This window comes from Argentina silus (genome assembly GCF_951799395.1).
Source record: "Argentina silus genome assembly, chromosome: 8".
Classification (NCBI taxonomy): Eukaryota; Metazoa; Chordata; class Actinopteri; order Argentiniformes; family Argentinidae; genus Argentina; species Argentina silus.
In genome coordinates this window covers 14,229,624-14,371,613 of record NC_139662.1, presented here as the reverse complement: position 1 = coordinate 14,371,613, position 141,990 = coordinate 14,229,624, and the positions used below count along the sequence as shown (strand labels likewise).

General features: G+C 44.5%; 12 protein-coding genes across 14 annotated transcripts in view; 6 read left to right on the top strand and 6 right to left on the bottom strand.

The window, feature by feature from the left end:
* LOC310807906 (kinesin heavy chain-like) overlaps positions 1–8,005 on the bottom strand; it is a gene marked incomplete at both ends in the record, with an annotated part of 17,538 nt that extends 9,533 nt beyond the window's left edge. For all 3 annotated transcript variants that reach the window (XM_083674560.1, XM_083674559.1, XM_083674561.1), the window contains 9 exons: positions 600–704; positions 1,373–1,497; positions 2,873–2,960; positions 3,267–3,322; positions 3,543–3,591; positions 4,290–4,394; positions 4,737–4,810; positions 5,322–5,409; positions 7,877–8,005. In XM_083674560.1, coding sequence (XP_083530686.1) covers positions 600–704; positions 1,373–1,497; positions 2,873–2,960; positions 3,267–3,322; positions 3,543–3,591; positions 4,290–4,394; positions 4,737–4,810; positions 5,322–5,409; positions 7,877–8,005 — 819 coding nt within the window. The remainder of the gene's footprint in view (positions 1–599; positions 705–1,372; positions 1,498–2,872; positions 2,961–3,266; positions 3,323–3,542; positions 3,592–4,289; positions 4,395–4,736; positions 4,811–5,321; positions 5,410–7,876) is intronic.
* A 1,029-nt stretch (positions 8,006–9,034) lies between these two features.
* Positions 9,035–19,777, bottom strand: mbd6 (methyl-CpG binding domain protein 6). The gene is made up of 13 exons (XM_083675169.1): positions 19,591–19,777; positions 18,534–18,745; positions 18,189–18,328; positions 17,624–17,726; positions 16,951–17,119; positions 14,161–16,416; positions 12,937–13,907; positions 12,492–12,621; positions 12,134–12,279; positions 11,197–11,940; positions 10,855–10,901; positions 10,620–10,686; positions 9,035–10,532 (listed from the first exon to the last, which is right to left on the bottom strand). The coding sequence occupies exons 3-13, from the start codon at positions 18,302–18,304 to the stop codon at positions 10,461–10,463; spliced, it is 4,821 nt and encodes a 1,606-aa protein (XP_083531295.1). The 5' UTR covers positions 18,305–18,328; positions 18,534–18,745; positions 19,591–19,777; the 3' UTR covers positions 9,035–10,460.
* Positions 19,778–21,517: 1,740 nt separating this feature from the next.
* Positions 21,518–26,460, top strand: stac3 (SH3 and cysteine rich domain 3). Its single transcript, XM_083674652.1, has 12 exons — positions 21,518–21,545; positions 21,857–21,935; positions 22,432–22,585; positions 22,969–23,066; positions 23,178–23,235; positions 23,456–23,553; positions 23,696–23,756; positions 24,061–24,125; positions 24,443–24,534; positions 25,306–25,357; positions 25,794–25,931; positions 26,221–26,460. Exons 1-12 carry the CDS (start codon positions 21,529–21,531, stop codon positions 26,323–26,325), a joined length of 1,017 nt encoding a protein of 338 aa, XP_083530778.1. The 5' UTR covers positions 21,518–21,528; the 3' UTR covers positions 26,326–26,460.
* A 4,564-nt stretch (positions 26,461–31,024) lies between these two features.
* LOC310807964 (neurexophilin-2-like) lies at positions 31,025–36,108 on the top strand. The gene is made up of 2 exons (XM_083674640.1): positions 31,025–31,260; positions 34,702–36,108. Exons 1-2 carry the CDS (start codon positions 31,207–31,209, stop codon positions 35,563–35,565), a joined length of 918 nt encoding a protein of 305 aa, XP_083530766.1. The 5' UTR covers positions 31,025–31,206; the 3' UTR covers positions 35,566–36,108.
* Positions 36,109–36,216: 108 nt separating this feature from the next.
* On the top strand, positions 36,217–42,579 carry LOC310807993 (serine hydroxymethyltransferase, mitochondrial-like; the record flags this gene model as incomplete). The annotated part of the gene is made up of 12 exons (XM_083674678.1): positions 36,217–36,249; positions 37,173–37,367; positions 38,471–38,550; positions 38,676–38,876; positions 39,354–39,435; positions 39,832–39,954; positions 40,312–40,451; positions 40,818–40,980; positions 41,122–41,221; positions 41,330–41,485; positions 42,168–42,275; positions 42,452–42,579. The coding sequence occupies 12 exons, from the start codon at positions 36,217–36,219 to the stop codon at positions 42,577–42,579; spliced, it is 1,509 nt and encodes a 502-aa protein (XP_083530804.1).
* A 2,431-nt stretch (positions 42,580–45,010) lies between these two features.
* Positions 45,011–49,358, bottom strand: ndufa4l2a (NDUFA4 mitochondrial complex associated like 2a). Its single transcript, XM_083675546.1, has 4 exons — positions 49,219–49,358; positions 47,027–47,112; positions 46,213–46,273; positions 45,011–45,843 (listed from the first exon to the last, which is right to left on the bottom strand). Exons 1-4 carry the CDS (start codon positions 49,258–49,260, stop codon positions 45,787–45,789), a joined length of 246 nt encoding a protein of 81 aa, XP_083531672.1. The 5' UTR covers positions 49,261–49,358; the 3' UTR covers positions 45,011–45,786.
* Positions 49,359–52,324: 2,966 nt separating this feature from the next.
* actr5 (actin related protein 5) lies at positions 52,325–56,969 on the bottom strand (the record flags this gene model as incomplete). Its single annotated transcript, XM_083674582.1, has 9 exons — positions 52,325–52,980; positions 53,274–53,406; positions 53,762–53,901; positions 54,081–54,188; positions 54,730–54,891; positions 55,157–55,374; positions 55,560–55,729; positions 56,148–56,386; positions 56,577–56,969. 9 exons carry the CDS (start codon positions 56,967–56,969, stop codon positions 52,660–52,662), a joined length of 1,884 nt encoding a protein of 627 aa, XP_083530708.1. The 3' UTR covers positions 52,325–52,659.
* Positions 56,970–65,094: 8,125 nt separating this feature from the next.
* LOC310808519 (vesicular inhibitory amino acid transporter-like) lies at positions 65,095–67,514 on the top strand (the record flags this gene model as incomplete). The annotated part of the gene is made up of 2 exons (XM_083675462.1): positions 65,095–65,487; positions 66,333–67,514. The coding sequence occupies 2 exons, from the start codon at positions 65,095–65,097 to the stop codon at positions 67,512–67,514; spliced, it is 1,575 nt and encodes a 524-aa protein (XP_083531588.1).
* A 2,431-nt stretch (positions 67,515–69,945) lies between these two features.
* bpifcl (BPI fold containing family C, like) lies at positions 69,946–76,352 on the top strand. The gene is made up of 16 exons (XM_083675084.1): positions 69,946–70,053; positions 70,289–70,404; positions 70,647–70,761; positions 71,483–71,611; positions 72,139–72,294; positions 72,573–72,636; positions 73,040–73,100; positions 73,344–73,435; positions 73,765–73,941; positions 74,214–74,273; positions 74,453–74,620; positions 74,958–75,025; positions 75,130–75,172; positions 75,309–75,369; positions 75,596–75,672; positions 76,025–76,352. The coding sequence occupies exons 2-16, from the start codon at positions 70,302–70,304 to the stop codon at positions 76,067–76,069; spliced, it is 1,419 nt and encodes a 472-aa protein (XP_083531210.1). The 5' UTR covers positions 69,946–70,053; positions 70,289–70,301; the 3' UTR covers positions 76,070–76,352.
* Positions 76,353–76,627: 275 nt separating this feature from the next.
* LOC310809010 (PRELI domain containing protein 3B-like) lies at positions 76,628–81,559 on the bottom strand. Its single transcript, XM_083676125.1, has 6 exons — positions 81,466–81,559; positions 79,905–80,073; positions 79,259–79,348; positions 78,850–78,920; positions 78,573–78,675; positions 76,628–78,309 (listed from the first exon to the last, which is right to left on the bottom strand). Exons 1-6 carry the CDS (start codon positions 81,495–81,497, stop codon positions 78,190–78,192), a joined length of 585 nt encoding a protein of 194 aa, XP_083532251.1. The 5' UTR covers positions 81,498–81,559; the 3' UTR covers positions 76,628–78,189.
* A 2,523-nt stretch (positions 81,560–84,082) lies between these two features.
* Positions 84,083–114,584, bottom strand: LOC310808964 (piezo-type mechanosensitive ion channel component 2; the record flags this gene model as incomplete). Its single annotated transcript, XM_083676061.1, is given in 53 exon segments — positions 84,083–84,335; positions 84,662–84,884; positions 85,212–85,291; positions 85,597–85,713; positions 85,979–86,148; positions 86,322–86,414; positions 86,523–86,711; positions 86,915–87,062; positions 87,382–87,540; positions 88,089–88,303; positions 88,636–88,783; positions 89,141–89,273; positions 89,650–89,854; positions 90,244–90,432; positions 90,770–91,028; positions 91,461–91,626; positions 91,912–92,111; positions 92,385–92,537; positions 92,737–92,936; positions 93,259–93,425; positions 93,517–93,594; positions 93,751–93,871; positions 94,268–94,383; positions 95,170–95,252; positions 95,436–95,515; positions 95,617–95,783; positions 96,047–96,143; positions 97,064–97,307; positions 97,540–97,705; positions 98,051–98,152; positions 98,654–98,858; positions 99,210–99,410; positions 99,730–99,882; positions 100,278–100,454; positions 100,612–100,787; positions 101,034–101,179; positions 101,707–101,748; positions 102,080–102,247; positions 103,122–103,270; positions 104,955–105,136; positions 105,362–105,470; positions 105,592–105,855; positions 106,385–106,581; positions 106,878–107,010; positions 107,528–107,611; positions 107,876–108,041; positions 108,249–108,462; positions 108,876–109,089; positions 109,420–109,579; positions 109,811–109,856; positions 110,413–110,514; positions 112,479–112,574; positions 114,521–114,584. Coding segments are annotated over 53 exon segments (8,169 nt in total).
* Positions 114,585–120,863: 6,279 nt separating this feature from the next.
* LOC310808562 (guanine nucleotide-binding protein G(s) subunit alpha-like) lies at positions 120,864–139,091 on the top strand. The gene is made up of 12 exons (XM_083675533.1): positions 120,864–122,216; positions 123,918–123,990; positions 126,330–126,384; positions 126,633–126,752; positions 129,612–129,709; positions 133,872–133,926; positions 134,200–134,273; positions 135,078–135,136; positions 135,666–135,786; positions 136,089–136,219; positions 136,738–136,805; positions 137,131–139,091. The coding sequence occupies exons 1-12, from the start codon at positions 122,078–122,080 to the stop codon at positions 137,275–137,277; spliced, it is 1,140 nt and encodes a 379-aa protein (XP_083531659.1). The 5' UTR covers positions 120,864–122,077; the 3' UTR covers positions 137,278–139,091.
* The last annotated feature ends 2,899 nt before the right edge of the window (positions 139,092–141,990 follow it).

Genomic DNA, 141,990 nt, shown 5'->3' with positions numbered 1-141,990 from the left:
TACTGGTATGTTGCGTGGGTTTATACAGTAGAGTGACATTGAGAGGGTTAGCAGACCGTTGCTTGATTTATCTTAGAGTTTAGTTTTGGGACTATTCCATAGGTTCTGTTGTACTAGGCCAACTAAAGGAACTACAAATATTCAAAATAATTTGACATGTATTTCCCAAGGTCTGATGTTTAGTGGGTTTGTAGGGATGTAGAAGACAGAGCGGCTGGAATTATTAAGAAGTGTGCAAGGTAGATACAGTAGCTGTAATACAGATGTACAGTAGCTGCCTGTACTCAGTGTCCCCTCGGCCAGAGCAGAGATCACGTTGCCTGTGTGTGTGTGTGTGTGTGTGTGTGTGTGTGTGTGTGTGTGTGTGTGTGTGTGTGTGTGTGTGTGTGTGTGTGAGTGTGTTCAGATACAGTAGCTGTAATGCATATGTATCTGTACTATCTGTCCCCTCGGCCAGAGCCAAGAGCACGTGTGTGTGTGCGTGCGTGCAAATGTGTGTGTCTGTGTGTGTGTGTGTGTGTGTGTGTGTGTGTGTGTGTGTGTGCGGACGTGCGTGCGTGCGTGCATGTGTATAAGGTAGATAGCTGTACTGCACTCACAGTCCCCTCGGCCAAGGCAGAGATCACGTTCCCCAGGGCAGACAGAGACTTGTTGATGTTCTTAGCTTCATCAAGGACAGCCCCAGCTGCACCAGTCTTACTGACCTGAGAGAGGGAGAGAGAGGGAGAGAGAGGGAGAGAGAGGGAGAGAGAGAGAGAGAGAGAGAGAGAGAGATGATGATGAAACTGAATGAATGACTGTGCCTAATTGACCAAAGGAGACTGACACCCCAGTGTCTCTGTGCCCACAGTGTCAGCTCTGGGTTCTCGTAAAAGGAAAATGAACAAAGATGTTCCACATAGCGGCCCCACAACTAGGAACTGCAACTGTAAAGGCTTAATGAAACTTTCCTGAACCCTTTACATACATGCATATCAACAAATACATTAGCAAACATACATACTAGCAAATGCCATTCACTGTCACCTTATTACTACCAGCCAGATCAACCAGGCAGAGTTAACCCTGTGGACCCTGCAGTCTCAGAAAAAAGGGTTCCAAAAGGGTTCTTCATTTGTCCCTGTAGGGGAACCCTTTGAAAAACCCATGTTGATGCTATGTGGAACCCTTTTGGGTTCCATTTAGAACTCTATGTGGAAAAGTTTCGACATGGAACCCAAAAGGGTTCTCCATGGTGCCAAAAAGGGTTCCCCTACAGGGACAAATGAAGAACCCTTTTTGGTACTAACTAGGACCTTGCCCAGTAAACCAGGTAAATATGTACCCCTGCCCAGTAAACCAGGTAAACCAGGTCAACTAGGTCAACTCTTACCTTCTCACTACCAGCCAGATCCACCAAGTAGAGTTTTCCACACAGTTTCTGCTCCGTCTCCACATGCTCCTGCTTGATGTTGATCAGGAAGATGCTGTGACTGCGGGAGCTGTGCTCATTCATGTCTATGGAGGAGAGAGAATATGGTCAAACACTTGTCATTGTTTGAAGGTACATTCAATATGGTCAAACACTGTCATTGTTTGAAGGTACATTCAACATGGTCAAAGATTGTCATTGTTTGAAGGTACATTCAACATGGTCAAAGATTGTCATTGTTTGAAGGTACATTCAACATGGTCAAAGATTGTCATTGTTTGAAGGTAAATTCAGTACTCGTTCATGCCTGTGGGGAGAGAGCATTACATGGTACATTCAGGATTCATTCTTGTCTACCAAGACAGAGAATACAACAGTCAAGGATAGAGTAGAGTAGAATAGAATAGAATAGAATAGTATAGAATAGAATAGAATTGAAGAGTACAGTCTAAAGAGCACTACAGACTGAGGATTTTCATGTCAATACAGTACACTGCAGGGGAGGCTGGTGGAGGTAGGAAACGGAGGACAGGCTCATTGTAATGCATGGAATAGAATAAAGAATGGTATCAAAAATCAAACACATGTTTGATACCCTTCCTCATTCCATTCCATGCATTGCAATGAGCCTGTTTTCCATTTTCTACCTCCACTAGCTCTCCTTTACCGACCTCGGACCTGCCCAAAGGGAGAGCTCTTGTTACCGTGTCTGTATATATCTGGTTGCAGTGGTTCAATACCAAGAGAGCTGAGAGCATTAGTCTGCTATCATCACTGCTCTACTGTGAGTCAGCATCAGACCAGCATCAGGCCTGCCAGCAAAGAGCCAGCTGGACCTCTGGAGACGGAAAAACACAGTGGAGGTTGGTGGAGGTAGAAACGGAGGACGGGCTCATTGTAATGCATGGAATGGAATAAGGAATGGTATCAAACACACATGGTCACACGTGTTTGATACCATTCCTCATTCCATTCCATGCATTACAATGAGCCTGTCCACTAGACTATAACTGCTGCTTATGAGGGCAATGTACTGTAACGCTCACAGTGACTTTGCCTGAGAACTAGAGGGTATTTGTGTTAGTAAGTGTAGGTTCCCTAACTCATCCCTAGGCCTTTAGTTCAATGGGCTAACGCAGAGGACTCGGGTTCAATCCCTGTCGGTCACATCAGCCGAGAGCAAGATTGAACATTGTGAATGTAGAAGTCCTCAGGATAAGACCAGAGTTGCTTCTTATATGGACAATGTAAGGATGTTAATGGATGTTATATAAATCATGACACACAACGTGACTCCAACTGTTATGTCACACTGTGTCTTCAATGCTCGCATTAGCAAGAAGGCACGGAACTGGATCACGCTCTCAGCTTCAGAGTGTGGCGACATCATGGAATAGACTACTAATAGGTCTAATGTTCCAGAATCCCATTTTGCTGATCTAGACTGTTTTGAAGACTTACTAGTCACAGCAACATGGCGGTTGTTCTTCCCCTCATCAATCACGTCCATGACCTCATCGGGGCTTGACACGAAACGCTCGGTGCAACCCTGCAGGAGGAGGAGGGGGGAGGGAGTGAGGAGGGTGGAGAGAGGGGGGGAGGGAGGATAGAGGGGGAGGATGGAGGAGAGAGGGGAGGAGAGAGGGGGGAGGAGAGGGGAGGAGAGAGGGATGGGTGACACCGTAAAGGGTGCAGTTAAAATAGTCAGGGTAAGCACTGAAATGTTCAGTGTAATCCTACATTATAGCGGGAGTAGGGTGAAAATAGCTAAGGTTGATATACAGTAACAGTAAAGCGCTAACATGTACAGATATAAATACATGTATATAATCATGAAAGATGATGTCAAACCCACCTTCACAAATGGGACCCTGTTCTTGTCCTCGTGGACAGCCAAGTTTGTCTTAGTCACTACAAGTTAAAGAGACACACATTCAACTTCTGTGACGTTTGTGAAAAAGAAACAAGCATCGGCATCATCAGTGGAGACCAGGGGAGTCCGTCCTCTGATTTCTACCTCCACCAGCCTCCCCTGGTGGAGACAGTTTTTATGAAGGCATGACTTGCATGTATTGGTAATTGTATTGCATTAGGCATTGGCATATACAGGTGGGGAAAATGCAGGACTAACCATCCAGCAGATCACGGATCTTGTCCATGTAGATTTCAAAGTATGAAACCTGTGTATAGAAGAAAGAGCCATAACAAACAAATCACATTAATTGGCCTGAAGCCATCCAGTGCATGCTATAGCATCATATTAGAGCCGAACATAGCCTCTGAGTCATGCTAGATAATGGCCTTGTGGCAGTATTTTCTGCTTGTCTTAGCAATAATATGATCTACACAGTTTTTCTGCGATGAGTTAGATAGTTTAAAGGACCTAAGAAACTGTTTTGGTTTCCACAGATTCCTTCTGTCCCAATTGATGACTCATAGTGGCCAAAACCCCTCTGATTGGTGGCATCAGTCCAATGCTACACAAGTCACACAACCAATCAGTGACATAGTCTGATGTAAGAGAGTGTCTGATGTAAGAGAGTGTAATCATCCTATTTTTACAGTGGACATCCACTCTCATATTATTTTATTGATTTAGACAGCACAGACATATATGGGGTGATAAGTGGTCTCTGGTTGGAGATCACACAAGTTCTGTGATGTGGAGAGGGATGAAGTTGGAGGAGATGGGGAGGGATGGAGGAGATGGGGAGGGATGGAGGAGATGGGGAGGGATGGAGATGGGGAGGGATGGAGGAGATGGGGAGGGATGGAGGAGATGGAGAGGTATGAAGATGGAGGAGATGGGGAGGGATGAAAGATGGAGATGGGGAGGGATGAAAGATGGAGGAGATGGAGATGAGTGTGTGTGCGGCACCTTGATGTGGAACTCCAGGTTCTCGTCCATGCCAAAGATGTGGTTGAAGATGTCCTCTGCAATCCTGGGGATGATGCCCATCTGGTTGGAGTCATGCAGCTTCCCCTACACAATAGAACAGAATAAAATAGATTAGATTAGATCAGATTAGATTAGACTAGAATAGATTTGATTAGAATAGAATAGAATAGAATAGAATAGAATAGAATAGAATAGAATAGAATAGAATAGAATAGAATACAATAGAATAGAATAGATTAGAAGAGCTTCTTGCTCCTTGTAGGTTTTGTAGATGGTGTGGAAGTGGGATTGTTTAGATAAGTAAAATAGCACAAATATGTCCTGTAACTATGTCCATTTACATGTTCATGTATGCTTCTTCCAATAAAAAGGAGTTTAAAAAATCAATATTATGGGATTTTGATAATAATTGTGAAGCCTCCGCACCTCCATGGTGTGGGTCTTCCCTGAGGCGGTCTGTCCGTAGGCGAAGATGGTGCCATTGTATCCACCCAGCACATCTACAGGACAACACAACACAACCAACATCACTGGAGGGAACTGTGGAACATACAGACTCTCCCAAGGGGCTTTAGGTTTGACAGGAGGAGAGGGAGAGTCACCCCTGATATTGACTCAGTGATGGAGGCAACGTAGATGATGGAGAGGGAGAGTCACCCCTGATATTGACTCAGTGATGGAGGCAACGTAGATGATGGAGAGCGAGAGTCACCCCTGATATTGACTCAGTGATGGAGGCAACGTAGATGATGTCATTGACTGATTTAATCAACTGATGAGTCAGAACTAGATATCTTAAGCACAGTGACACACGTCATTGGTTAGAACCCCACACTGACTCCTCCCTTCTCTTTCGTACATCTCCATTATTAATAGAATAGAATAGAATCCCTCCCAAAAACAGGAAAAGTATCCTATATTTAATCAGGTAAATTGACTGTGAACATATTATAATTTGCAGCAGAAGAATAGAATAGAACAGAATAAAATAGAATACAATAGAAGTGTTACCCTTAACGATCTGCTTGGCGCAGGTGTTGTAGACCTGCTCCTGGGTGGTGTTGGTAGGAAACACCCGGTCGAATGCGTACGACTTCCCCTGTGCAACGACAAAAACATTCCCCAGGTTAGTTCGGTTAACCAGCTACTTCTGTCTCCTTTTTTCTCTTATATTTCTATTTTCATGTAACTAGAATTTCAACAGAAATGTGTCTTTTGAGTTTGTCCTGTCCTTCATGTGGTAAGCCAAACACAGCAGGGAAAGCAGAATCAAGGCATAAACATACTGAAGAGTAATATAATGAGGGACATTTATTTTCATCTGAAATTTGTGCTTTATCCTTTGAACAAAATTGTTAGTGCATATTTTTTATGTATACCCCCTAAAACTGGAAATTGGAATCAATTGTGTTTGTGGTTCTTAGTTTTCATATATAAACAGGGAGGGAGAGGCCCTGTCAAACAGTGAATAAATGAACAGTGACAGATGTCAAACGGAGGGTCAGTCAGAGGGAGCGCTGCGGCTTAGTTCTGTAGCTACTTAAAATCAAGATTCAGAATAGCTTAGAAGGAAAGAAAGGGACCAAAACAAAAAACTCACAGCAAAAAAATCTCCCCAAGGACAGAGCAGATGGAACCAGAGGACATAGAATCTGCCTACACAGTTGGTTTGCATTCAATACAACAAGCGTTTCAAGACATTGCAATGTTGTGATATTGAATGCAACCTTACAGGTTGGTCACGAATATACTATGGGAAATTATGTCATCCCTATACAGTATGACTGGCACTGGAATTGCAGCTGGCTAGGAGTTGGCTGGACTCACACATCATACTAGCATGCCAGGTTTTGAAACAGGGAAGAGAAGGTTTAGAGTCAGTGACAAAATCATAGTAATAGATGGATTAAAGATTAACATTCATTGTTCAACATCTTGAATGTCACTCTCATTAGAAAACAATCAAAGAACAGCCTGTCTCTATCTGACCTCTTCATGTCATTAGCAAATTGAAATGATCATCATCATCGTCGTCGTCATCATCATCACCACCATGACAAAATAATATCCCAGAGAGTAAGTAGAAAGAGAGAGAGAGAGAGAGAGAGAGAGAGAGAGAGAATGAGAGAGAGAGAGAGAGGGGGGGGTAGTAATTAGCAGGTACTAGACTATAGGAAGAGTGGGTCGGTCTGTCCGAGGTTGTGAGTTAAATATTGATCTTTCCCCTATATGCATTATAGATCATGTTCTAGGCCCACTGACTAACTGAGGGGGGGGGGGGGGGGGGTCCCTAACTGGCCATGCTGCTAAACAGGAAGTATGACTCTTTGTTTCCTACAATCTGATTTTAAACCCCATCCAAAATACCTATCCCTAACCTTAACTTCACCCCTTACAGCGAGTTAAACCTAACCCTAAGCTAAGAAAAAATAGCTAATTTACTTGCTCATGAATTTCAAGAAGATTTTCCATTTTCACCTCAGGCTAAGGTGTGTCCACTACCAATAAAGACGTTCACTACACTCTGCACTCTGCACTCACTTTCTCCTTTTCTGGATGTGATAGGACTAGATACATTTAAAGGGTGTACACGGATGGGAGTAACACCTGCTCCTAATCAAAATTAAAACACAATCTTTGACCAGATCCCAGCTGCTTCTATCCGACACTTGAGGGGGGACAGACGGGAGGGCACAGTTCGCCTGTAATGAATAGATCTGACAAGACAAGACACAGGACTAGACTAGAATAGAATAGTATAGACTAGAATAAAATAGAATAGAATAGAATAGAATAGAATAGAATAGAATAGTAAAGAATAGTATAGAATAGAATAGAATAGAATAGAATAGAATAGAATAGAATAGAATAGAATAGAGATGGAAATTGCCTTGCATATTAAAAAAAAAAAACCCACTGGCAATACAATTCCAGCCTTGATGAGCTGGCCACATAAATCTGCTGTGTTATTGCCCTTGGTGGCCTTCCTGTCTTCCTCCTCCTGATGGCCCCTACAGACCAAGAGGATGAGTTAGCTAAGTGATGCTGTCTATGCATCTAGAGCGTCTCTGTCTGTCTGCTCAATGGCTTCACTCTTAAGGACTATGGCCATCACCTATATGATAAGCCAGACATTAAAACCATGATCATAATAACAATAACAACAACAACAACAACAACAACAACAGTATTTCACTACTCAAATTACAATAAGGCAGAACATACTTTTTTTTTTTTAATGAGAACAATATTTCAATGCATATTGGCTGTCAGTCTCTATTGAAAATGGTTCTGTGATCACAAATGAAGGTTTGTGCATGTCAGTAATGGACATCGGTTCGTGTAGACCACAAGACCAGCCAGTACTGCACTATGTTCACTACATGTTGATAGGCCTCTGCGCATTTCAAAAACAAAGATAGGCTGCACCATAGGCCTATACGTGGTTGAAAATAATAGGCCTAATTTCATTCACAACTTGGCATTTTATATCCTATGCAGTCAACAAAGCCAGAAAAAGGTAAATAATTTATTGATAAGGTTATCTGACCAACAAAGCATCTTACCGCGACCGTGACAGTGTCATCTCCTTGGAATTTGGGGATAAATAGATCTCCACGCAAGATCTCCGATTGATTCAGAGGGCGAAAGCGACATAGCACCTTGATATTGCATTCTGATGTTACTTCGCCCATTGCGCAAAATTCAATTGATGTTGTTGGTGTTGTTTTGGAATAAACTGGTGGAGAATCAGATGTGTGCAGGTCCAGTCGACCGTGCAATAAGTAGCCCTAAATGACGGATAGGCTACGCAGATGCAACGGATCGTCCTTATTCTGCTGACTTTGACTGGTGAGAACGGATGACCATCAAGGTTGAAAGAAGAAGTTATCCCCGACGTGAAGCTTGACAGTTGACAACGAATTTATTACAATTTAGACGCAAAGATCGATATCTTGAGCATGTCGCAGAAAGAAAGAATTTCGAGGCTTGATGTCAATTTAGAATAAAATTCGCAATAGGTTAGGCTACATAATTGTATGAATAGATTTCCATAAAGGCTACAGTTGAATTCCTCCGTGAATGATGCTCAGGTCGAATTATACGATGTTGTCTTCACTGTTTTCCTTGGATGATGGTACGGTCGGGCCGGTTGAAGGTGAGAGGCTGCAGAGGACGGTGAGGTACACTAGACTGTTCTGTTGCCTGTGCTGGCGTTGCCCACAGTGTTCGGCGTATAGGGCGTGGTCTGACTATTCCCGTTAAAGTGGTACCCACCTCAGCATCCATCCACCGGATGTAGCAGCCTCATCATCACGGTCCTTGCAGGCGGGCCAAATGTCGCCTTCTAGAACTGTTTGACTCGGCGAATTATAAGGATTCTCGCCTACAGATATTGTGACACATTCCAGACACATTCCGCTTATACACTGTGCAATATCGTGTTATTATGGATATATAGAAGTGTGTGTGGAGATTATTTTCTCTATAACATGCATGTATGAAATATAGTTCCAGGTTGATTCTAGTTCTTTCTCTCCCCCTAGGAACCCTCTCTTCCAGTAATGTGAGACTCATCACCAATGGGAAGGCATTGAAATTATTGATCAAGGTCTGAGTTTAGGCTGCCCCGAACCACACTCTGATGCAACAACGATGACTTTGCAAAGAAAATGCAAGACTCATGTCTGTATAAACAACACCAGGCACAGAAAGACGGTTATCTATTTTTCTGTAAATAGTTTAATATTAAATAAAAAAAGACTCCCATATAAAAAGAAAGCTACAGTCCACAATTTAATCTTGGTCTTTTTAACATAAGTATTGAAAGCAAGGGTAGAATGAGAAAATATTTAATTACATTTCCCGGAAGAAATTCACAATTCTTGTTTTCTCTCTTTCTCTCTCTCTTTTTCCTAACAATATAAAAATCAAAATAAAACACATTAACTGTACAGTATGTACAAATTCTCCAAGTGTAGAAATTGCATAATCTGCTTCTTTTTCATTTATTTAAATACAGTAAGAGAAGCCAGTATTACTGAAGCTGGCAGATACTGTGTAGAGAGCACAGCCATCAGATCGGAGGGACAAAGAGAGAAAGTACAACTCTATCCAACAAAATACATTGAGTTTAAAAACCCACACAAATATCTTCTCAACACACACCGTCTCCAACCATTCTTCCTATGACAGGACACAACTGAAATGTGCATTGCTTTCTAAACATGAATAGAACAGAGAACATAAAGGTGAATCTATTATTTTTGCCCTTGCCCATTTTCCACACCTATCTGGTTGTGTGTGTGTGTGTGTGTGTGTATGGGGGCCTGAGACTACATATGCTCTTGGGTGGAAGATATATGGGCCTCGTCCTGAAACTGCTCCTAACCCCTACCCCTACACACTTCAGCAAGATGATACTGTAGTAACTCCTCCTCATGCACTCCACCTTAACTATCTTTCCTTCCTCTCAGATCTGAAATGAATGGAGAGAAGAGGCTAGGGGTTGTTTCTGGACAAGACCAGGGTCTGGGGGGGGGGGGGGTTGTTATATAAGGCTGGTGGGGGCAGAAATCGGAGGACCGTCCTCCGATTTCTGCCTCCATCAGCCTCCTCTGCTGGGTATGCATGATTACCAGGTGGCACAGTGAGAGGGCTCAGCAACAGCAGGTGTCTAACGCTCTCTCATTCTCTCTCTCTCAAACATCTCACTCACACACACACACACACACACACACACACACACACACACACACACACACACATACATGCTATTCAAGTAGATGCCCCTGCCTCACAGTTACTTACACACACTGAGAAAGAACAGTACAGTTTGTTTGTAGACATAATTCTAACACTTACATCATAACGGATTCTCCAATCACAAAGTCAAGCAACCGACAGACTAGCAGAGAGGACCTAAGTGAAAGCATCTGTGGGAATTCTCTCTTTTAATGTTTCAGCTAGATCACTCCCCGGTTTAAAAGGTAAGAGGTTGCCGTGACGATATATTAGTGCAGTTGAAAAGAAGAGTGCGGGAGCGTGGACCGATAGGAAGGAGCAGTGGTGGAGAGGGGGGCGGGTCGAAGAGGCTTCTAAACACCATGATTGGCTGGTATCATTGTCTGTTAGGTAATCGTGGTCCAATCACTGGCGCTGGGACCGAGCGCCCCGCCTCCTCCTCCCTCGGACAGACCTCTCAGGCTTCAGCAGCACCACCTGAAACAACAACAACAGAAATAGGTAATAGGTACTGATACAAGTCCAGCTATCCAGTGAGTGTTGCAGAGAGGCCTGGGGTCTTACTGTAGGTTTAGGTTCCTCTAGGGCAATGGCATCCATGTCTCTGAAGTCCTCCAGCACATTCTGTAGCCTGAAACACAATAGAGACAACGTCAGCCGATAGTCATGAAACACGCACACAAACACACCACACACCAGAGACAACGTCAGTCAATAGCCAGGACCAATTCCCATTCATAGCAGAGTAATCAAGCGCTGTGTCTGATTCGACCAAGACTGTAAAGACACGTCAACGTACGTTTGTTTCCTCTTCCTGCCTCTCCTGGCTGGTTGTGCAGTTGGTTCCTGAGAGGGAACAATAGGGCACAGAGATTAATAACCAATAAATCACATCACTAAAGCCTTTACTGAAAACACACTTTTGGCTACACATAACAGCATTAGGGCTGTAAGTGGCATTTCTCGCCATGCAAAGTTCAAAGAAGATTTTCAAAGGGCTTAAGGAAGTGTGTAGTCAGATCAGGAGAGGCTGGTGAAGACAGAAATCGGAGGAAGGGCTCATTGTAATGCATGGAATGGAATGAGAAATGGTATCAAACACGCAATGGCCTATGACCTCTTAACCTCCCCCCAGACTCACCCTGGCCTGTTCTGTGTGCTGTAACCCCCCAGTCTCCTCCTTGGGGCAGTTGCTGCCCCCCCCTCTAGGGCTGAGGTACCCCCCAGCCTGGGGTAGATCCCCCTGTCTCTGCGGAGCAGCGTTACCGTAGGGGCAGATGGCCCCCACACCGTCAGTCTTGGCTTCCTCCAGGTAGGTGGGGGGCAGGGGGGGGTCGGTGGCCGCCCCAGGCTTGCTCTGGGGGGGCGTAGCTGTGGAGAAGCTGTCCGAGCTGGGTTTGGGGGTCCCCTGGGCCGGGGAGTGGGCGGCGGCCTCCATGTTCAGTCTGGAGAGGTCGGGGTTCCGGAGGGAGCAGGCTCGGCGGGGGCTCAGGGAGAGGGGGGCGCTGGCCTGGGGGAGGGTGGAGGGGGGGTCCCCTGGGGAGTAGGAGGAGGGGGGTAAGGCACAGACGGCTTCCCCCCCCACCCCAGGACCCCCCCCTGACTGAGCTGCGGCAGCTTCCTGCTCCTTAGCGCTGACCTGGAGGAAGGAGGTGTAGATGGTGTCCATGAAGGAGGCGTAGGGGTCCAGCACCCTGCCTGCGGACCCCTCCCCACGCTGGGGTGTGCTGTGGGCCTGGGTGGGGGGTGGGGCGGGACAGGGGCTGGGGACAGAGATAGGCTCTCGGGCTAACTGATTGGCAGGGATGTCCTCTCGAGGGGCAGAGCCGTCTGTTTCTTGCATGGGAATTGCCTTTTCTCCTTCTGTGGGTGGAGCCATGTTGAGCTGTAGGAGGAAGACATAGGGATATAGTGATCAGTTAACTATGCAGATATTTCGGAAACTAAACTGAAACTATGCCCTGCATAATCTATTCTAGGATAATCCCACAATGACAGTCAAATGGGCAGCAGAGGTGACAACATAATCACTCAGATGATCCCAAACAACACCACAATAAAGCCTAAAAGAAACCTACCTGTATGTTGTTGATGAGGTTGATGGCTCCGTCATGGCCCTGAAGCAGAGGCATGCCCAGAGCAGAGGCCTGGACTGGGGGGAGGAGGAGAGGGCCTGCCCCTAGACCCAGCAGACTGTGGAGGCTAGTCAGAGCAGACAGGTCTCCTACAAATACACACACGTGTTTGAGACAACATGTAGATCATCTAATATCTACTACAAATAGCATTGGCTGTTCTCTTGTATTGAATGGTAGCATTAGCATTATTAGCATTCTGGAAGTCAAGTTCAGCATTGACCATAACCAATAGTAAATAAACAAAATTAAAGGTTGATTTGACTAACCTAGGACCCCAGGGTTATATAACATGACTAACCTAGGACCCCAGGGTTGAGGAGCGTGGGCAGCAGCTGCTGGAGGACAGGGTTGTCCTTCCCCTGGACAGACAGAGGGATGAGGGTGTCCCCACCGTCAGGACCACCTGGTGAGCTGGACAGGTGGGACACCTTGGGGGAGGACAAGTGATAAAGATCAGGCTGACAACCAGACCTGGGCCAATCAACCTACAGGTAAGGTCAGATACGAAAAAAAGTATTTGAGATGTGCTTAACTTAGCTTAATGTACTGTAAGTAGCCTATAGAAAGTATTTGATGTTCTGACCCAGGTTCATTTTTATAACTGAATTCGATTCTTTGGGTATCATGCAGCATGCAGGTATCAGTCTAATTCAGGTATCTCTTTCCTGAGGGAAAACAAACACAGGTAGATGAAGGGTTGCATTCTACAGGTAAGGGAGGAGAGCTACAGGAGGGAAGCCTACCTGGGACTGGGGTAGTTGGGGTTGCTGGGTTGGGGGTAGCTGGGGGTTGGGCGGGAGGTCAGTGGTGCCCAGGGCGGCGGTTAGCAGAGCAGGGCTGAGGGAGAGGAAGGCCGGGGGGGGCAGGGGGGTGGGGAGAAGGAGCGACTGCAGGGCCTGGAGAGAGAGAGAGGGCCCCTCGGCTGGGGGGAGGAGACCCTGCAGCCCCTGGAGAGCCTGGAGAGCCTCCAGGAGCCAGGGGCCTGGCAGAGACGACGGATCCAGGAGACCAGAGCCTTTATCCAGGGAAAGGCCTTCCAGAGTGCCGGGGGGGAGCTGGTGCTGCTGGAGTGGGGGGAGGTCCAGACTAAGTTGGCTCACCTGGCCCAGCCCAGAGAGAGGCAGCATAGCCGCATGTTGTTGGCCTAGCAGCAGGGAGGCCATGAGTAAAGCCTGGAGGCTCGGTTTCTCTGCCAGCCCCATGTCGCCATCCTGGCCTGGGGTAGGGGGTGGGAGAGGGTTCATCAGCCCCAGGAGGTTCAGAGGAAGCTCTCCCTGAGCTCCGATTAAAGAGGGTAACATGGTAAACAAGGAAGAGTTGTGATTAATCTGTTGTTGTTGTTGTTTGTGTTGATGCTCTTGATGGGATTCTTGTTGGATGAGTATTTGTTGCGGTTGTTCTGAATGTTGTTGTTGTTGATCAGAGAGTTGATGGTGGTGGTGTTGCTGCCACAGCCCCAGCCCCCCCAGGGGTAGAGAGCCCAGGAAGGTGGGGTCCAGGAGGGAGGGCAGCCCAGCCCCAGCTGTGGTGGAGAGCAGCTGAAGGAGCTGCTCCTGGTTCATGAAGGGGAAGGCTTCAGCCAGGGGCAGGGGACCGGAGGGGTCCCCCAGGGATGAGGGGGGGCAGTGGGGTCCAGGGCTGGGGCTGCAGCCCCCGCCTGGAGTTTTGGTCACTGTGGAGCCTTCATGGTCTACAGTCTGAGGATCTTCTGGCCCTAAAGAAGAAGAGTAGGAGGAGGAAGAGAAGAGAGAAACATGAGTAACAAATGGAGAATAATCTAATGCTCACATTCATGTAACATTTTATGATGTTAGGCTGAATTGAGTGAGAGAAAAGAGAAACTATAATCCAGGTATAACATTTCAATAATATCATCTGGTGAACTACCAAGCGTCAATAGAAAATCAATCAATGCTCACATCACATAGCAAGGCTTCATCCTGAAAGAAAAAAATACTTATTCTCACCTGTAGTATTGTGTCCGGGGGGAGTAGTCGCAGTGGTACAGTCCGCACCCCCCTCCGCCAAAGGCACAGTGGAAGAGGCCGCCAGCAGAGCCAGGACGTGGTTACTGAGATCCAGAGGTTTGGGGGAGGTGGTGGTGGAAGTCAGGGTGGTGTCCATCTCCCCAGCCCCACCGACCTGTGGCGAGGCCTGGGCTACGGGAGACTGGGACATGGGGTCCATATGGTTCAGGGAGTGTTGGAGCCTGTCTGGGGTGTGTGAGGCCGACGAGGGGCTGTTGCGATGGGGGGCTGAGTGTGTGTTGGACAGAGCTGTAGAGGGGGACCGTCTCTGTGAGGGACTTGCCCTTGAGTGTGGCCGCGTCGGAGACTGTGTACTGCTAGACTGTCTGGGCTTGGACTGGGAGGGAGAGAGGGGGTGTGAGGAGGGGCTGTGTGTGGAGCTGGAGCGAGAGGGGGAGTGTGTAGGGAAAGGTCTGATGTTGAGGTGCGAAGGAGAGGGGGACTGTCTGGGGCTCTGTCTGGTGCTGCTGCTTCCTATGTTGTGACCGGGCCCCAACCCAGACCCGGGCTGGGCTGAGGCCTGGGCGGCGTGGGCGTTCTGCACACTCAAGAGGTGTAGCAGGGCTGAGAGAGGCTGGGTCGGCGGGTCTGGATGTCCAGAGGAGAGGGTAGTGTAGTCCAGGGCCTCAGCCTGCCTCTGGGGCCCCGTGAGGGGGAAGGACTGCCTGACAGAGAGCCTCAGAGCCTGGAGGTGGTTCTCAGGCATGGCAGAAGAGGAGGAGGAAGGGTTGGTCAGGGCCAGGGCTGAGGCTGAGGTAGAGGAGGGTGTTGAGTGCAAGGCCGAGAGGTTGATGGCGTCTGATCCCAGTGGCGAAGGCGTTCTTGCACTGTTCAGCTGGGACTCCTTCAGCATGCTGAGGACCGTCGGCGAACGCCGCTGCCGTTTCCTGTGCTGCGCCGTCCGCTCCGTGGGGGAGGAGGAGGAGAGGTGGAGGGGGGCACTGGAAACCAGGGACTGGACCAGGGGGTGGGGGGGGAGCAGGAGGGAGGCAGCAGAGGAGGGAGGATGGGGCCTAGCAATGGAGGAGGGAAGGCTACTGCTGCTGTTGTTGTTGTTGTTGTGGTGGTGGTGTAAAGTGCTGTTTGTTACCTTGGACTGCTGTGCCTCCTTGGAGACCTCCGTGGAGGACTGGGTCATCTGGCTGGCCAGCTGGGCCTTGGCAGCCGCAGACAGGAGGCTACTGGCGGGGAAGGATGCTGGGTGAGGCTGCCTCTGGTGGTTGAGGAACGGACTCAATGGGAGACCAGAGGGGCCGGCAGCACCTATCCCCAGGCCTGAGCCTGGTCCCGGGGCAGAGCCAGGCACCTTCATGGGTCTTCCACCCTTCTCAAGAGCTAGGGACAGGATCTGAGGATTGCTTTGGTTGGTCAGTGAGTTTGGGTGAAGGATGTGGTGGTTGTTAGTGCTACTGTTGTTGCCTGAGTTCTTGATCTGCTCTAGGATGTCCTCCAGCTTGTATTTGGAGAAGGAGGGGAGGTTAGGGGAACCACCAGGGAGAGGGGAGTGGGGGGAGGAGGAGGAGGATTTCCTCCTGAGAGGGTACCCAGCCAGCACCCCCCCTCCTCCTCCTCCACCACCTTGGTCAGAGAGAGAGGAGGCAGAGGGGTGGCGGGAGCGCCGGTGGGGGGAGGGGCAGGTCATACTCACAGACGGAGAGGGGGGGGACAGGGGTGACCCCCCGATAATAACACCATAGGGGTGGGACTGTGTTCCTCTGCCTCCCCCTAGGGTCCCAGGTGAAGAGGGAGGAGGGGGGGAGGAGAGGGGACCCCCCAGGCGAGGTGAACTGGGGGTGTCCAGAGTCTGGATGACCCTCGGTCCCTGGCTGAGGTTCTGGGGTGTGGGGGTACGGGGGGACCTCTGAGGAGGGCCATAGCCAGGGAATGGAGAGGTGTTCGGGGGGAGAGTGAGAGGAGGGGGCAGTCTTCTCAGAACCTCTGGAGGGTGGTGGTTAGAGTTAGTGCTAGTGTGTAAAAGGGGGGAGGAACCATTGTACGAGTACATGAGCTGGGGGGAGCTTCTAGGACTCCCACAAGGGTTGGGGTTGAGGTTGAGGTTACTGTTCTGCCTGGACTGGACTAGATGGTGATGGTGATGATGATGTTGTTTAGGGGGGTAAGTGCCGCGGTCTTCATCCTCCCGGTCCACTCTCATCCTCTTTGGATCTCTGTGCTCCACAATGCCACCGACAACCTCTGCAAATTGAAAATAACATTGCAACATCATATTCTGTTACATTCATGAAATACATAATTCAATAACAACATTTAATAGCAACATTTCAATGGATGTTTCAAGTAATGTATTATAACCCTGAACACACTCCACTGCTATTACAGTAATGGATTACAGGAGCATTTCACAATCCCACAAAGTAGATATTTTCAGTAACATTTTACCAGCTGTATAGTAACTGTTTAACTCACCTAATTGCCAAATAATTCCGGGAACACTCACCCCCTAGAGTGCCACGTGTTTATGTGGTATTTACCTAGCAACAATACTTTAATTGGCTACAAAATGAAGCATCATCATTTATGGATTTTTGGTGAATAAAGTCACTCTTAGCACTCTAGAATATTGACAATTTGGGCGACTTTATTCACCCTCGGCACAAAATGAGTTAACATCAGAATCCCAAAGTAGCTATTTTCAGTAGCAGTTTACCAGCTGTATAGTAACAGTGCAATAATCCTGTACTCCAGTTCCTGAACCTCTGCCATAGTTACCTGGGTGATGGGCGACGTAAGGCAGCTGTGACGCCTGCATACTGCGACACAGGGCTGCCATAGCGACCACTTTCCTGCGATGGTTGCACAGCTTGGTCATGTCTTGCTCCGTCTTCCCCAGCGGCTGGCTATAGGGCTGAACTTTGACACCTAAGCTGAAGTTGAACACCTGGGGAAAACGATAATATATAGAATAGCAGACACACACTTAGTAATGTATAAGCCACGTCCAGAAATACAAATATAAGCCACGTCTAGAAATTCAATTATAAGCCACGTCCAGAAACAATCCCCTCAACATTTACGTAGACGTGAAAGGATGACAAGAGTATAAGCAAGATGGCGAGAAATCCTCCATGCTTACAGTGCCCTCCATAACTATTGGAAAGAGGAAGTATTTTGTCTTCTTTTAGCTCTATACTCCAAGTTTGAAATCAAACATTACTGAGGTTAACGTTGAGATTCTCAGCTTTAATTCAATGTTTTCTTTTTTCAGATTGGTTTCACCAGCTATAAATTTATACATAGCCTATTTCAGGGCACCAACTATCCAGTTTACACCCATCCAATCCTTTTCGATCTACTCAAGAGACTAGGATGACAGGGCAAGGGATTGTTTCTAGACGGGGCCTTAGGAGTCCAAATTGACAGATAGCAGTTACGGCTACTTTACCTTGTGGATGACGAGCGGACACTCTAGGCCACATTTACACGTCCCATCTGTGGACAGGTAGGTCCTGACCTCCTCCAGGGAAGACAGGGCAGTGCCACTGGGACTGCAGGGACAGACAGGGAGGAAGGAGACCAGTCAGTGGTAGGACAGGAGGAAAATATTTGCAATGCCCAACTTCTCACTTTCCTCAGGCCCAGAGGAAGATCACACACCCAAATGGTCTGGTTCCCCTGTAGGTTTCTTACAGCCCAAGGGAGGCTGATGAAGGTAGAAATTGGAAGACAGGCTCATTGTAATGCATGCAATGGAATGAGGAATGCATTTCTACCCCCACCAGCATCCACTGTTCCAGACAGTGCTCTGACTGTATTTCTGACTGTATTATCATCCTGGCTTATCTGACTAAAACACTATAGGGAGGTTTCCCATATAAAGCCTAGTCAAAGTGAATTTATAGCACTTTCATGAATAAAGAAATTATTTATGCTTTTTCAGTTTGTGAATAGGCTTAATCTGTAAATGGGAAACCAGCCCTAGAACATAGCACTTTGTTGATCTTGTTTACCTGACATACAGCACATGCCCCTCCTCCGCTCTCCTCTGCCAGCCAATAGGGACGTGTATAGCCAACGTGTGGACCCCATCTTTCTCTCCGCTGCCACTCTCACTGCCTCCCATCATTTTGTAGCTGCTGCCTTCCAGCACCTTGGGGACAACAGAGTTGGGAACCAAATGATTTATGTATAAGAAAAATTACAGGGAAGAAATGACCACTGATATTATGACAGTAAGACTTCCCCCGAAGCACAATAGGAGTTCAAATCACTAAAGTATGTCAGATAACTTCCTCTGACACAGAGTGACAGGGATTATCGGATATTGAGAAAAAGAGTTTCTGACCGCATCTTACCTTGTCATCTTTGAAAAGCCAGGATCGGTATTGGCTAGGGTATCCACCTTTTGAAGGACATGATGTAGGAGGTGAAGCACACACAGACCGCCAAAAAAAAACGTTGATCTCCTCCTGCAGGACCGTCCCCACAGACTGTCCAAAGTTTTCCTATTTATTAGGTCCACTCCTCCTCCTCACCCCTGTAGCTGTCACTGGGGCCTGAAGAATGTCTGTGAATAGAGATACAGTGGAGATGGTTAGTTTGCTGTTATGTTAGCTCTAACAATTCAGAAACTCACATATTATACTGTTTTACGTCTGACTGCTTCAATAACCAGCTAGGGGTCTGAAACTGACGCAGAACCATTTTGATGGGCAGAGCAGGATGGGCCTTATTTAAAATAGAGATTAGCTAAGTTAGCTAGCTGGACATTCAGTGACACATACAATGTTATGGATGTTATTGAACATTTTGATTATTAACACAACTGACTAGATATGGATCCTGGTAGTAGATCAAAGTGACAGACAATGCCCACAACAACAGCGCGACCACAACAAGAGGGATTCAATGTAGCTCGCTAGCTAACGCTGCTAACTGACGCGGCTAAGTAAGTGTAGTCGTGACAGCTGACAGACGCACACACCAAGTGCAAAACAGTCGCATGTTTTGAAGGAAAGCACACTGAAGAGTATTATTCTTAATCAATGCATGCCATAGGTGACTTACTAGCTTGCAAGCTAACTACTTGGAGAAATCTATTCAACCATTCTGTTCACACACAAGCTCTGTTTGTGTTTGCGAAGTTTTGGAATCTTCTCTCCAGTAAGCTCGCGGGAGAATCCAGAGTTAGCTTGCCAGCTAGTACCGCTAAGGTGTTTTGGATGTCAATGTTATCTAATCTGCGAACAGTCTGATCGATCTATCTAAGTAACGTATGTACGCCATCAATCAACTCTCTGTGTCTACTACATCTGCCCCGTCCGGTTAAAAACAAAGGGCAATAATGCTTCATTTTACTGCGCCTATGATCTCCGGGGCTAAGCTAGCGAGCTAGCATTGACAGACATTTACTTGATTCTGAAGTGTCCCAAGACTGAAGGATGTCCGATCGTCTTGCCAAATTGTCCAACCGTTAACCCAGACTCATTTCGATCAATCCGGCGTAGGTTCAGATAGAATCCAGATCACCCGATGCACCTTTTAATTCCTATTTCACAGTTACTATTTTTTCTTGCAGATTCCGTGCAAAAAAATAATGGAGTTTTCTATCAGGCATGCGCAGTAGTTTGGCTAGAGAGTATTGTACCCATAATGCAACGGGACCTTTGTAGTCGCGACCCCCCTGGTAAAGAACAAAATAAACTGAGCGCAGATCTCTCTGTTCAAATAATGATGTAATGATACACATTATCCATTGTGTATTATGTAACGCTTCCCACTCCATATCTGGCTACAGTGCCTTTTCAAGTCTTTTTTCCCAGTTACTTTCCTACATACCATTCTCCTTATGTCCTCTAAAGGTTCCATTATCATGCACATTAAGGATATGGGTTGTTAAAAGTGCTATAGATAAGGCCTAATTCATGTTGCCGATTGTAAATTTCTGGCTGCACAATGAACTTCCTGAATAAATAGAAATATAGATTTATTGATTTGTTTTTTGTTTCTTTTTAACCAGTTGACATAAGTTCACCTCAGTATTTTCTAATGTACAACAGTGAGATGATGATGATGATAAATGAGAGCAATGATGCTTGTAGCATATAATAGGCCAAGTGTATGTGTGTCTTGGCTTGGCTTCTCAGGTTGTGTGTGTGTGTGTGTGTGTGTGTGTGTGTGTGTGTGTGTGTGTGTGTGTGTGTGTGTGTGTGTGTGTGTGTGTGTGTGTGTGGGCCAAGGAATGGACAAGTATCTGATTTCTCCTCGTCATCGGTCAGTACCCCAAGTTGCCCAGCTGTCTCAAACAGTCACCCTGACGCCTGGACTCAATCACACATACACACACATACACACACACACACACTCACCCCTCTGCTCTCACACCTCACTCTCCGGACACCTCTTTGGAAATTACCTGCACAAAGATCAGCTAAAAGAGAAGGACTGAATCAGTTGGAAGGGTTTTGTGGACCCAAGGTGTTGGTCATTGCACCCGAGAGGGACTTCTCTGGATCAAATCCAACTGGTGGAGGCTGAATTCACCATATTGTACCTCGGCATCCCAGATTTGATTTCTTCATTGACAGCATTAAGTCAAGTATGTCCCAATTTGAACAGAATTACATATCTGTGATTTTAGTGTAAATGTGAGTGGTAGCACATGTCTGTATTGGACTGATACATGTGGAAAGCTTTCACTATTATTCTCATTTAGTTGCAACTTTATATTAGGAGATAAAGAAATGTTTCTTTGCTAAATTGTGAGGGGACTGAAATGTAAAATCCATACAGAGGTTTTTGTTTTACATTGTTGTTATTTCTCCAGTCTTTCTCAGCTCAACTTCTGCCTGGCAAGAAACCCAAATTTAGCCATGATGAGATTGAGTTACGCTTCCCAAGAATAGTAGAGTGGACGTGTGTATTTTGGAGTGTGTCTGTGCAAGTGTGTGTGTGTTGGAAGTAAATCATCTTGCGGATGCCTGTTGTTTTGCTAATCATTTTAAACCTCCCATACCTGTGACCAAGGTTCCATAAGTGTCATAGACGGTGACACGTTTGTGTCAAGTGCGACATTGAACTGCTACAGAGATATACTGAGACCAGTAGAGGTTGATGGAGGTAGAAATTAGAGGACGGCTCATTGTAATGCAGGGAATGGAATGTAGAAAGGTATAAAACACATGCTTTTGATACTATCCCTCATTCCATTCCATGCATTACAATGAGTCCGTCCTACAATTTCTACCTCCACCAGCCTCCCCTGACTGAGACAAGTGTTTCTGTTGCCTAAACTGTCTTCTGTTCCCAGGAAGCACTGTAGGACCAGATTGCGGGCTAACACACCACACCATGGCTCAGTATGATCAGTGAGTGCTGCTAAAATCAAACACACAACATGTACAGACACTGTGACATAGTTCAGTCATGACGGTTCTCTGAAGTTCTAGACCAAGACCATTGAGAGACAAAGCTTATCACTCATAATAATTGAATAATTTTAATGAATTTAAGTTCATATTTTGACATTGCTACTCAGACACCATACAACAATAATGTTCACTCTCAAAAATGAGAAGAAAGAAAGAAAGAAAGAAAGAAAGAAAGAAAGACATGTTTTCAGATACTATAGCCTTGATTGACAAGTTATTTTAATAATCTTTGATTGTTTGTTTGTTAGGCTGGAGGACAAGCATTCTGTGGATATCCATGACAACCCACCAGAACCTGAGAATGTGGTGAAGGAGGAAGACAATACTGTGAGTACCATGTCAACATCAGTCTGACACCGTTAGTAACATTGTCCCTCAGAACATTTAAAATAGCAACCAACTGGGATGCTCGACCAGAATACAGCAGCACATAAATTAGTTGAATATCAGAGAGGCTTAATGCTTTGCTATTTCTATTCCACAGTAAGTGACACCCAGGGATAAACTCACTGGGCATTCCCCCTCCGCTAAATCAGAGATTCACCACTTATTCTCTGTACACTCTTAGAAAAAAGGGTTCCTCATTTGTCCCTGTAGAGGAACCCTTTGAAGAACCCAAAAGGGTACTAGAACTTTTAAAATAGTGTATATAAGATACAGTAAATAGCAAAAAATGGAAATTAATACATACATATACAATCAGTGGCAATTGGGACTCACTAGAGAGAGGAAAATAAGCTAATCTTATAAGTATTGAGAACTGGGCAATGTTTGAATACTGATCACTGATATTGATCATGATCCATGGCTCTTCTCTTTGCAGGTCTACTTCATCTATGATGAGGAGATGGAGGTGGAGCCAGAACCTGAGCCAATCCCAGAGCCGGTTATGATGGTCAACGACAAACCGCACAAGTTCAAGGATCACTACTGCAAGACCCCCAAGTTCTGCGACGTCTGTGCTCGTATGATAGTCCGTAAGTTCAACTCTACTGACACTCACAGTGGCTGCGGCCTTGTTTTTACACCCTGAATCCAGGGGAGGCTGGTGGAGGTAGACATCAGAGGAGGGGCTCATTGTAATGCATAGAATGGAATAAGGAATGGTATCAAACACACAGGAATGGTATCAAACACGTGTGTTTAAAACCATTCCTCCTTCCATTCCATGCATTACAATGAGCATCCTCAGATTTCTACCTACACCAGCCTCCACTGAGGGACACCTACCCTATCTTCTTAGATCTACTGAAGTGCCAATTGGGCAAGAGCTTGGTTTGGAATTCAGAGATTTTAAGCTGAATCATACTGTACTATAGTAATACTCTTTTTTTTTTCTTTTTTTTTACCAACCTTTCAGTCAACAACAAGTTTGCGTTGAGGTGCAAAAACTGCAAGACCAACATCCACCACCAGTGCCAGTCCTATGTTGAGTTTCAGAGGTGCTTCGGCAAAATTGTAAGACATTTTAAATTCAAACCCCTTAAAAAGCTCCATATTCTTACATTATTATCAATTGCAGTAATTCTTCTGTGTTTAACATAACGTTATCTTCATGTCCCTCCTCAGCCTCCAGGTTTCAGACGAGCCTATAGCTCCCCCCTCTACAGCAGTGATCAGCCGGATCGTAAGTATCTCCCCAACTCAATGATCGTGTCTTCAGTACGTGAGCTATCAAACGAGTCATTCTGATCATATTTCTATGGGGAAAATAGGGTTTAACAGGAGTAATTAATGGATATATACAATATCAACTCCCTCTCTCTCCCTAATTGTACATCTCTTGATTTTGAAAAATTGAGTATGTTATGAATGTCTGTTCCCTCGCCTGTCTCCCCTCTGCCCAGCCAACTCCAACCGCAGTGACCCTGTGTTTGACACCCTGAGGGTTGGGGTCGTCATGGCGAACAAGGAGCGCAAGAAGGGGTCAGAGGACAAGAAGAATGTGAGTGAAGCATCATGGGACACGAACAAAATGACAAATGAATAATCATCAGTCATAATAACAACACACAATTATCAGCAAACAAGGGTTATTTTAAACTGCATCTTAACTGTATCTTAACTTTTACGTTATTTCTCTCCAGATGATGATGATGATGATGGAGGAAGAGGATGAACAACCTAAACAGGATGAGGAAGGAGAAGGTACCCAGGAAGATCGTCCATATTGAAGCATGTGACAGCAGTTATGTTTGCATCAGTAGAGGCTGGTGAAGGTAGAACTCAGAGGATGGGCTGGCTTCCGTTCTGTTCTGTTCCATTCTGTTCCATGCATTACAATGAGCCCGTCCTCTGATTTCTACCTCCACCAGCCTCCCCTGGTGAGAGACAGTACCTGGAAACCTTTCAAAATGGCCCCGAAAGTCAGTTGACAGGGGCAAAAAAGCCCTTGTAAAAATAAGTAAAAGTCCTACCCTGATGTGAAGTACCATGTCTGTTGTCTTCATAGGAAAGCCAGAGGGAGACAAAAAGGGAGACAAGAAGGGAGACAAAGCTGACAAAGCAGATGATAAGGTAAGAGACGCCCACTGTCCAGCACGCACTGACACTGACAATCCCTAGTAGATTATGAGTTATTTAGAACAGGGGAGGCTCGTGGAGGTAGAAATCGGAGGAAGGCTCATTGTAATGCATGGAATGGAATGAGGAATGGTATCAAACACATTGTGTTCCATGTATTACAATGAGCCCATCCTCTGATTTCTACCTCCACCAGCCTCCCGATTTCGAAGTAAGCAAGGTTGTAGGCATTTCAGCGGGTTCCAATATTTATAAGGCATAGTCAAAGTCATTGTGAGAAGTAAACATCAGTATCTGTTCATCCATTGCAGAATAAGAAGCAGAATCAGAACTTCTCTCAGTCTCATTACTACCTAGCCCTGTACCGCTTCAAGGCCATCGAGAAAGACGATCTGGACTTCCAGTGAGTTGTTGTTGTTGTTGTTGTTGTTGTTGTTGAATTTGTTTCTTTAAGGAGTAGATCAGCTTTGAAATTAGTAGATTAGTATAATTTAATTTCTATCAGATAGCATTGCTTGCATCATTTCTAGTCCCTTTTTATTATATATTTTTTTAATTTGAACTATTCCTACAAAAATGGATCTTGCTATTACTGAAACAGGATCCAGGTGGTCAGAATAAAGACCCAGTCTATTTAAAAAACTGGAGGTGCTTTACCCTACAATATTGTAATGACAACAAATCTATATAAAAATAAACAATAATAACATAAATAAGTACCTACTAGATGGTCCTCTGATGAGGGGGGGGTGGTGGCTGCGCAAAAAATATATATATTTTTTTTTCATTAGGGCAGGGAAAAAGGGACTAGAAATGATGCAAGCAATGGTATCAAATTGAACTAAAATTAGATTTTTTTCAAAGCTGATCTACCACCCCCCCTCCCAAAAACTTAAGACACATAAACATACAGTATACATGTATCTAGATACATAATTTCCCATCACTGCCTGTATCGATTAATCAGTTATTTATTCTAGTTTAAATTCCAACCTTCAGATGTCCAGTGAGTTTACCTCCTCATGTTGTATGAGTACTGTCTACTGTCCTTCCATCTTTACAGCCATACGTTTCATGGGAACAGGCTACAATTGTTGTGATGGGAACAAATAGCATACCAACACATGTTTGTGTGACCAAATGACTAATATGAAATAAAATGTGTATGTTTCAGTCCTGGTGATCGAATCACAATCATTGATGACGCCAATGAGGAATGGTGGAGGGTAGGTTTCTCTTTAAAACACTATCAAGCACGCTGACAACATACACAACAAGCACACTTTTACTATTAGCTGAGTTCTGTCTTCCACTTCACATTGGGGTGATTTCACCCAGACACAAATTAAGCCACCTCCTGGACTACAGTTAATCCCACTTTCAATGCAGACTGTCCTTTGAAAATGCTTCTGAGTGTAGGTGTAATACAGTGCCCTCCATAAGTATTGGAAAGAAGAAGCATTTTGTCTTCTTTTAGCTCTATACTCCAACAGTTTGGATTTGAAATCAAACAATTGCTATGGGGTTAAAGTAGAGATTCTCATCTTTAATTGTTGAAGTATAGAGCTAAAAGTCAAAATGCTTCCGCTTTCCAATACTTATGGAGAGCACTGTATCCCATATTTTTAACCTATCCTGACTGAGCCTTTGCCTTTGCCTCAGGGGAAGATTGGGGAGAAGACGGGCTACCTGCCCACCGATTACATCATCAGAGTGCGCGCAGGAGAGAGGACGTTCAGGGTGAAACGCTCCTTTGTGGGAAACAGAGAGATGGGACAGATCACACTGAAGAAAGATCAAGTAAGTGTGTGTGTGTGTGTGTGTGTGTGTGTGTGTGTGTGTGTGTGTATGTGTGTGTGTGTGTGTGTGTGTGTGTGTGTGTGTGTGTGTGTGTGTGTGTGTGTGTGTGTGTGTGTGTGTGTGCGCGCGCGCTATGTGTGTCTGTGCCCTAGGTGTGTGCTGTGTGAGATAATCAAGGCTAATGTGTGTGTGTGTGTGTGTGTATGTGTGTGAGTGAGAGATTGAGAGAAAGAGAGAGAGAGAGAGTAATCTTTAACCATTCCTCCATCTTCTCTCTGTGTTGTTGCAGATTGTGGTCAAGAAAGGAGACGAGAAGGCTGGCTACATGAAGGTCAGCACAGGACGCAAACTTGGCTTCTTCCCCGCCAACCTGCTTGAGGAGATCGGAATCTGACCACATCACAACCACAACCACAGAACTACGGTCACACCACGCGGTCACCTGGACCAGTACCACAACTCACCAACCAAACCCAAGACCTGGAATGCACACAACATCTGATATCAGAGGAGGCTGGTGGTGGTAGAAATCGGAGGAGGGGCGGCTCAATGCATGGAACGGAATGAGGGATGGTATCAATCACATGTGTTGGATACCTTGCCTCATTCCATTCCATATATTACAATGAGCCCGTCCTCCGATTTCTACTTCCACCAGCCTTCCCTGTTTCATATACTGTACTTGCACTTTACATTTATATTACATTTACATTTATGGCATTTAGCAGAAGCCTTTATCCAAAGTGACTTACAACAAATACATTTGTCTAAGTAAGTGAATCATCTATCCATCAGTCATCATAAGAAAAAGTAATCTATGCTAGGACCAGGGGCTATTGGCAGTCACAATGCCTGAACTTTAATTGTCACACAATGTTCATTGGTCATTGTACACTGGAAACCACAATATGGGTTACAATTTTGCGTCAAGCCTTTATAGTTCCCCCCATGAGCAACATGACCATCAGGCAGTGGTGGAAATGTAATGGGGAATCCTAGTGGGTCCAGAGGGAAATTGAATGCTAAAATTAAAGTATTTTAACCCCAATTCAGTTCACTCCCGGTACCTGTGTTTCCATGGCTCCCCACTCAACCACCACTGCCATTAGGCTGGTGTTTCATAGGCACTACGTCTGTCTGAGGGGCTGTAAGAGAGAGTGTGAGGTGCTTTGGCAAGGGGTGGTGGGGCTATAAAAGAGGGGAAGGGTGTTGAGTGTAACCGGACCCCATCCCTCCCTGCTGAAGCTGAACTGGGTCAGCTGGCCGTGGAACCTGAGATGGACAAAGACATCTGTGACGCAGGGGAGGCTGGTGGAGGGAGTAATCGGAGGACGGGATCATTGTAATGCATGGAAAGGAATGGGGAATGGTAACAAACGTGTGTGTTTGATACCATTCCTCATTCCATTCCATGCAGTACAATGAGCTCATCCTCCGATTTCTACCTCCACCAGCCTCCACTTGTGTGACGCCAGAGCAAGAGCATGTGAAGGAGAACACTATGAGTAAGACTTAATAGTTTAAATGCTTTTGTCACTTTATCAATGCCAACAAAACTGGAAAAATAGAAAACATATACAGCATTCACAAGTCATAGGTTTTTTTTAAATTATTATTATTATTGCTGATTATAACATTGTCTGACTTGCTTTTTGTAGTGCCTAAATCTGTTTGGAGGAAAATGTATCTGTATTGCTTTCTACTTAGCTTACATGTTTCTGTGTGTTGCTGAAAAAATGCTGGCCCTCAAGAGTTTTTTAATTTCATTTGGATCGAAATGTTTTCATGTGTACATTGTGGAGCAGAAATATATACTGTAGTCTAGTGCTCTATTTCTCTCTCCTCTAATGTAAAGGTTGAAGGGGGGCTTTCTGCATGTGCCTGTCCTTTATAATCCTTGTCAGAGAAACCGCGTGCCGTGGGGGATCTCCGTAGAGCAATAATATGCATCATTGATTTTACAAGGACAAGTCTTTTGCTTCATTCACTTATTAGTTAACCTGATTTTCTTGTGAAATGTCAACTGTCTGAGTCCTCATATCAAGTAATGATGCACCAAGAAGAGCAAACTTTCTCATTTTACAGCAAATATTGACATGTTGCTACGGTTAAATCCCTTTCAGAATCTTGCAACTATAAAATACAATCATTTTTGTGGACTTGCGAAGGATTATCATTATGCAAACATAACATTGGATCACAGTTAGAAATAAAGTTCTATATTTTTGTATTTCATATTCACTGGTTTGTGTGTTCACTATCACATAATCGCATACAAATCCCACATTTGTAACCGTGCGGTGCTGGTGCAAATTGCAACCACGCGGAAAACGTGAGAGCTGAGCATGGGAGAAGGGCGGGTCGCTTATACAAATACATTGCGTACCCTGAATAGACACACCGAATTAACGTATTTCTATTTTTCACAGTTTAGGAAGCCCCGCCGTAAGGCAGGGCATCAAAAAATTAGTTGATACTCATAATGTTCCTCTCCACGGAAATCTTTAGTAAAAGGCGAAAGATTTATGCGATCTGAAGAGAAACCAGAGTGTACTACCGACTGAAGAGAACGGACCCGAGTGCATTAAATATAACGTCATTCCCGGTCGCGTTTATATTTCGATTCTATCCCCATTCGTGCGTGATCGGTTTAATCGGTTTTTAACACATCAAGAACAAAAAACTTTCGTTGATCATTTGATCGTTGAACATTTGTTGATCATACATGATATACTCAATATATACGCGCAATGTATGATGGGACATATTCAAACTACTTCCTCGTTTGCCAATGTATCGAGTCATAAAGCTACAAACCAACAATTTGATTTGTTCAAATTATGTCTGGGAGATCACGTTATGGTTGCCCATAAAATGCATTCCGTGAAAAAGGAGAAAATCGATCTCATATGTTATGTAGGCTCTATCATAGAGGTTCAGACTAGACCGCTGAGACTTGCGCGTGCGCAGTAAGAAAACGTAGCCACATCCACACCACTGAATCAGATTTTTTTTTTCGGCCGCCTAATCCTAACCATATTTCAGACTCATTTATTACCCAGTTACAAGTTACATTGGTAATCATAAACTTGCAAAGCGCAAGATATCTGGTATTAGGTATTCGTGTAGGCTACGCAACTCATACATGTAGGCTAAATCCCAATGGCACAACTTGTTTTCATAAAGCAGCATTAGAACGACACGCAGTGGTCAAAGTGGTGAATATCTCACTGCGCCGCTCAGCGTGTTACCCTGTACGAGATCAAGTGAAAAATAGTGATAAAAAATCTGACTTTGCATCAGAATGTGCAAATGGCTAACACCACCCCCACATCCTAAGGAAGGTGTGAAAGAAGGGACATTCAGAGAAGGCACTCATACTCAACAAAGGGATCTCTGCACATGATTGACCTTGATCATTTTTTAAACATATTAGAAATGCCATGTATTACCTGTGAGTGTATTTGGAATAGTGTGTTTAGTCCTTGCAATTTACTTATCTTTATCCTAATTGTGATATTACAAATCTTGCAACAATGCATTATATTGTAATCATGTATTCTTTGATATCAATGTCTTCTAAAATATGAAAGAAAGACTTTGGCAATAATTACAGATGTGCATATGCCTATGAGAACATTTTAGGAATGATATCTTTATTTCTGGACTATCTGCATTTCACTGCAGCCAGGTCTTGAAGAAGAGGTGATTGCGGCTGGGACCAGCAACAGGCCTGGCAGGAGAAAGGCATAAAAGATCTTTGGCTCAACTAAAATGGGGGCTTTTCTGTGGTCTTTGACGTTTTGGAACTTTGGGAGCTTTTGAAGAGGCTCTGCCTTTACTCTATCCTGAGACTATCCCTTCCAGGATGAGTGACCAGCTCTGCACAACTGGAGACGAACAAAGCTTGCTCTTTACCAAGAAGAGACCCAACCAAGGTACCGTCAGCACAACCAGCTATGCGACTGAAAACATCCAGGACTCAAGCCTTGGAATCTGATCAATTCTCTAAATATTGACAACAATCGCTTTCGTCCTCCTTGAACTATTATGGCATTGCAATGTTTCTCCAAACCATTACAATTATGAAAGTCACCTTTATTCATCTTTGCAAATTCTGTGTGTGTTTCTTAGCATAGTCACAAATTTGCATCTTTATAAAGAAGTGTTGTTTCTCTTGCTTTAACAAATGCTGGCTCTATGAACAATTAAATAACTTACTAAGATATTTGATAAACATCAAATACCCTTCATATTATTGACTGTTGAAGCAATTATTCTGTAAAATAAAAAAATCCAGAGTTTAATTTAAGAATCTCTGCTCAAAATTGTTAGTGGTTCCCTCAGGTAATTACAGTATTAATTGTTAACCACATTTATAATTCCAAGTAATTAATTATGAACAGTACTTAGACCCCTATACCCGCTACAGCTATTAGGATGTGTTTGTATCAGTGCATATTCAACGCCACAACTGTACCGCCCCACTTGTAGGCCTCCTAATGGTTGCCAAATATATATATGTTCCGTAAAAAGAACGTAGGCGTACTTGTCATAGTGTCTGTCAACCTAGGTCTGTGACTGAACCAGGGACAGCGGGGCTGGCTGTCAATTTGTGCCCGCTTAAAGTGTCACGTCTCTGGGATGAGTCATGGGGTCTGGTGGAAGGATGAGAGGGTCGTCATCTTCATGATGACATAACTCACACAATGCAACCGCACGCGCGTGTGTGTGTGTGTGTGTGTGTGTGTGTGTGTGTGTGTGTGTGTGTGCGTGTGTGTGTGTGTGTGTGTGTGTGTGTGTGTGTGTTAAATTCCCCCCAAATTATTACATTGAGCAAAAATGGAAAAACAGTTTGTAAAACTATGTTAATCAATTTAGCCTCATTATGCAAATGAGAAACTAATAAGGAGGTGTATCTGTATATGGCACAGGGGAGGGAGAAAGAGAGAGAGAGAGAGAGAGAGAGAGAGAGAGAGAGAGAGAGAGAGAGAGAGAGAGAGAGAGAGAGAGAGAGGCTCCACTAGGTATAATTTCTCAAACATTCGCCTGTCTCCCAGTTCCTCCTGTTCACATGTTGATCGATTAGACGACCTGACAAGTGCGGGATGTATGCTGAAGTAAAAATTTGATTTTTAAGTGACATGTTTTATTAAACATATTGTTCCTTTGTACGTTTACTTGCAAGAGGATTCGTTTCAGAGTTCAGACTGATTGATTAAGAGCGTCCCGCTCTTTGCCGGACTTTCATACGCAGCGTCATTTCACAGGCGAAATGAGGATTTTGTGTTTCAACTTTGCCATCATCAGTGTATGGCTTCTACCAACGGTAAGACATTTCCATCGACTCAACGTTCAGGGAAATAAATTATACGAATGTTGTACTGTAGTAGCCAACTAAATGATAGCATACTTAGTGTGGATTCTTTTTTTCAATAGAAGTTTTTCAATGAAGTCTGTGTAGTTAAAATCAATTGAAGCCAACATTTACTTGAAATTGCACCTGTCCTGCTTTGTGTGCCCTCTAAAGTCTTCCCGCGCTAAGGTAGGCTGAGGGCTGTCTAATTGTTTGTGGTGCTAATGAAAGAGAGAGAGAGAGAGAGAGAGAGAGAGAGAGAGAGAGACAGAGACAGAGACAGAAATTTGAACTATTAAACTATTAAACTACTAACTATTAAAGCATACATTGCCTCCAAGATAAGATTTAAGATGCACATATATAACCTAGAATGTCTATAAGGACAACAAGAGAGTAGCCTGGTGATCAGATCAATGACAGTAGAGTATTCATGCTCCTCCTCACACCACCACGAGCCATAGGCAACAGATCAAGGGAGGCTGGTGGAGGTAGAAGTCGGAGGATGGGCTCATTGTGATGCATAAAATGGAACGAGGAATTGATACCATTCCGTATTCCATTCTATTGCAATGAGCCTGTCCACACGTGTTTGATACCATTCCTTATTCCGTTTCATCCTCAGATTTCCACCTCCACCACTCTCCTCGGGAACAGATGGAAATCATTGATAAATTGTTTAATCTTTATGGAAGGATAGATTGGAAATTGTATAAATGGATGCTGATGGTATAGCTGGTGATTATCGCTCACCAGAAACCCCCAGAGTGGATGGGGACCCCATACTGTCTGATGGTGATAAATCATTTCAACTTTTTGTTTTAGTAATGCAGTTGTATGATCTCAGGACATTGCTTTAGGCAATGACGTAGATTAGTCTCACTGTTCCCATAGTCAATAGCCAGTTCATGATTTCACTGAATAAACCAGGAATGAAGAAGCCTCACAGAAGTCAAGGAACCGGGGTCAGTTTCCCAAATGCTTCGTACATTAATACTTCATACAGTAGTTCTTAGTACATTAGTACTTAGTACATTAGTACATACACATTTTGGGGGGCCCACGCCTCTCCTAGACCAACAAAGTACTTCATTCAACAATGTAAACATTGATTTTACAATAGCTATTCCCTCATGTCTTTGTAGTTGGGTTTTCAGGAGAAATTAAGTACTACATAAGCTATGAAGCTTTGGGAAAACTCCCCCCAGATCCCCCCTTACAGACTGCATTAAGGTATAGCACCTTGCAAAATTAAAAAAAATAAAAATCCTGCCCAGTGATCTTTTTATGCATGCACGAATCGTCCTCCTGAGCATTGACAGTAGACTGTCTATTGTTTAATCAACCCCATATTGCAAATTAACATGTAACATAAACATAATACTTAGGGTGTACCAGTTGAGGCCGGTGGAGGTAGAAATCGGAGGATGGGCTCATTGTAATGCATGGAACAGAATGAGGAGTGTTATCAAACACATGCTTTATACCATTCCTCATTCTATTCCATGCATTACAATGAGCCCATCCTCCGATTTCTACCTCCACCAACCTCCACTGGTGTACAGCTGGTGTACAATCTGTAGTTTGTTGCTCTGCTAAGGGGCGCTGCGCAACAGCTTCCATACTGTAACCAATAGGAGCTTGTTAACCTTACTGTGAGCTAGCTAGTTAGCCTCCAGACTCACCTAACCCCAGCCAGGTGGCTGGCTCCAGCATGTGCTTGAACCAACTTCCATAAATGTACAGCAGGGGAGGCTGGTGGAGGTGTAAATCAGAGGACGGGCTCAATGGAATGGAATAGAATGAAATGAGGAATGTTCAGTTCTGGAGCCATACCGTAGAGTACAATCTAACATCCATCCCACATTTCCATGGCAATAGCTGCCGTTGTGACTGGGAGCACAGTCTAAAGCAACTAACACAATTCCACAGAGCCACAGAGCCACAGACAGGGCTGACAGAGTGTGGGGCCAATTAGAGCCTGGAGGCAAGAGGCAGAGTTGAGATCCTTTCCTCTCTGGCTATTGGAGACGAGAGGATATGAAGAGAGGGGCTCTGAGTTCCTTAATCTGGTTATGGATTAGAACATTGGTTTGACAGTGTGTTACAGACAGGAGGGTGAAGGGTGGTTAGTTAGTCTGATGGTCTGACGGTTAGTTGGTCTGCCTTTCTTTTAAAAAAAAAAAAAATATTTTAGGGCATTTCTGCTTTTATTGGGATAGAGATAGTAGAGATTGACAGGAAGGATGGGTGAGAGAGAGGAGGGATGACATGCAGGATATGTCGATGGCCAGAATCGAACCAGGGACCTTGTGATGATATGGTATGCGCCTTAGTGTGCTACGCCACTAAGCGCCCGGTCTGCCTTTCTGTTTATTTGTCTTTTACTGTGTTTTATACTTAATCTAGAAATATGATATTCCTGGAAACTGTTATTGGTGTTTCTGTGTTTTAATGGAACACACCAGTAGGTGGTAGTCTTTCTAGATAAATAATCATCCCTCAGATGATCTCTCTCTTCTTTGTTGAAATCTGCCGTCAGAGAAAACCACTTCAAACCTCTTGAAAAATCCACTAAAAATGTGGAAAGTGTGTGTGTGTGTGTGTGTGTGTGTGTGTGTGTGTGTGTGTGTGTGTGTGTGTGTGAGAGAGAGAGAAATGCAGAGACAGATGGCCACAGCATCAGAAGACACTATGCCGGGCTGACTTCACACTCAGTTGTGGCTGAGTATAGCGCTAACGCTAAGTGCAGCACAACCCACTGTATAATCACCAGCTCCATGTTACACTCAACCAACCAATTAAAACACTCCTGGACCGAAAGGGCTCGGGGGAAAAACAAAGAAGTCGTACTCCAGTGTCATTTAAGTGCATAATGGATTGATAAGATGATTTTTTTTTTTAACTGAGCCACAGAGGACCACTATATATGAGCTGGTGGTGCTATCATCCCATCATTTCAATCATGTCTATGTCAATCACCCATTAATACTCATGTACTCAGAACTGTATTATATTTTCAGAAACATCGATAGATGTTCAGATATGTAATTAACTTTATCAAGGTTGCATGAGGCCCAGAGGCATATGACGATAGAAAGAGAGAGAGGTAGAGGGAGAGAAAGGGGGGGGGGAGTTGGGGACAGAGAGAGACTATTTGTGTATGTGAGTGTGCTTGCTTATAGTGTGTTTGAATATGATTGTGTGCTTGTGTATGCAGTTTTAGACAATACCTATGTGTCTATTCCTTGACTCTCATTTGATAAAGGTGTTGCCCTAAAGGAACCCCTCAAACTGATTACATTCAACTTGAATGAAAACATAATTAAATTAATTGATTATCCGTTGTTGTCTTTAAATAGAACTATGTATAGAACTATACACAACTGATCCCTCATGTATATGTGTTCTTAGGCACAGGAGGAGGCAGCCACAAAGTCCTTGGACTATCTGAACCTGGGTCGCTACGACTCCATCCCCCAGACCTATGGAGGACTGGAGGAAGGAGGAGGAGTAGGAGGAGGAGGAGGGAACCTGGCCTATAGGAAGGTCAAGCACCCCTCCAAAGACCTCCAGCTGATATCCACCAAGTCCAAGCCCTCCAGATACAGCTCCATAGGTCCCTACGGGTGGTCACAGAACCTATCCCTCCCCCTGGACCCGTCTCAGTACCAGTCCAAAACCAAACCGCTCATGAAAACACCCATGAAGACCAAGAAGAGATTTGGCTGGGGCAACTTTTACCTGAACGTCAAAACGGTCAAGTTCAGCCTCCTGGTGACGGGGAAGATAGTGGACCACATCAACGGAACCTTCAGTGTCTACTTCCGCCACAACTCCTCCCGTCTGGGGAACATATCCGTCAGCATCGTCCCCCCCTCCAAAGTGGTGGAATGGGAGGTTCTAGAACACAAGCCTCTAAGACCAGAGTTCCAGTTCCAGGATCCCCAGCTTCCAGGCCCAGAATTCCAGTTCCAGAATCAGAACCCAGAACAGTCAACCAGTGAGGACCTGCAGGAAACGAAGGCCCTCAACTGCCGAGTGGAGTACCAAAGAACCAACCGGGCCAAGAAGACCAAGCCATGCCTGTACGACCCTTCTCAGACCTGCTACTCAGAGCACACCCAGTCCCATGCTGCCTGGATCTGTGCCAAGCCATTTAAGGTCATCTGTATCTTCATCTCGTTCCTCAGTACGGACTACAAACTGGTGCAGAAGGTCTGTCCAGACTACAACTTCCAGAATGACCCTCACCACCAGCATTTTGGATGGGGATAATTTAATTTTAATTTACTGTATTTCTTTATTACCTACTGTTGGTCTACACTGCACGGTGGGGGGCAAAAGACCAAGAGGGCCCAGAGAGAGAGAGAGAGAGAGAGAGTGTGTGTGTGTGTGTGTGTGTGTGTGTGTGTGTGTGTGTGTGTGTGTGTGTGTGTGTGTGTGTGTGTGTGTGTGTGTGTGTGTGATCATACTCTACAGTACAATATCTGCTTTTCTTACTCAACATTTATCTCTGTTATTTCTTGACTTAATGTCCAGAGTAAATATGCCGTTGATATTGTGTAATTGCGTGATAATTCCAATGTAAAATGATCTGATGTAAATAGTTTTTTATTTACAACAATAAATATACCTATTTATGATGGCTTTAATATAGTCAAATGCATATTAAATATGAGTATACGATCACAACGTTGTGTGAGTTCATTTGCCTGTAGAACTTAGATTGTAACTCAACATTAATAGGAAAATACCAGTTGCAAAGTGACATGAAAGTTGTCTTAAAGGCAATTGATGGAATAAATAAACAAAACATGATTGATTGTCATCTGGAATTTCATCAGAGAATTAATGCGCATGCTCTTGCCCTTGTCTATTGATTCCACCCTCACCTTTGAAAGTTGATTACTGTCGGTGACTTCAGACATGCTCTCCCTGTCCCTGCGACAAGTGCTACGGGTGAGTAACAACAGTTTGTTCATCTGTTGAACGCGTGTGGATTTACTTTAGATCTCAAGCACGCCAGTTAGCGCTCTCTTATGTGACGATGTTATTGGTATTGTACGTCTGCGCATATATTTCGCATGGCATTAGAAAATCAAAACATTTGAATACCATACGGATCTGTGCACACCTGCAACGTCCAAAGCACGGTATACCCTGCATAGACAAATTACTGTAAGTTTGTGGAAAATAGGCCTAACTTATTGTCACAATACTAAGAGAGATTGTGTTGATTTAGTGTTTCGCTTGTTGGACTCAAATTGTACTTTGGCTCATAATATTCAATTGCAGTAATCGACGGAGTTGACCTCAGACAACCCGCTGTTAAGCTGAAGTTCGACTGTTGGACTTCTGATTAAAACCATGAAGTGGTGTTTGTGCTGAATAGCCATGGTCATTACCACTAATTCACTGACTATTTCATGAGAAGGAAGGTTGATTCTATCCTTTTTAATCAACTTTTGATTTGCAATATGTTTATGACTCTTTCTGCCATGTGCGCGTGTGTGTATGCGTATGCCCGTGTGTGTGTTTATCAGGCCAAAGTCTCAGATATTTTGGAACTATCGTGCAACACTAGTGTGGCCTTCAGCAGACTAACCAAACATTACCTTGATAAAGTTGTACAGTAACATTGTATCAGTCCCTCTGCTGTGGCAGTATTTCCAAATCCCAAGGTGGTCTCCAGAACCTCATGCCAATAAATGTTCACTGCTCCTCTTTTGTATGCTACTTAGAAATTCAAAATGAGTTTTTGTTCTGTGTGTGTGTGTGTGTGTGAAAGAGAGGCAAGGGGTGTATGTGTGTGTGCGTGCATGCGTGCGTGCATGCATCTGTGGAAGGAGTGTTAGTGACATACATCTACCTCCTCTCACCAGCCCCTATGCCTGCGAGCCCCAGGGTTGGGGGGGCGAGAGGGGCAACCTCTCCTGCAGGCGACCAGGCGTGCCCTGGCCAGTGGAGGACCATGGACGGGCCAGGACAGCCTGGTCAGCGACGACCCAGAGATGTGGAGCCTTCTGCAGCAGGAGAAGGATCGTCAATGCAGGGGTCTGGAGCTGATCGCCTCAGAGGTTAGAGAGCACTGACTTTAGAGAAGTGGGAGATGGAGAAGAGAGAGACAATGATAATAATAATAAACATTATTTATATAGCATTTTTCAAAACAGTGCTTACAAAGTGCTTTACAAATGTGCAGATAAACAAATAAAAACAAAATATCGGTTGTAAAACACACTAAACACAAATACAAATAAATACAATAAGGGCAGCATCAGTTAAAGGCTAGTCTATACAGATGAGTTTTGAGAAGAGATTTAAAAGAAAATATTGATCTTGCTAGCCTAATATCCTCAGGCAGGTCATTCCAGAGTGTCTGGGCCCTAATGGCAAAGGCACGGTCACCTTTTTATCTTCAGTCTAGACAAAGAGAGAGAGAGATAAACATGATATAGAAAAGAAGAGAGACAGGGTTAAATGTTGTTAATTTTCTTTTTTTTTTTTTCTATTGAGAATAGGGTCATGATTAAATGCGAACGCTCATTCAACATTAAAGGAGTTCTGTATTATGAGGCCATTTAGTGTTACTACTGCCAAGAGATTTCCATTCCATTACTATTGAACAGCATCAAATCAGAAGATGGAGAAGGAGATGTATGTGTGCTGTTAGCCATTCATATCTGCAGCCCCACAGAGACTCTCTGAATAAAAAGTAGTCAAAAGCTCCCATTGGAGTTGATGATTGATCCCAGCTGCCACCCACTGATCTGTTCTCTCCCGTGGAGAACGTGGAGGAGAGAGGGTGCTGATGAGGGTGAATGGTACAGTGTACAACTTGCTCAACAGTCACACTGAAGACTCATTGAAGTCCCACTGGTGCGGCTAAAAGATCCCCAAACGCTGACAGTTCTAGGGTAACGAGAGAGAGAGAGAGAAGGGGTAGAAAGAGGGAGATATTCTCTCCCTGATCAGCAGTCATTTTTCTCTCTCTGATGTCTTTGTAACAGAACTGCGTGACACTGATACATGTACACCCAGGGGGCCCAGTTTCAACTACATTTTAGTCTTTCCTGCCATAACTATTCAGAATCTGCACACCTTGATCTCTCCAGAATTTAGGTTACAAATACAGAGTTTTCGATCATAGGATTTGGAAACTGTTTTTTGTGTTTGTCAGAACTTTTGCAGCCGAGCAGCTCTGGAGGCCCAAGGCTCCTGTCTGAACAACAAGTACTCTGAAGGCTACCCTGGACAGAGGTAACTATGTCTGTCTGTCTGTCTGAACAACAAGTACTCTGAAGACTATCCTTGACAAAGGTAACCCTCTCCTCTCCTCTCCTCTCCTCTCCTCCCCTCCCCTCTCCTCTCCTCTCCTCTCCCAGGTACTATGGTGGTGCAGAGATTGTGGATCAGATAGAGTTGCTGTGTCAGAAGCGAGCCCTGTCGGTGTTCCGCCTGGACCCTGCTCTGTGGGGGGTGAACGTCCAGCCCTACTCCGGCTCTCCTGCCAACTTTGCTGCCTACACCTCCGTACTGAAGCCCCACGACCGCATCATGGGCCTGGACCTGCCCGATGGAGGACAGTCAGTACCCCCTTCTTATGGTTTTTATGTGTGTTTTTTTTTTATGGTCAAATAATTTTTTATTTAATTTAACATTTATTTGACCAGGTTAGTCTCATTGAGATTATAATCAATTTTACAAGAGTACTTGGCCAAAATAGCGGCAGACAAAGTGTTTTTAGATCATAAAAATACAAGCACTACAGTTTAAAGCATACATTTAAAGCAGCAAGAAAGGATTGGGGAAAAGAGCTGCAACTAGGGGTCAAAACATTTACACCCCCCCACTTAATTTTCCATCATACTATTTAGCCGAGCTTTAAACTCATTTAAAGGGACAAGCTATTGTTATTTCAGGACATTTTGAAGCTCTTTCCAAGCAGAGGGGACTCACTCATTTGTTACTTTAACTTTGGCGTGCATAACTTTACTTCATGAATGTAGTTTTGATGATTCTCTCCACTAATATGATTTTTCACTTTATAATGTATTTTGCAGTCTTACACACGGCTACATGTCTGATACCAAGAGAATCTCAGCCACCTCCATCTACTTTGAGTCCATGCCTTACAAGCTGGACGTGAGTACTCACGGTGATGTGTTAATCCACATTCACACTGTGCCTTGTATGGATAAGAACATTGTGGGCTCCTCAGCCCAGGAGAAGTTAAGTTAGTAAACAAAGAAATGTAATTGTTTTTGTGATATTTCTCTGTTTCCTTCCCTCCCTCTCTCTCCTCTCTCACCCTCTCCCCTCTCCCTCTCATCCCCTCTCCTTCTCCTCTACTCCCCCCTACCTCTCACCCTCTCTCCTTTCTCTCTCTCACCCTCTGCCCCCGCTCCTCTTTCCCTCTCACCTCTCCTCTACTCCCCCTCTCACCCTCTCCTCTCACCCTCTCTCCTCCCCCTCCCTCTCTCCTCTCCCCTCACCTCTCTCCTCCCCCTCCCTCTCTCCTCTCTCCTCTCCCCCTCTCAGCCCCAGACAGGGCTCATAGACTATGACCAACTAGAGAGGACAGCCCGTCTCTTCCGCCCAAAGATGATCATCGCAGGCACCAGTGCTTACGCCCGCCTCATCGACTACGCTCGGATCAAGACGGTACAGAAAGCTGTAAAACAATAGAAAAAGTTTGAATGTATAAATCAATGTATTGGAAGCTCTCAGGAGTCTACCAGTGGAGGCTGGTGGAGGTAGAAATCGGAGAACGGATTCATTGTAATGCATGGAATGGAATAAGGAATGATATCAATTACAATGAGCCCGTCCCACGATTTCTACCTCCACCAGCCTTCCCTGAAGTCTACTCTATATCAGGCAGACATAACAGCCATAACTTACAGCTGTAATGATATCCATTTATTTATTTATTTTTCTATATCAATAATTTAAAAAGTTGTACAATTTTAAAAACCATTTCAAAGTTGTTTTTATTTCCCTCACCGGTGCTGTGTGTAGTTGTGTGTGGAGCTGAATGCGTACCTGCTAGCTGACATGGCTCACATCAGTGGCCTGGTGGCGACCGGAGCCGTCCCCTCTCCCTTCCAACATGCTGACCTGGTCACCACCACTACCCACAAGTCCCTGCGTGGAGCCAGGTGAGGCCCCCAATGCCTGATGGGAATAGTAGTTTTGCACTGCAATTACTATGATACTGGTGGTATCTGATCTAGGGAGGCTGGTGGAGGTAATCGGAGGATGGGCTCATTGTAATGCATGGAATGGAATAAGGAATCGTATCAAACACGCATGATACCATTCCTCATTCCATTCCATGCTTTACAATGAGCCCATCCTCCGATTTCTACCTGCACCAGCCTCCCCTGGTATTGTACGGTACAAAAAATGTGTAAAGTGAGTGTGGCAAGGCTGTGTTAGCCTGCTGAACTAAAGCATACCACTCTGTGCCTTTATCTACATAGTATGTGTGTGTTTTGTTAACATGCCTGAGCTCCGTGTTGCAGGGCAGGCCTGATCTTCTTCAGGAAAGGGGTGCGGTCTGTGGATAAGAAGGGTCGCGATGTGACCTATGACCTCCAGGACCGGGTCAACTTCGCTGTGTTCCCGTCTCTCCAGGGCGGGCCCCATAACCATGCCATCGCTGGGGTGGCCGTGGCCCTCAGACAGGTGGATACTGTTGAATCTCCATTTAAAGTGCTTTCTAGTCCAGGCGTAGACTTAATCTGAATGTCTTTGTACACTCACAGCTGTATTCTGTGCACATGACAAATAAACATTGATTTGATTTTAATTAAATTTGACCACTAGGCGGCGACTCCCATGTTTAAACAGTACATCTCCCAGGTGCTATTGAACTCCAGGGCTATGGCCAACGCCCTGCTTAAGAGAGGCTACTCCCTGGTCTCAGGTACTGTGTTCCTATGTATGTATACAGACTAGTGGAGGCTGGTGGAGGTAGCCTGAATGATAACACTCGGTGGTTCTCGTCTTTGATCTCTCTCACCTGCTCCTCCAGGGGGCACAGACAACCACCTGGTCCTTGTTGACCTCCGACCCCAGGGCATGGACGGTGCCCGGGCGGAGCGGGTGCTGGAGCTGGTGTCCATCACAGCCAACAAGAACACCTGCCCAGGTGACAAGAGTGCCCTCACACCTGGAGGACTGCGACTGGGTAGGTGACATCATGGAGGACGTTTACTGTGAGAAGGCTGGTGGAGGTAGAAATCGGAGGATGGGCATTCCATGCATGACAATGAGCCCGGCCTCCGATTTCTTGTGCCGGTTTAGTGTCAATGGGTTGTCTTTGTGTTTCGTAAGGAATAAGCAACACATAAGCAGCCATTTTGTATCCACTTAGATAACGAAACCTCATGTTGTAATATTGTTGAAATCTAAATGCAGTGAGGCAGTAGGGAGCAGAAGCAGATGTACTGGCTCAGTCAAATCCTATTGTCCATTGTTGTTAAACACAAAATAACGGACAATAGGATGACTCATCAAATTTGTCTCATTTGAATAATTATCATGGTGATCCAAAATGGCAAACTCACAACTCTCCTTTCAACAGATTCCTTCCATTAGCCGATGGAATACATGACCAATAGGCTTTAGAGCATTGTACGTCTGCTTCTGCACCCTATATCCCTGTGTGATGTCTGCAGTGGAGGCTGGCAGAGTTAGAAATTGGAGGACAGGCTCATTTGTAATGCATGGAATTGAATTAGGAATACATGTGTGTTTGATAGCATTCCTCATTCCATTCTATGCATTACAATGAGCCCATCCTCCAATTTTCTACCTCCACCAGCCTCCATTGATTGTCTGGTAATATTGTGTGCTCTGCTTTCTGCTAGGAACTCCTGCGCTGACCTCCAGACAGTTCAAGGAGGCAGACTTTGAGAAGGTGGTGGCGTTTATGCATGAAGGGATCCACATTGCTCTGGATGTCAAGAAGAAGACCAGTAGGTTCACGTTGTATGAGCACTGCACAGAGCAGCTTGGTCACCTAAAGATCAACAATATCAGAGAAAGGGAACTGTATGTAAAGATCATTTAAATACAACTGATTCTAATCAATCAGTTGCCCTTTTTATTATTTTCTCTCTCTCTCTCCCCCATCTCTCTCTCTCTCTCATAGCCAATCTCCAGAGCTATAAGTCCTTCCTTCTGCAGGACTCAGAGACGGTGTCCCGCATCGCAGACCTGCGTTGCAGGGTGGAGGCCTTTGCTAGGCCTTTCCCCATGCCTGGCTTCACTGACCACTGAGAGAGCAGAACACACACACACACACACACACACACACACACGCATGCATGCACACACATACACACAGCCCAGTGAATTAAATGATTCCTCAGCCAAGTAGCCAGGTACAAGCTGGGCTTCATGAGATGTTTTTTTATAATTCCACTTCACATTGTAATTTTCCACTTCACATTGCTCTTACTGTGATGGATGGATGAATCTTTTTATATGATCTTGTTTATAATATGGAGGGAGGGGCTTCTGAGAGTTCATAAACACGGCAGCAATGAACCTCTGGTATTTCCTGTGTGTGCTTCCTCAGAAATAAACATCAAAATGATGTGGGTGTTTGTTGACCTAGCATCTCAGCCATATTTATGGTTTATGGACTCCTATAGTGGTTGTATGAGCTTACTGTATTACATGCTACAAAGTTTCAAAGAAATCTCTCTCTCTCTCTCTTTGTCTCTCTCTCTCTCACTTTCTACTCTTTTTCTCTCTCTCTATCCCTCCCTCTTTCTCTCTCACCTCGTCTGTTTATTTCCCAATATTGCGTGTCTCAACTATTCTCAGACTCCTGTATTGTTCATCAGGGGAAATAACTGTCATTGTTGTCAGGCTTTATTAAAGATGTTGAAGTTCCTGCCTCTTATTGCATTGCTGCATATCTAAGTCAGTGCTCTTGAATGTCCCCCAGGCCCGAACAGAACATGTGTCCTTGGAAGTCTGTGGAAGAATTTGTTAGCCTCCAGTCACTCTCTGACATGGGTCAGCATTGTTGTGTGCGTGCGTGCGTGCGCGCGCTTGTCCTTTTGACACTTTTTGTGACATGGTGAATGATATGTGCTTATTTAATTAGCTTTGCATGTTTATATGCACGTACACAATGTATGTACAGTACATGTATACTGTGTGTGTGTGTGTGTGTGTGTGTGTGTGTGTGTGTGTGTGTGTGTGTGTGTGCACGCCTGCCTCTGTGTGTGTGTGTGCACCAGAGGACAGTGCTTCCTCAGAGCCAGGCCACAGTCCAGCTGTCATAAAGGTCATAAGAACGTTGAATTCTGTCGACAGAAAAACAAACATCTCCGTATCCTGCTCTTAGCTCTGTCTGTCTGCCTGTTTCTCACGACCTGACAACTCTTTGACGCAGTGTGTGTGTGTGTGTGTGTGTGTGTGTGTGTGTGTGTTTTGTGGCCTTTGAAAATAATCATTTGGGAAATCATTCTGTCCCTTCATGTCCTTTGGTACTGGGTCACTAGGCGATGTTTGTTCTGTGGCTTCCCATCCACTCCAGCTGTGCTGATCAAAGAGGATGTATGTTGGTGTTCTATTTGTTCATATTTACTTTACTTCACCTTATTAGATGTATAAGACAGGGCAATGCTCCTTCACCAACATGACTGTGAATGCACCAGGTTAAGCCAGAAGGTTCTTTTTTCATCTGTAGGACCCGTTATGAATGTGCCAGCGTTGTCAAGAGTGAGGGTGATGGTAGGGTTGTCTGTGCATTACCTGATATAGAACTCTGTCTCTGTTTGAAACCGTGGATCAGGGACGAACTTCTAGACAGCATCATAGCGCCATGTAAGATCATCATAAATCCGGTGTTGTCAATGGATGAATGATGATTTCAGTGCTATGAAGCTTTCTGGAATGAGGAATGTTAACAAACACAAACACAATTTCTCATTCTATTCCATGCATTACAATGAGCCCTTCCTCTGATTTCTACCTCCACCAGCAGGTGTACAGGGGGTGCTGCTGTCATACATTACGTCAGGGTGCTGACATGTGTCTGTTCCCCAGCTAGCAGAGTCTGCTCCCAGAGATGAAAGATCTAACACTGTTATCTCAGGACCAGATCTGCAACACTGTACGTCAGTGGAGGCTGGTGGAGGTTGAAATCGGAGGACGGGCTCATTATAATGCATGGAATGGAATGAGGAACGGTATCAATGTTTGATACCGTTCCTCATTCCGTTCCATGCATTACAATGAGCCCGTCCTCTGATTTCTACCTCCACCAACCTCCCCTGCAGTATGTACTCAGAGCTGCAGCTGCTACTGTTCATGTTGCTGACTGACGAGTATTCAGCGATGATGATCATGTTATTGTTCTGGACATGAATGAGATCCTTATCTAATAGTTGAGGACAAACATGGAAACAAGTCATTAGACTTTATTGTGTTTGAGGTAGCCCTGCCTGCACCTGCTAACCCCAGATCTAGCCTGAGGATGTGCTCTTGGTATAACAGTTTATGCCTGTGGTATCCATGTGAGAGGTCCCTGGTTTCGAACCATGCTGGTTACAAGCACACTATGAGGTAGTCACCCTCTATAAGAGGGATCACAGATCAGTGTCAACATCTTGAGATAGGCTAGTTTAGTTTGTTTCGTTTATTAGGGTCCCCATTAGCTGTTGCTCATAAGAAAGATCACTCAGACTCACAGAGCCATAGGAAGATATTTTATTCAGACATCGCATTTCCATTTAGAGATTAACCTCTTTTCAAGAAACATTTGTGAACAAATCTATGCACACTCGCCTGTTTCATAACTCACACATTCCTTGTTGAATTTAGTGACTGCTAAACTAACAATGCAGTGTTTGTTTTGATAAGACAAACAGACAAATGGATAGATTTGATCATCACAATGATCAATCAATCAACCAATCAATCCCACAGTATGTATGTGTCAGTATTCTCTTACATCCACTCTTTTTTAATTTCATAAATGCATTAAAGATCAGTGACAACATTCTTAAGATTGTAAATCTTAATTTACAATTATTGCAAATCAGGTGTACAATAAAGGTGGATGAGAGCAACAAAAAAAAAGCAATTCAGATGTTAATTTGTTAGTGTCCATACAGACCAATTGTTGCCTCTTACAGGGCAAAGGTCATTTTGGGTCATACCCAAATGAAATGACAGCAGATCCACATTTCCCCCCCAGACACTTCCCAAAGGAGGCCATTTTATACAGATATACCTGGATGAGTGTTCCAAAAGCTTCATTGCACCAAGATCATCTATCCTCCATTGACTACACTACAATTGACTTAAAATGGCATCAAAGCAGTCAGTTGCTGCTGCTATGAATGTGTCTGATAGGCACAAAAAACACTAAAGGCTATTACTGCATATGTATATACATTCAAGGCAGCCTAGCCTCGCTGGACCAGGTGCCGTCAGAGCAGAGGTGGGTTAGAGGTGGGTGGGGGCTTAGAAGTTTGGCCCCTGCTTCTTCAGTGCTTTGTAGTCCTGGGTGATGGCCACAAACTATACGGGAGAGAGGAAATGCAAGAGTAAGAATGGTGCCATCGAAGCAAGAAGATGAATGTAATGCTCAGAGTAAAACACGTACAGATTCACTCTTTGGCCACTTGTGTAAAGACAAATACAAAATTATTTCACTTTTTATTTGTCACTTGAGGCTGTTATTGTCAGTTAGATCAACAGCCTGTGTTCCATTTACATTACATTACATTACTTACATTACTACAAGTTTGTGTTGTGTGCCGGCTATTGTGAGACTATTTACATACACTGTTAAGTAGGGCAAAGTGTGTGGCTTTTAGGGTATTTACAGTACCATGCACTCATAGGATCAAGTGTACGGCTGGCTACTAGAGTATTTATGGTATGTACCTTGTACTGATAGGTAGGGTCAAGGGTGTTCCAAGGCTCTGGGTTGTTGGTCTTGTTCCAGCTACAACAGCACAGCATACATTATCACAGCATACAGTAGCATAGCATACAGTAGCATAGCATACAGTAGCACAGCATACAGTAGAACAGCATACAGTAGCACAGCATACAGTAGCACAGCATACAGTAGCATAGCATGTAGCAGCACAGCAACCCAACCAGGTTAGGTGAGGGGAGACACAAGTAAGATCAGAGAGAGGAATTGTGTCAGTCTGACTGGGATCAACAATACATGAGACAGGAACTAGTTTCATAACAGTCTCTGGGGGGGTGTACAGTAGGCTGCCACTAGTGGTGAGGGAACTGATGCCTAGGAGGGGTGGGACAAGAGCTGTCAATCACCAAGATAGAATAGAGTAGAATGGAATAGCATATGAGCTATAAATGTCCCCAAAGGACAACGGAACACATGCATTAACTTTACAAAGCAGTAGAAAAATCATCACATCAGGGGAGGCTGATGGAGGTAGAAATTGGAGGATGGGTTCATTGCAATGGATGGAATGGAATGGAATGAGGAACACATGTGCGTTTGATACCATTCCTCATTCCATTCCATGCATTACAATGAGCCTGAACCTCCACCTATAGGTATACCTCCACCTGCCTCCCTTGCTTCACATGTGTAGAGATGAAGAACTGCAACTACTGAGTGTCATAGTAACCTCTCCCTGCTAGAGATGGAACATCTAAAAGAGAGAGAGGGGGAGAAGGAGGGAGAGAAAGAGAGAGAGAGAAAGAGAGATTGCCTTACGTGACGTGGGGTCCCCTCGCCAGGCGGAGCAAATACATGGAGGCTCCTCCCATTCCCAACAAGATAAAGAAGAACTGGGGGATGAGCTATGAGAGAAAGAAAAAGGGAGGAATAGAGGAAGAGAGAAATGAATACAGAAAAAGACAGATTCACAGTTTGACACAAACAGAATGAAAAGCTCTAGAAATTCTGGGGAGAGTTTCCTAAGAGCTATCATCTTTTGTCCTACAGTGGACTTAAAGATTTATCAGCAAACCCATCCCTATGGATACCAATACGGTCACAGTAAACAGAAGACAGTCTGATTAATAGGGATTCAGGGATTAGAGTCATGCTTAAGGACGGTCACAAGACTGAGGATTGAGTGTGCTGACACATGGAGCCACAGTGTGTGTGTTTGTGTGTGTGTGTGTGTGTGTGTGTGTGTGTGTGTGTGTGTGTGTGTGCGTGCGTGCGTGCGTGCGTGCGTGCGTGCGTGCGTGCGTGCGTGCGTGTGTGTGTGTGTGTGTGTCTGACTCAGTGTGTCTGACTGTGTATAGGCTATGCATGCACAGGTATATCAACACTGCACTAACCCAGGTTAAAAATAACTCTCTTTCTCTGTCTTTTTTGCTGAATGTTCTCTCTGTCTCTGTCTCTCTCTCACTCTCTCTCTCTTGCTCTCTGCCTCTCTCTCCGCCCCCCTCTTGCTCTCTCCCTCTCTCTCTCTCCCTCCCTCCCTCCCTCTCTCTCTCCCTCTCTCTCTCTCTCTCTCTCTCTCTCTTGCTCTCTGCCTCTCTCTGCCCCCCTCTTGCTCTCTCCCTCTCTCTCTCTCTCCATCCCTCCCTCCCTCCTCCCCCTCTCTCTCTCTGTCTCTCTCAGACACAGGATCAAGGAACCCTGTTGAGTGGGGTTGAGAGGGACATGGTAACAACGAGGGAAAACAGTGAAAGGAACGGATAATCTCAGATTTCATTAAATCGACCCAGTTCGTTCTCGATAGTAACTGACATGACAATTACACCTCTCTTTCATACAGAAGCCGAGGCCTTGTCAAATGTGTGACTGTTTATAAAATAACCTGAATAGAATAAATCTAATACGTCTTACGGCATTAATTTTGGTGGAGATGAATGCGTTGCTTGTAAACTTGTCAATATATCCCCACAATCCACATTGTTCACTTGCTAACCTCTACACACACGGGCCGTTCACGGCAGCGTGTGGCACGAAATCTAAGTAGCCTACCGAATTATGTTTGGATCAGATTAGATAAATTTAGATTTCCGAAAGCCTTGCTTGTCAATGCGGCTTCATTGACTGACTGAGTATACTAGAGTTTATGCTATTACTCTGGAAGGTTGAGTGCTTTAGAGCTGTTCTTTATTTCAAGCGAATGTACTCAGCGAACTGTTGCCCTGTCCTTTTTCCACTGAGAGTGTTTGGACTCCTGGCGAATCCTGTGGCGCTGTCCAAATGCTGAACTGTCTACTAAATTAGTATACTTTGCCTTACCGAGTATTTTGCACTGGTTTGCAATTATGTTTAGTCCTGGCTGATTTGCCGTTGAGGGCACCTAGCCTAATTTGTTGGATGGTAATTGCCTCTTCAAACCCAGTGTAGAAGATTATGGCATTATGTTCTCCTGTTTGCACGCGTTTTGCCTATTTGGGTCAGTAGCCTAATAAATCCAGTCTTATTTTTCAATCCCACTGTTAACAAACAACAAGGCACAGAATTTGTTTGAGACCTTGGGTCCAATGTTCGTGTTCTCTTCACCAAAACCATTCATCAAAGGTAGCCTATAAGTCTCACTTTTCTAAAAACGTAGGCTATACCTTTTTTCTAACATCCCCAAATAGGTCTACACCAATAGGGTAACATCACAACATTGACAGAAATCTATTTATTATTTAATGAATTTCTGATTTAATAAATTACTATTTCGCTACTGGTGACATCATCCCACTTGTGGCATTGTGCGTCAAAATTTAGCACTTGGTGACCAGCTGTATCTTTCCACTTATGAACATCATTGAATACACATTGACAACATTGGGCCTCATTTGTATTATTCAATTTGGTGAGTTCATGACTAAATCAGAAACAACGGTAGGCTTATATGCCATATTCCCAACAACTAAGCAACTATAAATGATTGTCTTTTCTCACTTGAGGCAAATGGAATAAAAAAATAATAAGAGTCTACTTACGCCAGGATGCGTTTTTGCATGTTTAATCGCTGTTCGAATCATCTTTGGTTAAAGTTGCTGAACAGCAACAAGTGCAAATGTATTCAGATTTTGCGGACGCGTCCCAAAACCTTGTTGAGACGGTTCTCTCTGCTCGGGAGGGGCCCGGTGGAAGGAGGGGGCAGAGAGTGAATGAGGGAGGGAGGGGCGGAGGGAGGAAGGGAGGTGAAGATACAGTCTACATCTGGTTTCTTGGGACATTTTACGCCCGCACTTTTGCGGGTCTACCGTAAACAATATCGCAAACGTTTTCTTTGATTGGATAACATATTGTATACTGTTGTAGGAGACTTTTATTCTTTAAAAAGTTGACTAATTATGTTAAAAAAGGAAAGAAAATTAATTTAAAAAAAGTTAATCATAACAAAGTCAACATAACAATTTAACATCTTCTCTAGGATTCTCAGAAACAGATTAGTGCTAATTTCCCTAGTCCAGCCATTAGAGCCCCGGGCCCCACCCCAGGGACACGACCGGAGGAAATGGAAAAACATACTGTACAAATATGTGTCCTTCTGAGCCCATGTGGCTCCTCTAACAGCAACGTCTCTGCGTCTGAACTTTGGAAAAGGCAAAGGTCTCACAAACTATCCACTTTTGCAATTTTACAAAAAATAACAATTAAAAGTAGTCATCTGCTCCAGCCAGAGACATCAGTACATATGTTAAAATGATTGAGGACAAAAACACAGTAAAGCCGGAAGGCTTATTTCCATTGTGGCCCTCCAGAATAGATAAGGTGATTGGATGATGCATGTAGATAGACGGTTATTAAAAACCGTCTAAAAATACAGCAGTTGAAGTTGAAGTTTGTTTATTATCAGAAGTGTGGGTGGGGGAGGTGTTTACGAACACGGTTATCATAATAAAAGAGAATAAAAAGGCACAGTTCTTAAAGGGTGAAGGTGCCCTCAGTCATATCACCCCACAACTCACACAAATGAAATGGTTCATGAACAACCTCAATATTGAAGGACTCCTAACTTCCTCCCTTTTAATATTTACAGATTATGATGAGAACATTCCATAGTTTCTCTGCCCTCCTGGACAGATCTGAAGGACCTTGTTCAGTGCATCTGCTCAGCTATATTATTGCTGTGTGTCTGTATGTGTGTGTGTGTGTGTGTGTGTGTGTGTGTGTGTGTGTGTGTGTGTGTGTGTGAGTGCTTGCATGCATGCCTGTGCGCGTCGGTGCGTGTGCCTCTGCATGTGTGCACGTGCGTGTGCATGTCCGTGTGTGTGTGTGTCTATTTCCATATATTCTCTCTGCTGTGATGATGGAGATGATGTGTTTGTCAGGTGGCCAATGCCACTCTAATGCTGTATTTAGTGAAAAGCACACACCTGCAGCGTCCCCCACTTGACTGGAATACAACAATGGATGCCTCTCTCATTCTAACGTTTAATTGTTATCACACAGCGGGTATGATACAATACAAGCATGCGGCCCAGTGCCAAACACATGTTTTGTGTTGTTGTGTATCATACTGCTGTGTTGGTGTGATTATCCAGGGACAGCAGTGCCATTGTCTCTGTCAGCCAGCATCTCTGAGACATAATGACTAGGTGGTCAGTTAGCTGCACACCTATGACCTGGTCGTGGATCCATGGGAGGCTGGTGGAGGTAGAAATCAGTGGACGGGCTCATTGTCAAACACCATTCCTAATTCCATTCCATGCATGACAATGAGCCCGTCCTCCGATTTCTACCTCTATCCGCCTCCCTTGCTTTGTATAGCACTGCCTCTGACACCTTCAGAAAGGAGCTGCCAGACTTCCATCTGTCTGAGGAGTCGTTGCTTCATAACACCGGGAGGTGACTCTACACATGACACTGCAGTCAGACTAGAAAGACTAGTCTCAACTAGAGATGTAAGATGAATCTACAGTCACCATTCTGAAGTCTTCTGTGGGAAATCTCAGTGATTGATCACTGTGATTGATAGATTTTTATCACAACAACCATTCTCTACCACAGCTACTGATTTGACTGAGATGCTTCTGGGTATGATGTTTATCAAATGGAATCTCAAATACACACCGCTTCATTGTTGAGTGGATGCAAGATGCAGTGTCACGATGTCAGCCCTGAAGTTCAATTAGTAGTAAAAAAACAATGAGGTGGTTCACTGTGTACTGTAATAATTTTACCAGCGCCTTGAATCATAGATCAGTCTCTCCAGATGATTAGGTAGGCTTGCACACACACACACACACACTCTTTATGAGGCTGACTTCATCCCAGTCAGAATCTGTGTCTGCTCCTGGGCAGACTGATGTATGGCTCTGCTCCCCTGTCTGTGGCTGTGCCACTAGCCTCCCCTGATATGGCTAGCTTAGTATACTTCTATTCTCTCTCTCACGAACGTGTTGTAAACCACACAATAAATGACATTTCACAGTGTACAAATAAACAAACATAAATATAATTAGGTAATTCTACTGGGCAGTTTGAGTTTCTCAGTAGGCAAAGCTGTTTAGAGATTAGAGTTGGATTAACTGTTGACCTGTGTGATGTAAAGCCTCCTACTTGGACAGTTGTGTGTGTGTGTGTGTGTGTGTGTGTGTGTGTGTGTAACACAGAGGGTCTGTGTTACTTACATGTACAGGCCAGATGAGTTCTAATGTGTACTAACTGGACACAGGGTGGCTGACTATACAGCAAGGGAGGCTGATGGAGGTTTGATACCATTCCTCATTCCATTCATTACAATGAGCCCGTCCTCTGATTTCTACCTCCACCAGCACTATACAGTACCGTAGGGTTGATGTAAAATGTGGGCTGATCATTCCAGCCCCTGTCAATGTTGAGCAAGCTTCTGTTTGTTCTCCATAGCCAGTTAGGAGAATGATCTAGTACATTGTAGAACACTGCCGCCGTGTGGCATGATGGTGAACTGCAGTAGAAATATCACATACATTTATCACAACTTTCTTATCATTTTTCAGCATGTACATTTCAAAAGAGCAAGTCATTTAAGAGTCTTACACAGAATTCAATCAATTTGAAAGTATGTTTTTTTTTTATTCAAATATTTTAAATTACAAATTTCTGAAATGCCAGTTTGTGCCGGCACCCACATTCTGTTGACATATGCTAGTTTTCAACATAAAAGTAATGATTCAATCAAGCTAACAAATCGGAAAAACTCTACAAGTAAAAACACTTAAACATTTACATTTTACATGATGATGTATAAAAAAACAAACATATAGCGCAATGCCACTGGACCAATGATCTTTACAGCAATAACCACTCAATATGAGTGGTCCATTGGTCCATCATAATCTATGCTGCTTTACAAAAGGCACAGTTTCAAATGTACACAGGGTTTCCCCTGTGTCGTCAGGGGCTAGGGGTCCATTTGAGATTTGAGGCATTTAGTCAGAGAGGGAGAGGGCTCAGGTTGGGGGCGGGGCTGTGGCGTCAGACATCGCGTTGGACAACAAAGACGCCGGAACACCGGCAACGGGAGAAGGAGCCACCATTGTCGCAGTGACAGGCCCTGGCAGTGCATCTGCGGGGCGTGGGATTAGCTTGGCTATCGTCATGGGGATGAAGGTGTTGGAGGAGGCGTGTTCACTGAGGTACTCCCCCCCCTTCTCCTCGTACTCCTGTCGGCTGATCCAGCCGTCTGCTGCCCCCCCTCCAGAGGGGTGCTGCAAGGCCCAGTCCCGAGCTCCATACCAGGCATCCAAACCTGGCCTCGACGCCATCGACACCTGGGGAGGACAGACAGGGTGCTGGTTCACCATGCATGTTTATATAACGTCTACTAGAATACAATAGAATCCAGGGGAGGGCTCATTGTCATGCATGGTCCTCTGATTTCTACCTCCACCAGCCTCTCCTGATAGAATCTGCTCTGCTCTCAACATCCCTAGACAACATACTAGAACCCTTCTAATATCACTACAAGTAAGCTTACCGTGCTATCTAACTAGACCTTGTCTTTATGCATTTTTTAAAAACTGAGTCCTTATTTGGGCATGTAACCAGAGACAGAGGTGTGTACCTGGAAGTGGGACTGGAAGGGCCTGATGGACAGCATCTCTCGCTCCATCCTCTCCTTCATGCCTGGGTACTGCATGTTCCCTCCCGTCAGGAACACGTTGCTCGCCAGCACCTCCTGCTGCTCAGGAGTGTACCTGTACACAGTCAACCAGAGGAATATAATATACTTCAGACATACCTACTTCTTGTGTTTTACTCAGTTCTCATAATTTTCTCAGGAGTTCACAGTTTTTTGCCAACAGAATTTGTTGCTCCTTTTTTATTTAACCTTTATTTAACCAGGTAGGACCCACTGAGGTTAGAAACCTCAAGGCAAGAAGGCAAAGCAGGGAGCGACCAGTGTGTACATATGTGTACAATGTTACAAAGATGCAAATACACATTTAAAAACTATTTCTAAGAAAACTTACTAGAGAAGACATGTATGACTTATTACATGGCTAAGACGTATTGCAGGGAAATAGAGAAAGGAAATGTGTGTTCACCTACCTGGCTAAGACGTACTGCAGGGTCTCTATTAGCCCCATCTGGTCCTCTCCTATCAGGGAGGGCTGGAAGAGGATCTCTGGGAGGCGTAGGCGCTCCGTACCCACAAACAGCTGGTGGTACTCTGCCATGTTGAACACCGGCTATGGGGGGAGAAGAGGAGAGGAGAGAAGAGGAGAAGAGGAGAGGAGAGGAGAAGAGAGGAGACGTTAAATAACAGAAGTACTGTATACCTTGTTATAACTGAAATAACGACTCAGAGAAGATGAGTAAGCGATTGTTATTTAACATTAAAATATTATATTATGTGCTATTTATTTACCTGTACAATACCGATAGGCTTTTCTGCCTCTGTGTTTTCCTCACTGAAGTCTGGCTCCATCTCTGTCACTCCGTCCCCTTCATCCATTGGCTGCTCCAGCTCTGACACCTGACACACAAGATTGTTTATACATAAGTTTGTTTATTCAATTTATTCTTCACCAATTTCCAAGTTTAGGAAATCTACTCTTATAATCATAAATAACTGACACTTCTATAGACCTAAGCATATTCAATATAGATATAAGCTTGATGGCAACAATGATTAGAGGGCTAGGTGGAGCTAGTATATTATTGCTTACACCTATCCAATTCTCTCAGATCTACTACTAAGTATGAAAGGGGTATAGGGCCAGGGCAGGGGTTCCCAAAACTTATTTGTCTCGCGACCCCAAATTGACATCAATAATTTCCTGTGATCCCAACAACAAGCTCTTATTGCTTGGATTTGAACCCCAAAACACTGCGGGTGCAATACACAGCTACAGGTGCAATACACAGACAATGTTTGTCTTCATAGAAAATAAAAATGTTTGTGTCTTATTTATCAAATCATAGGGGTTAGTTTGATTTTCTCCAATTTGAAACCAAGTTTGGGAACTGCTGGTCTAGGGGCTGGAATAGGCTTCAGGGTGTCTGTGAGCTCTCACCTCAGACTTCCCCTCCGGTCCTTCGTGCAGCAGCCTCTGTCTGCCCTGCTCCACAGCCACACCCAGCTTGTTGATGTAGGACTGCAGCTCCTCAGCAGAGTCCATGTTCAGCTCCACCAGGTTCTTATGGAACTGCTCCAGCAGCCCGTCCTCCAGCAGCTCCTACACATACACACACACACACGCATACACACACATGCCCACGTACGCATACACACATACACACACACACACACACACACACACACACACACACACACACACACGCACATACACACAAGTAAGTGTTACAGACAGACCTTAGGGGTCGGTGGTAGAGTGTGTGTGTCTGTGTGTATGTATGTGCATGTGCTTGTGGGTGCGTGCATGGTCCTTGGCTGCATGTGTGTGTATCTGTCTGTCTATCCTCATGTGTGTAGGTCCTTGCCTGCACGGCCATTAGTTTATCCAGCCTCTCCTGGTCCTGCTGTAGCTTCTCCCCCCTGCGTCGTGCGTTGATCTCCTGCAGGCGGCGCAGCTGCTGCGCCCGTCTCTCCTGCCTCTCCTCCACGCTCACACACCCGCCCAGCACCTTGGCAGAGAAGGGCAGCTGCATGCGATGGACCTCCCGCTCATAGAACTCCGGGCTGCGCCACTTCTCCAGCTCTGAGGGAGGGGGAGGAAGCAATACAGTCACACACTAAGACTAAGTGAGTGAGTGAGTGAGTGAGTGAGTGAGTGAGTGAGTGAGTGAGTGAGTGAGTGAGTGTGTATGTGTATGTGTGTGTGTGTGTGTATGTGTGTGTGTGTGTGTGTGTGTGTGTGTGTGTGTATGTGTGTATAACACAAACCTTGGTGGTAGTCTGTAGCCGTGTAGCTGTGTTCGTGCATCAGCTCCTCCATGCGGCTGAGGGTGACCGCGGCCAGGTGAACAGGGTACTTCAGCTGGAGCAGACGCTGCAGGTACGAGGCCGCATGACTCCCGCCCACATTCACACGCTTACTGTTCCCCGCGTCCAGCCTGAGAAGGCAACAGGGCAAAGGGTATTACAAACATGGAGCGGAACAGAATGAAATGGAATGGACTAGACGAGAATAGAATTGGAGAGAATAGAATATAAATGTTAGGCCTGTGACATACAGTATGTGTATCAATATAATATAATAATATATGCCATTTAGCTTTTTTCCAAAGCGACTTACATTGCAGTGAGTGCATACATTTCAGTATATATGGTCCCAGCAGGAATCGAACCCACAACCTAAGTGTTGTTAGCGCCATGCTCTACCAACTGAGCCACAGAGGACACACTTTGTTGACACCATTTCTCATTTCATTCCATGCATTACAATGAGCCTGTCCTCCAATTTCTACCTAAACCAACCTCCCCAAATGGGTGAAGGCAGTTATGTGGGGAGCCGAGGAGGAGGAGTGTTACCTGCCGTTGATGACGGGTAGAATATGAGAACAGTGGTAGCCGGAGGAGAGGACTATGCCGGTGTGAGGGGGCTGGAGGCTGCGTTGAGCGTTGTTGTAGTAGAGGCTGTACATGCTATCTACGCCGTAAGAGACATGAGGAACCCTGTAGCATTCGAAGAGGAGCTCCGACATCATCTGGCGACAGTGGAGAGGGTTGCAGACCGCCTCAGTCAACACGATAGGGTGATCCACACTGCCCTGATCATAAGAGATGGAGATACATTACATGAATCCACCAAGAAACTTCCCATGTGGTTAATTTGACATTGATTTCACTCGAATAACATTCAGCGGCGCAGTTGTAGCTACTAATCAAGATGCCAGTGTATAACAGTCCCTGTCTATCTGGATAAGCTATACTGGTAAATTAACTTGGCTATTTACTCACCTCCTCCGAGTCTGAGCCAATTCCGAGGTGCGTGAACACGTAATCGAACATCAGCTCCTGTATCTCGAAGTTCACCACCACATTTCGGTCGAACTGACTTTTCAGAAGCCATCGCAGGGGCTCGAGGCTGGAGATGTCGTTGCCGATCTGGGTTTCGCTGCGCGCTGCCCCTCTGCTTCTTGCCGCCACGGACTTGAAAAGAAGCTTGGGTGCGCTGAGATCGCCCTCTTTGCATGCCCAACCGGCCCGGGTTTGGAAAGAACCGTTGTCTATCACGATCGGGACTGGCGATGGTTGTAAACATTGGGCAACAATCTCGTAAATCGGATCGGGAGATGATTTGTAGTCCTGAAATGAAAATATTTGACATGCTGGCTCTGTTTTGGAAGTCATGTTGAATGAGTGTTGCAACAAAATACGACCGATAGGAAGCTTAGTATGAGCAATTCGGTTCCGGTGTATTAATTATAGTTCCTGCCAATATGCGCTAAATCACTGTTGTATCTTCACCAGTTATCAATGATCTTCACCACGCCAATTCTATTCTATTCTATTGAGGGATAACCCTTATTTGAACCCCCCCCCCCCCCGCTCTCTTTTATGGTTTTCCTTTGGGAGAAAATGCTAGAAATGATTTTTCTCCCTAAATCTGACCACACTGAATCTGACGCTTTGGCCAGGTAGTTCATTATAATACATTTCCTCACTGAACATTCCTCACCCACTTTTTATGATGACAGGTTATTAAGAGGTTATACTATGCCTGCTGCTGTGCCTGTGACTGATTCAGTTTGCTTGATTCAATTTGCTTTGCTGTAAAACAAAAGCTATTCTGAATAGCTACCACCAGAGGGCCCTGCAGAAACTGAGCAGCCTGAATTTGAATGACTGAGGATCAACAATAAGACATTTTCATCTGTTGTGTGTTCAAGCCAGCCATAATGAGCTACAACTACCAATCTTGATAGAGGTTAGTGGAGGCTGGAGGAGGTAGAAATTGGAGGGCGGGCTCATTGTAATCCATGGAATGGAATAAGGAATGGTATCAAACACCTCCCTTGGTGATATGATATCCCATATCTTTCACCCCCAGGTTTTGAAGGAGCTTGATGCAATTTTGTCTGGCTGTGTTACTCTCACCTGACCGGGCAGAGTGGAGGCTGAGCTGAGGATGTAGGCCAGGGCCCTACACCCTACCTCCACCACCAAAGAGTCCCTGCCCCTATCACTCCAATGTAGTGGAGGCTGGTGGAGGTAGAAAATAAAGAGCGTCTCATTGAAATGCATGGGAGGTTGTCACACGTGTTTGATACCCTTCCTCATTCCATTCCATGCATTACAATGAGCCCTGCCTCCAATTTCTACCTCCACTAGCCTCCCCTGCTCCAATAGTATAAGGGCTCAGAAATGACTGTCTGTCAGCTATTATCTGCATCCCAATTCTCAGACATTGTCTCTGAAATGTAAGCTTGCCCGCTCCCCTGCATGGAATGAGCTGAGCTAGTGTAAAAGATGTGGGGGAAACTCCCTCACATTTGCACCAATCCTATGCTATGCGGGGGAATTACACCAATGCACACTTGAGGGTAGAGAGTGGAGATTTAGGATGGAGCATATTTTTGAGTCCTACTGCATCAGCGTCAGCAGAAGCAGAGTCACGATGCCATTGCAGCCTTTCAACTAAGCCGTATCACGAACTGGGGAGGCTGGTGGAGGTAGAAGTCGGAGGACAGGCTCATTGTAATACCTGGAATGGAATAAGGAATGGTATCAAACACGTGTGTTTGACATCATTCCTCATCCCATTCCATGTATTACAATGAGCCTGTCCTCCGATTTCTACCTCCACCAGCCTCCACTGGAGTCACGACGCTGCTGCAGCCTTTCGGCTAAGCTGTATCACGATTCACCAGCTAGCCAATAATAGGAACACGCATCATTTACCTAAACTGTACATTTCCTTGCAGCCAAGTTAGAGAAAACATCAAAGCATTATAGAAAAATACATTTCTGACAATTTTAAGTCAATCATTTATAGACAAAAAAACGATATTCCCAATCCAATGTAATGTGAACAAATGGGTTATATTTCATAATAATTTCAGTCCGGGGAGTTGATGTTATTATGTAGGAGGACACCAAAGATTTGGGAGCAGGCAGGGAATAAATAAAGCTATACTGTGGCTAGATGTAGTGTCATTGAATCAGAAGCACAGTTCACTGCTCAGGCACAAAGCTGTGAGTGAATCGCCCTGCTCTGATGTTAATAAGCAGATCTAGGTCATGGCACACACACACACACACAAACACACACACACACACACACCTACACACACACACACACACACACACACACACACACACACACACACATACACACACACACACACAGGCTCCCAGAAGGCAAAGACGTGACATTGTAGTGCCTGCATCCAAAGCACAAGGAGGGAGTCCTGGCCGCTTGTTGTGCTTGTCAGACACTGATGAGGGATGGAGGGACTAATAGGCTACAAGCGCTCTGGGACTGCCATCAGCTCCTCCATTTTGTGGGAGGATGTAAAGACAAGACTGTGCAGTTTGCAGTGACAGAGTGATGGTGGGGGGTAGTGTGGCATGGTAGAGAGATCGACATTAGCTTGTCATTGGCAGTCATACTGTATTAAAAGCTTAACTATATTATGTTTGTCACTACTTATGCCATAACTATCATTCTAATTTTGAAACCATGTTATGATGGTCTATACGGCTCATCTTCCCTTTTACAGTACAGGGCTGGATTCCATTCCGGGAACTTGTTCCCTCCAATCTACCCTTGTTCACTCTGCTTCACAGATCTGATAGGCTGGGATGACTGGATAGGGGTGAGCTGCACAGTGAGAAAGATTATGTTGCCAACACCTATCCAGCTACCGTGTTTTATCAGATCTGTGAAGGGGAGTGAACAATGGCAGATTGGAGGGGACAACTATCCGGAATGGAACTCAGCCCATTTTTCTCTCCATCTCAGATCATGAAATTAAATGGTGAGATGTCCGGTTGAATCTCTCTGCATGTACAGTACAGTAGGACTAGTAAACGGGAAAAAAGACGGCATCCAACTCTGTGACATAAATGAACGAGAGAGAGAGGGAAGGGAAAGGGAACACGGTTTACGTAATAGGCTGTATGGATGGGGCTTGTATGAAGATTCTGACTGCCTCTGATATCAGCACCACCGTCAACACACATCAAACTAAACGCCCTGGAACCCATTCACGCCCCCTTCCCATCTCTTCATCCCCCCTTCCCTCCTTCCCCTCCCTCCCTCCACCCCCTCACACACAGGGACTGTCACTACAGCTCTCTTCAGTCTCCAGCCCTGTAAGCATAACACATCTTTTTGGGCCATAGAATGATTAATCTGTTTGTGCACCTGTCACTTTGCATGCGTCCCTCCCTGGGTGTGTAGTGTCTGCGTGTATGTGTGTGTGTGTGTGTGTGTGTGTGTGTGTGTGTGTCTGTGTGTGTGTGTGTGTGTGTGTGTGTGTGTGTGTGTGTGTGTTTGTGTGTGTGTATGTGTGTATACGTGTGTGCGTGTGTTCATGTTTCCTAGTGGATTCAAGTGAAGAATTCAAATTTCTGTCTCTGTCTCTCCCTCTCTCTCTCTCTCTCTCTCTCTCTCTCTCTCTTCAGAATTCAATTAAATTCAATGTTGCTTCATTGGCATGAAATTTGGGAATTTCATTTGTATTTTAATAATTTTATTTGAGTTTTATTGTAATTTGTATTGCCAAAGACAAAACATTTGCAATACAAGACATAATGATGGAAAGAAAATGTGTGTGTGTGTGTGTGTGTGTATGTGTGTGTGTGTGTGTGTGTGTGTGTTATTTATCTTATGGTCACTCACTTTCCCTCAGGCTATGACATGATGACACATATATGGCAGCAAGATTTGATGTTTGTCCTCTTCTACCATTATTCTTCATTTATGATCATCTTCCAAATCTGTAAAATGCTATATTATTTAGTTGAATTTCACAAAGTTTTGGTCTCTGGTCTTTTTGACTTTCTCACAGTTTAGGAGACAGTGCATCTCTGCCTGGACCTCAGCTGTCGACAGTGTCTACATATTCTTAGTTCTTTAGGTAGCCATGATTTCTTATGCCTTCGTTTTTCAATGGCTAGGCTGTGGTCACTGAGCCTTTAAACAAGCTTTTTAAAGTCTTATTTTATCTCTTTGCAACCGTGGCACAAAGAATACTTGGTTAATTTTCACCAATGTTGCAGGCATTCATCCTATCAACCTTATTGTCCTCTGTACACTGGTCTCCCACTTCACATTTCAGTATCAAGATTATCACTGATTATCACTGGTCTCATCACACATTTCATTATCAAGAGAAAAGGATATACGTATCTAATTGGAATGCCAAAATACAGCTCGACTGAATTTAATGCTACATTACAGAGGTAATAAAATGGCAAAAGTATTTGAAAGATAGTTGGAAAAGTTGGTAAGGGTTGGTTGATATCTCTGACAGTATAGAGATATTCCCGTAATTAAAGCCCCAGCCAGTTTAGTCATTAGTTTGTCATTCACTGAGCTATTTGGGAAAGTAAAGCCAGATATAGCTAGGAGCAATTCTCAATAAAAATGTGTCTAAAGGTTGTTTGACTAAGTCGCAAAAAATTTGGCTCTGGGCGCTAACTTTACAAACAGGCTAGTCACACGTTAGAGCTCTGTAGCCATATGAAATGTCATTGGTCAAACACCATTCCTCATTCCATTCCATGCATTACAATGAACCCGTCCTTCGATTTCTACCTCCAGCAGCCTCACCTGGTTCGGTGGTACAGTGTTAGTTAGTCTGAGCACCTACTGACTTAGGGGACTCTTCTCAGAGTTCAGTTCTTGGATCATAAGAGCTTTGTGATAAAGTGTGTCTTCAGGACTAGATTTCAGATGCATCAACAAATTCAGCGCTATTTTTTGGATGTATATTATCATGTCTAAATAGTATGTCTACTAATTCTGCGCATCATGCATCTGTTGGTGTTTTTCTTGATGTTTCGATTATTTCTACAGAATTCTGCATGCAGAGTCTCTGTTGGAGGCTTGCCCTATTTAGTGTAAATGTGGTTGAGCTATGGTGACTGAATAGACCCCTTACCTCACATTCATACAGTGCAATGGGCTGGATAATATTATCAAATCTCTCTCTCTCTCTCTCTCTCTCTCTCTTTCTCTCTCTCTCTATGTGTTTCTGTCTGTGTGTGTTTATTTAATCCTATGAATCACATATCCTTGTGAGCCATTTAGCAGAAGGACCCCGCCTACGTTGCCATCCCTACGGTACTAAAATCCTAAACCAGGGTAGTACTGTGTGTCTACTGCTTTTGATCCAAGTCTCCGATCCCGTCCCATTGTGGGCGAAGGCTCTTGATTGGCTCAAGTGGTCTCACTTCTCATCCAGTCAGGTTTTCAGAATAGACAACCTGTGCTCCTCTCAGGCTTCCTGCCCAATTATTGTGGCCATGGCAACTATCTCAGATTATTGCCCCCCCAGCCGGCGCAGGAAGGCTGGTTGGCAGGTTCTAAGCCCCTCCGTATCTTCCTCGCCTCCTCACAGACATGCCTCCTCTCTCATCTTTACTGAATTAATCCTCGCCATTGTAGCTTCACCCAAAGCTAAATTGGTCGCCACAGCAACCGATTTAATGCCATCTCAGAGAAGAAGAAAAAATGTGTCTGAAGATCCTTTTTTTTTTGTTATGTAAAATACACGTGCAAATAAAAAAGAGAAATGTTTTGTGTGTTTTTATTTCTCCTCATGATAATGATAGGTTTTCACATTTCACTGGATATTTATTCATATTTTTTTTCGAGCTAAAAAAAAATGTTTTCCATTACTAAGGTGCAGTTGCTAGATATGAATTCAGTTGGAGGGGATGCCAGTGTGTGTGTGTGTGTGTGTGTGTGTGTGTGTGTGACATTTGCAGCCTATCCTCTGTCCCAGCATTAGCCCTGGGTTTTGCACATGATGGGGGAGGGAGTCTTAGTCACTGAGATGCCCCAAGGACTCTCCCGGGAATATTCTTTCCTCACCGTCCTCCAACACACACACACACACACACACACACACACACACACACACACACACACACACACGTGCAAACGCCCACATAAAGACATGGGTGCCTCACTCACAAGCATGCATGCGCGTGCATACACACACACACACACACACACACACTGTGCATGCCTGAACACAAATGGCAGCTGGCAAAGCAGCCTAAGCCAAGCATGAAAATATGCGGAACTTTCTCTGTCCTCTGGGTTGATGCTAAATTTAGACCTCTTGTCGTCTTTCACGTTTTTATCTCTTTTTGTCTTCACAGCTCAACATACACTATTCCTAAATTAATATCTCGATATTCTGCATTTATAGGCTACAATTATGAGCAACACAATATGTCAGTTTTGTCTTTCCTTAAAATAGGCCTCATATTCAATTCATATTCAACAGAATTAAATGCTAAAATCATGACGAAAAACGCTGTTTGAAGTCCTGGTCTTCAACTCCGTGCCAGAATAAATGCTCAGGCATGCGGGCTACACAACCTGATGACCGTTGTGCTTACAGTAATGTGTCGCGGTATGTCGGAAACGATTACGGGGGGAAAGAGATGAGGTGCTTCGTCTTCTTTGAGATTAGTTAGAGGCATCACACTTGGGTGTGTTATCGTATGCCTCTCATGTAAAGGTTATACAAAATGTGGGCTATATTAGCAACACGACGATGACTCTGGTAGGCCCGGGCTACACATGGCGCTGGCCAAGGCTCTGGCGATATGAAATGAAGGGAGAATTTCTCCAGCTAGATTAACACGGGTCATGTAATCTGTAATTAGGCATCAGAATGAGCACGGAATGTAAAGGATGCTCATCGCAGATGAGTGAACAAACATATAAATATTGTCTTACAGGTGAAGCGGCCTAGAGTAATTTGTAATAATTTCTAATTTGTAATCATAGAAATTAGGTTATTTACAGGGACGTATTTTATGCATTTTGACATTATGTCTATGATCAGTTATATGGACATTTTACAAGTTATCTTTCTGCGAATTTTATCAAGTCCCTTTGCTCCGAACCCCTATTTAATATATAAAAGGGAGAGTTTAAATCACATCTCAAAGAATTTTTCAGATAGGCCTACAGGAATAGGTGTTAATGCACCTAATCGAAAGGACAGGCGTTTGATATATAGTAATAAATATAGTAATTTTCATGTAACGAAAATGTTTCAGGGAAATAATTGAGTGCAAAACCTCCAATAATTAGGCCATGAATATCAGCTTCATTTTTACAGCTTGATTTTACATAGGCAGAAAGGGATTTGTATCAAAATTACTTGGTAATGACGCTCACGAGATAATTCAAATGCAATTCTGCGCAATCTAAATCAGCATCATCTCACAAATGTCTGATTGGTTTTGAAACGAATCTTTTACAAACATTAACATTAATTGATTTAATTAGCGACACCCAATTTCTCTCCTTAAATATTGTAGTGTAAGCCCATATATCTTTTCGGCAAATTCAACAAAACATTGCATTCGTCTTGCATTCGATATTTTCGCTTCCAATAAGATATATGAAACACAAAATGTCATTATGTAATTTTAATCAAATACATGCAACACAATGAGTTTGGTCAAATGAAGGCATATTTTGCACACCATGTGCATATTCTCGCTTAACGAAATATTGCACTGTTTTCTCCTTGCATGATGTCAAAGCTGTGCATTTTACCATTTTGTCCTTGATCATACTGGAGAGAATTTGAGCCAGGGAGGGGGGTCATGCTTGTGTCATCGCGCTCGCTCGCGCGCTCTCTCTCTCTAAATCTCTCTCTCTCCCTCTATCTCCCCCCCCCCCCCCTCGCTCTCTCCCTTCCTCGCCCCTCTTTAACTATCTCTCTCTCTCTCTCTCTCATGCCACCGCTTGAGAACCGTGAGGGGTACTGTGCATGCTGAGCAAATCATTGCATTGGCAGTCTCCGCGGACACGTGCCTCGCCCCCCTCTGACACACAGATTCCACCGCTCGCGGTTTGCGACTGTCACCGCTGTGGCACAGCTGAGTGCTGCATAGGACCAACAAGACAACTGGATGGAGAGGTCGGAAACGGTAAACTTCGATTTGGCGGTTAAAGAGACAAAATCTGACTTAATTCTGTTTTGGGGAGTATTTTGTTTTGTGACGTTTCTTCTGTTGCCAAGTGAGCGCAAGGAGGGATTTGAGAGTGACATGGATCATCAAAACCAACTGACGGGTTTATAACGGTTTTGGATATAACGGTTGGACAGCCGTTGAGGGCAACATCAAAACGTCGAGGCAACAGGCATGATTTTCTTTCTCTCACAACAGCAGCAGTCAAAATAATCACCCCTCTGCATGTATTTCACACTTTTCATTTGACACATTGATCTGATTCACATTTAGGCTAAATCTCAACATCTATTTCACAATAATGGCTCACTTAATCCGACACAAGATCGGCAACAAGCTGACCAATGCGGCCCACACGGTGTCCAATAAATCCCAAGCCAAGGTCAGCGGGGTGTTCGCCCGGCTGGGCTTCCAGGCCGCCACGGACGACGAGGGACTGGGCTTCGCCGACTGCGATGACTTGGATTATGACTACAGGCAGGGGATGCAGATGGAGACCCTACCAGGAGACGAGGACGGAAGAGAGATGGACGGAGATGGGATGATGGAGGGGGATAGTCACTACCAGAGAGATGGCACCGGCCCCGCGTCCTCCTCCTTTAAAAACGCTGGAGCGTGTAGCGAGCTGGCCTCGGAAGATAAGCCCAAAATCACGACTTGGGATGCGGGCTGGAACGTCACCAATGCAATTCAGGTATACAATCTGAATAAAATAAAAACGTGTGACACATTGTCTTTATGCCTGTGTGCTCAACATGTAGCCTTATTTGTAATGTGATACATGTTCACGAGCACAACATATAGCCTCAGGGCCTTACCAAGAAGGACGCCTTAGTCACCTTGAGAAACGACAAAACAACAAAAAGACAAAATTACATGTAAAAGATTTTAGCTATAGCCTATATTTCTTCATTTCATATTTCATAATGTATAAACAAAACTCCGAGGCCTATACCACTGAATTAAAACATTGGCCTGGTAATATGCTAAATGCAATGGAGGAATGTAAATGTAAATGTAATATAGGCCTATAGCCTTAATTTGATGCGGATGTGTTATACAGAAGCGGGTGGAAAATACGGATGGATTTATTCGAGAATTTCTTATCAGTAAAAACAGCACCCCTTTCATTCTGGGATCATGGCTAAAATGGTTTGATTTGCCGCAGGCACCATGACATCATTACTCTTATCATCATGATCTAATTGAATAGTGTATAGAATAGGCTTCAAAATAAATGTGCGTTTGCTGTCGAAATATCTTCGATTTTCTATGTCTTAAAATGAAAACCATTATTTTCTAAAGACATAGGGTACGATTTAAAAACGAACACAACAGGCGTATATCAACAAAAATAAAACCATCCATATGTTTTATGCATATATGGTTAAGAAAAAAGGGTTTAATTATACGTTTATGTTATGCAACATTGAATGTGATTCATTCATTGCATGGCTGAGGGGAATGGGGGGCTGTCACTTCAATAAGACCCAATAAGACCATGTCCGTGACCAATCCACTGTGCCCGTGTGTCCGCAGGGGATGTTCGTCCTTGGGTTACCATACGCCATCCTGCACGGTGGATACCTCGGACTCTTCCTCATCATTTTCGCCGCCGTGGTGTGCTGTTACACCGGAAAGATCCTCATCTCGTGTCTGTACGAGGAGAACGAGGATGGAGTGCTGGTGCGTGTGAGGGACTCCTACGTGGACATCGCCAACGCATGCTGCATGCCGCGGTTCCCGGCCCTCGGCGGACATATCGTTAATGTGGCTCAGATCATTGAGTTGGTGATGACGTGTATCCTCTACGTGGTGGTCAGTGGCAACCTGATGTACAACAGTTTCCCTGGCCTACCAGTGTCACAGAAAGCGTGGTCCGTCGTCGCCACGATCGCGCTCCTGCCGTGCGCGTTCCTCAAGAACCTCAAGTCCGTGTCAAAGTTCAGCTTGCTCTGCACGATAGCTCACTTCATCATCAACTTCCTCGTGATAGCCTACTGCCTGTCCAGAGCACGAGACTGGGCTTGGGACAAGGTCAAGTTCTACATCGACGTCAAGAAGTTCCCCATCTCCATTGGTATCATCGTGTTCAGCTACACCTCTCAGATCTTCCTGCCCTCCCTGGAGGGAAACATGTCTAGGCCCAGCGAGTTTCACTGCATGATGGACTGGACCCACATTTCCGCCTGCGTCCTCAAGGGCCTCTTCGCCCTGGTGGCCTACCTGACGTGGGCGGACGCCACCAAAGAGGTCATCACGGATAACCTTCCGGGCACCATCCGAGCGGTGGTTAACCTGTTCCTTGTCGCCAAGGCCTTGCTCTCCTACCCGCTGCCCTTCTTCGCCGCTGTGGAGGTTCTGGAGAGCTCGCTGTTTGGAGAACGCGCTGTTTTACCCAGCTGTTACGGCCCCGGTGGACGGTTGAAGTCGTGGGGCCTGGGCCTCCGCTGCGGCCTGGTGGTGTTCACGTTGCTCATGGCCATCTTCGTACCGCACTTCGCCCTCCTCATGGGCCTCACTGGGAGCCTCACCGGCGCCGGTCTGTGCTTTCTTCTCCCGAGCCTCTTCCACTTGAAGCTGCAATGGAGGAAACTCTTATGGCACCATGTGTTCTTTGACGTTGCCATATTCGTCATAGGGGGCATTTGCAGTGTCTCTGGGTTCATTCACTCAATTGAAGGGCTCATAGAGGCGTTCAAATACAACCTCCATGATTAATAACTTTAAATATCCCCCATTACTTTAATTGCTGATCATCCTAATTAAACGCCTCTCACATTGTCGCGCAATGACGCAATCAAAATGATCAACAACTCAAGAGGGAAAGTGTGTAATTGTATTTCTTTGTTATTATGCCTTTCGTGATAATGTGCAATAATAGACTTTACTATATAATGTACAGTTCTCATCATTAATGCATTACAACATGTTTGTTGATTAGAGATGAGAGAAATAGGCCTAAAATGGCCTTGGAGGAATCATCAATGAGTTTTCTGGTCTGATTACGCAAGGTTATCCCAGACGTGCTGAGGAAAATGGCGTCCAGTCTGGGCCTACAATAAGTGTATGTGTGTGTTGATTTTGAGGAGTGGCAGGACATTTTTTATGAAGATTTAACGTTTAGGTTAACGTTCTATTGTCGTTTTCGAGCTGCTACATAAATCATATCATATCCTGACACGTCAACGTGGACCAGTGAAAACACGCTCGAGGCACTTTTGGAATGGTGCTACAGGATTTAAAAAATAATGGACGTATTATTATTTAGTTGTTTAATCAGAACACTTTGCTTCGTTTTCAACTGTACTCCTCGTCGACACATTTGGTTTTCGGTGTTTCAAGTTCTATGGTTATGGATGAAGTGAATTATAAGTGCAAGCAAGTGGCTCCTAAATGTGTTAATGAAAACCGTCCGTCTAATATAGTCTATACCTGTTGAACATGTTAATTGTGCTTTCATGGAATTAATCATGATGTGTAAGAACCGAGTGTGTTGAATTGATAGATAAATAAATCGAATATTTTATGCGTTGTGTTTATATGTCTCAATGTCCAAAGATAGACCTATTATTGTTGGTTGGATGGTGTGCACGAACATGTGGGGAAAATAATCGATTTTGTGAATAAAAACGTTTCTTTCTGGATTAATTAGTTTATTCAGCTGTTGTTTTGGAGGTTTCACAACAAAAATGGAAAGTCGATAAAGTTAAAAGACAAGGGACAACGTGTGGTGGGTGAGGTACGCCTAAGAAGTACAGGCGGTCACGTACTGAGAGTTTCCATGTTTTACTTGCCTTATTTTCTCAAAAAGATGAGATGAGATTTGCACGTCATCGCGTGATGCAAATGAGTCATATCATAGCCATAAACCCACTCGCCTGCACGTGCGCAGTAGGCTGAAGATTAGGCTACTGTAAAATGGCCTATGAAATTAACAGGCACAGTAAAACGGTTAACTTTATTATAACCTGTTGTTATAATTGATACGCTGTTATGAGAAACTAACGAATTTTCTTTATAATACACTTTGACATGAAACTGCAGTGTGACCAAGTGAAAGTACCATAGACACTTTCACTTCCACCTTTTTCAGGCTAGGTGGGATATTAAAAGCATTACTTCTCAGAATGAGGATGTTCACAGACTGCAAGTGTCCTCAATGGACCTCCAAGGAGTCTTTAACATATTTTGAGTAAACAAACTATTGAAGCAGCAAACACCCATCATCTTTCCTACTGTTTCCTACTGTACTCATAGTGACCTCAGTGAATCAGAAAAGAAAGATGTTGAAATCACAATATCCCATGATGATTGACTCCACAGCTGATTTCAACATCATTCTTACTACAAAATATATTTAGACCAACGTAAAAATGCAGATCATTTTTGAATAGCAGAATAAACAAAACCTTTGACTGTCACTTTTACAAATCATTATCACGTTTTCTACTGGCCACTTTTTCTTCTTTGAAGCAGTAGGCCTAGCTTTCAGTTCAGCCCTTATGGGAACATGTATACCACTGTATCTGCAGTGTAGACCAGTGGAGGCTGGTGGAGGTAGAAATCGGGCTCATTGTAATGCATGGAATGGAATAGTAGGAATGGTAGCAAACATGTATTACAATGAGCCTATCCTCTGATCTCTACCTCCCCTTCTGCAGTATAGACCCACATTTCACCCATGTGCTAGATCCCACACACCAAGATGGAGGAACAAGACAATGAAGAGAAGGCCTGCAAATTGTTATTTTAGGCCTGCAAATTGTTTTGCTTGGAGGCTTATCCTGACAATATGGTACACTGTAATGTAGAAAGTGTCAAGAATCACGCGCTTATTTCATGGTACATTTCCATTAAGCCGTATCATGACATTCAATCTGACGCAGCTGCTAAAAAGAAGTGTCACAACATAAACATGATAAAGGTCTATGTGACTGAAACATTGCAAGCAGGGATAGTGTCTATACCTTCCCTCCACAAGATATAAAGCAAAAAAAACAAAAGTTAATGACAGTAAACAAAATCATGGTTTCCTGTTTTTTTCTTGCTGTTTGTGTAGCTAATGAGTCAATGTCACCACTATGTCAGGCCAGATGTGACGTGTCTGTGTGTGTATTTGAATGAGTTTCACTTCTCAATAAATGGATGAGGAAGCCTAGCAGTACAGTATCTATATCTATCTGTAAATCTCTTAAGAAGAAGAGGTTTTGTCGCAGTGGGAGCCCCAACTCAACTACAATCTAGAGAGATAGCCGAGGTAAGTTCTTCATTTCATTTCACTTGTATTTGTTAATTGTCTAAAATCAATACAGTACTGTACAGTATGTGTTCTCTTCAGCAACAATTAACTTAACTTAATAAACTTAACTCAGGATTAAAGACCCAAAGTTCATGTAATTTAGTTGGCATTACGGAAATGGCTAGATGCATTGTATGATATACTTTGATATCAGTAATATTTGAAGAGTACTATGTTGTGTATTTTCTCATAGGTGGTCCTGCACAATGTTGCCTCTCCTGATGCTACTGCTGCTGACCCTGGCCAGTCACGCACATGGAGAATACCCTGCAATAAGGCTCCAACTGACAGAGAAAGGACTGAAATATGGTACGAACATGTGGTTTCCTCAATTACAGAGTATGAAATACCAGGATCTCTTAACTTGTAGCACCCTGCGTTACTGTATATAATGGCCTTTGAAACATTCAGACAACCTTATACAGTCGATAGAGTGATAGAGCATAGAAAGAACTTGAATATGGTAAACGAAACGCAGAATCCTCGATAACTGTGAAAAACACGACTAAAGCAGAGAAAGCTGACTACTTGTTGTGTGTGTCTACCACCAGGGACACATGTGGGGGCAGGCTGGGTGGCGGACATTATAGGGAATGCGTCTATCCCGGATGTGAAGGGTGGAGTTCGCCTCGGGGCGCTGGGGACTGTGGACTACGTACTCAGCAGGTAACCGATGTTGTAGCATAACCTAAAACCACTACTGCTATCACCTCAGACTAACTGAACTTCAACCTTATGCTCATATCATGATCTTATCACAGCTATTTGTTTAACACCATGTACCAGCAGATGCCAAATTTGGGGTCGGGACTCCCCATGTAGGGTCCTCTGATTTCAAATTGGGTCCCCTGAGAAAAACAAATGAACCTCTATGATTTGATAAATAAGACACAAACATTTTATTTCATATGAAGACAAAAAACATATGTGCATTGCACCTGAAGCCAATATTGCAGTGTTTTGGGATTTGAATCCAACATTTTAGACGATTATAATACACTTGAACATCATTATTATGTATTGGCAAGTTGTTGGGGTCACAGGAAATTATTGATGTCAATTTCGGGTCCCGAGACACAAATGTTTGGGAACCCCTGTCATATACCAATAAGAGGTTTGCCCCAAATAATCTGTCATAATCTGTCACAGTATATTCAATTCACCGACATTCCAAGAAGGTCCTTGTAATTCCAGATTATAAACAATCAAAGCATGTATCTACATGTATCCTAATGTCATCCTAATCTCAGTCTAACTGTATATCTAATCTCAGTCTAACTGTGTGTCTAATCTCAGTCTAACTGTGTGTCTAATCTCAGTCTAACTGTGTATCTAATCTCAGTCTAACTGTATATCTAATCTCAGTCTAACTGTGTATTCTCTGCAGGATCACAGTGACCCGCTGTGACTTCCCAGAACCCTCGGTGGACTTCTATCAGGACACATCACTGAAGACGGTGGTCAATGGTCTCAGCATCGCTGTGCAGGGGAGGTGGAACACACACTTTGGCATCATGTGAGTGACTCTGAGAGAGGAACTGAGAGAGTCGTAGATCACACAAAGTCAACCTAAGAGAGTTTACTTCACCTTACCTCACAAGCTCATATGCACCTTTATTCTATTCTATTCTGTTCTATTCTATTTTATACTACTCTACCCTACTCTACCCTACCCTACTCTACTCTACTCTACTCTACCCTACTCTACTCTACCCTGCTCTACTCTACCCTACTCTACTCTACCCTACTCTACTCTACCCTACTCTACTCTACCCTACTCTACTCTACTCTACCCTACTCTACCCTACTCTACTCTATCCTACCCTACTCTACTCTACTCTACTCTATCCTACCCTACCCTACTCTACTCTACTCTACTCTATCCTACCCTACCCTACTCTACACTATCCTACCCTACCCTACTCTACTCTATCCTACCCTACCCTACTCTACTCTACTCTATACTACTCTACTGTACTCTACTCTACTGTACTCTACTCTACTCTACTATTCTATTATGCTCTATTCTACTCTTGTTGACAGACATGATGGTGGTTCGTTTGACCTGGCACTGTTCAACATAGACATAACGTCCGTGGTGCAGCTGGGGAGTGACATTGAAGGCCGTCCATCTGTCACCAGCCTCAGCTGTGACGCTACCGTTGGTAATGCCAGGATGGACTTCCATGGAGGTGGCAGGTAGGTTATACAATGTCCATGCATGCCATTCCATGCATTACAATGAGCCCGTCCTCCGATTTCTACCTTCACCAGCCTCCCCTGATGCGTGTGTGTGTGCGTGCGTGCGAGAGAGAGAGAGAGGGTGCTTTGGCAATGTAAACATACAGTATGTGTCCTATGCCAATAAAGCCCCTTTGAATTGAATTGAGTTGAATTGAGTTGAATTGAGTTGAATTGAGAGAGAGAAAGAACATTTTCATAGCTATCGGTATAACCTGGTGACTCTTTATTACCAGTTTTATCTTCCAGCACTTTGTGAACTGGTACCAGAATCACATCAAAGGTGCAATTGAGGAGAAAGTGAGTCATGGTTCATTTATGTATCACAGCATTATTTATGTAGCACAGCATCTGCTCATTTCCTGAGGTTTTCATTCATCAGGTACATGATAAATGTCAAGAAATAATAGATGATAAACAGGGGAGGCTGGTGGAGGAAGAAATCGGAGGACAGGCTCATTGTAATGCATGGCATGGAATGAGGAATGGTATCAAACAAGTGTATTTGATACCATACCACTCCTCATTCCATTCCGTGCATTACAATGAGCCCGTCCTCCGATTTCTTCCTCCACCAGCCTCCCCTGTTTATCATCTATTATTTCTTGACAACACATTTATCATGTACCTGATGAATGAAAACCTCAGGAAATGAGCAGATGCTGTGCTTAGTTAACCAACTGTGTGAATGACCACTGTGTAGATCTGCCCAGCTATAGAGGATCATGTTGCAGACTTGGAGGGACGCCTAGCTGTGATGCAAGGTATTGCAGCAGTAAGCCGCAAGAACACTGACATTTCAATGTTGAACATCAGGGGAGGCTGGTGGAGGCAGAAATCAGAAGACGGGCTTATTGTAACGCATGGAATGGTATGAGGAATGGTATCAAACAATATTACAATGAGCCCGCCCTCCGGTTTCTACCACCACCAGCCTCCCCTGAATGTACCAAAATGTTGAACTATCAGCTCCAACTGGGTATTCAGGGTGTTGTGGTGTTCAATAGTCTCCTTCCAGGTGAATTCAGCTCTAGTTCTGGACCTTCCTCTCACCAACTCCCCCCGCATGGACAGCTCAAGCCTGGGACTGGATCTCAAGGTAGCTGTAACCCCCCGGTGTGAAAGAATACAACTAAACAACAACAGTTTTTTGTTTTTCACCTTGGTCTTACATACGAGCATAAGTGCGAGGCAGGTGAGGCCAGTGAAGGTAGAAATCGGAGGACGGGCTCATTTTAATGCATGGAATGGAATGAGGAATGGTATCAAACACGTATGTTACAATGAGCCCATCCTCCAATTTCTACCTCCACCAGCCTCCCCTGGTGTGAGGGTGTCAGTAATATGCTTCGAAGGAGCAGCAGAATCGTCCCTCCCATTGTACTCAAACCCATAGCCCTGCTCACACCTGGTGTATTCTGTTTCCAGGGTGAGTTCTACAGTGTCCAGAGTCACACAGACCCGCCATTCAAGGCCCAGCCCTTTGAGCTGCCCCAGCAGGGACAGTACATGCTGTCTCTGGGCCTGTCTGAGTTCACGGTCAACTCTGCCTCCTACGTCTACTTCTCCGCTAAACTCCTGCAGGCCAGCATCAACGACAGCATGGTGAGCGTGTGTATGTGTGTGGGCATAATGTCTGCCTGCCTGTCTGTGTCTGTCTGTCTGTCTGCATGCCTGCCTGCCTGCCTGCCTGCCTGCCTGTCTGTCTGTCTGTCTGTCTGTCTGTCTGTCTGTCTGTCTGTCTGTCCGTCCGTCCGTCCGTCCGTCCGTCTGTCTGTCTGGCTGGCTGCCTTCAGTCATCTTACTCTGTTCAGTCTAAGAATGCAAGCTGAAGAGGTCAGATCAGTATTTGACCACATCTCCTTTCTTCATCTCAGATCCCCTCCAGCTCTCCATTCCATCTCAACACTAGTTCATTTGGAACTCTCATCCCTCAGGTAAGAGATCACTTCTGTGGGACACAAAACTGACCCAAAATCAGCTTCTAAGGACAACTTCCACTTACTCTACTGTTTCAGAACCATGTAGACTTGGATCTACTGCCATCTAGTGGTGAAAGGTACTGTCCTCAGAGTTTTAATAAATCTGACTATTTTTGCCATGTCCTTCCTCTCAGCTTCCCAAGCTGTTTCCCAAGATGTTGATGCTGCTGAACGTTTATGCCAGGGATGTTCCAATGTTCTCCTTCATACCTGACAATGTGATGCTGGAGTTCCTGGGTGCAGTGAAGGCCTTCGCCATCTTTCCTAATGCCACACTGGCTCCGCTGTTCACACTCAATACTGTGAGTCCCCCTGGGCTGTGGACTATACAATGAATACATGAATGGATGAATGAATGAACGAATGGAAGAATGAATACATGAACAAATTAATTAATTAATTAATTAATTAATTAATACATGAATGAATGGATACATGAATGAATGATTGAATGCTTTGTTTTCGTGTCATACAACTTTGTTGATAATGTATTTTATGGAAAATGTTCATTTTGTCTTTCGGAGTGAAATGTGAGTGTGAGACTTTACACTTGATTATGTACTACAGACTGCACACTCAGACTGTATTCTGTGCCATGAACAAATCTTTTATGAATTCAAATCGTGTCATTCCCTGCAGGACTCAAGCTTCACTGGGAAAATAATGCTGTCAGAGGGGAAGATCAAGGCGTCTATGAAGCTAAGCAAGTAAGCCAAACTAATCACGTGATTATATGATTATGAAATATCAATATGAAATGAATTAATTTTGCTTGTAAGTTCATGGAGTAACACAGCTCTTCGTTCTCTAGTTTCTCCATGACACTGGCAGCAACTGAAGTGGGGACATTTCCGGTATGATGGCGAAAAGACGCTATATTATATTTGACATACAGTAATACTGACATAAACTTACTGCTCAACCCAGTACATCATTGAGGAAGACATATGATATGAAATGGTGACTATAACTACACACATGCTTTTGCAGACTGCGTCCCTGGAGACTGTTGCAAAGATGGGAATAAATGTGTTAGTCTCTAAACTGAATGGTAAGAAGAAACGAATAATTATGCACAGTGCTGAAAAAGTACAACTCATACTCATATTTAATATCAATATACCTCGTCAAACAGCTCATTGGGCCAGGTATCATGCCATTGAAACATGTAGTGTAGACTTACAACATGCTATAATTGGCTATATCCAGCCTTATAACTGGTCTTATGACTGTTATAGTGTGTTACCCTGAACCACTAGCGTGTTCTGTTGTTTCAGACAAACTGGCAAAGGGCATTCCTTTACCCAGCATGCATCACATCCAGCTGGTGAACCCTGTGCTGAAGGTGGAGAAGGTCTGTGTCTCACACACTGATAGAAATGTCATCTGGTGCATGTTTACTGTACATAAACATCAGGGGAGACTGGTGGAGGTGGAAATGAGAGGACGGGATTATTGTAATGCATGGAATGGAATAAGGAATGGTATCATGTTTGATATCATTCCTGATTCCATTCCATGCTTTACAATGAGCCCTTCCTCTGATTTCTACCTCCACCAGACTCCACTGATATACAGTACATAGCCTACGTGTAACTGACTATGTACATGTGTCTGTGGTTTAAGTTATACTTTCTACAAGTGTGTGGGTGTGTGTATGTATGTGTGTGTGTGTGTGTACACTCACTAACTAACTGCTTCTACAGGGGTTTATAGCCATTGCATCAGACGCCCACGTTCCATCTGCATAGAACGCTGCTGCCTGTATGGAGGGGGGTTACCCTGACTACTCCAAGGTCATCAAACAAGACTCCATTTTCAGCTTTGTTTTCTGATTTCTCATCGATCTATGATAGATGACTATCATAAGAATCAGATGTAATAACTGCGCCTTCTGTCATCAATTTGCACTTAAATACTGCTAAAAATAACTGATTGCACCTTTTTGATACCACTAAACTGCTAACAAATATACTGTCAATCAAAAACAAGCTGAGAATGTCAAAGCTGTGAGGATGTAATATATCATTAAACAGTCACATATTTGTTTTTACTATTAGTTGTATTCATCATTTTGTTGAAAACTGAGTTTTCTGTCCATGAGAAACACTGGAGTTGAAGTGCACGACTTTCATTATCCTGTCAGACAGAACTAGCTGAACAGAGTGGAGCCCAGTGATTCCAGTTCTTAACTATGCCAAGGTGAAACTAAGAAGAACATACTGTACCCATACACAAGCTTGAACTTTTAGTTTGTGTCAACGTAGCTGTTATCTGCTTGGTTGGTCATCTAAAAGAACACAGGCAGGTTCATGAAACAATAACAACTTTTTTATTGCGACATCATTTCAGTGTCAGTCCTTCAGGTTCCACTCTTGCACATTCTTGGAATGTGTACTCCAGATTTAGTATAGTAGAGCATTATGTACCGCCACTGTTTTTAAATGTTCCGCATTGCATTAGGCTTCATTAATGAAACTATTAGCTGGGTGGATGACATTCCAGATTCACCCCACAATGTTAGCTTCACCCTGACACAAAGAGACAAAAGGAACAACAAGCTTTCAGAAAAGAGTTGAGCTATTAAAGCAGGGGTGTGTTCTGACGTGAACAGGGTTCTGTAGAACGGACAGGGTGTGGTTAATTGAATAGCACCTTACTGGACTGGATGGAGAAATTAAAATAGTACTACCTCTATCAAGTGTAATGTTAAAGTGAGAAAGGTTGTGGTAAACCTTTACACCACTGAGAAGAGCTTCTAAAACACATACAAATACTGTTCAATGACACCATCAAACACAGGGCGCAGAATGCATTAGAGGTATGTTCAGGAAAAAAAATGGGCACAAAATGTTAGCAACATAATAGTTTGCTTCTTCATTTCCATTCATTCCTGCTTGGTTGCTATTTTGCAACGGGTTATTCAAGTTGGCATATTCTGCTGTTCAAAACAAATAGAAACTGTTGAGTGATCCTGAAGCCGTCCTGGAGCTTTTCTTATATGTCGACAGTGAACATTAACAGTATGTAACACCATTGTTGTGGGAATAACACACTGTTGTGAATGTTAACACAGAGACATCAGTTCAATGCTTTCCAAGCTCACATAAACATCTTACATTTTCAACAAGACAATGGTGGTACTTTGTCAGAATAAGTGTAAAATATGTAAAAATAAGTGCAATAACAATAAGTTAAAGTCCTTGACATTTAAGTTCATATTCTTGAATACATAACACAGTCACCTTTACACCGCTTCACAAATATAAGAGCACAGACCCAAACAAACAAAAATATTTTTTCCTTCTCAATGACTGAATTGTTTCCTTAAAAAAGTATGCTGTTTACAGTTAACATATCGCTTGCATAGGCAACGATGTTAAATTACTTGTTAAATGATGTTAAAGTCAATCTTTAAGATGTTTATAGATGAAGCCACACACACACACAGTGTGAACCTGATTGACAGCTCACTGTAATAAACTGACACTATGAGAAGAGCTAAAAGAGGAGAATAAATAGAACCCTGATGGCATGGCTGAGGCACGGTGTGAATTAAAACATTAGAATAGAAGACTACAAATCCCATGAGCCTCCAGTGCAACCCTGTTTATTATTAATAATCAGCCAGCGTCTTCCCTCTGTTCCGACAGCATCGTGTATCCTTGCTTGTAATCAACACAGGCAGACAAGTCAGCTGACGGGAGGGGAGAGTTCCTTCTGACATCACAATGAAGGTGGGCCGAAGACGCAGGTAACAGGAAGTTAAAACAGGCTGTTCTGGTGGATGAGGTGGTGTCCCCTTTGAGAGGTGACGTCCCCTTTGAGAGGAAAGTGTCTGAGGGTCCCGTATTCAAGATGGTGGGTGGCATCATTTGTCTGCAGAGGCGGCGGCTGCCATGGGAACGCGCATGGTTCCACGTGCGGTGGCTGCCAGCTCTTCGATCTCGGTGTTCAGCCTCCTGATGACCCATTCCATCGCCTCCCGTCCCTGAGGGTCACATTAACAACACAGAGGTCACTATGGGGTTAAAGATGACAGCACTATTCTTGTAAAACAACTATGGATCTTGGTGGGAGTGATTATCGTAGCATTGATAAGTTAGCAACAACGACTTTACACAAAGTGATGTGATGGGAGACATTTATTACCATCAAATTCACATATTTGCATTCTTGAATATTTCAACCAGGCTAGAGATGTGGGAGAGCGAATGAGAGAGTGAATGAGAGAGAGAGAGAACGAGAACATACTTTGCTTGCATTGCTTGAGATGGTGTTGGCCATGAGTCCCTCAAGGTAACTGCTTAAACTAATTCCTTTTACAGTGATCATAGCCTCCTGTGTCAGCACCGTCCTAAAGTGAAGGGTAAACAAACAAACAAAAACATTACAGCTCTGAAACACGACTGTATCTCTCATATACATGCTGAGGATAACCTTAATCAAATTGATGTTACGACATTATACAATTTGCCACATCACATCCATCTCACTGTAAAGAGATCGAACAAATTGGTCAATCACTTACTTTTCAGGATCCTGCGGGTGCGGCCTGTACGTCAGCTTCTCGTCTACAGATACTATGTTAGTAAAGGAAATCTGAAAAGAGAAGAGTGTATACTGCATCAGTGTCTATGTGTGTCGATATCAGATTTACACACCAGTATACAGCATCCACAGTGTATCTACCAGCAGGGGTTGTCAATGTAACAGAGTTGAGATGGTAAACTCAACTCCTCAAGTTGAAATACCCCCAGACCCGCACCATCTAATTGCTAGCTTTTCTGTGGCGTAGCTGGTTAACAAATCGGGTAATTCAATGATGGTCATGCGTGTCGGCAACACAGAGGACGCAGGTTGGAGACCTCTGAGCTCAGAGTGCGAGGAAGCAATACTGCCCTTTGTGGCAGTGTGACGGCTGTTTAACATTAACTCACGTTGGTAGATTTGAGCTCGAAGGTCTGTTCTTTGGGGTCCACTACAGAATGTTCCTGGATGTACGTGCACGTTCTTGTTACACCAAACATCTAAAAGGACAACAAAAACAACATTTTATTATCACAGACAAAACCCAACACACAGCTTTACTTATACAAGCTTCAAGGTTTGAGAAATGTTTATCTAGCAGATAGACTGTCAGCAATAAACTACATGTGCCATGACCTTGGGCCAAACCACTTAATATCATTCAACTACCCTGAGAGCAGTTAAATATAACTACTCAGAGTTTAACCCGCTTTCACTTAAAAGAATAGATTACAAAAGTACATATTTGGTTCCTTGACAGTGCCCAGTAAACAGAACCAACGTGTGGATTGAAGTCTGTCATTGTCCATAGACTCTTTTCAGGGTACAGAAACAAATATGTGATTTTAGAATTTGGGTGAACTATCCCTTTAAAAGGAGCATCATTCAACAGCAATCCTAAAGATAGGCAACTGCATTTGTAAATAAACTGAGTGACATTTATTAAAAACAATATCAAAGCCAGTGTTTGTAGCTAAGATACTTTGAACCAGACAAAGGCTGCAAAGTAAAGCATAGTATGTGTGGCTTTCACTTGTGTATTGTCCATAGACTTACAGTCTTTGCCATGGATGGCAGTCCCCACTCTGTGCTGAGTAGCCTTTTGCTGTGTAGCCTCCCCTGTGTGTCCACGCATCTGTCCAGCACATCTACCCCGTACACGCTGGGGTTCATGGGGTTGGGGTACTTCTGCATCGCCGCCTTGGTCACCGTCTCCCAAGGGTGGCTGGGAAAGAGAAGGAAAAACAGAGAACATAAGCAACGAGTGTGAGAATGAGTGACTGGAGGCAGGTGCTGGAGATTTAAGGGTGGAGAATCATGAAATAAAAAGAAAATGGAGGACTGCTGTGACAGTTTATTTTCCTTGTATTTGCCGTGGCTGAGGTTAATATCATTATCTTCATAATATGAAAGTCCCGAATATGTTTCTATTTCTGGTTATTTTTCTCCTTCCACTGTTAAAAAAAAGACTGTTTTAGGTGAACAGAAGCTTTTCTATTCAGGTCATTTTGGGATTAAAATCGTCATAATGCGGAAGGAATGTGCATTTTGCATTGACAAACACAGCAAATGTGTCTGGGTTTTGGTTTAGTGCATTTCCTCATTCCTCTAAAAATCATTTCTTGTCGAAGTTTATTACTGTTAAATAGGTGAAGGTAACATTTGACCTTGAACATGTTGTCCTTTTAGTTTGTACAGAACATTCATATCTGTATAAATTGTCATTCAATCAATTTTATGATGTAAACAAAGGCATAGATTAAATACCATGATAGTGTTATGCACACAACTGTCAACACCACCATTGTCCTCACTGTAGTACAGTAGCCACCCAGTGTAAAGTGTTGCGAATATTTGTAGCTAAACCTTTATTGATACATCTCAGACACTGCAAAAATAACATAAGGTGGTACATGGGTATTTGCCACCACCCCTATTTCGCTATAATTAGTGGACAAGTACTGCGATATGATTTATGATTCAACCATGTACAGAACGATACAATCTGTGATGTGAAACTTGTTACGTAATACCCCGCGCGGTACATCAGGAGGGCATCGGGGTGACATAAATTCCCAAGATCAGGCAAAAGTACACGACAAGCACGTGAATCGCGTGACTTTCTAACGGTTAGAAGGATGATCAACTGGAAAGTGATTGCAGAAGCTTGTCACTTAGGTAACTGGCTACCTACCATTAGCCGGCTGGCTAGCTAGCTAACTACATTCATTTGCATCATCTCTCATAGGCTGCAATCTAGGTTGGATTTTAATGATGACAGACGTGTGTGTACAAGGCACAAAAGCTCGGCGCCATTAAATATATTATATAAGAACGGACAAGGAATAGGTTGGACATTTTGGCTAGTAACTTTAGCTCCGTTATCTAACACTCATGGGGTTTGACGGAGCTGCCAGCTAACTACCACCAGGACGGGAACTAGCTAGCTAGCAAGCATGCTATCTGCTAGCTAATGTCAAAACGCTTCAGCTAGCAAGCTACCGTTAGCCGCCTGCCTTCCTCCTGTCAAACTTCAGACAAACTTCAATTAACAATTTCCATTACATATTGAAGTGGAACACTCCATTAACTATTAGTCAATTAAATAATAACTCACTTGAATATGTGTTCTGATGCCCAGATCTTCATGTTTAAAGACTAGTTTCAGAGCTTGGGAGCCGGTGACTGCTGACAGCGTGACCGCAGCTTGGAAGGAACAAAACTAAAGTCGCCTCAGTATCTCCACCTGCTGGCGAAAGTATTTAATGCGCGTCATTTACTGTCTTTCTACTCCACCCACTTCCATAGAAATAAACCAATCCGTTGTAATGTTTGGGATATGTAGGAAAAAATGGTTTCATAATCTCTGGAATGTTCCTATCGAGTATTTCACAGTGCACTTGATGCATTATTTGTATTATTTTTTATTATTAAGTCCCATACAATGCATCACTGTGTAAGATTGACTGTCTGTGAGTGACTCTGTCTGGGGTACATAATAAGCTCATGGAGGTGCACGTGCATACTAGCTTATTCAGTATCATTTTTATGAAGTGTGTGTGTGTGTGTGTGTGTGTGTGTGTGTGTGTGTGTGTGTGTGTGTGTGTGTGTGTGTGTGTGTGTGTGTGTGTGTGTGTGTGTGTGTGTGTGTGTGTGTGTGTGTGTGAACTTTAAGGGCGGGACCTACCATCTGACAGGCTGAAAAAAGCCCCGGTGCGGCGCCGGAAGGGAGTCAAATTACGTCATCGCGCACATATCCGACCTGTCCTTGAGAAGAAACATCACTGGGAAAATGGTTGCTTACTGGAGACAAGCGGGCCTTAGGTAATATTATTGCATATTTACCACAGTTATCAACTTCACGTGCATTATATTGATCAGTTTATGCAGTTTTTACGTTGTTTATCTACTCAAGCGAACATTTATTTGTGTGCTCTGTTTTGTTGAATAACCTTTGGCAAGCTATGTAGCTTGCCAACATGCTAACAGTAGGAACGTTGAGCATGCCAAGTTCATATCTACAAATATGCATGTTCTACTCGTATGTTTGACTTTCCACTGTCTAAGAGTCAGATTAACAGAATTCCGAATGTTAAGTGTCAGTTTGGTTTCAATATACTACTACTATATGGCACTGAAGTGTTCAAATCAGGTTGCTAGCATGTTGCTAAAGTGTGCTGTGCTCCTTTCTGCCCTCTGCAGTTACATTCGCTTCTCGGCGATCTGCGCCAGTGCGGTGCGTGGAGCGATGAAACCCAAGTTCAAAGCCGAGGCACTGAAACTGTCCGAGTCCAATGTAAAAGTCTTCAAACCCAAAACAGCATGTAAGTATGATAATGCATAACTGCCTTACGTTTCGAAACCTTACCATAATTAATATTTAGGCAGCAACATTTGTCATGGGTTGAATTGATTTGTTTATTGTGGACACGTCTGTGGCCCTTCAGTTGATTCGATTAGACTAGACATCATTCATTTACTGCCTCTGTAGACTTCATTTAATCATGACACCTTGTGCGTTGCATGCAGGCATTGCAGTTGGCTTAACCTTTTGCAGTTGTCATTTACTGTAGGCTAATGAGACAATGAAAAGCAAGCTGCTTCTAGTTACTGTTACTGCCATGAATGATTTCTAAGGTCATACTGGTCATCTGTGGATTTTAATGTCCCTGTATTGATATATTTGTTCTTGTCTTTTCCCTTCTAGGATCTGAGTTCATCCCATAGACGGTGTTATTTAGAGGCATGAGGATTTGTCACTGTCCCAGCCAGTATGTCTTTATGTGAATGGATGGATGAAGATGGAGGGATGACATCTAGCAGATGGTTGTTGGAGAGACCGGGGCCCTAGGAGAATGGCAAAGTTGTGGTTTTTTCCTGTAATTTGTAATTAAGAAAATGTATTAAAACTCCTACGAAAATGTTTTTGGGTCTATATTGTTTGATTGTTGATACTTCCATATATGAAGTCTGTTTTGTTGTGTGTTTAGTGAAGAAGGCAGTACATTTTTTAAAATGGTATTTGTATACATACATACACACAAACGAGACACAACTACAGTGGACACTTCAAGGACCCTGTGATAGAAAAGCATTGAGAACTGGTATTGAAGCTCATGAAAGATATTTTTATTACCTGTTGAATGAAGTACTATACAGAGAGATGTAGAGTATAGAAAGTAGATAGAGAAGGCTGTATCACAGGGAAGCAATGTCATCTGCCTTTAATGACAATTATGTTTCAAGGTTATTTCTAATGGTTATGGTCTACTTTTGTAAAAATGTGAATCATAAAAACTTGTCAATAATTAAAACTGCATGCTTTGTACAGTAGAAATACATTACAATCACACTTCTGGCTTGAGAGAAGTGACTATTGATTATTTAAGCCAAATGATAGTCTCATAATCTATACTCCTCATACAATACAACTTTACTTGTCCATCTGTTAGAATAGGAATAGGTCTTCTACTGTGCTCTCATCTCAACCCAACCAGACAGGGTGGTGGTGCGGGGGGGTACACAACGCAGACAACACCAACTTTAAAGGATTGATGTGGATAATTTTGACTTTTTAGGACCCACATTGATGTTTCAATTCTAATGGGATGGGGGGGTCTGATATGTTATCGAGATGCTTGGCCTCCCCAGCCCCACTGTACATGTTATCCAAACCGTGGCCCCAGACAACACATGCATAAGTCATAGTTAACGCCATCCCATTGGTTCTCCAACTAGTCGTCCTTGTCCCTGGTCATCTTGATCATGGTCTCCGGCGAGCGGTAGAGGAAGATGAGTTTTTGAAATAGCGTCTCCTCCAGCTCCATCTCCCCGGTCTCTCGCACCACGAAGATGTCCGTGCAGAGCTTCAGCACCCGGTCCACACACGGCAGCTCCTCAAACATGATGGAGCGGGAGATCCCGTTGAAAAACTCCCTGACAAACTTCCCTATGACCAGGACCACAGACATGTACAGGCCCACAATGCTGCCGGAGGGAGGAGAGAGGAGTAGGATGGATGCCGGTCAGATGGTGGTCAGACATCAGGATTTATGGATTCAGGAGTTTTGAGGAAACAGGAAAGAGAGGGTTTGTTTAGTAGAGATAACTGAATTTTAAGGGATCAAAAAGTGTCTCAGTTTGACTCAAGACCACTTTTGAGCCATGAAAATGTTTGAATTATGTGTGTCTGTCTCCCTCTGTGTGTGTGTGTGTGTGTGTGTGTGTGTGTGTGTGTGTGTCCATCTGTGTGTGTGTGTGTGTGTGTGTGTGTGTGTGTGTATGTGTGTGTTTTTCAAGGTGCTTTCACCTACCCATGTCCTGCTAGGAAGCCCAGGCTGGAGGGGGTGACCTTGTCGTTAAACACGACTATCTCTATGCTTTGACAGGAGCTCTGGACATGTCCCAGGCCAGGCGCACACTCCTCCACCACCCACCACTGGCCCCCCTCTTCACTGCTGTTGTCCTGCTGCAGCTTGATGGACAGCGGTCGGAAGAAAGTAAACGTCTGAATATCGTCTGGGCGTTCTGAGTGTTCTGTGGTGGATTTAGAGAGATGTAGCAGGACAGATTTGAATGAAAAGAGTAGAAGAGATCATGGCATCCAATAGACTTGAGTGGTTAATGTGGAGTGTGTATTATTATAACAATGATAATGATAATGATAATGATAATAATAATAATTATTATTATTATTATTATTTATTATTATTATTATTGAGATAACACGTTCTGTAATGTCTCAGTTTTACCAGATTGACTGATGAATGTGCTGACCTGGCAAAATAAATGTTAATGGACAATTGACGCTTTGCATAATTGCATCCTGGTGTATATGGTAGGCTATGTAGAGGGGTCACTAACCTACTTTCAACCGGGTAGCCATCTTGGCCTCTGGTCCTTTGGGACCTCTCAGATACTTGGGCAAAACAGACTTAATGACCCTGTCAGAGTAGATGGAGTAGAATCACCACCATGTTATAACTACTGTGACATCATTTTGTCTTTTTTCTTAGTCTTGGTTTCATTGAATGTCATCATGTACTGTTTTTCACAATTAACATTATATGATATTTACAGTTTGGTAAGGTTCTTGGTGCCTGAAAAACCCTTAAATAAACCAGTCTGATCCACAGAGATTGCTCTAAACTCTAATAAAGACAGTTAACAAGGACAGTGTGTGATAATATAATAATACAAGTTTTGTGATGATGATGATGATGATGATGATGATGATGATGAGACTCACACTGCGTCACTGCGTGTCCCTTTGAGCATCTGTACTATCTGGTCCCTCATGGCCTTGTCTTCATACTTCACAGTGCGTTCTCCTATTGTCTCTGGGTTCATCGACAAGGTAGCATTTCTGAACACGACACAGATAGACAGCCATACACATAAGTACCAGTGGAGGCTGGTGGAGGTAGAAATCGGAGGACAAGCTCATTGCCAATGGCAATTGTTATTCCATTCCATGCATTACAATGAACCTGTCCCCATTTCTACCTCCACCAGCCTCCCCTGAGGCACATTCAGGATATAGTACATATTGTTCCCATGAGAGGGAGAGAAAAAGCACACACTCTTGGGTGAAGGGTAGAGAATAGGCCAGCAGCCCTGGTGCTGACTACCTGAGTAGGACCCATCTGAGGGTGATGTAGATGTGGGTGGAGTTGCTGAGTTCCTGGATCATAGCCTGGCGACTGGCAGGGCTGATGCTCCACATCAAACTGGCGTCACTCTTGATCTTAGCTATTACTATGTCCTCCGACATGTAGTTCACTATGAACTGCATAGCTGACTGAGAGAGAGAGAGAGAGAGAGAGAGAGAGAGAGAGGGAGAGAGGGAGGGGGGGTGGAGAGAGGGGGGGTGTGCAGAGAGAGAGAGAGAGAGAGAGAGAGCATGTCATGTTGGTGTAGCAGAGGATGAATTTGAGATGATACAACAACCCTGAATCTGAAACACAGGCTTACTGGGTGAGTGGCATAGAGGTTGGTCAGTCTGTTGAAGCCTGTCTCTGTGTATGGTACCAGGTTCTTCTCTTGGGCATTCATTGTGAACAGAGGCTGTGGAACACACACAAAGGCATACACAAAACATTAGCACTTACAGTTGAGGAGATGAGAAAAACAACAGAGCGATTGTGAGTTTACGGATAAGAAATCACTTTCTACCTCATATCCTGCTATGCTGAGCTGGATGGAGACATCTAGGGGCTGATTGGTCACTCCGGCCGCTGCATTGACCAATGACATGAAGAGGAGGGGGAACCACAGGATGAAGATGAGGGCGAAGGTGATGAACCCACCCATCCCGTACTTCACCACCTTCTTCTTCTTCTGCCCCGGGAGGTGGGGGTATTTCTGGAACAATCACAGATATGGAAATGTACTCAAAGTCCAACCAATTTCCATTCTGCTGAGGCTAGATGCAAGGAGGATAGGAGCTAGGGGGCTAGGAGACTTGGGGCTAAGGAGCTAAGGGGCTAGGAGGCTAGGGGCTAGGAGGCTATGGGGCTAAGGGGCTAGGGGCTCGGGGTTGTTTCTGGACAGGACCAGGCTGTTACCTTCTCTGACTCCCTCCAGCACTTGAGGATGAAAATATTGGCGTAGATGTCCTCCACACAGATCCAGCTGGACAGACTGAGGGTGGTGTCGGTCCAGACCCAGTCCATAACCGCACGCAGCTCTGTTAGGAACGGAACCAGACGGAACCTGAGGAGGAGAGAGGGACAACTCAATATGACGGTGTTATTCCTCATTGCATTATGTGTATTACAATGAGCCCTGCCTCGAATTTATACCTCCACCAGCCTCCCCTGGGATAGGCTGTATAGATGGTATACCAATGCTTACACTATGAACTCTAATAGACTCTTTAATAGATTTGTGCAAGGGACTTAGACTTGATCATGACACAATAGTTTGAAAACTGAAATACATAGATTATTGTCATAATACATTATAATGACTTTAAAACTATAATCACATTGTACAAAGGTTACTCTATTATAAAACTACAATATGATCTCACCCTTGAAACAGGAAGAGGTTGAGGTAGTTGTAGTTTTTGGTGAGGAAGTTGCCCAGTACACGGTTCGGGTAGCCACATTTAATCTGATAGGCTGACAGGCCAAAGTAGATACACTTGACAAAGTACCACAGCTGGGCCACTTGGTTCTGGTTGAACCTCCTAGAACACACCAGAGAGACTGACAATGAGAGTCTTGCAAACAGTAGAGCTCAATTCAACAGGACAGGGAGGCTACTTTGCATGCATGACAGGTGCATGACAGGCAGGTGAGGCTGGTGGAGGTAGAAATGAGCCCGGAGGCATTACAATGAGCACATCCTCCAATTTCTACCTCCACCAGCCTCCCCTGATGACAGGTGTAGGATGGGTGCATGACAGGTGCACGACAGGCAACAAAAATATGGCAACTGTGGTACACACAAGGTTTTACTGTGTTTAGGAATTTCTCATATTACTTGTATTTCATTAAGGTATATAGATTCTCACTTCTACATGATTGTTGTAAAGCACTTTGGGCGGCAAAATTGTAAGAAAGGCACGATAATACAAGTTTATCAATGTATTTCAAGGATTACATTTACATTTTATTAATTTAGCAGACACTCTTATCCAGAGATGATAACTACATCATAGTCATCGCAATTAAGCCTTTCTATAATAAGAGCTTTAAAAGTGCTTCAAAGAGAAAGGAAGGAGTCCACTCTGACCTCTCCGTCACACCAGGGAGAATAAAGAACATCCAGAAGTGGATTCCGAACACCAGGACCACCTGGAAGACACATTTCCCCATGAGGGTTTTCTTCAGGTACAGGGCCCGGTCCACAATCATGGTACCAAACTGGATCAACAGCATGACCAGGAAGGACTCAGGGACCTTGTCCTCTGACAGAGACTCTGTGATGTCCACCGCAGCGCTGTGTTTCTGGACACACATGAATACAGAGATGAAACACAGCAGATTAGGAGATATCCACTTCAGACACTCCAGATCAGGGGAGGCTGGTGGAGGTAGGAATCGGAGGATGGGCTCATTGTAATGCATGTAATGGAATGAGGAATGGTATCAAACACATGTGTTTGAAAGGAATGAGGAATGGAATCAAACACGCATTACAATGAGACCATCCTCCAATCTCTACCTCCACCAGCCTCTTCTGGACATTACCTATGCTACCTGTTTTCATCCAGCCATATTCTCAACCTCACATCCACAGCCTACATCATCCACTCATCATCCACAGGTACAGTACTCACTCCGAAGGCCCAGTATCCAAATATGATGACGATGAAGTTGACGACATCGATCAGAAACATGAGAGCGTAGACGTCACACACGGGACTGTAGTCTGGGTGGATGATGTCATAGAAGAACTGCCTGATGGGAAGGTAGATGTGCAGCGCTCTGTGAAAAGACAAAACACACAAGCATGGATGAAAACATCTGCTGATTTTGAAACCAAATACAGTAAAAACCAACAGATAAATCCTGTAGTTATTGTTTGAGGATGCACACCATTCAGTCAGGCATGGGGTTGTCACCCTTAGCGGAGGCTGTTAGAAAGTTCTAAAGAGTTTGAGACTTGGGGCTGGTGAGTGGGGATGCAGGAGAGGGTGGTGGAGGTAGAAATCAGAGGACGGGCTTTATACCATTTTTGATACCATTCCTCACTCCGTTCCATGCATTACAATGAGCCCATCCTCTGATTTCTACCTCCACCAGCCTCCCCTGTGGTGGTGAAATATAGAGGCGTATCCTCACACTTCTATGATGGCAGCTTTAGCCTGCAGCATCCTCTCTCTGATCTGCTGTTTGATCCTCTCCTTCCTAGTCAGAGGAGCTTTAAACGGGCCCCTCTTCTTCTTGCTGTGCCGTTTCTTGGGCTGAACATCACCTAGAATATGAAGTCATGTCATCAGGGCCCAGTATTTACTATACTATACTATACTACTACTATACTACTCAAAATCAGCCAGATGATCTGATCCTGGATAGCAAAAAAGAATGTTGATTAAAACATTTAAAATACTGCACCCAAGGATACATTACTAGTGTATTCAGGTCGTGTGTAACATTTCCCAACTGTCCAGGCAACTTAATCAAAATGTCAATGCACTTCTAGTCTATGGGCTTTTTATAGACATGTTGATTAATTCAGCACAATGTGCACCGTGGTTCACATACTGAAATGGAACAAAAATAAAACAGTATTCCATAAACAATATAGTTAATAATTAATTATAATAATTAATAATAAGTAATTATGACACCATTATCCTCAGTAGAGTTGTCCCTCCTCCGTCTTAGGAACAGGGATGCAGTGGAGGTTTGGAGAGGGAGGAAGGGAAGGCGACGTCTCGGGGCTCCAGCTCCTGGTTTGTCTCCTCCACCCATCTTCTTCTTTTCTGCCTTCTTTTTTAATTTCTTGAAGAAGTCTGGCATCTCCACCTCCTTGTTGTCCCACAGACCATGACACTGCAGAGCAATGACAGTATTGATAAGACAATACAAGGAATACTGAGCCTTTATTTGAAAGAAAACACATTTCAACCAACCACGCTTTGATGTCTTAATCATCTCAATTCGATTAAATTCTAATAGTCACAATTTCATCATTATTGTTCCATTAGGGAGATTCATTCACGTCATGTTCAGGTATCTTTGTTTTGATGTTTTGATGTATCTTTTCCTTGCTGAAGGAAGGAAAGAAAGAAAGAAAGATAGAAAGAAAGGAAGAAAGGAAAGGAGGAATGAAAGAAAGAAAGAAAGAAAGAAAGAAAGGAAGAAAGGAAAGGAGGAATGAAAGAAAGAAAGAAAGAAAGAAAGAAAGAAAGAAAGAAAGGTCTCAGGTCTCTGGTCAACACCTTGAGAATGGAGCGATGGAAGAACAGCGCCAACAGCTGGATCAGGTCAAAGAGAACGTAGCCGTCCTTCTTCTCCACGCCGATGATGTTGGGCAGAGCGAAGGGCTGGTCTGCGTTGATGCCACGGTACGCAGAGGTGGTCCAAGGGAAAAAGCCAAACTGAAAGAGATACTTCACCGCCACTGTCAGCTGAAAAAAGATGGTGATGAGGTATTACATATTAGTCACAGGATCATTGTAATGCACGGAACGGAACAGCATTTTTTAAAACTTAATTGGAGTGTAGTTGTAAATGTGTGTTTAATGTCTCTTACTTTCCATCTCTTACTACAAAATATAAATCAATATCAATCAAGAAATTCAAACATGAATTAACCAATAAGGCACGAAACCGTTGTATAATACATTATCATTGAGTACAACCATTGTTAAAGTGGAGTGTTCTATGATGAGTATTCCAAACAGATTATTAATCATCAATCCATAAATCAATGCACCGATCCAATGAGAGAGCGGCCTGCAGTACCTCAGTGTAGATGATGGCGGTCATCCAGAAGCGTTTGGTGGGGCGAGGCACAGACAGCATGGCCCAGAGGAAGATGAGGATGGGCAGGATCAGCGACAGAAGCGAGGCGGACACCATGTGGTTCAGGATGATCACAAAGTAGCACAGCATCTCTGACTTGGACACCATGGTGTTGTACAGGGCGAACAGCAACCTCAGGTGGCGTGGGAGAGACTGGTAGAACTTGTCGGACTCGCCGATCTCATCGTTGTCAAACATGCTGGGAAACAGAGAGAGCAGAGAGAGAGAGAGGGAGAGAGAGAGAGCAGAGAGAGACAGAGCAGAGAGAGAGAAAGAGCAGAGTAAAGAGAAAGAGCAAATTAAATGTATTTGTGATATTTCTACTTTACATGCATGATATACATTTTTAATAGAGAGAGAGAAGGGAAAGAGAGAGAGAGAGAAGGGAAAGAGCAAGGAAAAGGCGATTCAACAGAATGAATGTGCTCCACTTGAATCAGGGGAGGCTGGTAGAGGCAGAAATCTGAGGACTGGTACATTGTGCATGTAATGGAATGAGGAATGGTATCAAACACGTGATGCCATTCCTCATTCCATGCATTACAATGAGCCTGTCCTCCGATTTCTACCTCCACCAGCCTCCCCTGCTACAAACATAAAACCGACAATATTCCAACCTCCCATAGCTTACTTGTTGAGCAGCAGTTCACTAGCCGTGAGGTTCCTGGTCTCCTGACTCAGAAGCCTGGGGGAGTCTGGGAAATCTACACTCTTCTTCTCACCCTCCAGGTAGTCCAGGGAGGTGGGGTATAGGAGCTCTGCCTTCTCCTTCTCCTTCTCCTTCTCCTCCTCCTCCTCTTCATTGTACGCATACCCCTCCTCTTCCTCATCCCTATGCTTTTTCTCCTTCTCCTCCTCCTCTTCTTCCTCCCTCTGCTCTTTCTCCTTCTCCTCCTCTTTGTATATATACCCCTCCTCTTCTTCCTCCCTCTGCTCTTTCTCCTTCTCCTCCTCTTTGTATTCATACCCCTCCTCTTCTTCCTCCCTCTGCTCTTTCTCCTTCTCCTCCTCTTTGTATTTATACCCCTCCTCTTCCTCATCCCTCTGCTCTTTCTCATTCACCTCCTCCCCTTCCTCCTTACTCTGATCTTTCTCCTTCTCCTCCTCTTCAAACTCATACCCCCCCTCTTCTTCCTCCTCCTTCTCCTCTTTTTCCCTCTTTATCTGTTCTTCCTTTCCCACATCTTCCTCTCTCTCTGCTCTAACCTCCTCTTTCTCCTCCTGTTTATACTCGTTGTCACCTCCTCCACTGTGCTCTTTATCAGGAGTGACATCTTCAAGGCTGTAATACAGTAGCATTTAGAGAAAGAGAAAAAAAGGAGGATATAGTCATGAATATACTCCAGTGGAGGCTGGTGAAGGTAGAAATTGAAGGATGGGCTCATTGTAATGCATGGAATGGAATGAGGAATGGTATCAAACATTCCACGTGTGTTTGATACCATTCCTCATTCCGTTCCATACATTATAATGAGCCCTTGCTCCAATTTCCTCACCTGATGTAGTCAATGAGAAGGAGACATAGAAGACTGAAGACCTTATAATCCAACCTAACCTGTCAAAGGAGGTGAGGTCGATGTTGGCCGTCTTGACTAGTTTGCGTCTGAGCTGGTCAGTGGGTTCTGGCATGGGGGAGAGGAAGGGAGGGTCATCCAACTCCTCCTGTGTCGGCTGGCGAGACCCCAACATCGTCTCATCTGTCATACAGCTAGGAGGACATAGTAGGAGAGGAGACACGTTAGCCGTCATGGTCCTGAGAAGGCATTTATAGACAATTGACAAACAATTAAAATAACTTTGTTTCACCTCAAAAGGCAACTACTGATTGGTCAATCAATCAACTAACCAACCGACCAACCAGTCAATATGCGTGTGCAATGTCTTTATAGAATGATGATGAACGGTACCTGGACATGCTACTTCCCCAGGAGATTTTGGAGTGGGCGTTCTTCAGCTTGGCGTAGCCCCGCGGGCACGACGGCATGGCCGGGGGGGAGGAGGCGGGAGGGACTACATCCTCATGGTCATTCAGGGAGGCCAGAGTGTTCTGTCTGGACAGCCATTTGTCATAGAACTGCTTCACACTCTCCTGGGAGACCTCTTTACCCTGTGGAAGGAAGGAAGGAAGGAAGGAAGGAAGGAAGGAAGGAAGGAAGGAAGGGAGGGAGGAAGGAAGGAAGGAAGGATGGAAGGATGGAAGGACAGAAGGAAGGGAAGGCGGGAATACATATAAATATATTTATATATATTTATATATATATATATATATATTTATTTTTTGGTATTTCATTAAACAGTGATATATCAGAGTGGTTTGTTGTGATGAAGGAAGTCTCTCTTGTACAATCATTTTCATCATATTGACACAAACCTGTATAGTGAATAATAAATGAATAAATGAATCAAAAAACAGACTGAATGAAAGTCACCTTCTTCTGTTGCTGGCCAAGAAGAGCTCTCTCGAAGCGCAGCACCTTGGAGATGTCCAGGCCGTCTTTGCAGAACGAGTTCAGCCCGTCAGTGAGGTCATCAAGAGCGGACTGGATAAACACCCAACCAAATTTGATGGAGTAGATGCATCTTTCAAATATATTTTCTGTGAAAGGAGAACAACCAGTTCTTCAACCCTGAGGCTGAATGATGATGATGGTTCTATGGTTCCATTGGAGCAACATGACAGTGTTTACCTTTCTCCTCTTCCTCTTCCTCTTCCTCAGGATAGCACTCATCCAACTCATCCTCACCGGAGTCTGCCCTGTCAATACCTGGGGTTGGACAATAACAACACAACACAACAAGAAAAATAACACAACACAGCACAACACAACAACACAACACGACACAACTCACGTTTTTACTGTATCCATGACTACATTACCCAACATGCACCACATCCCACACCAACCACCCCCCTCTCTTACCCTGCTGTTTTTGCAGCTCTCTCTTCGCCCTGAGTTTCTCCTCTTTCTTGATCTCTGTCTCCTCCTTCTGGTGTCCTTTCAGGGCTGCCTTAGAACTTGTGGCCCAGGCCTGATAGGCCAGCTGTGGAGGGGAGACACACAGTTTTACTGGTTACATCTACAGTATCTCATTAGATATTACATATAGCTGTCTCCATTCCTCCATCCATCCAACCATCCACCCATCCTTCCTTCCAACCCTCCATCCATCCATCCTTCTATCCATCCATCCATCCATCCATCCATCCGACCATCCATCCATCCATCCACCCATCCATCCATCCAGCCGTCCATCCACCTAACATCCATCCATCCGTCCGACTATCCATCCCTCCATCCATCTATCCACCCACCCACCCATCCATCAATCCCTCCCTCCATCCATCCCTCCATCCTTCCATCCAACCATCTCTCCCTCCATCCACCCCTCCCTCCAATCATTCATCCACCCATCCATCTCTGATGTTAGATTCTTCACCTGAAAAGCAGATTTCTTCTTCGTTGGTGGTGCCTCTTCCTCCTTCTTCTCCTGAACTTCCTCCTCTTCCTCCTCGCTGTCGCTCTCAAATAGATGGTAGCCGCAGTTGTTCTCGACTGTAAAACAAACGCAGGAGAGAATACTACATACGTCTTCCTTACAGTGCTCATTACTGTTACCGTATATTTACTATTCTGATGACTAATGACTAATGACTAATAATACTTCTGTCACAAGGAGTGAATCAAACCACAATCTTACCAGTTACGTAGAGTAAGTTACAGACCAAAACTTACCACCAGGCTTAAACACCCATGGTTTCCACCACTTCCCCTGATCACTCTCTCCCATCTTACTCTCACCTGGAAAACATATGACCATTCATTTAGTTATCCATCCATTCAGCCATCTATCCATCCATCCACCCACCCGCCAGCCTATCCATCCATCCAACCATCCATCCACCCACCCATCCATCCAACCATCCATCCACCCACCCATCCATCCAACCATCCATCCACCCACCCATCCATCCAACCATCCATCCACCCACCCACCCACCCATCCATCCAACCATCCATTCACCCACCCACCCACCCATCCATCCACCCATCCATCCACAGTAAGTGCACTGGAGGCTGGTGGAGGTAGAAATTGGAGGACGGGCTCATTATAATGCATGGAATGGAATGAGGAATGGTATCAAACACATCTCCACTGATATTAGTATCGTATTATCTAAAGGTTAGTCTTCGGAAAACAACAGGATTTCATTACAATGCATTACAATGAGCCCATCCTCCGATTCCTACCTCCACCAGCAAGTATTTTGAGCTACAATAGGATGGATGGATGGATGGATGGATGGATGGAAGGATGGATAGAGCCAATCCATCATTTACCTGTCGGCACCAGATCAGTAGGGGGCGCTGCTGCATCTTCCTGTGCAGGATGATTCTTCTGTTTGGATTTGATTTTCTCCATCCTAGAGGAAGAGGGTTCCACACAGTGAAGTCAAACAAAGTGGCCCACTTTATGAGGGGGCTGAGGAGAATTTCTGCACTTAGACGTACCCCGCTGAAATGTCTACCTATTAAACCCCTACCTACTGTATATTCAAAATCAAAACTTGAATGAAAAACAAAGCATCTGCAGAGACATGTCTTACGCTTTCTTCAGCGTCTCCACAGACTTCTTCTCCATCTCCAGCCTGGCAGCTATCAGCTTCTTCACCTTGGCCTCAAACAGTTCTGCACCCCTTTACATGGCAGGGAAGCAGAGGTCACACACACACACACACACACACACACACACACACACACACACACACACACACACACACACACACACACTAACCTGGAGGCGAGTATCTTGGAGGCCTTGAGGTCAGAGACTACGTAGAGGAAGTAATAGCTGAGGAAGACCCTCCTCTGAGCCAGCAGCACGGTGAAGCAGATGGCATCCCACACGATGCCCGCCTCACCCTCCGGTAGCTCACACTCATCATCAGGCTCCGCTGGAAACACACACGCACATACACACACACACACGCACGCATGCATGCACGCACGCAGGCACACACGCACGCACGCAGGCACACACACACACAAAAACACACATACAAGAAGACATGTACACAACCAGAACTTCATCAATATTCACATAATATTCAAACAGTACCATAAGAATCACAGTTGTATTGCATAATCAGTTTACTTGTCTCTGGGGGTGACATGTGTTAACAGAGCGTTAGTAGTGGATAATATCATTCACACTTACGGACATCATAGCCTTTGATAGTGCAGAACATGCTGAAGGCCTGAATGAGCCAGCAGCAGTTCTTCAACAGGCTGTCCAGGAAGGCACATGCACCAAGCTGTGGACACACACACACACACACACACACACACACACACACACACACACACACACACACACACACAAAGACAGAGAGCTCAGATGGACCACAGATACATACAGAAATCAAGAGATAGACTCTATCTTAGTAGAGACAGACTACTGGATCACAGATAGAGCAAGACAGAGTTAGAGTTAGTCAGTGTCAAGCTACGGCATAAGAACCTCCTAGAAAATCACCCCCAAAATTCTAGTAGTGTTAAAGGCTGTCCGAACGCGCTTGACGGGCTCTGTGATGATCAGCGACCTCCCGAAGAATAGCTTCTTTTTTGTTTTAGAAAGTTTTGATATTTGATTGTGCCCAATGCACATTCCACTCATGCCTGACGTTCTACAGTGAAGTCGTTATGTGTGAAAGCCACAGATCTTGAGATGGAACTTTCTCTTCTTTGTGTAGTGTGAAAGGCTACCCGACCGTAGGGATTCCTATATGGTGTAGTGTGTAGGCAGCTTTACTGTAGTTGTAACCTTAGAATAGATTGAAGCACAGATTAGATGAGTGCAAACACACGGCACATGCCGTCAACAATGTGTAAGGATGTAAGGATATTATGATACGTGAATGGCAAACAATGTAAGGTTCACTGTTCTGTAAGTCGCTGGATAAAAGCGCCTGTTAAATGGCATATATTATTAATATTACACAATCTAGGTTTGTTCATGGCACACACACACACACACACACACACACACACACACACACACAGTCCGCATAGGGTCCATCTAGAGCGCAGACTCACAGACAGTAGGTTCTTCATGGCACACACACACACACACACACACACACACACACACACACACACACACACACACTCCCCCCTGTACCCCCACAAAACAGCACACAGTCAGCATAGGGTCCATCCAGAGCGTCAGACTCACAGAGAGTAGGTTCTTCATGGCGATGACAAAGCAGGTGTAGCCTATGAGCCAGTCCCAGAGCCTGAGGATATAATGGACCGGCTGCAACAGGAGGCTGCCTCCAAACAGCATGAAGTAGAAACAGGCGGCCAGGTAGCCCAGGCAGAAGATGTTGATCCTGGTGGTCCCTGTGATGAAGATCAGACATAGCACCAGCCAGAAGAAGTAGCTGAACACAAACACCTTCACCATGTCCAGGTACGACCTGGAGAAGAAGGAGGAGGAGAGGGGGTGGTGGAGGAGGATAGAAATAGGAGAGTAGGGTAGAATTGGTGTAATAGATGATGGATCAGGGGGTCCAGACTACGGCTCTCTATGTTCTCCCCTGCCACACACACACACACACACACACGCACACACACACACACACACACACACACACACACACACACACACACACACACACGCACGCACACACACACAGAATGATCTCTGACCTGCAGTGGAGGAAGTTGTCTACAGGGATGTACTGGTTGATGGTGCGTGGGTCCAGACTACGGCTGATCTCTACGTTCTCCCCTGCCAGGAGACGCACGGCCGCACGGTTCTCCTCCTCAAACACCTGCCACTGCAGCGACGAGCACAGCAACAGGAAGTGATCACCTGGAGACAGGAAAAGAAAATACAAGATGGCTGCCCTAGTTTGAAGTAGGAGAAACAGGTTGATGGTACTGTGTAGTGTGTAGGAGTGTGTGTAACAAGTAATTGTTTTAGACTTAAAAGCATCTGGGACATATCACTTAATTCAGACCTGTATTCATTATGAGGGCAGCTCATATACACTACTAAACAGTCAATACTATGGAAAGTAATATCATTATTGATCTCTGACAGAGTTTGAAGGCAGGGTTGGCGTCATGGCAAAGTCAGACAGATCGCCACTTGTAGGCAGAGGTAAAAGTAGAGGTAGTTAGGGGGTAGGGTGATATGGTATTCAGACAGACTCACAGAGTATGAAGGCAGGGTTAGGGCTCATAGCGAAGTCAGGCAGGTAGAGCCACTTGATGAGGTTGGAGGTCAGGGCCTGGCTGGAGGTCCTCCAGGGGTAGTCTGACAGAGACAGTGTTATTATGGCTCACATAAGAGATTGAATAGAGGAGTGTTTGCACACCAGGGGAGGCTGGTGGAGGTAGAAATCGGAGGATGGGCTCTGATTTCTCTGCATGGAACGGAATGAGGAATGGTACACGTGTTTGATACCATTTCTCATTCCGTTCCATGCATTCCAATGAGCCTGTCCTCCGATTTCTACCTCCACCAGCCTCCCCTCTTGCACACCTGATATAAATGATCTTTCAACACTGTCTCTGCTTGCAAATGGAGATGTATTAGGTGCAACATTTCTGTTTATTTATTGCCTTTACGTTGGACCTCATACTGCATTCACCTCCTGGTAGGAATAATGAAGGGTTTTGTATCTATGGATTCCAGGGAAATCAAACACAAGTGTAATTCCATGCATTCCAATGAGCCCGATTGCCGACATCAACCTCCACCAGCCTCCCCTGCAGAAGTGTGAACAAACACCATGTAGTAACTTGTTTCCCTTACCGACACAGAGGGCAGGAGGTATCCCAATGCAGAGGAGGTACTGCAGCACCATGAGGCCTGCAGTGAAGCAGCAGTACTTAGGCCACACCTCCCCCATGGCCTTCCTCCGCCTGCGGGACAGGACCGCCATCAGAGCGCACGAGTGGAGGAGGGCGTAGAAGTCCATCCTCTGACCAATCACATTCACCGCCACCACGAAGCACATCTAAGAGAGGCGGGACCACATTAAAATGCATCAAACACAGAATGAAATCAAACACAGAATGAAATCGAAGACACACTGAAATCGAAGACATAATGAAATCGAAGACACAATGAAATCAAAGACACAATGAAATCAAGCACACAATGAAATCAAGCACACAATGAAATCAGAGACACAAGCTGGATGAGAATCAAAGCAACACCACAAAGTGTACACACAGTTAAAATGGAAGTTGGTTGAGAGGCAACACAAGATCAGCTTTAGCCGCCTACTGCACTAAATTCACAGGTCAGAGTTCACATCAGATATTACACAACGATGATGATGTTGATGATGATGAGGTTTGTGTACCTCCAGGCCGAACTTATAGAAGAAGTAGTTGAAGAAGTATTTGATGCAGGGCAGGACGCCGTGGTCCAGGTGCTGGCGTGTGATGCCCTGGAAGATGATGCTGAAGGGCGGGGTCTTCAGGCTGTTACGGAGGCGGTAGCGGATCTGGTGTCTGTGGACCGTCACCTCGAACACCAGCAGCCCCAGCACCATCAGGTGGTTCTGATAGAACATAGAACACTCAGACTACAGAACCATAGAACACTCAGATAGTGTTATTAACATAGAGCATGTACATGATAAAGAAAGCATTGATTCATCTGTCTTTCAGTTAATAAATTATATAATAATAATAAAGTATATAAATCTCCTTGATTCTAGATTTCTCTTTTTCAATGGCATCTGGTAATGTCCATACAGTACGCAACAACCTTGGCATTGAAAACATTGGTTGAACATGAAAACATTCATCCACATATCCCTCTATCCATCATATATGCACTGAAGAACCACACATACTCTGAGGGCTCCTCTGACCTACCCTGAGACAGGGCAGGATCCGGTCCTCACACTTAGTCAGTGCTCCACACCACCTGGCTGGGTCCACAGGCTCCACGTACAGCACAGACCTCCGCAGGAGCTCCACCATGTTCCCTCCCAGCTCCAGCTCTGTACTGTTGGCTGAAACCAGGCCCTGAGATACAGACAGACACACACACACACACACACACACACACACACACACACACACACACACACACACACACATGCATATGCACACACACACACACACACACACACACACACACACATGCATATGCACACACACACACACACACACACACACACACACACACACACTACTGTAAACACACGTTAATACATTCTGTACATACACACAGGTACACAGGTACACACACACACACACACACACAAACATGTGCAGGCACACATACATACACGCACACACGCTCATACCAGACCTCCAGACATCCACCCTTGAGAGCATTACTGTTTACATATTTAATGGCGTAATTGGTCCAGCATTATTCCTGAAATGTTAACTACTCCACCAGTAAGTGAACTCACAGTGGTGCAGTTTGAGGAGTACTCCAGAGGCTTGATGACCTTGAGCTGGTACATCATCTTACACACCACCATGACACACGCCCAGACAGAGGAGACGCTGGAGGCGATGGGCCGGAGCATGGGGAAGGGCAGGGCAAAGGCCCACAGCAACAGGAACAGGAAGTTCATCAGGGAAACCTGGAACCACAGGGACGCAAAACCCATTGTTACACACACATGCACACATGCAGACACTCTCACACACACGCACATGCACACACACACACACACACACACACACACACACACACACACACACACACACACACACACACACACACACACACACTCTGACCTCTTGCAGGGAGACCCAGATGATGCCAGTGGAGACGATCTTGAGGCTGTGGAGTTCCATCAGCCTCCAGCCCATCTCCTGTACCTTATGGAGACCACACAGAAGCTGGAGGAGCAGCAGGCTGGCCCTGTCAACGATCAGCCCCCACTGGGTCACACGCTCCTGTGGGGCTGGGCCTGTCAGAGAGAACAGAGGACTGTGTTAACCCACTGAACTAAAGCCTAGGCATAAGACCAACCCCCACTGGGTCACACTCTCTTCTGGGGAACATGTCATATGGTAATATGCTTCTCCAGGGAACCGAGAAGTTATCACAGTTATCCTGCTAAACTAAAGCCCTGCCCACCACAAACTATGGATACATGATGATAAAAGGTCACTCTGACTCCAACTAGGTCAAATGTCCTGAATGGATCACATACCTGTCTCCTCCTCCTGCTCCTCCTCTGATCTCTTCTCTGATGAGGGAGACAGTACAGACCTATCAGGTCTCTTCTCTGATGTAACAGACAGTCCAGCACTGTCCAACGTGTCCTGACTCTCTCCAGACATCTGCTCTTTCACCAGCCTAGCACACAGGAGAGCAGATCAGTCAATCAATTGATCAGCTAAGGAATTAATTGTACAATAGCAAAGCATGCATAACCATGTTCCCTGCGAGTGGTATATTTACCGTTGTTGGAACTTCTCAATGTATTCTTTGATTCTAAGGAGACATTCAAGACATTCATTAATTGAGAAATTGTTATAACAACAAGATATCAACTCTTGCTTTGTTCATTATTTGATTTTGCCCGACTAAAGTATTTTAGTTTATAGCTGAAACACAGGCCAAGCCACTAAGTTTACACACAGTTTAACAAGCAAGAAAAGGGGAGGCTGGTGGAGGTAGAAATCAGAGGACAGGCTCATTGTAATGCATGGAATGAGGAATAGTATCAAACTTGTCCATGCAATACAAATCATTTGTTCTCCAGTTTCTACCTCTACCAGCCTCTACTGCTCTCTACCATGTTTAAAAGCACTGTGAGAAGCTCTGTAAAATACCCATGTGAGAAACATGCCAGTCATGGAGACACAAATGCAGCGTCTTACGTCTCAGATATCACCTTGACTGAGCTCCTCAGCTGTTCCTCTCTGGATGAAGAGATGGACAGAATGGATGAGACACAACACACAGATGAGGTGGATATACAGTACATGTAGATTGCACGCTTGCTTTTCCAAAGAAAAGAAAATACATTCCAAAGAAAAGAAAAGAAAACAGCGGGCAGTTTGATAGAAATTATGTGAAATGATGTGAAATATGAACAGCCGGTGTAAAGCATTTTATACGGGCTGTCTGGCTGGCTCATCTGGTACAGGTACCTTAGATCAGGCTATCTGTCTCACCTGGTACAGGCATGCTATATCAGGCTATCTGTCTCACCTGGTACAGGTATGCTATATCAGGCTCTGTATGTCTCACCTGGTCTGTCCCTGCCGTACAGGTACGTTGTCGAGGTCAGTGAGAGTCAGGAAGTCACTGTTGAAGTAGTGTAGTTGCAGGATGCAGGCCAATAGGAAGGCGGCCGGGAGAAGGATCTTGGCGAACAGCTCCACCGTGTCATACTGCTCCAGACCCAGGTCACGCAGACTACAGGAGGGACAGGGAGAGGGAGAAGGAGATGGACAGGGACAGGGACAGGGACAGGGACAGGGACAGGGAGAGGGAGAGGGAGAGGGACAGGGACAGGGACAGGGACAGAGACAGGGGACAGGGAGAGAGAGAGGGAGAGGAAGATGGAGATGGACAGGGACAGGGACAGGGACAGGGACAGGGACAGGGAAAGGGAAAGGGAAAGGGAAAGGGAAAGAGAAAGGGAAAGGGAAAGGGATAGGAACAGAGAGAGACAGGGGACAGGGACAGGGACAGGGACAGGGACAGGGACAGGGACAGGGACAGGGACAGGGACAGGGACAGGGATAGCACTATGTAAGTGACCCAGGTAATGCAGACTACAGCACATACAGGGATAGTGGTAGGACTGAGTGAATAGGGGCAGCTTCTATTAGGCGAAGATACTGAGACAAAAGTTCATTCAAGGGGTCAGAACCAAGTGAGCATTGAATGCCTAGGATATAGATAACTATAACAGTCTTGTGGCAAGCAGGCCACCCAGGCTCAAACCCTGTCTCTGAGGCTTTAGCTTAGCAAGCTAACAGTCTCATGGTGTCGGTGCACGTGGCATCGCACATGCAGACCCACTCACCCTTCCTCAGACATGACCTGCCTGGAGAGCCGGAGACAAGGCTTTAGCTCAGTGGGCTAACACAGTCATGTAGCGTGCAAAAGAACCAGGTTCGAAACCCTGTCGGTCATACATGCAGACTCACCCTTCCTTTGACATGCCCATGATCTGCCTGAAGAGGCCAGAGACAATACCTAGGCTTTACATAGCTCAGCAGGCTAACACAGTCTTGTGTTGCGGATTTGAACCCTGTCGGTCATACAGTACATGCAGACTCACCCTTCCTCCGACATGCCCATAATCTGCTTGAAGAGTCTGGAGACGGTCTTAAACTGGTACATGTAGATGGCTATGAGGACCACCATGGAGTAGCCCACCACCACCGCCCAGAAGTACTTCAACACACGCCTCCACACATCATAGTGGATCTGGGGAACAGGAGCCGATGTCATGAAGTGTTCTGATAGGCCCAGCACCCAGCAAGTAACGTTTAAAATATGTTTAATAATCTTAATAAACATATAGTCATAAGCCTCACAATGAACAGGATGCTGCTGGACATCATATTATCTCACCTGCCATATGGCTACTCATATTATCGTTATACATTCATTCTATATTTCAGTCAGGACACTAATACTAAACCATTAAACCATTTAATATTAAATGACGGTTTAATATTGTTTAATGAAAAATGGTATTACATTAGGTTTGTCATAATTGGATGGCTCTACTCTGTATAGCTCCCGACCTGAAGTTTAACAACATAAAATACAATAATATAAGGCAGGGAGCCCATAACTATCAAACCCCCGTAGGTAGGTAGTGGCGTAGCACACTAATGCGCATACCACATAATCGCAAGGTTCCTAGTCCAATTCCGACCCTCGACACGTCTTGCATGTCATCCCTCCTCTCTCTCCCATCCTTCCTGTCAATCTCTACTGTCTCTATCCCAATAAAGCAGAAATGCCCTAAAAACATATTTAAAAAAAAAAAAAGGTCGGTAAACACAGAGCGACCGAGCGGGTGGAAGCTGGGTCGCTGTGTGGGACCACCGAAAAGTGACAGTGGCGTTACACTGTTTAACCGTGGTGGAGTGTTGCATAACTCGGCTCTTTTAAACCTTTTCCCTGAATGTGATGTGTTTTGCATTCATGAGGTCAGCTGCTCGACACCTGCTATGCAAGGATCACGTGCTTGATACCATTCCTCATTCCATTCCATGCAATACAATGAGCCCGTCCTCTGATTTCTACCTCCACCAGCCTCCCACTGGGAAAGATTCATATGCTTAGCAGGAATTCTAACACAGTTAACCTGTCATCAGGGCTGTCTTGGCAGAAACCTTTGAGATGCCAGGTAAACCATGTGACAACAGCGCGAACACCCCTCTGGAGTGTGTTGCACTGAAGGCAACTGAAGGACGAATGATTATTAAAGTATGGTGCGACAAAATAAAAGTATTTTGGCCTCCCACCGTTCTCCTTTACTCTTTACGACAACATGGGTTCCGCAAACCCACTTGACCACTCAAAAACATATTTCATTGATCCCAAAAAAAAACCTTCTACATTATTAAGCATTATGACCCCCTGAATCATCATCCCCTACAGGCCTTGTAAAACACACCAGTGTGGCACTCTAGGTTGGGCTTGTGTTTGCTGACAGTATTTCTGAGTTGTGAGGTAAGCCATCACATTAAGGGGCAGTAAGTGGTCAGCTTTACGAGGTCAGCAGAAACACAAGCTGGGGAGGGAAAGCTGGAAAACAGCAGCAGAAATATTTATGCCTGTGTTCATGAGCGAGAATCAATATTCATAATGGTAGAGGTATTGATGATAGTTTAGGCAGTGGAGAGTAGAGGCTGTGTCAGTAAGTGTGTGTGTGTGTGTGTGTGTGTGTGTGTGTGTGTGTGTGTGTGCGTGTGTAAATGTGTCATACTGTTCCTAGGTTTCTTCATTTTCAATAAGTGCCTTAAACAGCTAACACATAATCGCTAACCGAAAGAGTGACACTCATTACTGTGAAAGCGCTTTCATTTCCTATCCTCATAAAGATTGCTTTTTTAAAATCCAGATCAGAGCCATGCCTTTTTGTCCCTCCACCCACCTGGTAGAGGACGACACAGAAGAGGAAGAGGACAATGTAGAGGATCTTGTAGACCATGACCTTCCCCGAGAAGCTGACCACGAAGAACATGGAACAGCAGAACAGGATCCAGTACTTCACCAGGGTTTCCTTCGCTGCAGAACCCACAATCGCCATCAACGGGGAGGGCTCAGCTTCATCAGCTGAGGAAGAGGAAGGAGGAGGAAGAGGAGGAACAGTGGAGTGTATCATCATATCTTATATATAGGAGGACAGGCTCATTGTAAAGCATGTAATGGAATGAGGAATGGTATCAAACACATTCCTCATTCTGTGTGTTTATTACTATTCTTCATTCCATTCCATGGATTACAATGAGCCCGTCCTCCAATTTCTACCTCCACCAGCCTCCCCTGGTAAATATATACCTGATAGCACTTTGACTTCATCCAGAGACGCCTCCTTCAGACTCTGCTCCTCATGCTTCTCCTTTAGTTGCTGACGGAACAACAGCCAGAAGCTGAACGCATAGAAGACCTGTAGCACAAATACACCACAACAGTAAAACAAAACAATATCAGCCATTAACTATGTATCAACCACCCACCCACCCAACCAACCAATCAACCAACCACAGAGATTTGCCCCTCAGTCTGACCTTGGCTCCCAGATGGACGCAGGGCGTAGGGTAGCTGCTGAGGTCAAAGTCGATCACCACAGCGGGCGGGAGGCCTGGGTAGAGCTCATCCCTCCTCAGCCTCAGGCCGCTCAGCCAGGCGACCATCACCAGCACAGTGCCGTAGGCGGCCAGGAACGGGGCGCTGAGCATGGCGTAGCGGCGCCGGTCACGCATCATCCAGATCGCACACGACCACACCAGCAGGGCGAACGTCAGCCAGCTGTTGTACGTGATGCTCCACACCTGAGAGGGCAGAAAGTAAAGCAAGGACATAAATCACAAGAGATTGAGAGTAATGTGTGGACAAAGATGGAGAAAGTTTGGTTTGTTTTTGTCTGCGACAAAATGACTGTGCCCATTATTAAGTTTATTTTTTTCAAGGTTTCAAGTTTATTTAGTTTTAAGGTGCATTTTCACCAAGCTCTCAACACACTGTACATCATGTAAAAATGAACAAAAAACACATAACACAAATAAAAGCATATGGGTACACAATAACCTTGACATGGGGAATGGGGAAAGGCAGTGGGGAGGGGGAGTTAAAGGTAACCGTATGCAGCTCTACAAAGGTGGGTCTTGAGGTTAGTCTTAAAAGTGGAAACTGTCGCTGACCCCCTAACAAGGGCAGGCAGGCTATTCCACAGAAATGGTGTTCGATAAGAAAAAGACCTGCCTCCAACTGTTTTCTTTTTGATGTGAAAAACTGTAAATGTGAAAACAAACAACAAGAGATGAATACATTTACAATTTCATTGAAATGAATTGGTGGTACCATCATGATGATGAGAGCGCTGACGTAGCTGTGCTTCATGATGACCAGACCAAGCAGAACTAGTCCACTGGGCTTGGTCGGGGTGAGGTTGGTGGTGGTGGTGGTGGTGGGGGGGAGGGTCTCTGTAACACTCAGCAGCGTCTCACTCCTCTCCCTCAACTCCTCCTCTGGCTCTGAGAGAGCATAGGGACACTGATCTGTACATTGGGTAGCGATAGAGAAAAGGGTATAGGATGACAGTTTCCATCATTCTGGGGAGGCTGGTGGAGGTAGCAATCGGAGGATGGGCTCACTGTAATGCATAGAAAGGAATGAGAAATGGTATCAAAATAGTATCAAACACGTGTTTGATACCATTCCTCATTCCATTCCATGCTTTACAATGAGCCCATCCTCCGATTTCTGCCTCCACCAGCCTCCCCTGAAATACATGATACCACGGAATAGAAAAACGGGCAGATTTAATGTGTTAGTGGCGAAGGCTGTCAAGTACCGTGTGAGGATGAGTCTTTCCCTTTGTACTCAGGGGGGGGGTAACAGTTGGTATACTCCGACCCCCCCAGCAGAGACCCCAGTTCGTGTCTGTTCAGCTCATTCCAAGATTTTCTCATCAGTAGGACCATGGGCTATCGAGGAATAAGAGAGATGGTATCTGGATGAACCAACTAAACTACATAAATAAAACAGATTGCTGGGAATTTATGTACGTATGCAGTCCAGTAGAGACTAGTGGAGGTAGAAATCAGAGGACGGGCTCATTGTAATGCATGGTATGGAATGAGGAATGGTATCAAACACCTCATTCCATTCCATGCATTACAATGAGCCCGTCCTCTGATTTCTACCTCCACCAGCCTCCCTTGATGCAGTCATACATTACAGTAAAATTCAATACACAATTTATGTATAGAGTTACTCAATTCCATATAACAAGTCAACTACCTCATCTGGCATATACGTTTCGTCATCTGTACTCGTCAGGAGCTGCAAAAGAGAGAGAGAACTGATCTAGCACTAAAACAACTGTATTATAATGTACGTTAGCAGCTCTGAAATTCCTCATTACATTCCATGCATTACAATGAGCCCATCCTCCGATTTCTACCTCCACCAGCCTCCTCTGCTGTAGGCCTATTTACTCACCTCCTGTTTGTCTCCAGAGATAAACAGCATTCTGGAGAAGCTCGGAGGATCCTCTGGTGGCTCCATTGGGCTGGCCACGGTATCCTACACATACACATACATGTATCATACCACATATACATGTACACATACATATACATGTACACATGTACACAACCATGACATAACCGACACTAAATGTCTGACTAAATCCAAATCTTTTCATTATGGTACCATTTGATGTACATTATATGGCTTTAAATAGCGACAGTATCAGTGTTAAGTTAATGAGCATTACAATGGATTACAATGAGCCCATCCTCCGATTTCTACATCCACCAGCCTCCCTTGGCGAATACTGTGGCCTACCTCCTCAGTGAGGTGGACCCACTTGTGGAGCAGGGCCACCAGGGTGTAGTAGAGCAGCAGCAGAACCAGGGGGTTGATGAACACGGACCAGGTAACGCCAGAGTGTAGACCCAGACTGTACGGTTCAGAGTCGTTGGTCATGATGAACGCTGTCATACCAAACAACCTGGGACAACCACCAATGGAAAGAGAAGAGAGGATCAGGGATACGTGTGTGTGTGTGTGTCTCTGGACAGGTAGGACTGTTTGCTTTTCTTATTCTACACTATTCTACTTCACCCCATTCAAATGTATCGTACCCCATTCATGGTTCTATTCCATCTCATTCCACTCCATTCTATTCTATTCTATTCTATTCTATTCTATACCATACCTTGCATATACGTCATGTGGTGGCACTATCTCCTGGAACAGAGGCAGCTGGTAAAGGTAGAGGCTCAGGAGGTGTCCAGCACTGAATATGGCCATCATCACAGAGAGGGTACTGAAGAGGAGCAGGCTGATGGGGCGGCTGAACACCCACCACCACACCAGCCCCAGGAACAACCCAAAATACACCCCCGAGGTCAGGGAAGGCAGGGCGATACCTGGGGGAGGGAGAGGTCAAGGGGAAAGGAAGAATGTAAATAAGGATTAGTAAATGGCATTAACATGCAACAGAAAAGCATCACTATACAGAAGACCAGTGAACAACTGTAGACAGTAGCACAGAATTGGCCAAGTGAAGGTTATTACTATGGTCACACACAGTATAGGACAAAGAGTACTACATAAATTAAGAGGCTGCACGATAGCAACTAAGCACCATTTAACTTTCCATTCCAGTGTCAGTTGAGTTTAGTTGGTTGTTAATAAAGCTGTCGGTTGTTAATAAAGCTGTAATCTAAAACTTCCAAATGGTACACCAAAAGATGACCGCTGGTACACCCACCATGGAATGTTGATTTTAATGAACATGTCCGTTCTACTCATTCTGTTTCTATGACTACAGCTCCAGTACCTGCCAGCCCCAGCAGAATGGTCACCACCACCTTCCCAGCTGTGTTCATGATGGTGGACAGTAGAAGGCGCAGTCCAGCGGCGAACACTATCAACTTCTGCACAAACTGAGGGGGCGCAGTCTGGACCGCCCTGCTGTCGTCTGAGCTGTCGTAGGACGAGCCGTCTGTGACATCACTTCCCTCCTCAGACTCTGTGTCGGACGTCTCCACTTCCTGCTGTGAAGAGCACAGATTGTGCAATCGTCTGGCCTGATTTCAGATGCGCAATCAGGGGGTGTTCATTTCGCCTGATTTCAGATCTGTAATCAGGGGTGATCATCTAGCCTGATTTCAGATGTGTATGGGCTTTAGTGGTAAACTCCTATATTGCATGACACTGATAGTCATGCTTTTTATTGGAGTAAATACCCATGTATTTCAGAAATATACAGCCATGTGGCATCAATAAAGTAAAAAGAAACAACTTTTCAAATGCAGCTGTATAGCTGTGAATTAAACCAATCAGTTAGTTAGCAGTGAAAATGGCCCAGTGTGGAGTTGTACCTCTGGGTCAGAGGGGGCGATGTTGTTCTCATGAAGGTTGACTTGGGGCACAGGGCGTAACAACTTCCTGCAGAGACGCTGGACGAACAGCAGAGACAGGAAAAGCCCCATGTCAGGGGCCAGGAGGCGCACAATGTTCCATCCATCGACTAAGCTGAACCTGGAAACACACACACACACACACACACACACACACACACACACACACACACACACACACACACACACACACACACACACACACACACACACACACACACACACACACACACACACACACACACACACACACACACACAGCAGGCCCGGTGAGCGAGATTCACATCAGATATAACATAGAAATCAGTTTGAAAATGAAATGTAAAGACAAGTATCTCAAAGGCGGACATACCGTACAATGCCCAAGTGGTAGAGAACGTTCTCCCAGTATTCGCTGACTGTTAAACAACACAACATTTTAGACAGAAATCAGGTTTCGTCCCCTCAGCAAAATGCCAAAGCTACTTCCGCGCTCATCAATTTTTCAACATGTCTAATGAATTAGTTGATTATGATCCATGCATTAAAAGCAAAAACCAAACGTGTGTATGTTCCCCAGGACTGTGGGTGCAGTCGATTACTTTTAGTTAGAAACTATGAGTTTCCCAAAATCATTGTAGCACAAATATATTTTGTCCACAATGGACTTACAGTAAGATGATCTTCGTGCCATGAAACATCTGGGAAACTCAGCCTTGTTTGGTTTTGAGTTGGGAGAGGCCATACTCTATGAAAATGTTTCAGCACCAGGTGACTAGTGGAGGTAGAAATTGCAAACATGCTTTATACCATTCCTCATTCCATTCAGGAATGATTCACAATGATCCCATCTTCCGATTTCTGCCTCCACCAGCCTCCCCTGTTCTACACGGCACCAGAAAGGGCTCTCCTACTACAGAGGCAGGTTTACTTGTTTCAGAGAGTAAGAGAACCTTTTGTGTTGTGTTGTCTTACCATACTGAGGCACATAGGCGAAGGTGATCTGCATGCCACACTGGAGAGCCAGGAACGTCACACTGAAACCGCAGATCAGCAGCAGAAACCTGCCTGTTTTACCTCCAGAAACAGAACAACAGACAAGCAGCTGACCTTCTCTGAACCTCCAGGACACGCCGCAAATAAGTCACTAAAACATGAATACGTTTTCCCTGATTCCAAAACCAAGCCCTAGCCCCGCCCTCCTACCCCACTAAGCACTAACTGAGAGGACTGGATACGTTTAAGAGTAGTACTAGTATCTTAATCTGGCCCTCTGATAGGCTGAGTGGAATTTTGGCCATATTGTTTACATCCATCTACCCCTCTCAGATCTACAGTACACAAGCGCAGGGATGGTAGGGGTTGATTGGGATTCAGGGTTGATGTCATCAGGAGCTGTCAATCTTCCTGCTGTTATCATCCATAGGGGGAGAGTACTAGGTGAGGCTGGTGGAGGTAGACAACAGAGGACAGGCTCCTTGTAATGCATGGAATGGAAAAATGGTTTGATACCATTCCTCATCCCATTCCATGCATTACAATGAGCCTGTCATCTGATTTATATCTCCACCAGACTCCCCTGGAGCACAGTACAACTTTTAATCAGGCTGTTACATTTTATAGCCCATTTCTACTCCATTTCTGGCCCATCTTTTTGGCTAAAGATAAAGTATGGGTCTCTGTACTTCAAGATAGTCTGCATACTAAACTAGGATGTGGTCAGACTATGGCTTCCCTTAAGATTCCAGACAGCAGTATTTAAACCCAGGGGTCGTTCTTCGTCTTTATGAGCCGTTTCTCTGATCAATAGTCAATGAAAGTAAGCAAGTCTACTAAAGGAAGCAGGTCTGGATATCAAGATGCATTTGTCAGCCAAAACAAATAGCCAGAAAAAAACTCTGCCAAAAAAGATAACTAAAAACATTCAGCTCATTGTTGTCTGAAGTAATGCATACAAATGAAGGAGTTGGTTTCTAAATACGTTATAATGAATGACTGAGGTATTTTTCTGTTATATTCTCTTCACGTTTTAGTGTTCTAACCCCACCTACCATGTAGATTGTAGAGGATAAAAGTGCACTATGATGGAATTAAGGGTTTTCAGAAATGTTGACATCATACAGTACACATGGCCATATCAGCAATCTATGTAATGAAAACCCTACCTCCACCAGCCTCCCTGGTAATGCCATTAGACAGAGAACACACCAGAAAGATCGCAGTGGCTTATAGCAAAAACAGCCTGACCCCCCTAATTAAGAGCCGAGAGCAACAAAACAATACCGTGTGTACAGCATTAGCTGAGCCAGCAAATGTGTTTCCGATGTCCGGATTTTTACTAAAAGCTTTGTTTCATTTATGCATTCCCCACTGAAGCCAGCTCAATTCTCCTCTAATATGATCTGTTTAATCTCTGCACCCCACCCCTGACCACTCTGTATGTGTGTGTGTGTGTGTGTGTGTGTGTGTGTGTGTGTGTGTGTGTGTGTGTGTGTGTGTGTGTGTGTGTGCGCGCACGTGCGCCTGTGTGTGTGTGTGTGTGTCTAGGGTAATGTCAACTTAGGGAGATAAACAAGGATCTATGAAGGATCTATGAAGCTTTCAAAGACAGAAGGCAAACAGTCCTGCATGGGGAAAACCGTCCGCAGAATGCTGACCCCGCAACTTTTAATTCCACTATGTAATTACTAGGTTATACATAATTGATACAACCATGCTGGCCACATCCCTTCACTGAGTACTCTGATAAGCACATGGTGAATCCTCCACACACACGCATACACACACACACACACACACACACGCGCGTCATATGTGTAATTCTGTACTTAATAAACAGCATAGCAAAATGATAATAATATAGCAATAATCTATGAATAATCTTTCTTTGGGATTGAATATAACCCATATAAGGACTTCTCTGCAACGTTTGGTACCAAGAGAAATACTGCTGTCTTAGTAGACATTAGATTATATTGTACTTTATTGTCTGCTTGCGCAGAAATGTGTTTTGCCTCGCATGCTCTAATAAGACCTCCTACCTTTCATGGAGGTGAGGGTGGGGTTAGGGAGCAGGGGCAGGGCGAGCAGGAACAGGAAGTACACCACTGACAGACCATTGTACCGGAATGATATCGCTAAAGAGAGAAAACAATCGTTATCCATCATTGGAAACATTATTACTTAAGGAATGTCATGATTAGTGAAGGCTGGTGGAGCTAGAAATAGGAAGACGGGCTTATTGTAATGCATGGCATGGAATGAGGAATGTTATCCATGCATTACAATGATCATGTCCTCCAATTTCTACCTCCACCAGCCTGTCCTGGTCATGATAATAATAATTCACATGGGGCCAGGTTTTGTCTGGGCACGTTTAAAATGAGGAGTTGTCATATTTCTGTTACGCCATTAAATTTTGTAACGCCTTTGTTTTGGAAGAAAGTGAAAGATACTGTGCAATTTCAAACCAGTGTCATGGACCTTGGTTGTAGCATATGATGTGCACTGGAGATCTGGTTGAGATTTGTCAACCAAAACATAAAAAAAACATAAAAAACAAACCTCTTAAATCAGGGACATAATTTAACTCGTCACAGGATGATTTTGGTCCACATTAAATGTTCTGAAAAATGAGCCCTCGATGATAGTGTTCAACTAGGCCAAACCCCATCACACACACAAATAAACAGTTAAGGGCCCTTTTACAGTTACACAAGTGTATTTAAAAAAAGTGATAAACAAAGCAAAGATTTTTCTTGAGTAAAAAGTAGCCTAATGTGCACAGATAGAGCGTGTTAAGACAATAACTGTCGGCATGAGAATGATTTGCAGATTTTAATTAAAAAAACATTGCCTACTTGGCATGGAGTATTGTATTGCTCAAACTGAAATTAATTCACTAACCACAATAAACTTTATCCTGATTTGTTTTGCCACTCTAAATATGTTGAAATAAATCACAGCTCTGCTGCCATTAAGCAGTTCATGTGGGATTGGATGTGAGAAACTGATTTGCTTCACAAAGGTATGTACTGTATGGATTGGCACACAACCCTTTCACGTCTAAGTTTATCATTAACATTTACCAAAGAAAAATTACTGAATTTAATTGAATTGAATGATTTCACATGTCTCAAGCATAAGAATCTAGTATTTACAAAATAAAATGGTAACTTGAATGAATTCATGAATTCATGAATGAATGAATGAATAAACATGGCGTTTTAGACATGGTGTCTTACGTGTATATTTTACTGCATCTATACAATCAAATATATTTTCCAACGAAAGCAACATTGTATTGAAAGTATTATTGTAAAAATAATTTACTCAATTACGACATGATCACATTATTCCACTGTAACTGTCCACTTAAAGCATCACCATGAGGGGAAACAGGGACATAATGACGATGGATTAATCTCTGCATTAACCCAGACAATATCAGCAAGTCTCACACAGTATTCGATAATGGAAGTTCTAAAATGGTCAGTCTAACAATTATTTTTGAGCATTTTTGAGCAAAAGATAGAATCTCTAAATACAAAGTTACAACTCTGGTCTGGCTCCAGCTCTGTGTGCTGTAGCCAAACTTTGACTATTCTTATCACTATATACAATATGTAGGAGTTGGCTAAAACGGTTATAGAACCAGGCTAACTAAACCCACACCATCACCATTACATGTCGTATGTATAGCTGGGAGGGGGGTGGAGGTAGAAATCAGAGGAGGGATTCATTGTAATGCATGGAACGGAATAAGGAATGGTATCAAACACACACATTTGTCCAGGCGTTCTTTTAATTGGTTAATAACTATAATTAGTTGATACCTCAAACCACAACAACACAGACAAAGAGGAAATTACACAAAGACAGGAGGCCGGTGAAGGTAGAAAACGGAGGACGGGCTCACTGTAATGCATGGAATGGAATGAGGAATGCTATCAAACATGAGCCCGTCCTCCGTTTTCTACCTCCACTAGCCTCCCCTGAAGGAGAGGTTCCTGAAGCCTGAATAGGTCCTATGCATGCATGAACTCCTCCAGCACAAAGAAGGGCATAAAGACGGCCAACTCACCAGCGAGTAGTAGAAGAGGCAGCAGCAAGTTATAGAGAATCCCTACTACGATATCCCCCGCCATGTCTCCTTACGAGTGTGTGACACACACACACACACACACGCATACACACGCATACACACACACACACAAACACACACACACACACACACACACACACACACACACACACACACACACACACACACACACACACACAGCTCTCCTCTACTCTCTGGGCTGCCTAGGGCTGCAGGTATCCCATCCGCTTACACACACGCGCTCTGCCTGGGTCATCCTGAGAAGGTTCGGTTCTCTTGTTGAATTAGAATGCAGAAATTAATTTTTAAAAAGTTGATCTACAAGAAGAAATTTCAAAAAGAGGTCCGTACTCAAAGTTAGTTAGAAGTTAGAAGTGATGCCTTGCATGAATAAATGACTACGTGTGAGAGTGAGGCATCAGTAGCGTCCCCAGTACACAACCAGACAGACAGGACTAGAGAGAGAACCAACAGCAGTCAGCAACACCCAGGAACAATGATCCCGCCCCGGAGTCCTCCTACAGCAGAAGAAGAAGAGCTGCAGTTGTGTTCAAAGTTAGAAGAAGAGAGGATGGAGGGAGGAATGATCACCTTGGGTTTGAATGCAGAGGCGTGTGTTGCTCTTCTTCTCTCTCATCCCTCTTTCCCTATATCTCTCTCCGCCCCTTTTTCTCACTCACTCTCCCTGTCCCCCCCTCTCTCACTAAATCTTTCTCTCTCCTTCTATCACTCTCCTGTTCTCTCTCTCTCGGTGTAATAGCCTATGATCCTGCATCATTGTGTGATAAGGAAGGAGGGAGGCTCCCTATGCTATCCGCACCATCTCTAAACAACTGATGGTGGTGACGTTTCCAAGAGCGCTTAGTCCTTATAAAAACAACAACAACAAACAGACACTTTACAATGTATCTACTTTTACTTGGTGTCAGTTTGTACTGTATATAACATAAGACTACAGGTATCCAACACCGACACCATGTGTTCTCACAAGTCTTTTTCTTTTGCATACTGGCCGGATCGGTTTTTTTCGAGCAGCTCATCCTTTTTTCAATAGCAAGGGGAAGTGTATCTAATATTCATGGCAGTGAGACCATTAAGGAGCCTTTGACTGCGCCAGTGTATTGGACAGGCGCAGTGTATGTGTGTGTGTGTGTGTGTGTGTGTGTCTGTATGTGTATGTGTGTGTGTGTCTCTGTATGTGTGTGTGTGTGTGTGTGTGTGTGTGTGTGTGTGCGTGTGTGTGGGCCAGACTGGGGTGGAATTCAATTAACTGGCGCCTTTATATAATCTGATGAATTTCATGCCTTTGTCTCACATTCAGGGGATAGGAGGTGCAACAACACAATATCAATACTGGGTTTGTGATGAAATATGTTTTGAAATACACAGAGAGATCACCTGATGAACACATCTGAGGGGCCTTTCAAAGTAACTCAACCATGGTGTTGACACTGTAAACCAGGGGTAAGGGGGAGGCTGGTGGAGGTAGAAATCGGAGGATGGGCTCATTGCAATGCATGGAACGGAATGACAAATGTTATTAAACATGTTATTGTTATTAAAAATGCGTTTGATACCATTTCTCATTCTATTCCATTCCATGCATTACAATGAGCCCGTCCTCCGATTTCTACCTCCACCAGCCTCCCCTGCTGTAAACACCTACAGCCTATGGTTAGCTCCAGATAGGCCTGGGACACATCACCCTAAATAACACTAAAGAGCTGAACCAAGCTGAGCTGTACTGGGCTGGCCTGGTTACACATCTACCATAGTTGCTGTAACAGTGATGAAAGGGACCATGTGAATGAAACATATCCGAGCCAGCACAGTATGGTTCGGGTCGGCTCTGTAGTGTGTAAAGGCCAGCACAGTATGGTCTGGATCAGTCCTGTAGTGTGTAAAGATCCATACTGCTCTATACAGTAGATTGTGCTGCAAGACATTCACATTCACTCTGCTGGTCAATTATTGCAGCAATAATGTATAATTGAAAAGGTTATTGCAGGAGCATCCATCAAGCCACAGTCAGACATATTGATGCTTCTGCATATAATTTAAACGATTTGTTATGTTATATAGGGTTGAATTGGGGCGATTAGACAATGCTGTGGACACGAGACAATGTTTCAACCTGCATGCAATGATGTGTCTGTCTGCCTGTATCAGGTCCAGTCAATTACTGATCTGTAGGCTTGTGTGTTAAATCAGTTTTACCTCCAATGTCCTAGAAGCCTCTCTGTAACAGGGGAGGCTGGTGGAGGTAGAAGTCCGGGGAATGGTATCAAACATGAGCCCGTCCTCTGTTTTCTACTTCCACCAGCCTCCCCTCTTTGTGTAATTTCCTCTTTGTCTGTGTTCTTAACTAATTAAAAGAAAGCCTGGACAAATGTGTCTCTAATACCGTTTTTTTCCCTATATATTTAGAATCTACCATACACAACGTTCAGTCAGGGGACAGTTTTCCTTCCGTGTGTGAACAGCTGATCTGTCACCTGACAGACAGCTAGCACTGACTTAAGAGTGTCCTGCCTAACTAAGCTCGCTCCAATAAACAGATTAGAATCATTGGTATTACAACACTTCCTTTTCTCCTCTACTAGACCCACTGAACTGATGACAGATATGACATGTTTGATACCATTCCTCATTCCGTTCCATGCATTACAATGAGCCCGTCCTCCGATTTACAATACTTCATAGACACTGGCCTGCTCTCTCCTATATCATTATACCTCCTATAGAATCCAACTCACAGAGAGACCATGAAACATGTAAATGTATAATTCTGAGATCCTTTTTAACTGTATCCCCTAAATGTATTTATTGATTATTGATCAATTATCTCTCAGTGTGTTGCACAGTGGAGTAAGCCAACAACCAAAAAACTAATCATAAACAATAAACAGCTAATCAATTATTCAGCCAGAATAAGAGTCAATAGATACCTTATCAATACCTACAGTTACTAAGTTAATACTTGACTACATAATGAAACAAACAATTCATGAATGTGTTATAATCATGTTATAGACCTAGAGTAAATGATAGGCTAATGTAATAAACGGTGTGTGTGGCTGCGTTGAGTGGCTGCCGCGGATGGGAACGAACGAACGAACGACCGAACGAGGCCCCAGCATAAGGTAAACTCTTCAACCCAGGAGGGATCCACTCAATTACTCACAGAAGAAAGAAGATGTAAATTGATTATGTCAATGAGTGCTGAGCAGGCAGCTGATATTTCATTGACAGTGCAGTTCAGAGTGCTGTTAGCAGACAGACATGCTCAGGCAGCTATTAGCCCATGTAGGGGTATGGGGGGGGGAGGGGGGGCTATTCAGTCCTGTCTGGCCCCTGGGGTTGAGAATGCGGGAGTCATTCTGAAGACATAATGGCATAATTGAACAGTTACTTAAAGGGGAAGTGAATGAGTGAACACAGCTTTAAATACATGTACACCGAGGTTGATGTCTCTCCTCTGATGTAGCCTAGCTTCTGGAAGGCAGTCAGTTGAAGAATGAAAGGGTAAGATTGTGTGGCTCAACCAAAAGACAGAGGCACGCCCATCAGACTGTTGATGTCAGGCTCACATGTTTGATACCATTCTTCATTCCATTCCATGCATTACAATGTGCCCGTCCTCTGATTTATACCTCCACCAGCCTCCCCTGTTGTACTGTATGTAGGCTACACTTTGGAGGCTTGGTGCACAAAGGGCCCAAGTGACATTTCCCAAATTTTACAAGAGAGCCAAAACAAAACTTTGATTCTGAGCCAATTGTATTGGGATGAGTCTTTGTTTTTTTTTACACTCTTTCAATCTCAGTTAGCTCCTTTCACCACTTGACAGATTTCATCAAGAGCTTTCTATTGATATATACTGTATATGTATAACTAATTTTGACCTAAAATATAAATAAATAAAATCCCACCCAACATGCCTAAAACGTTAGCATTAGGCAGGCTCTCTATATAATAGGAGATCCCAGGTAAAGTGAAGAAGAGGGAGGACTCTCTCTCTCTTTCTCTCTCAGTCAGTCTCTCTCTCTCTCTCCCCCTCCTTCTCTCTCTCTCTCTCTCTCTCTCTCTCTCTCCTGGTGGACCTCAGGTCCTGGGAGAGATCCTCTAATTGACCCCAGAGCTCCACAGAGGACCAGATCAGCACCATGCAGAACCCCCCAGGGCCCATCCTGAAGAAGCCCATCTCAAAACCCAGAGGATGGGGCTACATCACGTCTCTGTAGAGGGCTTTTAAGCTGCACTCTACTGTAGCCAGGGGAGGCTGGTGGAAGACTAAATTGAGGCTATAGAAAAATAACAAGGTAAAATATAATATAAGACAAAAGCAAAAACAAACGACTGAAGTAAAAATAACATATAACAATAACTTACATCAAATAATTGCTTTCTAAAATGTCCTTTTCAAATAGAGCTACATGTGATCAAGTTTAGTGCTTATATTTATGTTTACATTTTATACTTATTACACTGTATTGTGTTGTTGATTGATGTTGTAGAGCTGCTCTGCCTTAATCATTTCGTTGCATTGTATACTTCTATAAGATGTAACGACACTGTGTGTCAACTGTACGATGAGAGAGTCAATCTAGAAATGTCTCCCATAAATTGTCCATAAACATTTCTGTTTGCAAATTGCACCCAACATAGTTGTTATAAGTATAGACATGGTCCGTCTACTGACTCCTAGCATGTCACGCTTTAACTGTGTACTATAAAGCTTGCAAGCTGACCTTTTCAAAATGCTGTCGGCGAGGGTGCCTTGTTTACAACAGGAGACAGCTGCCATCTAGTGGTGAAACAACCTAAAAGCAACAGAGGTTGAAACCATTACATACCACCCTATACTACTTTACTAACTTTATCACAGTGCATCAATGCCAGGGGTGCATCTCAATAGTTTCCAGTAGCATCCTTTACTTGTCTCCTCACGGTCTGCCCTGACCTGAAAACACAGGATACGGTCAAAGCAATATGGTGGACAGCATAAGAACATTACTGTCTGCTGTTTATATATGTTGTCTATCTACACAAATAAGGGAATAATAATAATACCATAATAATATATTGGATTTAAAGCGCCTTTCGAGAACCCCAAGGAGATTGTATAGCAAACAGATGAAAATGAGAGATCCTCTAATAAGGAGGAAAGAGGAGATGAGGAGAGGAGGAAAGGAGGAAAGGAGGAAAGGAGGAGGAGAGGAGATGAGGAGAGGAGAGGAAGTCAATCTTGATGATTGAGACACAGCCCCAATCTGTGTGACAGCTCTCCTCCTCAGAGAAGGACAGAGATGGTAATGACATGGAGATGTGGAGCATGTGTTATTACACAAGTCGAATAGGGACTGTCTCTGTTTCTACTTGTGGGGCTAAATCAATTACAACATTTCCAAATGTTATTACAGTGATACTACACATGTATAAAGAAACTTAATTCAAATACACAATCTACATCTACTTTAGGAGTCTGGGTCCTCCAATGTCTACCTCCACCAGCCTCCACTGGTCTATAATGAGAATAGTAGACAGTCTACATACTGTTCATATAACCAGTAAGTCAGCCCCCGAATTCCAGGAAAAGAGGCCTAATAAAGCAATCAAAACAATGACACACATTCTACAGACCTGGTGGCTTCAGCCTACAGCTTAACAAGGGACGTGGAATACTATGAAGTTAGTCCGTAATAGAAATTATGAGTCACCCTCAAGTTTAGAAGTCTGACATGATGGTCTTTTACAATGGCTGACCACATGGTGTCAGTGACAGCCAATTGTCTCCTGATCCCTCACAGCTGGGGTTACAGCAGAGAATGTTTTACAGTGGGGTTTGGAAAGAGGTAGAAGAAAAGTATACACTGACTGTTCTTCATGCTGTTCATCATCTTTAAAAACAGTCTCTAAGGTAATTTAATCCCCACTTCCGCTTGCCTGTTCTATAACCAACCAACCAACCAATCAAATACACTAACCAGGTATAGACCAATGATAAACTATGGAGCAGGACAAGACTGTCATATTCTATTTAAATATACCAACATAATCAAATGTAAAATAACGAATCATTTATACTACAGTATTAGTAAGGGTCGGGCCGGATCGTCCGGATACAGGAAGGGCCTCGGACATTCCAGTGGCCCCGCGTCGAGGGTTCCAAAAACGGCCGTTTTCTTTGAAGAGGGCGCCGTTTTCTCCGCAGAATATCGCCATGCTGACGTTCTGTGCAATCATGTGATGAAGCAGCGGACCTTCCCAGGGTTCCGTGAGCGCTGTTTGCCCCACCCCATCTCTTCAGCGCTGTCCGTCTCAATGCTCTATTCCCGGAGAAAAGGGGGAAAATAATACCTTCAAGAATAGGTTATTCCCGTCTGTAATACCCCAAGACCAGTCCAGGGGGGAACTGCCTACGTAGTGGAATGTGTTCTTACAAGCCGTGTTATATTTATGAATGTATATGTGCACATGTATAGCCTCTACCCACCATTCGGATTCACAAGGAATATAAAACTGAGACTGACAGCGGGCTATACCTGCAAGAAACGGAGAAAATTCGAAGGATTTTTGCATTTTTGGGATGTTTAGAAGAATCGGGAACGATCTAAGAATGAGTTGGCGACTATCAGTGCGCAATTAGGAGGCTTGCTGTGTGAGGAGGGATACAAATTTCAGCAACAAAAGAAAAGACAGAGAAGGGGCCTTTGGATTGAGAAAAACCAGCAAGGAACAGCCATCTCTAAAAAGGGGGAAAATCTGGAAAATTGAATCATTTCGGGGATCTAAACTATAAACCGGAGTCACCGATCAGGACTATGATCTTCTTATGGATATCAAAAGGAGTGAAATGAAGACGGAAGCGATGAAAATATTACACATGTAGTTCGTTAAGTGTAAATATTTTTTTTTCACTGTCCTCTCCGCCGTCTCTGCGTGGAGAAACGCTGGCTTTAAGGAAATACACACAGGAAAAACACAGGATTTTCACGAAGAGATGTTCCGTGTCATTTTACAGTCGAGTTATTCTGTCATGCCGAGTTTGGGTCTCTGTCACAGGCGACAGTGAGACGTGAGACCCCGGCCGTCCGTGAGATGAAAATAGGCTATTTATGCTGCCTTCAATTGAAAGTGAAAGAGGTAAAGGCCTCTATTAACCATTAAATCTGTGGATGGTCATCTATATCAGTGCTTACAAACTATATGTGAAGAAGGAAAACCCTGACAGAATTCACCAAACCGAGAGGGCGGCCTGGATGTCGTCATCAACAGTATCCTGCCCTTTCTGACAGCAAGATCTACTGAAAATACGCATTATGTACACATAAATACAAAACGCGGCAGGACAACGTTTTATAAAAGGCACCAGTACGACGTAACACTAAACAACCGATTGTATACATGTCGTTATCATTGCTCCCAATTTCGTGGGTCAAACGAGGGATCTAGAATAGTTTTGTTTATTTTATTTATTCTTTTCACATTCCCCCCCTCCCTCCGTGGCCTGGACCCCCTTTCTCTTGCGGGAAGATGGGTTGTTTAGGCAACAGTAAGACTGAAGATCAGCGGAATGAGGAGAAGGCACAAAGAGAAGCAAACAAAAAGATAGAAAAACAGCTTCAGAAGGATAAACAAATATACAGGGCGACACACAGGCTACTACTTTTGGGTAAGTTTGTGTGAGACGACAGGCTACCTGATATGTTTCAGGCGAGACCCCATTGGCTACAACTTGGTTGTATTTCCTACATGATCATCAACATTCTATTCTTTGATGTTGTGATAGTCTATTGTTTCCTCCAGTAGGGTTCCTTGCTTGACTTTTTCCATCAAGACTATCGATGACAAAGTGGCTTGTAAGCTGTCATTGAACTCACCACCTATAAGGTCCAGGAAGACCAACATATCTCCTCATATGATTGAAGTTGACACATTGTTACATTATTAAAGCGCATTGCAAATATGATACACTATATCAACGGCCCGTGTGAATGTAGCTGTTCACATCGATGCTATGAAACCTGGATGTGGAGACGGTAGGCCTAGCTACATGTGGGTTGTGGGTGTGTTCTCAGAGAGCTGCCAGACAGCCTACCAAGCCAGGGCCTGTGTACAGTGCAGGCTGTGGGAAGGAGAGCCTACTTTAATAGGCCTATGGATTTTATTGATTTGTTTATCAAGTATCTTACACTCTCAGTTGCAGCACATATAGTCCTTCAAGACTACTTGTTATATCTATAAGTATTCAGGTTTTGAGCATACTAACTGTAGTAGGCTATGTGGGGAATTGTATGGTTAACTCTGTGAGTAGGCTATTTATATCATTGACATTATGGTGTAGTGTTATCAACCAAAAGCAGTCAAAATGTATCATGAGAAGTTAGAATGACCGTATTTGATTAGAGAATGCCGGAACCCAGTGTATTGAATGTCATACCGGTGTTTCTGTCGAAGAGGAAGTTGTGGTAAACTAACTTAGGAAAGCAGAACATAACTTGTATATATAAAACCAGAACAAAAACGTTGCCTACTGTAATACTAATTTAGGGACTGTGCTTTAGACACTTTATTAAATGGCAAAGTTCAGTTTCTTTTGTCATGGTCATGCATCATTTGCAATGTTGAACGTCGTCCATCTGCATTAACCAATAGAACCATAGAACCAAAGGCTTCAACAAGGAACAAGTTCATAGCATTAATTCACACACTACAGAATGGGACGCTCCACTGTTGCTATTATAGGGATGATTATTGTTGAATAGAGAAGTTAATGGTTACCACCAGAGTGTAGTTAGTTGACACCTTTTTAGGCCTCGTTCCCTGGACCCAGATTCAGCCTAGTGCAGGAAAACAAGACCATGTTCACTGGAGAGTCTTAACTGAAAAGTGCTTATTTAGTCCAGGAGTAGTTTAAATCTGTGTTCAGGAAACTGTTATTGCTTGTTGTGCCCATTGTACAGCGTACTTGAGGTTGCGGTTCGGGTTCAGAGGCCTCACTCAGGTAGCATAACCCACTTCAATAAGATGTAGGCCCATTATCATTGTAGAGTTGCGCTGGTTATGATTTCGTTCCACAGGTTTAATTGACTGAACTGCAGCTTTGAACACTTGGTTCGTGGCTACGAATCTCGAAACTACAAAACCATTAAAATCTACAACACCCACAGCCCTAACTTTGTCACCAGTTGTCCTGCTCCTGGTTGTGTGTTTATGGTCTTTATTTATCGGTTTGTTTTGACGGCAAGTGATTGGTTGTCAGCATCACATTCCAAATTAATGTCTAAACTACGGTCTCTCTCTCTCTCTCTCTCTCTCTCTCTCTCTCTCTCTCTCTCTCTCTCTCTCTCTCTCTCTCTCTCTCTCTCTACAGGGGCTGGGGAGTCAGGAAAAAGCACCATAGTCAAACAGATGCGAATCCTGCACGTCAATGGCTTCAATGCAGAGTAAGTATCTTTATACTTTATAGTCTTAGTCTACTTCTAGGTTCTACTTCTATCCCAGATCTGTATGTGCTTTAGCTCACCTCTATGACAGCCATCGTCATAGGCCATGTGTACAGTACAGAAGAGGTCCAGGGAGTTGGTTAAAGCACATACGAATCTAGAACCGGGCTAATGATCTAGAACTGCAAAAAGACAGGACAGGAGAACCCTTGTGCATCTCTCTTGTCTCTTTAGTTCCCAGTTTGTTGTGAGGGGTGGAGGTAGAAATTGGAGGACGGGCTGGTTGTAATGCTTGGAACAGAATGAGCAATGGTGTTTGATACTATTCCTCATTCCATTCCAAGCATTACAATAAGCCTATCCTGCCAATTTCTACCTCCACCAGCCTCCACTGGTGTGGAGAGTGTCCAGGGTTAGGGCAGTGTGTTGATTTATGCGCTTAAAGCGCTTCACCAGCCACATGCATTGGTGATGGATGGGAGTTAGGGTGGTCTCAGGGTGGGGATAGGGTGGTCTCGGGGTGGTGTCAGGGTGGGGTTAGGGTGGGAGAGGGACCAGAGCAGGCCTCTTGGAGGAGGAGGAGGAGGTGGAGGTGGTGGATGAGGAGCAGGAGCAGGAGGAGAAGGTGGTGGTGGAGGAGGAGGAGGTGGTGGATGAGGAGGTGGTGGATGAGGAGGACGATGTAACCTAGTGTGTTGGTTAGTGGTCGTTGGTTCAGGTCCCAGTGTAAGTGACTGGCCGGGGTTAGACTAGTAGATCAGCACCTAAGGCTCCTAGCTGCGTGTGACCCATCTCCTGACTCCTCAACACGTGTGTGTGTGTGTGTGTGAGTGTGAGTGTGAGTGTGAGTGTGAGTGTGAGTGTGAGTGTGAGTGTGAGTGTGAGTGTGAGTGTGAGTGTGAGTGTGAGAGGGAGACAGAAATTGATTAATTGGTTGTTTACTTTGCAACACATCCATGAATTTATATCTTCCCTTGGAATTGAGATGGATAATAATGTCCATGGACTTCTAGGACAATGTCTTCTCGTCTAGTCCTGGAGGATCAGATTGTAGAGCAGGGGAGGCTGGTGGAGGTAGAAATTGGAGGACGGGCTCATTGTAATGCATGGAACGGAATAAGGAATAGTATCAAGCACACCATTCCTCATTCCATTCCATGCATTACAATGAGCCCGTCCTCCAATTTCTACCTCCACCAGCCTCCCCTGGTGTAGATATACAGAAAGTCTTAGATGTCCTGTAGGATGCTGTTTCTTCTGTTAGTAACTTCAATTGACTAGAAAAAAAAACACTTAGACTAGACCAAGACCAGGAAGGAACCTCTCTCTCTCTCTCTTTCTCCCTCGCTCTCTCTCTCTCCCCCCCCCCCCCCTCACTCTTTTTTGGTTGTTGCCTATTCTCTCTCTCTATCTCACACACAAACTTGCATAGGAACACATACACACACACACACACACACACACACACACACACACACACACTACTTTGTAGAGACCATGTGATTTTTAATGACTATCATGTTGAAAATGTAAACAGGGCCTTCTCAATCTACCTTCTAACCCAATCAACAAGTGGGCGTGTCTGACTGGAGATGCAGGCCTTTCAGCTAGTTAGGCCTATTCTCTCTCGCTCCTTTCTTTTGATTGTTGCTCATTCTCCCTCTCTCTCTCTCTCTCTCCACACTTTATCTCTCTATCTTCAATTTCTCTTTCTCTACACTTTTTCTATGTATTCTCTACACTCTCTTTCTCTCTTTCTCTCTCTCTCTCTTTCCCCCTCCCTCCCTTTCACACATTCAGTCACTCTCCCCCTGTCCTTCACTGATTGTGTTGTGTTAAGAGGTAAATGTAGCAATGTTGAGATTGGGGCCTGTTCAAGAGAGTGTACTGAAGTCACTAGTAGGTTTAGAAGGACATCAGGGTATTCAGGGTTCATGTCAGGGGAGGCTGGAGGAGGTAGAAATCGGAGGACGGGCTCATTGTAATGCATGGAATAGAATTGTAATTGCTCATTGTAATGCATGGGTAGAATGGAATGAGGAATGGTATCAAACATGTGTGTTCGATGCATTACTATTAGCCTGTCCTCCAATTTCTACCTCCACCAGCCTCCCCTGGTACATGTTGACTGGTGGCGATGGATGACTATCCAATATTGACATCCATGTTGCTATTGGTTTGCTTGTCTGTTTGACAATTGTATAATGTTTTAGAATAGCTAGCCGTCTGTCCACATTTATATCTGCGATGGTAAAGATGTGTGTTTCACTTTGTAAAGTATGTGTGTAATGATATTTCATAACATGGAACATTTAGCTTCTTTTTTTTGTGTTTTGCAGAGAGAAAAAACAAAAAATTCAAGACATCAAGAATAACATAAAAGAAGCTATTGAGGTGAGTCCAGATCACAGGGGGTAGCTGGGTGATCAGGTTTGGGATGGATCAGTCAATATGTTATTATTGATCGTTGCAGATAAGGGACCCCCAGTGTACTGCCACCAGGGCGTTCCCCCACATAGACCCCCTAAATCACAGAAATTGTCCCATATACACAAACATGTATTGTCACTTTGCAAGCTGGCTGTGTGTGTGTGTGTGTGTGTGTGTGTGTGTGTGTGTGTGTGTGTGTGTGTGTGTTTCAGACCATTGTAACGGCCATGAGCACACTGACGCCTCCGGTGCAGCTCGCCAGTCCACACAACCAGTACCGGATTGAGTACGTCCTCAACCTGCAGAATCAGAAGGACTTTGAGTTCCCATCTGTAAGTATGAGAAGGTTACCCAACACACACACACCCTATAAACACACACACACACAGATAGGTATTGTAACCCTGTGCAATATGCATGTAGCTTTGTGAATGAGGTGTGTGTGTGTGTGTGACAGGAGATTAGCACCAGGGTACACTCACATCCACAGCCCTGGTGCTACCCTCCTGTCTCTGGTAGCTGTGTGTGTTGTGGTTCAGTAATTAGCAGCTCCAGGCCTCTCTGGTATTCCCATTAGGTGAGTCGAGGGAAGGCTGTGAGGCCTCAAGAGTACCTCTGGTTTACAGTGATGGTGCTTTATTATCCCTAAATACCTCTCCCTGGGACCACACGTGTGTGTCACAGTGTCACACTAGAGGATTCCCTCTGGAAACACAGACAGGCAGCTATCAGGTTCCCACCTGTGTTGACGGAGACATAGGACTCTCCAATCAAAGTTGGTATCAGGTTTCTGGGAAAACATGGAAGTAAACAACAACAGAAAACAACGGTTCAGTTCAGTGGTAGGTTGAGTCTCTCAGATGGTCATTGATAAGGGGTGGCACAGCTGCCATACAGTCCCACTCTGTATGTGTGTGTGTGTGTGTGATGGGGGGGGTGGGTTTGTGCGCGTGTGTGTTAGTGCTTGTCAGTGCTTGTGAACTGGATGTTGTGAATGTCTGTTTAGCACACTCTGTGGTTTTCTTCTTCTTCTTCTTCTTCTTCTTCTTCTTCTGTGGTGTCGGGTGGTGTTTAGATGCCTGTTGATGGAGGCTGGAGGACTCTTGAGGTCAGACACAGACAGACAGCGTTACTGTTGTCATAGTGGCCCTCTCCTCCCTGACACACACACATGCACATGCAGCACGCACACACACAGGGCTGACTGGGAACCGGTTCTGCGGGTCACCTGATCTCACAGTACAGGTTGAAAAGTGAGAGAGGAAAAGGAAAAAGGGAAGAGAGTGGTTAGAGGAGGGGGAAGTTTGTTCAATGAGGTGTCCACTGAACGTTCCTACTTAGTTCCATGTTTTGCTTTGAACTTCTAATTTTCTCATGGAATGGAGTTCATATTGATAATCGAACTTTTCAGAAGTGCATGTTAAAATGTGTGTGGTTTATATTGTGTGTTGGTTGGGCATCGAGAACAAATGACAGTTCTCACTGATGGTTAACTTTCATCAAACTGTTGAACAACCGTACAGCTGTCTGTACAAGATCTGTATAAAGACATTTCGGTTATACATTTCTGATTGAACCCTCAAAGTTTGTTGACAATAATTCAGTTGCATAAAAAAAAAAATCATTTAAGCAGCGAGAGCTAGCTTCCCAGAGAGAGAGAGAGAGAGAGAGAGAGAGAGAGAGAAAATCTCAAAGGATGAAATGGAAATGATGATTAGAAAAAAAAAAAAAAAAAAGAACGTAAGAGCCGTATACTGTCCAGAGTTGCCAGTGAACAGAAGGAAACAATCTAGCATTGAGTGTGCTGTGCCCAGAGCACCGAGGGTTCCCTGCTCTAATGCAATAAGGACCTACTACAGAGGGGGGCGGCTTCTTCTTCTGAAGCGCATGACTGATGATAAAGAGAGGCTGTGTTGTTTAGACTCATGGTGACTGGTCTTCTATGGATGGATGGAGGGGATGGATGGATGGATGCAGAGGGATTTTTTTTTTATAACTGTTTCAATGTAGGCTAATTCTAGTGTAATCTAAACAGTGGGACAAATACATGTATCGGACGTCAAGGAGCACGAGCTAAATGTTCTGCAAGTGTGTCCTTGTTGTTGTTCCACAGATGTCCAGTTGTCTGAAAGGATTTCGTTTGTGTGTGACGTTGTTTCCAGTTTACTTTGATGTAAACTGGAAACAACAGGACATGAGTTTTTGTGGTGCTTTTTACTTTTTTTGATTGTTGTCAATGGAGTGAGTGGTCACTCTGGGCTTTGATGTGCCTGTGTGTCTGTGTGCCTCTATGCCTGTAGACGGACATTCCCACTTCATGCAATGACTATGAAAGGAGGAAGTAACAGGTTGGCCTTTAGAAAGGACAATTGACTCACCTGTTGACACATCTGCAGTTGTTTGCAGAAGCCACCAAACAAACATCTTTAACCTTCTTTTTATACATTGAAACTTCTGTTATTCTTTCAAGACTGGCTTCTCTTACCCAGGAACACCCACTCCAAGGCTAAAAAGCATCTGCAGTGGAGAGTCATGGCTTAAAACCTTCCACCAATGTTATATGGGAATGAATGGGACTTGATCATACCAGTGCGTCAACTGATCAACAGTATTGCCCAACAGCAATCCCATTGATCATGACATATTGACCAAGAAACCCCAAAACATATAAGAATACTTAGAAATGTTCTATTTTTTCTCTCCTCATTTACAAACAGCTGTTGGCAGTTGGTCTGACTGGCTAGCCCCAGAACCAGTTCTCCTGTCAATAGAAACCAGGTGCCAGCTAGGTGTGCTGCTGCTACCTGCTAGCAGTTAGCCGCAGTTCGCTAGCTACCCTGTTGGAATGTGCGGCTCCCCGCCCCTATTTACCTTTTGTGACATGTACACAGGCGGTAGCCAGGCACAACGCACACTGCATGTGGTGTCAACAAGAGATGCCGCAACACCGCTCTGCCCTCACACACACAACATTGACCGACTGACTCTGAGAATGTCTTTATTCTTTTTGGACTTTAGCCATGGGCCACGCGTCATGGATGGCACTATAACTTGACTTTGTGTTGTGTGCTGTATCATGACATGATAATTGATCTCCTGCCCCCTTTTTTTTTTTTTTATATATATATTTCTCCTCTCCCCCACCCCACCCACCCACCCCCCCCCCCAACCCCCCCCCCCCCCCCCTCCAGGAGTTCTACGACCATGCGAAGACTCTGTGGCAGGATGATGGCGTGAGGGCGTGTTATGAGAGGTCCAACGAGTACCAACTCATCGACTGTGCGCAGTAGTAAGTATTCAATACTCTCCCCTCCCCTCCCTTCTGTGTCTGCGTGAGACGTGAGCGTGTGTGTGTGTGTGCGTGACAGAAATTGATTAATTGGTTGTTGTGTGAAAGACACAACAAAAGTATTTTGCCTGAGAAGCTCTGTGTAGAGAAACCAGGAAATTGCGTGGTGGTGGAGCTCTGTGTCAGCCAGGAGTGCGTACGTACACACACTCTGCAGCTCCTCATCATGGCTGTGTATACTAACACCATGCTATGACATCACCAGGGCTGTCTGCATCAACACTGGCACCTCTCTCTCTCTCTCTCACTCTCTCACTCTTTCTCTTTCACTCGTTCCTCTCCCATTCCTCCCTTGCTCTCTCTCTAGCGCTCTCTTGTGCTTGTCGCTCTCTTCCTCTCCTTCTCCTCCTTTCTCTCCCCCCCCCTCTCTCTGAACCATTGTGTCTCTCTCTCTCCATCTCTTGATGTAGGATATTTGCAATGACAGGGACCAAAAATGGCAGGTCCTGAGTCATAAGAAGAGAGTGGGGGGGGGGGGGGGGGGGGGGGGTGATTCCTGTGTGTGTGTGTGTGTGTAGCTGATTGTGTATAACGTGTGTGTGTGTAGCTGATTGTGTATAATGTGTGTGTGTGTGTACAGTGCTGCTTGAAAGTTTGTGAACCCTACAGGGATAGTCATTATTTTTTTATAAAATATTAAAATGAACTTATAAAATCTATATCTAAACCCCAATTCGTAATAAAGACATTCCAAATAAAGGACACAAACAAAGAAATCTGATATATTTTCATTTTTTATTTTACAAAAGTAGTTTATTTAACAAAAACTGAGATTTCATGTGTGCAAAAATATGTGAACCTCTTCAGTCAATAGCTTATGGCACCTCCATTAGCAGCGATAACTTGGGAGTAAACGTCTCATAATCAGTCTCTGACATCTGTTTTGAGGGATTTTTGCCCACTCCTCCTTACAGAACTCAGCCAATTGAGTGAGGTTTGAGGGGTGTCTGGCATGAACTGCCTGCTTCAGGTCCTGCCACAGCATCTCAATTGGATTTAGGTCAGAACTTTGACTTGGCCAATCCAAAACACAAATATGTTTTCTCCTGAGCCATTCTTTGGTAGATTTACTTGAATGCTTTGGGTCGTTGTCTTGTTGGAAGACCCATTTTCAGCCTAGCTTTAGCTCCTTGACTGATGGCTTGACGTTCTGTTCAAGAATCTCCTGGTATACCTCAGAATTCATAGTTCCCTTAATGATGTGGAGTCGTCCAGGTCCAGAGGAGGAAAAGCAGCCCCAGATCTTGACATTCCCACCACCATGTCTGACTGTTGGGATAAGGTTCTTTTGGTGGTAGGCAGTGTTGGGTTTTTGCCAAACATACTGGTTTTGATTGTGACTAAAAAGGTAAATTTTGGACTCATCTGTCCAGAGAATGGATTTCCAGAAACCTTCAGGCTTGCCCAGGTGGTCTCTGGCAAATTTAAGACAGGCAGCTTGGTTCTTTTTTGACAGCAGAGGCTTCTTCCTAGCAACCCTGCCATAATGCCATTTCGATTCAGTGTTATTCTTATTGTTTTAGCATGCACAGTTACCTGAAATGCAGCAAGGGAGGTCTGCAAATCTCTAGATGTTATGTTTGGGTTGGCTTTTACCTGATTTATTATTTTTCTTGTGGCTCTTGGGGATATTTTGGAAGGGTGTCCACTTCTATTCCGAGTTGCTGTCATGTTAAATGCTCTCCATTTGTAAATTATTTGCCTCACAGTGGACTGATGGCACGGTGCGTTTTGCATTCACCTGTATGGGTAACACAAAACTGACCAGGTTTCTTATGTATTGGAGTCCCGTCCAAGCTCTTTCCTAATGATCTCTAAAGATTGGTTCATTTGGTATCCAATTATTTACCCACCTGATTCTACTTGATGCAACAATGCAACTTGGGGTTTGCACCTGCACTAATTTCTTTATAATTTTGTTTTTCTCCTATACCCATGATTTCCTCTAAACCAACATATGGAATTGGTAAATATAAAAATGTTATGTCAGATAAAAAAAGACTGGTTCTGATTAAATAAAGATTTCATGGTAAAAACTAAAAAAATCTATATTGCACAAGGGGTTCACATACTTTCAAGCAGCACTGTATGTGTTTTAGCTGATTGTGTGTGTGTGTGTGTAGCTGATTGTGTATAACGTGTAGTGTGTGTGTTTAAGTGGTGTTTAAGACAGAGCTATGTATTGTACTACTTTGTGACATTGAAGGAGAACCCCCCCCCACCCCCCCAGGTGGTGGGGAGATGGTTCAGTCCAGTCTTTTGTTCCCTCCTTCTCTCTCACTCTCTCTCTCTCTCACTCTCTTCTTCCCTGTCTCACACACTCTCCAACTCCCTCCCTCTCTCTCTCACTCACTCACACACACACACACACACACACACACACTCCCACTCTCACTCACTCTCTCTCCCGCTCTCTCCCTCTATCCTTTCTCTCTCTCCCTCTCTCTGTTCTAGCTCTACTCCTGCTCTCTTTTCTCTCTCTCTCTCTCTCCCTCCAGTCACACAAGATTTGGAGCTGATAGTCTATTTATAGGGCCTGTGGTTCTGTCTCCATGGCAACCATGCTGGAGGCCAGGGCACTAGGGAGCTATTTTTGAATCTGCTCTGTAATGTCAGACTCTCTCTCTCTGTCTCTGTCTCTGTCTCTCTCTCTCTCTCTCTCTCTCTCTCTCTCTCTCTCCTACACTCACTCACTCTCTCCTACCCCTCACTTTGTGCCCCCCTCCCCCCTCTACAATATCTTCCTTTTCTTTCACCCTCTCCCTCCTCTCTCTCTCTCTCTCCTCCTCAGTGCCAGAGACACATGTAAAGGTGTGTGTGTGTGTGTGTGTGTTTGGGTCTGTTGAGGTTTAGGGCGGCAGGCTAGGTGTGTGTGAGCAGGATCCCCTGCATGCTTATCTCTGGCCATCTCTGTTGCCATAACAAAGAATGGTAAATGCACATGTGTGTTTACACACACACACACACACACACACACACACACTCACACTCACACTCCTTCCCTCACAGACTGTGCTAACTCATCCTAGCCATGTCTTGTCTGTGGTAGTCAGGCCTTGTCCAGTGGCATAGTCCCACCTATGCGCTGATCCCAGGTCAGTTTGTGATGTTTCCCTCTAATGGTTAAGGTCAGGATCTGTGGAGGGGAAGCTGATCCTAGATCAGAGTCTATGGGAACCAACCTGTAGAAGTCAGACCTCTCTGTGTCACATTCCTGGTTTTCCAGGGACTCAGCATTCCTCTGTGTTCTGTACGCCTCAGGAGACTGGTGTGCTGCTGGAACACATACACACACACTACACACAGACACACACCCACCCACACCATACACACACACCACAAACACACACACTAGCATACACAAATGAACGCACACACACACACGCTTATACACATACACATACACGCTCACACATACACACACACACACACTGTTTAATTCCTGAGAGAGACTTGTGTGCTGCAGGAACACTCTGTTAACACACTGTCCTGTACATTGTTCAGTCTTAGTAGTCAAAGACCTGGGTTCAAATAGTAATCTGTGCTTGATTGAGTTTGCCTGACACAAGGCAAACACTAAGGCAAACGCTCAAAGTATTTGAAAGGATTTGAACTATTTATATAAACTATTTGACCCAGGTGGGATGTCATTCTGTAGAGTATAGTTTAGTGTTAGAACGTAGGTGGGGCAGATGTGAAGGTGTCTGTTCAAAAAGTGTTTATCCTAAGGGACACGGTAGAAACAGTGGAGGCTGGTGGAAAATGCATCATAGGACCAGCTCATTGTAATGCAAGGAATGGAATGAGAAATGGCATCAAGCACTGAGCCCATCCTCCGATTTCTAACTCCACCAGCCTCCACTTGGGGGGAAACTACCTTGAGCACAAGCTTCTACCTATAACATATTCCAGTACCAGTGAAAGAACAGGTGCACGTGTGAGGGTAGAGACCGCCACCCAGTATTATCATTATGACTTCCTGTTAACAAGGTCATACCAAAACAAAACAACTGCAGAACCATTCATGGTAATTCACTGCCATCTTGTCTTGGTCTGTCTGACCATCCTCCTGAATGTGTTGTGTCTCTCTGTCTCTCTCCAGCTTCTTAGACAAGATTGACATTGTGAAACAGAGTGACTACACTCCTACAGACCAGGTGAGTGTCCTCTCTGCTGCCTACAGTCCCCACCATCATCATCAGACTATCATCCTCATCATCAGGGGTCAGCATTCATATAAAAGGAGAAACAGAATCCAACACTACACATTCTCACCTGAATGAACTGTTCTGAGAAACTGGCCCCAGAGGCCTAGATTCCTGTTCATAAAGTATACCAGAATCATGTTATTCTTGTAGAATAATAGTCTGATAACTCTGGTAACTTTCATGTAGAATGATGGTCCGATAACTGTCGTCTCTTCCTTTCAGGACCTACTGAGATGCCGAGTCCTCACCTCCGGGATCTTTGAGACGAGGTTTCAAGTGGACAAAGTTAATTTCCAGTGAGTATTTGACCAGGGGGAGGCTGGTGGAGGTTGAAATCGGAGGACAGGCTCATTGTAATGCATGGAACAGAATGAGGAATGGTATCAAGGCTGGTGGAGGTAGAACACAAGTGTTTGATACCATTCCTTATTCAGTTCCATGCATTACAATGAGCCTGTCCTCTGATTTCTACCTCCACCAGCCTCCCCTGTAACAGAGGAGTTGTTATTGTATCTTTTAGTCGTGGAAGCTTATTGTACTCATAGCTTCCCCTCAACATGTAGGCTCCTTGCCTGGTGGTTCCCAAAGACAGCTGTCCCGTGCTGGTCGCTGGGTTTTTATTGACAGGCATAAATGAACTCTGCGATGTTATGCATGGATGCTGCTACTCCATGTAGCCTCCATAGCCCGGTTGCAGAGACATCAACAAGTAGTAGTTAATTTCCTTTACTACTAGGAGTAGTACTTAGGAGTACTTACTTTGAATAGCAACTCAACTTCTTAACGTAGGCATTTTTTGTCTCTCGGCGGTTTGGATATTGCCGGGCCGCTCTGTCATTTCAACGAGCGGCAGGACATTTTGGAGATTGCCACTTTAACTGCAGGAGAAATGAGACGTGTCTGACTGAGGTTGAGTCAAAGCCAAAGATATTTAAGGTCACTTTCAGTCGTAATACGATCAGCTAAAGAAGACTACACATCCCATCAGACACCACTGTTGTTCAGCGCAGATGTGATTTTCCACTCCACCACTGGGTGGCAGTATTCTGTATTAGTGTAATTTTCTGATTCCCTGACCTTTCTTTCTTCTTCTTCTACAGCATGTTTGATGTCGGGGGTCAAAGGGATGAACGTCGGAAATGGATACAGTGCTTTAACGGTAACTTTAAGGGCATTTCTTGTCAATCTACACCAATATCAACCGACACACGCATCACCTTACACAGAGGATGAAGAAAGCATGAGATCTTGTTTGTCAGACCAGGGGAGGCTGGTGGAGGGAGAAATCGGAGGACAGGCTCATTGTAATCCATCGAGCGGAATGAGAAATGGTATCAAACACATGTTTACACATTACAATGAGCCCGTCCTACGATTTCTATCTCCACCAACCTCCCCTGCCTTACACTGACAAACGCACAGTTCTCATCCTCAGAGTTATTTCTCTGACTGGGTTTAGTCCTCCTCAACCCTTGTTGTCTTGGTTACCTCACTTCAACCAATCACACCGCTTCCACAGAGGCAACTGTCACGTTATGGTGTCTATTGTATCAGGAATGGGCATAATCCAAAGCCAAAACATATGCTTGACTCTTTTTTTTTCTTTTTCTCTCTCCCTCCTGTCCTCCCTTCTCCCTCCCTGTCCCTGCCCCTCTCCCTCCTCCCCCTCCCTCCTCTCCCCTCCCCAGATGTAACAGCCATTATTTTTGTGGTGGCCAGCAGCAGTTACAACATGGTGATCCGGGAGGACAATCAGACCAACCGTTTACAGGAGGCCCTCAACCTGTTCAAGAACATCTGGAACAACCGGTGAGACACACGCACATGCACACACACCCACACACATGCACACGCGTGTACAGACAATCGTATGCACAGACACTCACGCATGCAGGCATGTACTGTTGGCATGCACGGAAACACACACACACACTAACACACACTCACACTCCATGATACTCCATGAATCTAACAATTGAAGTGATCTGAACAGTGGATTTCCAATTTGCCATCCTCAAAGGTTGTGCAAACACACACACGCATAATAATAACACATAAACCCTGATGCTGCAGGGAGCACTGACAGTTTCAAACCTTGTGTATCTCTCCAGGTGGCTGCGGACCATCTCCGTCATCCTGTTCCTCAACAAGCAGGACCTGCTCGCAGACAAGGTGTTGGCTGGGAAGTCTAAGATCGAGGAATACTTCCCAGAGTTCGCTCGCTACACCACACCTGATGATGGTGAGACACGCACACACACACACATGCACGCACGCACGCACACACACACTATTGATCTTTACTGCCTCAGGAGGTAACTCTATTTTATTCAGATAATAATAATCAACAATACTGATCGAGGATAGAATGTGTGTGTGATGGTGTTGGATAATTGGCAGCTCCTCTTCATCCGTCTCTCCCTCCTCCTCTTCTTCATCCATCTCTCCCTCCTCCTCTTCTTCATCCGTATCTCTCCTCTTCTTCATCCACCTCTCCCTCCTCCTCTTCATCCATCTCCCTCCTCCTCTTCTTCATCCACCTCTCCCTCCTCCTTCTTCATCCACCTCTCCCTCCTCCTCTTCTTCATCCATCTCTCCCTCCTCCTCTTCGTCATCCATCTCTCCCTCCTCTTCAACCGTCTCTCCCTCCGCTTCTTCATCCATCTCTTCCTCATCCGTCTCTCCCTCCTCTTCTTCATCCACCTCTCCGTCCTCTTCTTCATTTGTCTCTCCCTCCTCCTCCTCTTCTTCTTCTTCTAGCAACACCGGAGCCAGGGGAGGATGCACGGGTCACAAGGGCAAAGTACTTCATCAGAGATGAGTTTCTGGTAGGTACAGAGAAGCTGTCTCTGAGACAGAGACATCCAATCAAAGTGTTCTCAAACTGCACACAGAGATAGGGACAATGAGACGTGAGATTGTTTGCACGTGTACGATAACTGTTCAGACAGAAATTGGATAACAGTATCTCACTATAGTATTTATACAGTATCATACTACAGTGTTTAGAATTGAGTCAGTTGGATAATGTCTCTGAAGTGGCAGGTAGCTTCAGCGTTTTGCAATCAGTCTTTTTCTTCATAGTTGTTTTCCCGCGTGTGTTTGCGCTTGTGTCTGCCCCCGTGCGTGTGCGTGTGTGTTTTATATCTCCAGAGGATCAGCACGGCCAGCGGAGATGGACGACACTACTGTTACCCCCACTTCACCTGTGCCGTCGACACGGAGAATATCCGCCGCGTCTTCAACGACTGTCGGGACATCATCCAGCGCATGCACCTGCGCCAGTACGAGCTCTTGTGATTGGAGGGGAGGCAGAAACAACAGACTCTGGACCCTCCCCCTCCCTCCCCCACCACCACCACCAACTTTGGTCTCCTCCTGACCCCCAATCCCTACCCCCTCCCCCAACTCCCCCGCCCCCCCCCCCTTCCACCTCTCTAACTGACTGCTCCAGACTGTGTGTGTGTGTGCGCTGGGGGACTCCTGAGGTCATTGATGATCACAAGAGAGCTAAACAAACAGTGCAACCTGGGGTGCAACTTGGGGAGAGTGTTGACGTCCTGCAGAACACAGAGGACAGGATCGTGTGACGCATAATAACCATAAGCCAGAAACAACTCGGCTCCACTGCACTTTAGCACTGTGCTCAGGACTCGAACCTATTTCGTACACACATACACACATACACACACACACACACACACACACACACACCCATACACACACACACACACACACCCACCCATACACACAACCCCATACTTGCTCTCTTACCCACAATTACCTGCTTGCATACAGAAAAAGAAACACACATGCTTTTACTGGACTGCATGGTCCCTGCTGGTCCTGAACTGGGCTGAGTCTAGGGTCTCTGCTGCCTGCTGCAGCCAGACAGCCAAACAAACATCCAGACAGACAGACAGACAGACAGACAGACAGACAGACGGACTGACTGACGGACAGACAGACTGACCCAGTGGCCTGAGGGACCGGACAGCGGACTGACACAGAGTGGCGTCTCCGACAGCGTTACTGACTGAGCTAACGGACCAGAGGTGCATCATCGCCACGACGCGAGCAGGGGGCAGAGCAACGCCTGTATGTGAATGTGGGCGGAGCTACAGTACGGACGACGCCATGACGACGCACGCCCACACAGGATTGTTTTTGTCACATGACCTTTGCCTTGTCCGGAGAGCGGGATGGAAGAGGATGAATGAATAAATAAATAAAGGCCAACTTTTACGGAACTCAACGGAGTGCAAAAACCATATACAGTAAAACAGTACCGATATAAGTTAAAGACAAGTCCGATCGATCAGCCCTGTTGTTTTTTTTTTTTCTTCTGTCTTCACAGTTGTTTTTTGTCTGTGTAGACTGTTGTGCCATTGTGCCCTGTGCGCGCTCTTTCTCTCTTTCTCTCCCTCTCCCCCTCTCCTACTCTCTCCCTCTCCTACTCGCTCTCTCTCTCTCTCTCTCCTACTCTCTCTCATTCTTTCTGTCTCTCTCAACTCTCTCTTTCTCTCTGCTCACACTCTACTCCCCCCCCCACACTTCCACCTTCATCTCCTAACCTCACACCCTGCACTGTTACTTTACTGGCAATGCTCTTTGTTTTTGTTTGTTTGTTTGTTTTTTTTAGATAAAAAAAATTAATCCTGAAATTTAAAAAGAAAAAAAAAAAAAAAAGAGGAAGAAGACAACAACAAACCGGACACTAATCTTTACTCATGTGGTCACCCCCCCTCCTCCCCCATCCCCCACTTCACCCCTCCTCCTCCTTCGTTCCCTCCATCTCTCCTTCCCTCCCTCCCCTCTCCCAGGCTCTTTGTATGTCTGTCTTTACTTTACTGCTGAACTATTATTCTTGTACAGACTGTAAAATGTATTATTTTGTACAACTTTATTGAAAAAAAAATAACTTTTAGAAGATCCCTGTGCCTTGATCACGACTGTACGTGTCTAATGAGCTAAAGTGGGTGTTATACTGCGCTGTATAGTTTGGCCAGTGTGTCTCTCTCTCTCTCTCTCTCTCTCTCTCTCTCTCTCTCTCTCTCTCTCTCTCTCTCTCTCTCTCTCTCTCTCTCTCTCTCTCTCTCTCTCTCTCTCTCTCTCTCTCTCTCTCTCTCTCTCTCTCTCTCTCTCTCTCTCTCTCTGTGTAGGGAAGGGGGACAACCATTCGTAGCTTTGGATTTTTATTTCTGTCTCCCCATCTCCCCCCTTTATGATTTAAATGTCTATTTTTGGATCCATATACCAAAAAAGATGAATATATGAAATGTGTATATGGATTTAAAAAAGTATTTTATTAGAATCAAAGAACCTTGACACAAATTGTACACTTGACACAGTGTGCGTATTGCTATAATAACTTAAAGTCCTTTCAATGAGGTTTGGTTTTGTTCAGGTTTTGTTTCCTTAGCAACATCTGCAAACGACGACATTTCGAAAGGTTGGAAGAGTGTTTATTTGCCATTTTACTATCATTTTTAGCTTTAAAAGGTAAAAGGTGATGAAAAAAATATCCAAATGCAAAACATTTGCTTGTTTCTACATGAATCTTTTTTCTTTTTGCTAAAGAAAAAAAAAAAAAAAAAAAAAAAAAAAAAAAGTCCTATTTGTTTTGGGGTCCTTCCTAGCGTGCCACAGCAGACTGTACAGTGTTGCACTTGAGTGCCCTAGTTTTCATTGACTGTGTACATCAGCGATGGCTCCTGACTTTCACAAGAGGAGCCGTGAGAAATAAAGGTTTTTGGTGCAGACAGACAGCAACAGGTCCGTCCTTACACACAAACAAGACCAAGGGGCTTCTTGTGCCACAGGGCCGACCCAGTGCTGGTTCGGATATTATTATATAATATTATTATTATTATTATTAAATCGGAGGACACACGTGTTTGATACCATTCCTCATTCCATTCCATGCATGACAATAAGCCTGTCTTCCGATTTCTCACCTCCACCAGCCTCCCTTGTTATATTGTTCTTACCATACAGTACCAGTACTGTTACTGATGTGAAATCAGGCCAGCCCAGTACCGCTCAGGCCACCTATTCTGCATGACACACACATAGCAGGCCTGCGGTTCACAGCACATTACTATGTAAAGATTCTGTAATGTTCAGGTGCTGGTGGGGGTAGAAATCAGAGGACAGGCTCATTGTAATGAATGGAATGAGGAATGGTATCAAACATATGCATTACAATGAGCCTGTCCTCCTCTGATTTCTACCTTCACCAGCCTCACGTTGCACCCTGCTGCACAGGCCAGCCCGCCAGTCAGAGTTTCTTCAGGCATTACTGTACATTACTGCTCTGTCTTTAGCCACTGTATGATTGGGTTCCAGGTCAGCTACGTTGCAGTCAGGCTGCACCAGAGCTTCACAAAGCTTGATGATGATGGTGATCTGCTATGCTGCACAGCCAGACTACAATGTAGGTGACCTGGAACTCAACTGATGTTTTCACTTGATCTAGTCTTCACATGCAGGATTTAAGGTCTAAACAGTATGGTAGTAGGTCCACAGGCACTTTGTTCTGGGGTTGGTGGGGTGAACTGTTGATCATATTAGTTACACCTCCTTTCATATCTTCACTAAGGAATTGGGGCTCAATAGTCTGAAGTAGTTTCCTCTACTTGTCTCATCTCCCTCAACTGCATTTCGGCTGGTGAAGGCCAATTCACAATCAACATCTGTCCTTTGGTTTGTGCCTATCCCTGTGTGTGCAGATAGAGAGGGGAGGAGAGGAGGCCACTTTAGACTATTGCCTATATAGACCAGGAGTAGGAGCTATGGGTTGATTTAGTAGTGTTTTTAAAGTGTTTTTTATATATGTCCTCTGATAGAGCAACAAAGGCAATAGGTAAGCTATATTAAGGATTAAGATATATTAAGATATATTGCTTGAACTAAATATGATGGAATATCTATGGCATTGAACTCTGAGTGCCACTGCTTGCCATTACTGGTGAAACACTGCTCTGCTCTCAACCCTACTGACAACACGCGTGCGCGTTTGAGAAGAGCACAGGGTCAGCCGTAGGGCAGCGCCCCTTGGAATAGTTTTATAGTCGTCATCATCAGCAAACTGGCCCTAGCTAATGGGCACAACGGTAAGGAGATGGACCTAGCCTAGGATCTGAACCAAGCATGGGATTTGAACCAACAACCTCCCAGTTGTCTGCCTCTATCTCTCCATAGTGGGCAAGCTACCACTCCACACACACCTTATAATGGGGTGGTATTTTGAGGGAAGTGAACACAGAGAGAGCTCTGAGGTTGGCCTCCTATACTCTGCAGGGGAGGCTAGTGGAGGTAGAATCGGAAGATGGGCTCATTGTAACGCATGGAACGGAATGAAGAATGGTACCGTGCTCTTGGTAATGCATGGAATGGAATCAGGGTAGTGAATGGAATGGTACCATTCCTCATTCCATGCATTACAATGAGCCCGTCCAATTTCTACCTCCACCAGCCTCCACTGATACTCGACGAAGGTGACAATGTACCTTTCATATCTTCTCTCTCCTGGAAGCCTTCTGACACTACAGTATAGTGACCTACCACTTTATACCACCAGATGGTGATGAACACATGCTAATCCCAGAATTGCAGATATTGCTCTGTTTCCAGAAGACCATGGTCTGCAATAGCATGTTGCAATAGCAGCTTTCAAATGACAATCACCTGTTTGTGAAAGGTATAAGGATTATTTTCAATATTACACTATTTTCCCCCTCAACTCATTCTGACTGAAATACAGAGAGGTTTGTTTTACAGGCACACAGGAATGTGATGAACCTTTGGCCCTGTGGAATGCAGCTAAATAAAGTGAGGTGTTGCTACAAAAATTACATACTCCTTCTAAACGTATCTAAATCAGGGGTCCACAAAAGACTTATTGTGTGGACAGGCACACACACAAATCCCTCCTAACAATAATTCTCAAGACTCACTGTGGCAATTGCAGAGCTAACAAAGGCCTGATTTAACCAAAGGCTGCACCTAGAT

Excerpts from the sequence above, each read along its gene's own strand:
- LOC310808562 (XM_083675533.1), top strand. The coding sequence starts at position 122,078 with ATGGGTTGTTTAGGCAACAGTAAGACTGAAGATCAGCGGAATGAGGAG. Across the intron at positions 123,991-126,329 it reads GTCAATGGCTTCAATGCAGA|AGAGAAAAAACAAAAAATTC; the intron begins GTAAGTATCTTT and ends TGTGTTTTGCAG. Across the intron at positions 135,787-136,088 it reads AAGAACATCTGGAACAACCG|GTGGCTGCGGACCATCTCCG; the intron begins GTGAGACACACG and ends GTATCTCTCCAG.
- mbd6 (XM_083675169.1), bottom strand. The coding sequence starts at position 18,304 with ATGATGGGAGGCAGTGAGAGTGGCAGCGGAGAGAAAGATGGGGTCCAC. Across the intron at positions 10,902-11,196 it reads AGCACACAGAACAGGCCAGG|GAACCAACTGCACAACCAGC; the intron begins GTGAGTCTGGGG and ends GTTCCCTCTCAG. Across the intron at positions 10,533-10,619 it reads TAGAGGAACCTAAACCTACA|GTGGTGCTGCTGAAGCCTGA; the intron begins GTAAGACCCCAG and ends TTGTTGTTTCAG.
- ndufa4l2a (XM_083675546.1), bottom strand. The coding sequence starts at position 49,260 with ATGATTCGAACAGCGATTAAACATGCAAAAACGCATCCTGGC. Across the intron at positions 46,274-47,026 it reads GCGAGGGGACCCCACGTCAC|CTGGAACAAGACCAACAACC; the intron begins GTAAGGCAATCT and ends GTGCTGTTGTAG. Across the intron at positions 45,844-46,212 it reads ACCCTACCTATCAGTACAAG|TTTGTGGCCATCACCCAGGA; the intron begins GTACATACCATA and ends TCTCCCGTATAG.
- bpifcl (XM_083675084.1), top strand. The coding sequence starts at position 70,302 with ATGTTGCCTCTCCTGATGCTACTGCTGCTGACCCTGGCCAGTCACGCA. Across the intron at positions 74,274-74,452 it reads TTGGAACTCTCATCCCTCAG|CTTCCCAAGCTGTTTCCCAA; the intron begins GTAAGAGATCAC and ends CCTTCCTCTCAG. Across the intron at positions 75,673-76,024 it reads CTGTGCTGAAGGTGGAGAAG|GGGTTTATAGCCATTGCATC; the intron begins GTCTGTGTCTCA and ends CTGCTTCTACAG.
- LOC310807964 (XM_083674640.1), top strand. The coding sequence starts at position 31,207 with ATGAGGATTTTGTGTTTCAACTTTGCCATCATCAGTGTATGGCTTCTA. Across the intron at positions 31,261-34,701 it reads GTGTATGGCTTCTACCAACG|GCACAGGAGGAGGCAGCCAC; the intron begins GTAAGACATTTC and ends ATGTGTTCTTAG.
- LOC310809010 (XM_083676125.1), bottom strand. The coding sequence starts at position 81,497 with ATGAAGATCTGGGCATCAGAACACATATTCAA. Across the intron at positions 79,349-79,904 it reads TGCCATCCATGGCAAAGACT|ATGTTTGGTGTAACAAGAAC; the intron begins GTAAGTCTATGG and ends TTGTCCTTTTAG. Across the intron at positions 78,676-78,849 it reads CACCCGCAGGATCCTGAAAA|GACGGTGCTGACACAGGAGG; the intron begins GTAAGTGATTGA and ends CCTTCACTTTAG.
- stac3 (XM_083674652.1), top strand. Across the intron at positions 22,586-22,968 it reads CTGTGCTCGTATGATAGTCC|TCAACAACAAGTTTGCGTTG; the intron begins GTAAGTTCAACT and ends CCAACCTTTCAG. Across the intron at positions 23,067-23,177 it reads AGAGGTGCTTCGGCAAAATT|CCTCCAGGTTTCAGACGAGC; the intron begins GTAAGACATTTT and ends GTCCCTCCTCAG.